Below are 135,245 nucleotides of genomic sequence, written 5' to 3'. Positions count from 1 at the left end.
GGCAAGCTAAAATTATCGATCCTCGAAGACTAAAAACCAGTTTGAGTATTACGACGCAACTTTGAACACTATTTAGACTACTAAAAGGGGTTTTTGGTTTTCTATAACTAAGATCAAAGAACAATTAATCAAGTAAAGACAAATAACTAAGCAAGACAAACAAAAGATGATTTTCACACAAATTTGGAAAGGTGGGGATATGGATCCGTTAGTATGGATCACGGGTTTCACCTAGGGATCATGCTCATCTATTAGTTCTCATGCGTGGCTAGGAAGGTCGAGTTAATTGGTTAGACCCCCTCTCGGGTGCATCTAACTCGTGGATTAATCCCTAATGTAAGAGTCTCCTCCATATAATTCAAGATTAACTCCCTAGAACAACGGACCCAAGTCCTCTCTCTAGCTCATGCATCTCTCGATTACATGTAACGCACGTAGTTGTTGATCATCTAACCATTCTAATCATGCATCTCTCAATGTCATTAATTAGAACAAGATATATCAAATTGTTAGCTAGGCAATTGGATAATAAGAGCTCAATAATCAATAAAAACCAACACAAGAGATAGATAGCATAAATCAAGGATAAACTCATGGATTCCATACAAATATCACCACATCCCTAAGGAAAATCTAGCTACTCATGTTCAAAGATGAAACAAAAGGAAAAACAAAGCAAATGAAAGAAAACATGGATAGAAATTGGAAACTAGAACTCCCTATGGTAGAAATGATGGTGGGGAGTCTTCTCCTTCAATATCTTGAGAGGGGAAGCTCCTAAGCCTTCAAATCCTCTTCAAAACCGTGCTCTCTTACTCAGAATCGTCGTGTGTGAGTTAGGGCTCAAATGTGTTAAGTCCCCTCTTATACTCGAAGTGAAAATCAGGATTAAATGGGTACTTATTCAAAACGTGTGAACTCGTGTGTGAGTTAGGGCTCAAATGTGTGAACTCCGTATTATATTTTATTCTGCTCCGTGAAAATACCAAATTAAATCATGGCTAATTAAATAACCATGATTTTCGAATATCCTCCTTATTCTCCCTCAATTTACACGCCAATCATCCCTCCCCAAATCTCTCAAATCTTTATTTGATTTATTCTCCATATCTTCATGCAATTAATTGGAGATTTCATCTTAACTCTATAAATAAAACAAAACCTAACCCTAGCCCCCACAAAAAAAATTGCCCCCTCCCTTGAAGTACACGCTCATTCCCTCTTCTCCACTCTCCCACACTTGTTCATCCATTCTACTCAAGATCCCCTCAATTTCCCAAGAGATTATTGAAGAACCAAGGTTTTATTCGCTTTCTACCGATTGTTTCGTCCAAGAAAGGTAAATTCAAACCTATATTCTTCACTCCTCTCCACCTAAACCTTCTTTGACTCCGTAATGCATGTAGAGAGTGTAGGGAATGCGGATCTAAGGGTTTAATCGGTGGGAATGTATAATCGTATGTGTGAATGCATTTTGATTTCAATTGGTTGATGATTTAATGAATCCTCGGTGAATGATATGTGATTTCATGAAAATATGTGTCTAAGGACCCTTTTGAGCATGCTTGTATGTTAAAACCATGAAAAGGTTGATTTTGAATAAGTGGGGGTAAACCCTAATTCGGATTTCCTAAAAGCATGAGAAACTGAGATTCCGAACAGTAAGTTCCAACTCATTTTTGACTGATCAAATGAACTCCGATTTGATCGATTCTTTTTCCTGAGTAAACTTCCTGATGTCTTCTATGTTGTGTGTAAATTTCAACCCATTTGGATAAAATATGGATCTTTGGTGAATTTTTAAAGTTGACTGCACATTTCTGGTAGAAACTGTTTTCTCGACCAGTAGGTTACATTTTCTATTTGACCGAACTAAAAAGGTTATTTTGACATGAAATTTAAACTGGAAGTTATTTGATGAGTCTACTGCTTTTTCGTAAAGTTTTAGCCCCAACGGAAGTCGGATAATTTTTAAATGATTTTTATAAAATGGTTGCGCAGTGCTGCCAGATTTCTACCTCTGCAAAATAACTATGTTTTGAATGGCATACATGAATTATATATGTGACGAGATGATGTGATATGCAAAGATGTTATGCTATGATGTGATTTCCATTTGTTGTTGGGAAAAGGGAAAAATTAAGGACATGCATAATACTAAGTCCATGTTAGTGACTAATTGGGAATACCTTATCCAAAGGTGAAAATTCGTGCGTAAAGCGTGATATCAAAAGAAAAGCGAAACTTGAAATCTAAAGGATCGAGGTGGGCTTCTTTTCAAACCTCTTTATTTTTTTTTCTGAAAATATTACGTGGCATTATAAGGGTGGTTTAAAGCGATTATCATGCCGTGATTTGTTTTTGACATGCCTATCTGATGTGGCTGTTGCCACTATTATATAAATCGAATTCGGGTCCTCGTAGGGCCGCAAACCCTACTTGGATTAGTGTACACCTATGGTAGACTGTGTGCTAGCGTACGGGCTGGCCGGTCTAGTGACCTGGTTTGCGGCCGCATTCCTTGTCATGTATTGGCAGATATGGTTGATGACGATGGGGAAAAATGACTGCGCAGTCGCTATTTTTGAACAATGGAAAATATTTTGGTGCCTCGGGCCTTTATAAAAGCTCAAACCCCGATGGTTACCTACGTATGGCATGATAATATGTACTCTTATCAAAATGTTTTCGGGCATGAGCCACTGAGTATTTTCAAAAGTACCCAGCCCTGCATATGTTGTCTCTATGTGCAGGTTGAGCAGCAACGAGCGGTTGGTGGTGTTGAGCAGGAATTAATAATAAACTATGGTCGTTTTGAAACTCCGAGTGTCGTCGTGTCTTCACACATGACGTCACTCTTCTCTTGGATGCTTCCGCTGTGATGTTTTCTTTACATACTTTTATTTAAACTAAAACTGTTTTATGTGGGATATTTGAAAACTCGTTACTTTTGAATAAATGCTAAACCCTTAGTCCTTTATTTATTAAAAGTAATTACTCTTGGTCGCTTTATTTATTGAACTTAAGTTTTGGTCACACTTTTATTGAAAACCCTAGCCTTCTTTGAATGTCCTTTAAAACCCCCTTTAAGTCGCGATCGCCCGCTTTTATTAACCCTAGGGGGGCGGTCGTGACAGTTTGGTATCAGAGCCTCAGTTCTTTCTGCTCTGGACCCAAGAGTCTTTTTAAGTCAAAATCTGTGCATGTGTAATTTGGCTAAATGATAAACATCGGAAGCTCAACACCACAACTCGTCCCTGCCCAACCACGAGGAATGAGGTAACAAGTATGTTGATGGAATTTTGATATGAACTGTGAAATGTTGGGAATATTACTCTTGCATGAATGAATTGATATGATGTGAAATTGGTATTTGCGCTTATGCCGAGATTACAAATGTTGTTAAGACAATGAACTTGTATATGCTACTCGAATACGTATTAAACCTATATACGTTGGATGAATGAAGTGTTATATGATTGTGATTGTTCATTTGCCTTACGAGATAATATCTATGTGAAAGAACTTGAGCATGCTGCTATATATAATTGTAAATCATGGATGAATGAAATTTTTTTTTAATGTCGAACGTGGAGGCACGAAACGCCTAACGCAAGGCAAGCGACGCGTGGGAATATATCGTGAATTAACGAAATGCGAAAACGCACAAACCTCTGCCTCGGAAATAAAATCCCTTTCATTCTTGATATGATACAACCCTCACACCTCCGTCGTTGGGGATTTATACGCACCCATCACATTCTCAGCATCATTCGAAAACTCATACACTGTTATTCTTTCGATCGTTGTGCTGATGCTGAGTTTTCTTTCTTTTAGATGGCCCAGCGGTATTATACCCCGATGCGAAATCGTTACTCCAGCAATAGGGACCACCCAGTTGAGCGCTACCAAGACTACGAGTGGGATGGGAAGCTTTTCCTTATGTCCTATGTCACCGGATTTTATGATAAGTGGATGAACGCCTATGCGTATGGGGGAGCCACCCATCACAAGGGGATCCAAAAGCTCATCCACACTTTACCACTGCCTTGGGACGAGTGGACCGCTCAGGTATCTCGGTTTATCATATGGTATAGCCCGCCTGACTACACCGCGCGGGGTGATTTGGTTGGCCTTATAGAGGTGCTGCTTCCGGCTATGACAGCTGCTTTTGACGGACCGCCACGTGCTCCACCTCCACATATCTATCCGCCTATTCAAGCCCGCATGCGAAGGAATCGCTGCGACATGGAGCCACATGTCTCCCGTGTTCCTAAGAGAATGAGACTCGGGATGCGCATTTCAGCTCCTCTAAGAATCGACAGAGAGGTCGATGGGATGCTCGGGATAGTACCTCCACCCGTAGGTGTCGAGGAAGAAAGTGAGGAAGAGGATCCAGAGGAGGATCCCGAGGAGGAGGAACCGGATGAGGAGGAGGACCCAAATAGAGAGAGCGTTGGAGAGACCGGGGCAAAGGGGGATGAGGATGAAAAAGATTAAACATAATAATTCTGTAATATTTTATTTCGATTTCCCACGTTTTTGATACTTTACCCTTTTGCTTGACTCTAGTTTTTCTCTTTCCACGTTGTTTTACCCTTTTGTTTTGATGATGATGGAACTAAGACCTCTTGGAGGCAACGTTTGATAATTCTATTGAAATTTTGTCTTTTACTATTCTATTGTGCAATAACTTGATATCATTTCTTATTGTTCAAACTGTGCGATTACCTTTTGCTACACTACATGGTAATCATCCTTTTCCTAATTGCACAATTATCTTTGACACACTATCTTTGCTACTCGAGGGTACAATTGTTTCTTGCCATAATTTGAAACCATCCTAACCATCTCATTATACAACTGTCTTTTGTTGTCCTATTGCACAATCATATCCTACTATCGTTGTCTTTTACCATTCTATTGGAAGCCTATGATTGCCACTCTATTGTACAAATTGTCTCTTATCCTTTACTATCTTGTTGAGCAATCACTCATTTGCTACCTTGCGACGCAATTGCCTCTTGCTACACCATTCGATGATTACTCTCTTGCTATCATTTTATGCAGTTGTATTCGATACAGTGTCTTGCAAAAGCTCTGATGTGAATCAAATTGTACTTTTTTATTCCCCTAACTTTACATGATTTATATAGTTTGATGCTTGCAAAAGTATGTTTTATGGTGTAGGAAGATGAATAAATGGTGGAACAAAGAATGAATCTCGGATTGTGAAAAAGCTGTCCAGAAAGCTCTCAAAATTGGCCACCCGGCCGGGTGTATTTTAAGCCTAATAAAATACCCGGCCGGGTATGATGTTTAGAACACGAAAATTCCAGCAAGTCCTCAAAATTGGTCACCCGGACGGGTGAATTTTATGCTCAATAATCCACCCGGCCGGGTGGATCCATTATAACTGCCATATTGCAGTTAAAGGTGGCAGGAGGATTAAAGGAGGGGACGTTTTTTCTGGGGGAGGGGTTGGCAGAGAAAAGAAAAGTCAAAAAAGGGGGCTGAAGTGACGGTTTTCGGCAGAGGGGAAAGTGAGAAGAAAGGAGAGAAAGAGAGGAGGAGGAGGAAGAGAAGGAAGAAAATCCGACGATCCATCTCCATATCTCCATTCCACTCAACAAGAGCAAGCTTCCTACGGTTTTAATTATTATTATTACCATGTGCTTAGGCTAAGCTCTTTATGTTGCTCCAAGTTGTGATTTAGACTTGTATGAACGTATCTGCACCTTTGAATTCACGTTTTGACATCGTTGATGTGTTTAATGTTAGATTCTATCACTTTAGAGGCCTCTATCGTTATAGATTTTTTAATCCTTGTTTATCTTCTCTTTAACATGAACTTGGATGGACTAATCAATTGATGTGTTGTTGAATTTGAATTGTTCAGAGGATAATTTGACAATGGATTAGGTAAGTTCTTATAGTAGATGATATTTTATTCCCGCGCTTCCGCAGGAATTTAATATCGTTGAAAGTTAATTCATGGAACAAGTGTTCAGCTGACTGTGAATTATACGTCGCAAACATGTTCAGTGCACGCGATTAGGTTGATTAATTAATCCCAAATATGTGCTTTCGATATAGGTGTAGAATGATTCTAGTCTAATGAGCAACTTGGAGTGACATGTTTCTCCCATCTGATTAGTCTTTCCTTAGTTAACTTGCAGCTTAATTCTATCATTAGCTTATAGATATCAAAACCTTCAAAACAAAGTCCTTTTTAATTTTGTCTTTTGTTTGTTTTGGAATTAAATAATCTACGCCTCCCTGTGGTTCGACACTCGAAGTACTACAGCTGACTCTGTACTCTTGTAGATATGTTGTAATATTAGAGCTATTTATTAAACTTGTGTGTTTTTAATCCATTAATATAAAAGCTCGAAAATTACACATCAAGTTTTGGCGCCGTTGCCGGGGAGGCAACTGGTTATTTAATTTAGGATTCTTTTTGTTTTTATTTTTGTATAGTTTTCTAACTTTTTATTTCCTTGTTTCAGAGTTGTAGCTAGAAGGCTAAGTCGAGCCAACGACTTTAAACAAAGGCGCTAGTTGGGAGGCAACCCAATGAGTTTTTAGTTTTATTTTTTTTTCTCTTAATAAATCGAGGGTTTTGTTCACTCAATTCTTTCCTTCGATGTGTTTTTATGAATTGAGTATTTTGTTTTTTTTTTAGGAGCAACATGGAGATAGGATTCACATTCGAGCTTATGAGGAAGCACACCGACAAAGGAAAATACACCCACCCACCCGAATGCACTATGCATATCACGCCAAGTTTGGGGGAGTCTTCTTTCCCTTTACTTTATCTGTTCTTCTTTGCATACATTGAGGACAATGTAGCATTCAAGTGTGGGGGGATTGTGAATGATTTTTATGCATTATGCATGTTTTTTTTGGGTGTATTGCATGCTAAAGTGTTGTGAATCATGTAATTGACGGGTGCATGCTTTATCTTCGGCTTTCTGGTTAGGAAATCTTGCTTGATTTTACTTGATCTTTGAAGCTTAGGATGGATGGAATTTGTGCATGATTTATTTGAAAGAGCATGTTGTGATTATAATCGATTTCTTGAGTTGAGGAGAGTATGAAAATTACATGTCTTGTGGAGATTATCTTGGATTGATTTGCTTTATCGAGTGAACCGCTTGTATTCATTTGTGTCAATGATTTGGGAGGATAAGGCACTAGGATGAACTCCATGGCCAAATGATCACATGCCTAGTCCTACACATGATCCCCTAGAAGCCACTTTGAGCTTAATTTCCTATCATTTGTGTAAACACTTAGCCAATCACTTAGCTACTTAAATAAGCCTCATTTTAGCCTCATCAATAGACCTTGCTACTATTTGGGTGCTAAAAACATGTTTGAGCTTTGTTGGTTGAGTTTTGAGTGTTGGGTGGTGAATGGTAAAAAAGTAGATTTTTTTAGACTTGATGTAATACATAGGTGAAAAGAATGAAGTTCTTAGAAAAAAAGAAGAAGAAAAAGACGACCTCCATATTTGCAAAAGTCGAGGTCTTATCAAAATAAGAAAAAAAAAGAAAAAAAAAGAAGAAAAAGTTTGTGAAATAAATAGAGCTTCTATTTTTTACGATGTTTTCTTGTCTAGATTTGATCTCAAGTTTGGGGGACTGAGAATTTGGTTGTAATATTTTGTTGTTTGATCTTTGGAAGGAAGTTGTAGGAGAGAAGAATTTGGCACTCAAATGTGTAGCTTTTGAGCTCACTATCCATATTTATCCTACCTCATCCCTAGCCCCATTAAGCTCCTTATTATCTATGATGCAATTTCCCTTTGATTTCCACCTTTCAACTATACCACACAACTGTTCTTGGGATTTCGAATAAATACAATAATAATTCTTGTGATAAAACAGAATGCCGCCAAGACGTAACATAAGACGTGGGAACCCCAAACCTACCCCTCAGGCGATGGAGGAGAGTGTGACGCAACCCATCCCTCCGCCACCACCTTCTCCACCTCCGGTTGACCGTGAGATCGTGAAGTTGTTCTTAGGTCAGAAACCTCCCGTCTTTGATGGAATGAGAGAGCCGGCCAAGACTGAATCATGGATACGCTCATTGGAGCGCATTTTCGCAATCTTGGGGTGCAATGACAAAGAACGGTTGAGTTGTGTGACCTACCAACTAACCGAGTCTGCTGACTTCTGGTGGGATACACGGATGAAGACAATGCCCCGAGAGCAAGTAACAGGGATGACATGGGAAGGTTTCAAGGCCGAGATGTATAATAAGTATGTGCCCAAGAGCTATTGGAAAGCAAAGGCGGCAGAATTCTACAATCTAACCCAGGGAGGCATGACTGTGACCGAGTACGACCGTGCACTCAACAACATGACCCGGTACGCACCTGAACAAGTTGATACCAATGAGAAACTGGCCGAGAAGTTCCGTGAGGGACTACGACCAGAGATAAGGATGTCGTTGGCTAGTCGTGGGAGACTTCCCTATGTGGAAGCACTGGCCCTTGCGCTAGACATTGAGGCAGCTATGCCCAAGGAGAAAGCAAAGGAAAACACTACCTTGGCACTACCTCCACCACACCACTCCCGAGAGAAGCGGAAGTGGGAGGGAAACAGAATCCCATATGACAACAAGAGGTATCAGCACACCCAGAACCAACTGCAATATGGGGGAGGGCAAAACTCATCTAACCAGAGAGGCGACTTCCGACCCAAGCCACCCCAATGCAACGTGTGCTCCAAGTACCACTTTGGAGAGTGTAGAATCCAGAGCACCCCTAAGTGCTTTAACTGTGGAGGAAACGGTCACTTCTCTAGAGAATGCCCGAGCAAGGGGGTAGCGATGAGTTCAAGACAGAACACTCAAGGACCCCGCATGCAGCCAAGCGCCACAAATAGAGTCAAGGGGAAATCGCGATCAACCACCGCGACAGCAACAACCCTACCGCCCAAGACTACCTCCTCGGGCTAGAGCATATGCCTTGAGTCGGAAACAACCCAAGATCGAACAAGGGAACCAGGAGAACGGAAACCTGGCAGGTATGGGTAAAATCCTCGACACTTCTATCATTGTGTTGTTTGATACGGGCGCATCGCATTCATTCATATCTGACTTATGTGTGGATACTTTGAGCTTGCCTGTTAACAAATCTGAACATAAGATGATAGTGTCTTCACCAGTGGGTGGGACAATAGAAATCTCACGAACATGCCCGAACGTAGAAATTATGATGGGAAGCCTTAAGATAGTCGCTCATGATCTGCAAGTTATGGCGATTGGGGACTTTGACCTAATTTTAGGAATGGATTGGTTGACCTCGAATTTTGCGACGACTCGTTGTAAGGAGAGACAGATATCTCTACAAGCCCCGGGCAAGGAACCCACCTTAAGCTATGGGATCTCGATGAACCGGCGAACCTCTGTCATTTCCGCGCTCCAAGCTAGTACGATGATGAGGAAAGGACGTTCTGCTTATCTCGTCTATCTACAAGGAGAGGAGAAAGAAGAAAGGAAAATGGAAGACGTAGCCGTCGTACGGGAATTTCCGAATGTTTTTCCCGAAGCCTTGCCTGGACCACCGCCAGATCGACAATTGGAGTTCACCATCGATCTAGCACCAGGGTCGGCACCTGTGTCTAAGGCACCATACAGAATGGCGCCTAAGGAGTTAGAAGAACTCAAGATACAGCTCCAAGAGCTTATGGACCTGGATTTTATTAGACCCAGTGTTTCACCATGGGGCGCGCCTGTGCTTTTTGTAAAGAAGAAGGACGGATCAATGAGAATGTGTATCGATTATCGGGAGCTGAACAAGATGACTCTCAAGAACAAATATCCACTACTGAGGATAGATGACCTATTCGATCAACTTCGAGGAGCCGGTGTGTTCTCTAAAATGGACTTATGATCTAGGTACCATCAGTTGAGAGTCCGAAGAGAGGATATACCAAAGACGGCCTTTCGAACGAGATATGGTCACTATGAATTTGTTGTAATACCGTTCGGATTGACGAATGCACTTGCGGTATTCATGGACTTGATGAACCGAGTGTTTCATCCCTACTTGGATAAGTTTGTCTTGGTGTTCATTGATGACGTGCTAGTTTACTCGAAGAATGAGAAGGAGCACGAGGAACATCTGCGAATCACCTTGGAGACCTTGAGGAGCGAGAAGTTGTACGCCAAATTCAGCAAGTGTGAGTTTTGGCTTAAGGAAGTAAACTTCCTTGGTCACATCGTGTCGAAAGAAGGAATTCGAGTAGATCCCGCTAAGGTTGAGGCGGTGCAACAGTGGAAAGCACCTTCAACACCAAACGAGATTCGGAGTTTCCTAGGTTTGGCAGGATACTACCGAAGGTTTATAGAAGGGTTCTCCAAGATAGCGAGGCCCATGACACAACAACTCAAGAAGGGAGTGAAAGTCAATTGGACTCCCGAGTGCGAGGCTAGTTTTCAACTTTTGAAGGAAAAGCTAACTAGTGCACCCATCTTAGCTGTACCAGAACCTGGAGTGAACTACGTGGTATACACGGACGCTTCGAAGGTGGGACTTGGATGTGTGTTGATACAAAACAACAAGGTGATTGCTTATGCATCCCGACAATTGAGGCCACACGAGTTGAACTATCCAACCCACGATTTGGAGTTAGCAGCAGTGGTACACGCCTTAAAGATTTGGAGACATCATCTCTACGGAGTTCGATGTGAGATCTTTACGGACCACAAAAGCCTGAAATATTTCTTCGAGCAAAAGGATTTAAACATGCGACAACGAAGGTGGCTCGAATTGGTGAAGGACTACGATTGTGGCATCAACTACCACCCTGGCAAGGCTAATGTAGTGGCAGATGCCTTGAGCCGGAAGAGTCATCCCCAATTGGCCACTTTGCTCACCAAAGAAGAAAACTTGGTCCGCGAGTTTGGTAAGATGCGTTTGGAAGTGGTGAGAGCACCAGAAACAGTGGAAGCGCGAATCACCACTTTAGTTGTTGAACCTGATCTAAGGACAAGAGTTATAGAAGCCCAACGAATGGATGCGAAACTAGAGGAAGTTCGTATAGAAGTGCGAACCGACGAATCTGGGAACTTTAGTGAAGAAGGTGACAACGCACTCACCTTTAAAGGAATGCTATGCATACCGGACGACGAAGAGCTCAAAAACGAGGTGATAAGCGAGGCATATGAGACCCCTTACACCGCCCACCCAGGAAGTATGAAAATGTATCAAGACTTGAAGAAGTCCTTCTGGTGGAATGGTATGAAGAGGGATATAGCGGCATTTGTGGAGCGCTGCTTAGCCTGCCAACAGGTGAAGGCTCTACATCAACGACCTTACGGGAAGTTGCAACCACTAGAAATCCCCGAGTGGAAATGGGAGCACATTGCCATGGACTTGTGACAGCACTGCCAAAAACGCAAAGAGGGAATACTGCCATATGGGTAGTTATAGACCGACTCACCAAGAGTGCACACTTCATACCGATACCCATAACCTATGGATCAAACAAGCTAGCTCAAGTGTATATAAAAGAAATAGTGCGACAGCATGGAGTCCCCGTGACGATCACGTCTGACCGTGACCCGAAATTCACATCGAGATTTTGGATCAGCCTACAACGTGAGCTAGGCACTCGACTGAACTTCAGCACCGCTTTTCACCCGCAGACGGACGGGCAATCCTAAAGAACGATCCAAACCCTCGAGGATATGTTAAGAGTCGTGGTGTTGGACGGAGGAGGGAGTTGGGAGTCCGCACTCCCATTGATCGAATTCGCCTACAACAACAGTTTCCAGGCAACGATAAACATGGCTCCGTACGAAGCCTTGTACGGGAGAAAGTGTAGATCCCCGCTCTACTGGGACGAAGTTGGCGAGAGAAGAGTACTTGGCCCCGATGCAGTTGAAGAAATGGTTAGAATCGTTCGAAAAATTCGTGCGAGGATAAAAGAAGCTCAAGACAGACAAAAGTCATACGCGGATGTACGACGAACCGACTTATAATTTCAAGCTGGCGACAAGGTTTTTCTCAAAGTATCCCCGTCGAAAGGGATAACGCGTTTTGGTGTCAAGGGAGAGTTGAAACCGCGATTTATTGGACCTTATGAAATCCTCGAATGAGTGGGTCCTGTTGCTTACCGTTTGGCGTTACCCCCGAGCCTCGGGAACGTGCACAACGTCTTTCATGTGTCGCAGTTGCGGAAATACGTGTTTGACCCAAAGCACGTGATTCACTACCAAGAAGTCGCGTTGAACCCAAACTTGAGCTACGAGGAGAGACCCCAAACGATTCTAGACCGAAGGGTCGAGAACGTGAGGAATAGACCAGTTGCGTACGTGAAAGTGCAGTGGAGAAACCACGGGCACGAAGAAGCCACATGGGAGCTTGAGGACAAGATGATGGATCTATACCCAGAACTCTTCTCATGAGAGTACCAAATTTCGGGACGAAATTTCTTTTAAGAGTGGTAGGATGTAACGCCCCACTTTTCGAACCCTAATTTTGGAACCCTAAGACGTTGTATTTATTGCTTTGATTGTCGCAATTAAATGGCGAATCGTTATGTGATTTATTCGATGACCTAATTTTGTTTTGACCTAGTCAATTTCGTTGATTTTATGACGTGGCTTAAATTAATTGATGTGGAATGAAATATATTGCGGTAACTTATATTTTAAGGGGAGTGAGATTTAATTAGGATCATAAATAATTACCTTGCCCTTTTGTGGAGAAAATTTCGACCATTATTATTATTTGGAGAGGAATTATTTTTCTTAGATTAAATTATTTGTTTTGGGATAGTTATCCAAATTAAATCCTAAAGCCTAATTATCTTATTTCTTCATGATAAAAATCGGCCCTATTATTTTTCCTAAGGGAGATTTCGAAATCTCCTAGCTTGTGGGAGAAGGAAATTATTCATTATTTATTTTGATCCCTTAATTATTTCTTTCCATGTTTTAATTGGAATATCCTAGCAAATCTTGCCTTATCTATTTTATTAAAGATTTGGAAATTAATCCTTGTGGAAGAAATAATTTCACACGCCTATTCCTAGTTCATGGGAGGATTTTTATTTTTATTCTGCTCCGTGAAAATACCAAATTAAATCATGGCTAATTAAATAACCATGATTTTCGAATATCCTCCTTATTCTCCCTCAATTTACACGCCAATCATCCCTCCTCAAATCTCTCAAATCTTTATTTGATTTATTCTCCATATCTTCATGCAATTAATTGGAGATTTCATCTTAACTCTATAAATAAAACAAAACCTAACCCTAGCCCCCACAAAAAAAATTGCCCCCTCCCTTGAAGTACACGCTCATTCCCTCTTCTCCACTCTCCCACACTTGTTCATCCATTCTACTCAAGATCCCCTCAATTTCCCAAGAGATTATTGAAGAACCAAGGTTTTATTCGCTTTCTACCGATTGTTTCGTCCAAGAAAGGTAAATTCAAACCTATATTCTTCACTCCTCTCCACCTAAACCTTCTTTGACTCCGTCATGCATGTAGAGAGTATAGGGAATGCGGATCTAAGGGTTTAATCGGTGGGAATGTATAATCGTATGTGTGAATGCATTTTGATTTCAATTGGTTGATGATTTAATGAATCCTCGGTGAATGATATGTGATTTCATGAAAATATGTGTCTAAGGACCCTTTTGAGCATGCTTGTATGTTAAAACCATGAAAAGGTTGATTTTGAATAAGTGGGGGTAAACCCTAATTCGGATTTCCTAAAAGCATGAGAAACTGAGATTCCGAACAGTAAGTTCCGACTCGTTTTTGACCGATCAAATGAACTCCGATTTGACCGATTCTTTTTCCTGAGTAAACTTCCTGATGTCTTCTATGTTGTGTGTAAATTTCAACCCATTTGGATAAAATATGGATCTTTGGTGAATTTTTAAAGTTGACTGCGCATTTCTGGCAGAAACTGTTTTCTCGACCAGTAGGTTACATTTTCTATTTGACCGAACTAAAAAGGTTATTTTGACATGAAATTTAAACTGGAAGTTATTTGATGAGTCTACTGCTTTTTCGTAAAGTTTTAGCACCAACGGAAGTCGGATGATTTTTAAATAATTTTTATAAAATGGTTGCGCAGTGCTGCCAGATTTCTACCTCTGCAAAATAACTATGTTTTGAATGGCATACATGAATTATATATGTGACGAGATGATGTGATTTCCATTTGTTGTTGGGAAAAGGGAAAAATTAAGGACATGCATAATACTAAGTCCATGTTAGTGACTAATTGGGAATACCTTATCCAAAGGTGAAAATTCGTGCGTAAAGCGTGATATCAAAGGAAAAGCGAAACTTGAAATATAAAGGATCGAGGTGGGCTTCTTTTCAAACCTCTTTATTTTTTTTTCCGAAAATATTACGTGGCGTTATAAGGGTGGTTTAAAGCGATTATCATGCCGTGATTTGTTTTTGACATGCCTATCTGATGTGGCTGTTGCCACTATTATATAAATCGAATTCGGGTCCTCGTAGGGCCGCAAACCCTACTTGGATTAGTGTACACCTATGGTAGACTGTGTGCTAGCGTACGGGCTGGCCGGTCTAGTGACCTGGTTTGCGGCCGCATTCCTTGTCATGTATTGGCAGATATGGTTGATGACGATGGGGAAAAATGACTGCGCAGTCGCTATTTTTGAACAATGGAAAATATTTTGGTGCCTCGGGCCTTTATAAAAGCTCAAACCCCGATGGTTACCTACGTATGGCATGATAATATGTACTCTTATCAAAATGTTTTCGGGCATGAGCCACTGAGTATTTTCAAAAGTACTCAGCCCTGCATATGTTTTCTCTATGTGCAGGTTGAGCAGCAACGAGCGGTTGGTGGTGTTGAGCAGAAATTAATAATAAACTATGGTCGTTTTGAAACTCCGAGTGTCGTCGTGTCTTCACACATGACGTCACTCTTCTCTTGGATGCTTCCGCTGTGATGTTTTCTTTACATACTTTTATTTAAACTAAAACTGTTTTATGTGGGATATTTGAAAACTCGTTACTTTTGAATAAATGCTAAACCCTTAGTCCTTTATTTATTAAACGTAATTACTCTTGGTCGCTTTATTTACTGAACTTAAGTTTTGGTCACACTTTTATTGAAAACCCTAGCCTTCTTTGAATGTCCTTTAAAACCCCCTTTAAGTCGCGATCGCCCGCTTTTATTAACCCTAGGGGGGCGGTCGTGACAGTTACCATACCGTTATTACGGTATACCGTTAAAAACGGTCTACCGAAACACGGTACGGTACACCGTAATAACGGTATGGTAACAGTAACGGTATACCGAAAAAAAACCTATTGTGTACAAATTATTTAAAATAACAATTCAAGTGTTCAACTATTTAAAAAAGCCCAAAATAATAAAACTTCATCACAATCAAATCTTGTTCATAGCATTCAAATTAATAAAACTTCAACATTCAAATCTAAAACAATTTATGAAGTCATGATCAACAACATTATCTTCATTTCTTGCAACCACGTTGTCTTCATTTCTCAAAATTCCACAAAAAATCGTTGAAGATGACCTTGCATTTGATAACCTTTATTAATAGTCGAGCATAATCACAATACACAAACAACCAAACCAAAAGAAATGTATGGAGTGTAACATCCATATATCAAAACACCTAATTATTGCAACGTAAACTTGCTACTGCAGTTATAACTCAACTGTTAATTCATATTTTCACAGATTTAAAATGCTTTTTAATTTTAAGTCTGATATTTAAATGTCAAGACAATTTATTAAAATGTCAACACAAATATGCGTTGAAATTTTAATGTGATCGTATTGACATTTTTAAGAAAAGGTGACATTTAAACGCACTATTGTGGCTATGTGGGGTTAATGTGATTGAAAAAGTATAATCCAAAGTAAGAGGATGTCGAATATTCTTTTGTTTATCATTTCACAACTTTTATTTCGCATAATGAAATAAATATGAAGAAATTAAAATGACCCGTGCATCACACGGGAGTGACACTAGTTAGTAATTTAAATTGGACATTTATTTCTCTTTAAGAATTAAGAATGACTAATCAGTATCCTATTTATTCATCCTTCAATTTAAGTAGTATATAAAATAAGACAGCATACAATGAATTAAACACTAATTAAATTATTTGATTCATTTTCAGCTGCACATATTTTTAATTGACATTTTATGAAGTGGGACGAAGAATAAAACAAAAATTTTAATTACTTTGTATATTTGGAATATGACATTACACAAAGAATCATATACTAAATGGTGTGAGTTAATACAAATTCTTTCAAATGTGCTCTGTTGAAACATATTCCCGATATCGTATTTCCAATCTTGTTTCGGTGTTATGTGTTATTGTGTTTATTATATTTAATAGGATGAGTTGATAAAAAAATAATTCAGGTTAATTTTGAATTTGTTTGAATAAATTATCATTTGAATATTTAATTTTATTGTATTAATTGATGTATTAAATTTTTTTTAATATAATATATATAAATGTAATATATATATTACAACACATTTAATATTAATATATATATAATAATCTATCGGTATACCGAATCTTCGGTATACCGGTATACCTAGGATTCGGTATACCGCGGTATAGAAAAATTGATACAGTTACCGTACCGAAACACTGCGGTACGGTATCATACCGTACCGGAAACTGCGGTATACCGAAAAATCGGTATTTTCGGTATTTTTCGGTACGGTAAGTCCGGTATTACGGTATTTCGGTATAATTTCCCACCCCTACCTGTTTTCACTTCAAAACTCCAACAAACTCATTTCTTCATCTAATTGATGACTAAATGGGTGAAAACATATAATAAACACCTTAATTCACTAAAAATATGAGTTAATCACCTCTAAAACCATCCTAAACTATGAGTTTGTCTGTAGCCACTATGTATTCTCAAATGTAATCTCGGCGTGTGTTGTTTAGTTTTCACATGTTAATTTAATTTTGCAATATTGTGGTGTCTATGTACTTAATTTGCTAATTGTAACTACTTTTCTTCAACGGAGAGTGTGTAGGGTTGGCTATATTTGGAGAAGTATTTATATTGCATGCTGGTATAGAAAGGGGTTGCAATATGTGCAAAACACAAAACCAAAATATGGAGGTTGTTTTTAGGTATAACGGAGGTCATTGTTAATCAGTGTTTAAGTCATTTTAGAAAGATGATCTAAAATGATATCAAATCTGGATTTTATAAAATAGACTAAAAGGTAACTAATAATGACATCCGTATAAGATGCATTTTAATTGACCATCAGAAAAAATTAGATGGTCAGGATTTGGCTTGCATTTTGCATTAAGATCAATTCTTGTTTAGATCAAAATCTGGTTTAGAAATATTTAAGTGATTGATTATTACTTCCTCATTCCCTAAAAAAATGTCACTTATTTTCATTTTCGTTCGTCCCTAAAAATTTATCATCTTTCACTTTTATCATTTTTAGTAATTAGTAATAAACCTAACTCATTTTCACTCACATTTTATTATAAAACTAATATATAAAAATAGGTCTCACATTCCACTAACTTTTTTAATTCACTTTTTATTAGTATATTTTTTTAACTCGTGTTAAGTTAAATGGTGAATTATTAATGTGGAAAGTATATAAAATATGAAGACGCAAGACTGGCCAATCCATTAATTTCCTACTTGTAACTAAGCTTAGTAAAATATGTCATGGCCCAAATTCAATTTTAGTTGCATGGAACCTCCAAACAGAGAGTACTGTTCTCACTTTAGTGAAAGGGATAGAGTAAGATGTAATAACCAAGGGGCTAGAACATGAAAATTTCCATTATTGTTTTATCCCTTCGCACAAATATACATACTCTATGCGTAAAAAAATTGTCTCATTTACCGATAGTTTGAATTTTATTGAAATAATTAATAAAATAAGAGTGAGAAAGAGAAAAAATGGGCAAAGTTAGAGAAATATAGAGAAAAAGTAGATACAGTATGACATAGGAGAAAAAGTGAGAAACTTTCCTTTTTTAGAAATGAGACTATTTTTTATGGACAAAATGACAAAATAAGACTTTTTTCGTGGACTGAAGGAGTACTTTTTTTCCGTCTCATAAAAGTATGAACTTTTGGAACGATTAATGCTAGAATGAAAAAAAAAGTAATTAAAATATTGTTAGGGAAGAATAAGACTATAGTGAAAAAACTTTCTAAAATAGAATTAATTAATTTTAAGAAACGGAGAAAAATAGTAAAAATAGACTAGAATGCACAAAGGTCTGCTATCGTATCTAGCATCTGCTCTCATTCTTGTACACTTGTTACGTACACAGTTTATTTAAATAGTACTAAGAAAAACAATAGTTAAAGTATATCAGATTGAACAATAATTTTTTACTTCAATTATAGTACTATATTATTATCAAATTAGGCATTAAAATTTCAAAAATATCATCAGAGCTATTTTAACTTTGATTTAGTTTTATTTGAATTACTTTCATTTTTTAGCAATTTTTGCCCAAAAAAAACCATCAAGTCTTAAAAGACATTTCAATATATTTACTATCTCTCTTTTATTTAAAATATTTAATATCTCTCTTTTCCCTTTTCTTTATTTTCTGTTTCTCTCTTCTTCTTATCTTAAAAGGACATTTTTTAGCGGTCGTTGAATATCCTCTTGTACTTGAATCTAATTTTGTCAATGTAATTTGACCATATCATATAAGTGACGAAATATTTAATTTTGTGAAATAAAATTACGTATAAGCAATCTACGTTCCGAGTGGATAATTGTGATATATCCACTTTCTCTAGATTAAAGTATGTCACAATAATATAGAGTTATGAGATTAATATATCAATTAATCCCATAATGGACACATAGACCAATACACATGCAAATAAGCATATGTAAGTTGACATGGAACTATCCGTGCGTGCACATGGGTCAGGTCGCGCAGTATGTGTATTTTTTTAATTATTCGATTTTCAATGACACAATGAAGGATAGAAAAAGGTAACTTCACCCAAATCTTTAATTTTTCGATTTTTGACGATGGGAAACGCGATAAAATCTTTGAAGATATTAAAGATCAATATGCTACAGAAATAAATCTAAGTGGGTGGGACAGTAAATTGGTGCACAAAATGACTTCCATTTATGTTGGATTGCAATATTTAGAAAACAGAGAATCTGCTGCTTTTATTGTAAGACCATCGTAGGTGTGTGTGGAGACAAGACAATCCCATTCACCCACTATATGAGGACCAAATTGAACCCCAAATATTATCACTAAGTCCTTGTTATTTATTTACCCTCATTAGTGAGAGCACCTTTTTTTTTCTGATGGTCAACTTGTCTCATTTCAAGAATATGATATGACTTTACACGGCTATTGGAACGGATACGAGAAAAATAAATGGTTGGAATTGAGCCCATTTTGTTATGATCATAAATAATTTTGCACTAGTACTATATATTTTCTTTTCCTTTTCACGAACTCATTTTTTTTGTAGTTATGTTTTTTGTTCATTTTTTCATTTATGCAATTTTAACACTCCATAATCCTTTCATCTCGATGATCATTTGAAAATTTTGACAAATTCGACAATATAAAAAATGAAAAATTAATAAAGGAATTAATAGGGGCTTAAACCTCCTTTGCATGATGTAGGTGTCTGCCTATACTAGGCGGTGACTTACTATATAGGGATGTATTCATTTTCTTTTTGCATATTTCCTCCTTTTTCCTTCTTGATCTCAGCCACACGATTTTGTCATCCGACGGTTAGATTGGTTCCACGTGTCATTTAATAATGCATATTTTCAGTTGAATAATGCACACCGACTAATAATGCACAATTATAGTGTAATAATGCATATGTTCAGTTGAATAATGCACACCGACTAATAATGCACCATTATAGTGTAATAATGCAGATCATCTGGACCGTTGATGAATGAGATCTAACGACCCATATTAAGAAGGATAAAGGATCTAAGGGATGAATAGGAGAATAACGCTCCCATATATATATATATATATATATATATATATGGGAGCATTATTCTCTTATTGCCCCCTTAGCGTCTATTTCCTTCTTAATATCAGTCATTATTAGATTAGAGAAATGGACGGTCAAGATCAAAATTGAGTAATTAATCCCGTGTTACATTATTGGTCCTATTTTGTGCATTATGAGGGTACAATAGTAATCCAATAATGGCTGGAACGCGTTTCAAAACGGAAGTTTCAATAATTAAATACAAGGAAATTGTTTTAATTCTATCTATTTAGCGGAAATGAACTATTCATATTAGAAAATTAATTAATGTAGCCCCTAAAATAACTAGTATAGTAGTATTGCTTCCACGATCGTGTGTGTATATATGAAATTAATTAATGTAGCTCCCTAAAGAAAACTTTTAGATCAACTTTCCATTATAGGGGTGCATTATAATGATAATCCCAATTTCCGTAATAACCCTATAACTAAATCTGGACCACACATTTTTAAAATCACGTGGTCTAGATTCAAATTTAGATTTACTTTATAAAAAAAGCGCGGGGTAAATATGTCATTTCGCTCATGATAAAATTTACGTATCCAAATTTCGCTCATTTAATTTCTGAATTTCGCTCATTTTATCATTCAGTCAAAAGTATCATTTTATCAACTCAAAGTATCATTCTATCCGGCAAAACTAACATTCTATGCAATAAACCTGACATATATCATTTTATCATTTTATCAGTCAGTCAAAAGTATCATTTTATCAACTCATAGTATCATTCTATCTGGCAAAACTATCATTCTATGAAATAAACCTATCATTTTATCACAAAGCAGTAAACGTATCATTTTATCAACTCAGAGTATCATTTTTATAAGGTTACTGTCATTTTATCCGCTTAGATTATCATTTTATCAGGTAAAAGTATCATTTTATTAAACAAAAATGTCATTTCATACACCAAAAATACCTATCATTCTATCGGCTGAAAGTATCATTCTACCCGGCAAAACTATCATTCTATCGGCTGAAAGTATCATTCTATCCGGCAAAACTATCATTTTATGCAGTAAACCTAACATTTATAAGCTAAATGTATCATTTTATCAACTCAGAGTATCATTCTATCCGGAAAAACTATCATTCTATGCAATAAACCTAACATATATCATTTTATCATTTTATCATTTTATGAGTCAGTCAAATCAGAGTATCATTCTATCCGGCAAAACTATCATTCTATGCAATAAACCTATCATTTTATCATAAAGCAGTAAACGTATCATTTTATCAACTCAGAGTATCATTTTTATAAGGTTACTGTCATTTTATCCGCTTAGATTATCATTTTATCAGGTAAAAGTATCATTTTATTAAACAAAAATGTCATTTTATACACCAAAAATACCTATCATTCTATCGGCTGAAAGTATCATTCTACCCGGCAAAACTATCATTCTATCGGCCGAAAGTATCATTCTATCCAGCAAAACTATCATTTTATGCACTAAACCTAACATTTATAAGGTAAAAGTATCATTTTATCAACTCAGAGTATCATTCTATCCGGAAAAACTATCATTCTATGCAATAAACCTAACATATATCATTTTATCATTTTATCATTTTATCAGTCAGTCAAAAGTATCATTTTATCAACTCAGAGTATCATTCTATCAGGCAAAACTATCATTCTATACAATAAACCTATCATTTTATCATTTTATCAGTCAGTTAAAAGTATCATTTTATCAACTCAGAGTATCATTCTATCCGGCAAAACTATCAATCTATGCAATAAACCTAATATAATCAGCACAATACATAATATACAAACCTACAAAGCAGTAAACGTATCATTTTATCAACTCAGAGTATCATTTTTATAAGGTTACTGTCATTTTATCCGCTTAGATTATCATTTTATCAGGTAAAAGTATCATTTTATTAAACAAAAATGTCATTTTATACACCAAAAATACCTATCATTCTATCGGCTGAAAGTATCATTCTACCGGGCAAAACTATCATTCTATCGGCTGAAAGTATCATTCTATCTGTCAAAACTATCATTTTATGTTGTAAACCTAACATTTATAAGCCAAAAGTATCATTTTATCAACTTAGAGTATCATTCTATACGGCAAAACTATCATTTTTATGTCATTTTATCAACTTATATGCCATTTCTTCAGCTTATATATCTTTTTATATGGTTGCTGTCATTTTATCAGCTTATATTATCATTTTATCAGGTTAAAGTGTCATTTTATGACCAATGTGTCATTTTATAAACAAAAGTATCATTTTATCAACTCAAAGTATCATTCTATCAGTCAGAAATATCATTTTATCGGCTGCAAGTATAATTTTGTCATTTTATAGGTTAGAAATATCATTTTATCTACTGCGCGTAACATTTATCATTTTATCAACTCAGAGTATCATTCTATCCGGCAAAACTATCATTTTATACAGTAAACCTATCATTTATACACCAAAAATATCTATCATTTTATTGGCTGAAAGTATCATTTTATCGGCTGAAAGTATCATTTTATATCAAATGGCTTCAATATGTCTTCTCATTGACACTATCACAATTTCTTGAATCATGACGACCCATCTCATAACATTTACCACGCCGTCGTAGAGGCTTATTTGCTTTCCTTATTGCACTCTCCCTCTTTGATATTTTGTCACTAGCTGATCCTTTGGTTCTAACAACGTCTGGAGGATGTACATCAATTACATCAGGTACTGTCATTCCATAAAATTCCTCAACCATCTTTTTCTTTTCAATGACTGAAGGTATTGCACAATTTCCAAATATATGCTCTTCCAAATCATCAAGACCAGCACATAACAAAGACAGATGATCCATACTTCCCTCAGACTTTTGGACTAATCGATAAAAGTTGGAGAACAACTTTTTCTTAACTTCCTGCTTTTCATCCAAATCTGCAAGGTAAAAGATAACATTATTACAATAAATACTATCATTTCTATGACTGAAAAAATAGAGTTTTTACAAATAAGGTTAAAAATAGAGCACACGTTCAAATGGTTGTATCTCCTCAGATGGTAGACCATGTGCTGCCTTTAGTAAAGAGCTCTTCAACCACCTTCGACCAAAATATTTCTCAGGAATGAGATTAGCAGACTTATTCTTCAACAAACAAAATATATGACAGCATAACAAACCAATTCTGGAAAACTTCTTACAACTACAGTCGAATGTGTCTTGCTTACAATCATACTTAACATCCCATGTTCTACCATATTGGTCCTTGCCTTATGCATCTTGATGTTATCCTCATCAGTTATCGAAACAATCTCACATACCATACTTATTTCCTGTTGTACATGTTTGAAAATATTATCAGTGTAGATTGTAGATGAATGCTTCTCAATAGGCAATTGGGTTGACAAATCATGAATAGTTAAGTAATCCAAGTAGTTCAATCGTGAATTGGCATTCCTTTGATCTCCAACAGCACAGTTAAAGAAAATCATGAATTGTACAAGATTTGCACGAGGCTTTGTGTAGTTTTTAAAAAAGTTAATCTTTGATTCAGACATCGATATAGTCCTAAGAAGCGACCCCATGGGAAAATCTCGAAAATAAGCAGGAACCCAGAATTCTCTATCTTCAAACATCGATCCAAACCAGTGGACGTCTTCTAATCCATACCGTTCCATAATATCATTCCATATTATATCAAACTCATCAGGCTCTAACAAATCAGACCAAACACATGCATTAAACTCTTTTTTGAAATCTTCACTACCAAGCAGGGATTTGGGCAACTTATCTGACACCTTAACCATAATATGCCACATGCACCATCAGTGCCTTGTTTGTAAAAGTACTTGTTGAACATCAAGTTTCATCCCTCAATCTTGATCAGTGATAATCATTTTGGGTGCAACCCCCATACATCGAACAAAACAGCCAAACAACCAAGAATATGAGTCTCTGCCTTCACTTGATAACAATCCAGCTCCAAATGTAACTGCTCTAGAATGGTTATCTTTTCCAGTGAATGGAGCAAAAATCATGCAATACCTTCAAAACATAACATAAAACTGAGTTATATTTTCATGCATACAGAAAAGTATCAGTTTATCAGCTATGACTATCATTTTATCAGCAAAAAGTAGCATTGTATCCACTGAAATATAATTGTATCAGCAAAAAGTATCATTGTATCAGCAAGAAGTATCATTGTATCAGCAAAAAGTATCATTTTAGGTCTTTTAGCAACAAAAGTAATATACCTGTTAGTGTTGTATGTTGAATCAAATGAAATTACATCTCCAAACATATGATAATTTCGTCTTGAAATAGCATCAGCCCAGAAGAGTTTAGTTAACTTTCCATGAGATCCAACCTCAATTTCATAATAGAAGGCATCAGATAATTCCTTTTGAGAACGCATATAATCAAAAATCATTTGAGCATCTGAACCATCAATATTGGATAATAATATCACGATAACCATTTCTAATATCAATAATATTACATCCAACATTTTTAGGTCCACCCATTATCTCCTTCAAAAGTTTGAATGTTTGAGTGGGACCAATATTACACATGCCACAATCCTCCATAAAACTTCGATGGATAGGATCCGGACTGCGATTGGCCATCATAAAATGCCTATGCTCATCCGCAACCATTAAGTGATTATGATACTCAACAAACTGATAAACCTCATACCCGCTGCTAATACCATCTGAAAAATATCTCAAGTTGAGCTTAGCAAGACATTCATACCTAAACGACCGACACCTACGCCTCTTAACAGACACTTCAGTTGATTTGGATGCATGACCAGGTATAAAACTCTTAGAGCCTTGTCTGCTGCAAGCCAAATACTGCCACATAATAATACCATGAACTAATTTGTTGCCCAGTTTACGAATGCCAAAACCAACTGAACGGGCATAGTGTTCATAGAAACTAGATGCTCCTACTAATGTATTGAATTTCTTACCAATCATTGGCTTCAAAGCATCATCACAAACAGGAATGTACAAACCTACAAATCAGTAAAAGTATCATTTTATCAACTCAGAGTATTATTTTATCATGAAAATCTATCATCGGAAACTATCATTTTATCAGTTTTATGTCATTTTGTCAGTTTTATGTCATTTTGTCACGTTAAAGTATCATTTTATCAGCTTATATGCAATTTCTTCAGCTAAACTATCATTTTTATAAGCTTACTGACATTTTATCCGTTTAGATTATCATTTTTATCATGTAAAAATATCATTTTATTAAACAAAAATGTCATTTTATACACCAAAAATACCAATCATTCTATCGGCTGAAAGTATCATTCTACCCGGCAAAACTATCATTCTATCGGCTGAAAGTATCATTCTATCCGGCAAAACTATCATTTGATCAGTTTTATGTCATTTTGTCACAATAAAGTATCATTTTATCAGCTTATATACAATTTCTTCAGCTAAACTATCATTTTTATAAGCTAACTGTCATTTTATCCGCTTAGATTATCATTTTATCAGGTAAAAGTATCATTTTATTAAACAAAAATGTCATTTTATATACCAAAAATACCTATCATTCTATCGGCTGAAAGTATCATTCTACCCGACAAAACTATCATTCTTTCGGCTGAAAGTATCATTCTATCCGGCAAAACTATCATTTTATCAGCTTTATGTCATTTTGTCACGTTAAAGTATCATTTTATCAGCTTATATGCAATTTCTTCAGCTAAACTATCATTTTTATAAGCTTACTGTCATTTTATCCGCTTAGATTATCATTTTATCAGGTAAAAGTATCATTTTATTAAACAAAAATGTCATTCTATACACCAAAAATACCTATCATTCTATCGGCTGAAAGTATCATTCTACCCGGCAAAACTATCATTCTATCGGCTGAAAGTATGATTCTATCTTGCAAAACTATCATTTTATCAGTTTTATGTCATTTTGTCACGTTAAAGTATCATTTTATCAGCTTATATGCAATTTCTTCAGCTAAACTATCATTTTTATAAGCTAACTGTCATTTTATCCGCTTAGATTATCATTTTATCAGGTAAAAGTATCATTTTATTAAACAAAAATGTCATTTCATACACCAAAAATACCTATCATTCTATCGGCTGAAAGTATCATTTTATTAAACAAATATGTCATTTTATACACCAAAAATACCTATCATTCTATCGGCTGAAAGTATCATTCTACCCGACAAAACTATCATTCTTTCGGCTGAAAGTATCATTCTATCCGGCAAAACTATCATTTTATCAGTTTTGTGTCATTTTGTCACGTTAAAGTATCATTTTATCAGCTTATATGCAATTTCTTCAGCTAAACTATCATTTTTATAAGCTAACTGTCATCTTATCCGCTTAGATTATCATTTTATCAGGTAAAAGTATCATTTTATTAAACAAAAATGTCATTTTATACACCAAAAATACCTATAATTCTATCGGCTGAAAGTATCATTCTACCCGACAAAACTATCATTCTATCAGCTGAAAGTATCATTCTATCCGGCAAAACTATCATTTTATCAGTTTTATGTCATTTTGTCACGTTAAAGTATCATTTTATCAGCTTATATGTAATTTCTTCAGCTAAACTATCATTTTTATAAGCTTACTGTCATTTTATCCGCTTAGATTATCATTTTATCATGTAAAAGTATCATTTTATTACAAAAATGTCATTTTATACACCAAAAACTATCAACTCGGAATATCATTGTATCCGGCAAAACTATCATTTTATGATGCAAACCTAAAATTTATAAGCCAAACTATCATCTTAACACAAAAACGGCAATACATAATTTAATTAAATAAGAATTTCAGTACATCAGAAACATAAACCAATCGACAGCTAATATTCATCAAAAATCAAATTCAATACATGAATCAAAACAATCAATAAAATAAAATATGAACACAATCAATAAGCTAAATAATAGATAATGATTGTTACCTTCGTTATTTGATACGTTCTCCATCGAAGCAAATTCTGACAGCTATTGAACAGATAATCAATGAAAATCTGGAGATTATGGAATAATGAACCAAATCGGAAGGAAATCTGGAGTCTATTGAAATAATCGGAAGGAAATCTCTATGGAAATAATCGGAAGGAAATCTGGAGTCTATGGAAATAATCGGAAGGAAATCTGGAGATTATGGAAATCTGGAGATTATGGAAATCTGAAACCAAATCGCGGAGAATAGGAAAGAATCGAACTGAGAAAGAGAGAAAGAATGGAGCGAAATTCAGAAATTTAAATGAGTGAAAAGACATATTTACCCTCGCGCCTTTTTTTATGAAGTAAATCTAAATTTGAATCTCAACCACAAGATTAGAAAATGTGTGGTTCAGATTTGGTTATAGGGTTATTATGATATTTAGGGGTTATCATATGATCACAACTCTCTCTCTCTCTCTCTCTCTCTCTATATATATATATATATATATATATATATATATATATATGGGAGCATTATTCTCTTATTGCCCCCTTAGTGTCTATTTCCTTCTTAATATCAGCCATTAGATTAGAGAAATGGACGGTCAAGATCAAAATTGGGTAATTAATCCCGTGTTACATTATTGGTCCTATTTTGTGCATTATGAGGGTACAATAGTAATCCAATAGTGGCTGGAACGCGTTTCAAAACGGAAGTTCCAATAATTAAGCGGGAGACCTTCCATCTACTCACTCCATCCCATCAACCCACGATCAAACCTTTCTCCCCTAATTCAAAACCCTTGAAACCCTAGCCGCCCCTCAACACCGAGAGAAACAACCTTCACCATCGATTCTCACCATGAAAAGCTCAATCAATCGCCGATACAGACTCAGAAAGTTGTGTTCTAAGTTCGCGCGCGCCGTCGGTCGTCGATTTGGTTGCTCTTAACCAAAACGGTGTGCCTCTAAAGTCCGGATTTTTAGTTATAAATACCCCTATTCGCCGATTGTCGACTTCTAGGAGGCGAGATAGTAGACGATTCACATTTTTTAGTGTTTATTTGAAATAATGCTCATGAAATTTGGTTGATGTTTATAAAAAGTTGAATTTTTTGGCGTTTGATTTAGGGTTTTTTACATTAATGAAGTATTTAGTTGATCTTGGAGTTATATTTGGGTTTCTGTGCGAATATTGTGGTTGAAATCTTACTGATGTCGTCGATGTTCCTGTAAATCATGCGTTTCTATGCATTTTATTTTCGAATCTGTACATTATTGACTTTTGCAGTTGATTTTTGAGGTAAACCTGTTTTTTTTGGTCGTTTTGGTTGATGAAAATGTACTTATTTTGGTCGATAAGCTAATCGGTTTTTTATTTTTGGGTTGTCTTGCAGATACGGAATGACGAAAAGAGGTCGTCCTTTCAAATTCCAACCATCACATGTTGATATTATGCATTGTTATTCTATTCCATGTTGCAATGTGGATTTAACATTTTCCCCTTGTTTGATGCATTATGTGACTTGTGTAGTACATGGGTCAAAGAGTGAATGCAATATTTGTATATTCATTACTTAATCGAATTTGTACATTATGTAACTATTTCTATGCATTATTTATTATGTTTTATGCATCATTTGACTGCTGTTGTACATGAGTCTAAGAGTGAATGCAATATTTATATGTTCATTATTTGAGTGATTCTGTACATTATTTGGCTATTTGAATGCATTATTTATCCTGTTTTATGCATCATGTGACTGCTGTTGTACATGGGTCAAAGAGTGAATGGAATATTTGTATGTTCATTACTTGACCGGATCTGTACATTATGTAGTTATTTTAGTGCATTATTTATCATGGTTTATGTTTTATGTGACTGCTGTTGGACATGAGACAATGGGTGATTGCAATATTCATGGTGCATTTTTTGATTTATTCTGAACATTATTTGATTATTAAAATGCATTATGTATCAGTTTTTAGGCATTATTTTGATGCTTCTGTACAAGGGTGTATAAGTGAAAGTAGTATAACTGTCCACATTATTTTATTCAGTATGTACATTATGTAACTAATTGTATGTTATTATTTTATATGTTGTACAGCATCAAAGCAACTAAGATTGGACATCGGCGAGGCGGTCGATGATATACTGCCAGTAGGAATTCCCCAGAAATTGCGGGAGCGATTATCAGAGGATGGGACTAGTACAGCTCCGGAAGAGACGGAGGATAGGAAACCAAGGGGTAGGAACGTCGACCATCTGTATTGTCGACGAACCCCTACAGAGTTTTTGAATTGTATAAAGAGTTTAACTCCATGGCAGAAGGAAGCCGTCACGGAACTTGTACATGAGTCTAAGAGTGAATGCAATATTTGTACATTATTTAGCTATTTCTATGCATTATTTATCCTGTTTTATGCATCATTAGACTGCTGTTGTACATGAGTCTAAGAGTGAATGCAATATTTGTATGTTCATTACTTGAGTGATTCTGCACATTATTTGGCTATTTGAATGCATTATTTATCCTGTTTTATGCATCACGTGGTTGTTGTACTACATGGGACAAAGAATGGTTGCCTAGCCCCCAGACGAATTACTGCAGCTCGTGTATTTGGACAACGTTTGTTAGACTTAGAACATACTACACCCTAGCCCCTACGTTTGTTAAACCCTTAGGAAAAACAAGAAACGTGAACCAAACAGCGAAACACGGCAACTTAAATTAAACGGTCATGATAAATGCTCATTACATATCACAAATAATGCATTACAGAAACTAAACTGTGCATTATACTATATAATATGTACATTATGTAAATCAGAAAAAAAAAAAAAAAAACCTACGCGCTATGAATGTGCAACCCCAGATGAATTACTGCAGCTTGTGTATTTGGACAACGTTATTTAGACTTAGAACATACTACACCCTAGTCCCTAGGCTTGTTAAACCCTTAGGGAAAACAAGAAACGTGCGCCAAACATCGAAACACGGCACAACTTAAATTAAACGGGGCATGATAAATGTTCATTACACATCACAAATAATGCATTACAGAAACTAAACTACGCATTATACTACACAATATGTACATTATGTATATCTGTTTTAAAAAATGCCTACGCGCTATGCATGTGCAACCCCAGATGAATTATCGCAGCTCGTGTATTTAGATAACGTTTGTTAGACTTAGAACATACTACATCCTAGCCCCTAGGCTTGTTAAACCCTTGGGGAAAACAAGAAACGTGAACCAAACATCGAAACACGACACAACTTTAATTAAACGGGTCAGGATAAATGTTCATTACATATCACAAATAATGCATTACAGAAACTAAACTGCGCATTATACTATATAATATGTACATTATGTAAATCAGTAAAAAAACCTACTCGCTATGAATGTGCAACCCCAGATGAATTACTGCAGCTCGTGTATTTGGACAATGTTATTTAGACTTAGAACATACTACACCCTAGCCCCTAGGCTTGTTAAACCCTTAGGGAAAACAAGAAACGTGCGCCAAACATCGAAACACGACATAAGTTAAATTAAACGGGTCAAGATAAATGTTCATTACATATCACATATAATGCATTACAGAAACTAAACTACGCATTATACTATACAATATGTAGATTATGTATATTTGTTTTAAAAAAACTCCCAACGCATTAAACTCCAACGCGATTAAACTCCAACGCGATTGACGATCTCCACAAACTCGTTCATAATTACTCATCGTCGATTGGCCACTACAATCGGGCTAATGTGCTAAAGGAATGAGGCATACTCGCGGTCATTCATTAAGTCCTCCAATCTATACATTGCAAATCACGTACTATGCATTATAAAATCAATAGAATCCATTATGCATTATCATTTGGTGCATTATATGTATCCGGTTAACGCCAATAAGGTATGATTCATACTCGCGGGTAGTCATTGTTTCCTCCATCCTATACATTGCCGATCACGTATTATTCATTATATACTCAATACAATTCATCATCCATCATCACTTGGAGCATTATTTGTATCGTTTTAAACTACTACCCTAGCCACGCCGAGAGCTAAACCCCGAAGGAATGATTCATAATCGCGTTCCCTCATTATTTACTCTATCATATACATTACAGTCCACATATTACACATTATATAGTCAATAAAATTCATTATTCATTCTCATTTGGTGCATTGTTTGTATCGATTTAAACTACTACACTAGCCACGCCGTTATCTAAACCTTAAAGGAATGATACATAATCTCGGGCCTTCAGAGTGGCTTTGTCTCTCACCCTAAACTACACCACTAGCGCCCAGAATTGGGAAACCCTAGACCATAACATGAACCCTAAACGACAACAAATCAAAACTGGACATCATGTTTTAACATGATATCACAATACACGAAATACGTGCTCAATAAGTAGCAAATACAAGGACTGGTCTGAATTGGTATAGAGACCTCCGATACATAAACAAATACACGCATACGGAGAAAAAATGATTGCATTACCTTCTTCCATTATTGAGAGAAAAATGATTGGTACAATGCCGGCGATAAACGATTGTAATACCGAGGATCCGGCAACCGAGAGGCGAGACTTTCAACGTGTGAAATACTAAAACAAAAATTGCAGAGATAGTTTACGGACGGTGAGAATAACACAAAAACAGCAACATCTTCAAGGGAGGAAATCAAGGAAATTTCCATAACCAACAAATTAGTGTTTCCCTATTATGACCTTCCTCGAATTTTAATTGAATAAAATGTACTGATTAAATTCAATATTTTCGGCCATAGGATGGAGGAAATAAACGGCTGAGATCAAGAAGGAAATAGGAGGAAATATGGAAAAAAGGAAATGAATACATCCATATATATATATATATATATAGGGTTTTGATCTATGCAAAACTAGATTTAAATACAGAAACGTATAACAATATCATAATTAGGTCACTTTTAGGTCATAATTAGGTAATTTTTAGGTCATGCTAACAAAGCATGACCTAAAACGATCTTAGCATGACATTAAACCCAAATATTATAATATGACCTAAAATTGCTTAATTATGACCTTCCGTGTTTTTGGTTAATTATTGATCATTAGATCATCTAATCCTAGGGCCAAGATTTGGTCTGCATTTCTGGATTTAAACCCATACTTATTTTGATCATCTCCCTATATATTATATATATATATATATATATATATATATATATATATATATATATATATATATATATATATATATATATATATTACTCTCTCCATCCCTGAAAATTTGTCACTTATTTCCATTTTCGCCCGTTTCAAAAAATTTGTCACCTTTGACTTTTACCATTTTTGGTAGTGAACCCTACATTCCAATAACTCATTCACACTCATATTTTATTACTCCCTCTGTCCCATTGAAGATGACTCACTTTTCTTTTTTGTTTGTCCCAATCAAGATGACCCATTACTAAAATGATGTGAATCTGAGTATTCACAATCATAGAATACAACGATGTCGAGGGTCATGGGTTGATTGGGGTCCGAGAGAGGGTGGAGACATGTCAAGGTGCCAAGCCAAATTCAGAGGTCTGATTCAAACTGGAATTTCACTATGAAGATAAAATCCAAATGCACTCCTCAGACCACCATTGTCTTCATCGTCAAAAGAGCTTTGCGTGGGTATCTTGCATGACTCAATCGGAGCCCGGATGAGGAAGTTATGATCATTTTAAGAAAGTCGCGCAATGCAGAAAGAAACATGCGGGCGGGTGTTTTGCCAACCCAAAAACACCCGGCCGGGTGTTTTTGTCGAGAGATCAGTTTTTGTCCAGAAAATTCACCCGGGCGGGCGAAATGAACCTAGGGAAATGCCCGGTCGGGCGTTTTTTCCGGGATGTGTCTTTTTTACTAAGAATTGTTTTATTTTGCTCCTTTTTCACTTCTAGTATAAATAGACATGTTAGGGTTTTTCTTTAGCAGCTTTGAACAGTTTGTAAACCTAGCAAAGACTCCATTGTGAGCATTCCTCTTCATCTTTGAAGATTAATCAAAATCTCTTGTGGTTGCATTTTAATCTATTGCCGGGCTTAGATTGAATGTTAAGGTATGCAATTCTAGTTCTTGTGTTGCTAGTTTTGTGGAGCCATTAGATTCTTGCTTTGGTGAAAGTTGTCTTGGGTTGTCTTCATTGTTTTGTAGAAGGTCCATAGGTTCCAAGCATCTATCTAAATCATAACACCTTCACCTTCTCCCTTTTCCACCATTTTTATTGTTTCATTTCTTGTTGGGTTTGTTTGGGTTATTGAAATATTTACTAGAGCAAGTCCGGGGCAAACATATGTGTCTTGAATCCTTAAGTTTCACATTATTTGGTATCAAGAGTCATTGGTTCTTGTCTTGTAATTGTTAGAAAATTATAAAAAAAAAAGAAAAAAAAGAGATACTTCTAAATATATCCATGGGCTTTAGCTATAAATTGTTATATGTGTCATTGGGTATGTCAATGTGATTATTCCAAAGTTGTAGACCAAAATTACATCAATTGTTGGGTCTACTGTTGTTGGGTGAAATTGTGCACACAAAGTGTTTGTAGATTTGTCCCATTGGCCTAGCACCTTACTTTCACTTATCTTTTGGCTTCTAGAACTAGTAATTACTTGCCTAGTTGCATATCTTGTTTGTGAATTGTGCTACCCTTGTGGATTATCATCTTGAGAGCAAGTGAGAGAGAGTATCATAGCCACCAAAATTTCTAAGACCTCCGAGTGACATTGGGTGTGAATTTTGGGGAAAAGGGGTACAAAATATGGGAAGTGAGCTCCTCACTAAATTCTCAATTCTCGGGTGTGTGTGTTATTTGTGTTACTAACAAAAGGGACTTATCCCTAGTTTTGTACATTTTGTTTTGTAGGTACATCAATATGGGTTCGTATGTCGAGTCCTCAATTGAGGAGATGTTGGCCACTTTGATAAATAAGGTGGACAAGATAGATACACGTGTGTCCACAATGCAAGCTAGTACCTCTACCATGCTTAAAGATAGCGTCTCTATAAACAAGCAAGTTCATCCAAGAAACACTACTTCGAGTTGGAAAGGCTTTAACCCCCGACTTGGTGGTGGTGACACGAGCCAAATGAGCATTTCCCCAAAGAAGGTGGACCTATCTCATTCTAGCTATCGAACGAAGGTTTCGTCGTGGTTGTCATCCAATTTCGCTCCTTCAAAGAGCTTGATTCAAAGTGAACGTAACAATGTTAACCGCATTGTTAAAGAACGTGTCAAATATAGGGTGGATTTTGTTGCCAACGAAGATGAAGAGCAATGTGACGATGAAAATGAGTCCACGACCATATATGAAGAAGACGCACGCCCAACTTTCAATGATGGTGTGTCTAGCATAGTGGAAGCCGAAGATGAATGTGAGCCGTTGAATGCCCTTCAAATCTTGAACACCGAACCAAAGCTACATGAGGTTGCTAATGGAAACAAGCACTTGAGAGAGAATCGAGAGAATGAGAACATGCTTCAAAAGCCAATAGAGTGTGAGAAAAGGCGAACATGTGAGACGCAAAAGTTAAGAGAGAGTGGTGGGGATGAGTGTGAATCAAAGAAACCAAGAGAGAAAAACTACAAGCATGTGAGGAAAAAAGAGTGCTTGTTAGATTCTAAGATCAACCTTGGGAGGGCTCTAAATCACCCTATCCTTTTTGCCCTTGGTGAGGATAATGACTCTTATTTCACTAACTCTTATGACTTGTCTTTTCTCTTTGATGACTTTAGGAGACAAGAATTGGGAGGATTAGAATGTGAACCCCGAGTCGTGGATGTACCGAGTAACTTCTTACCGGTAATAAGATCATGGAAGCAATGTCAAGACGAATCACTCATAACCCAAGGTTCAAGTACACTATCCTTGCTTCCTTGTGGTGTTTCTTTGAAGTGCTTAGATAGGATTGACGTGTTGGACAATAATTTGCTTTGGAAAATTGATTTGAACCATGTTGAGCCTATCTTGTACTTAAAGCATGATTTTGTAAATTCAAGAGTGACACATGTGAATAAGATTGATTTTGCAAAGCCGACTTGTGATGATAGCTTTGTTATTGGTGATTTGTGGCATCAAGAGCTTGAATCTTCGAATGCCAAGTCTATCTTTGCATCATATGTTGACCATTTCTTGATAAATCCATACATTGATATGCGTGTCATTTCTCTTATGGATTTTAGTTTGAATGTTGGAATGGCATCCTTACATGCTAAGATGACTAAACTTTCTTTTGTTGGAAATTTTGAGTTTCGTAAGTGTGTCAATGGAACTAGTAGACCTAAAATGAGTACATATATTGTTGATTTTATTCTTTGGTGTACTACATGCTTTTATTGGAAATTGGTAAAACTCTTCAATGGGATTGGGATATTCTATGGCCATATCGTAAAGAACTTTTCCACCCACGTGTCTCTTGTGGATAGTATTGTGATTAATGGCACGAGAATGCATTGCTCCAATATTTATGGATTTGTTCTAAAATTGTTAGAGCAATTATGTGGGACTTATTTTGATGAGACTCTTATGCTAGGTGTGGTTGCTTTTTACAAGTTTCATATGTATGGCTTTGTGCTTATTGTGCCTAGGAGTAAATGGACACATTGCCTCTATATTTTTTACCATTTTTTGAAATTGTTGGGGCAATGGTGTGAAATCTACGCTGATGAATATATTTCATTGATTAGTATCTTTGCGTGCAAGCTTCATTTTAGTTATAATTAATCTTTTCTATATGTTGAACATGAGTGTGTCAATATGAGCAAGAATGATGTGTCAATGGTTGATGATGATTTTTCATTGCATAATCTTAAGAATGATATCTCCTTTGTGCTTGATATTCTCATTGCTAAATTCGATTGTGGAAGTTGGTTTGTTGATTGTGATTGTGATAACCATCTCCTTGTTAGTGAAATGTCCTTTAGGTTCCGAAGTGAAATCAACCTCTTGCATGGTACTATGATATTTGATTTGGACTCGCTCGATTTTGTAGGTGTACTTGATCAGGATTTGAGGACAAATCCTTCAAAAGAAGGAGGGGATGATGTGAATCCAGGTGTCCTAAAGAAAAATCGGAGAACCGGATTTGAGGACAAATCCTTTCACAAAAAAGGAGAGGATGATGTAAATCCGGGTATTCACAATCATAGAATACAACGATGTCGAGGGCCATGGGTTGATTGGGGTCCGAGAAGAGGGTGGGGACATGTCAAGGTACCAAGACTAATTCAGAGGTCTGATTCAAACTAGAATTTCACTGTGAAGATAAAATCCAAATGCACTCCTCAGACCACCATTGTCTTCATCGTCAAAAGAGCTTCGCGTGGGTATCTTGCATGCCTCAATCGGAGCCCAGATGAAGAAGTTATGATCATTTTAAGAAAGTCGTGCAATGCAGAACGAAACACGCGGGCGGTTGTGTTGCCAACCCAAAAACACCCGGCCGGTGTTTTTGTCGAGAGATCAGTTTTTGTCCAGAAAATTTGCCCGGGCGGGCGAAATGAACCTAGGGAAACGCCCGGTCGGGCGTTTTGTCCGGGATGTGTCTTTTTTACCAAGAATTATTTTATTTTGCTCCTTTTTCACTTCTAGTATAAATAGACATGTTAGGGTTTTTCTTTAGTAGCTTTGAACATTTTGTAAACCTACCAAAGACTCCATTGTGAGCATTCCTCTTCATCTTTGAAGATTTATCAAAATCCCTTGTGGTTGCATTTTAATCTATTGTCGGGCTTAGATTGAATGTTAAGGTATGCAATTCTAGTTCTTGTGTTGCTAGTTTTGTGGAGTCATTAGATTCTTGCTTTGGTGAAAGTTGTCTTGTGTTGTCTTCATTGTTTTGTAGAAAGTCCATAGGTTCCAAGCATCTATCTAAATCATAACACCTTCACCTTCTCCCTTTTCCACCAATTTTATTGTTTCATTTCTTGTTGGGTTTGTTTGGGTTATTGAAATATTTACAAGAGCAAGTCCGGGGCAAACATATGTGTCTTGAATCTCTAAGATTCACATTATAAAATTGGAAACACCTTTATCTCTACTTTATTCCATCTCTCTTACTTTCATCTCTCCACTTAACACACAAAATAAGGATGCATAAAATCCCGTGCCGCCCAATGAAGGGGTCATCTTCCTTGGGACGGAGGGAGTATAAAACTATTATATAAAAGTAGGACCCACTTGCCACCAACTTTTTCAACCCACTTTCTATTACATTTTTTAAAACCCATGCTCGGTCAAAAGGTGACGAATTATTAGGGACGGAGGGAGTACAATCTATCACATCGTGTTGACTATATATTTCACACGAGCAAATGAGAGAACTCATTGAAAAAGACTAGACTATTAGAAAAAAGAGTTCATTTAGTCTATAAACCCTACATCGGTTGCTCTTACGACCGATGTGGGACATTGAGTTTGTAACAATCGCCCCCCCGGCGTCCTCGTTGGTCACGACTGGTTCTTTGCGAGGCTACCAGTCCAAGTTCTCATTGGTCACGGCGACTTCTTTGCCCGACCACCACTCCGAGTCGGCCCCAAACGTACTCGTTGGTCACGGCGAGTGTTTTAACCGGCCACCACTCCGAGCCTTTTGGGTTCTCAATGAAAGCACCAATGTTACATACCAAGCGAGAGAACTCATTTGAAAAGACTAGCCGCTTATTAAAGGGAAAACTCATTTAGTCTATAAACCCTACATCGATTGCTCTTACGGCCTATGTGAGATATTGAGTCAAAAACAAGAAAAGGGTGCCACACTGTGCGGTGCGGTGCGCCCCCCATTGCTAGAGATCGATGGGGAGGGTGACGGGGCGGGGCACCGGGTGGGACTGGCGGTGCGGGCGTGAGCGTGCGGCTCACATTACAGGTGCGACCCACACCGCCAGGGGTGGGGTGGGGCCCGGGGTGTGTGTTGGGGGTGGGTTCCAGGAGTTGGGTGGGGGAGAATTTTTTTTAATTTGAAATTCAAAATTCTATAAATACAACATTATTTTATTTTAATTTAATTTTTTAATTTAAATTTATAATTTCAAAGAATCTTAATTTTAACTTTTATCTATAGTGGTATGTACTACTTTTTCAATGAAGTAATTTAGTTATTTATAGTGGTACGTAGTACTTTTTATTAATAATTAAAAAATTAAAATTATTGAAGTAAAAGTTGAGAGAATGAATGAGTTGTAGCTTGAGGCAGAAATTGAAGTGAATTTATAATGTAGCGAATTGAAGGAGAAATAAGGCGAAAGGTATCTGTTGTAGATGGCCTAAATGGTGATAATAGATTTTCTTTGTGGTAAACTGGAAAAAAATCACTCGGATATTGAGCTCTCACCAATGAATGGATACCAAAATTGTTTCACAAGTTTAAATGTTGGTTTCATATTCTTCATATATTTCTCTAATTAAAAAAGTAATATACATAATTGACGCTTTGCTTAACTATTCCTGTGGGTACATATAAGAAATATATAATTAATATTTCCTTACAAAATTTTATTTGAGAAAAAAAGGTCCATGAAGTAGCTTTGTCTTCTATATGCATCAACATATAATTTCAATGAATATACTCCCTCCGTTTCCTAAAAATAGAAACTTTAGAAATCACACAGGTGTTAATGTAAAATACTATAGGTAAGAGCTAGAGAGAAAGAGAAAAAATAGATAAAGTAAGAAAAAAGAAGTGAAAAGGGAGTGAAATTAGTGTTGATGAATTTTTGCGGACCGTAGATTTATTTCCTTAAAAAAGTTTATTTTTGAAAAACAGCCTAAAAATGTCTTTATTTTTTAAGAAACGGAAGGAAGATTTATTTCCTTAAAAAGGTTTATTTTTGAAAAACAGCCTAAAAAAGTCTTTATTTTTTAAGAAACGGAAGGAAGGTCAAATTTCTATTAATTGGATGGCAGAAATATATCTCTATACATCCCTACACTTTAATATATTTTTCTTATTTCAATAGGATTTAGAATTATAGTGGATTGTAGATTTATTTCTTTAAATAAAAATATTTTATTTTTAAGAAACAGATAAAAAAAAGTTTTATTTTAAAAGAAACAGAAGGAAGTCAATTTTTTATTAATTGGACGGCAGAAATATATCTAGACATCCCTATACTTTAATTTTTTTTATTTCAATATGTAATAAATATTTCTTTACAAAACTCTAGTCAAGAAAAAATGGTCCTTCAAGCAGTTTGTCTTTTGTATGCATTTTTAGTAATTTCAATGAATATATCCAATTATCTATTAATTGTATGGAAAAACACATTTAAAGATCTCTATATTTAATTTTTTGTTTTATTAAATCCTTAAACAATTTTTGTATAGTAATTCTTATATTTTTATTTTTAATTTTATTGAATTCTTATACATATATTTTTTTATTTCCTTACATCCGTATTTACTAGATTTTAACCTTTTTATTATCTAAATAGTGATATCAATATCAATAAAATTCTATATTAAATTATAAATTTGGTAAAAGTATTTTGCCTAAAAAACAGAACTCGGCTAGTGAAAACAAGAGGTATGAGAATAAAATTTGTATCTGCAATACAAGAATTAAAGTAAAGCAAATTTTATGAAATGCATGTTAATTAAGATTAGATTTGTGCAGAATCAAATGAGTTGAGCTGTTAGTGGCTTATAATCCTAATGAATCGAATTAAACCATGTGTAATAAAAATGATTGCGTGTGTTGATAACCTTTCTCCACTATACCTCCAAATACATTCCTTTGTATAGATAGTAAAATGTTGAAGATTCAAATCTCCAGATAAGATATGATATGGAATTAATTTAAATAATTGAGATTCAAATCTCATATTATATGGAATTAATTTAAATAATTAATACTCACTCAATTCTTTTCTACTCTCATTTTGAAATTAATAGTTAAAGTAGAGAGAGTAAAGTAAGATAAAGAATAATTTAGTTAACATTTTTCTCTACCTTATTCTCCCTCTTTTTTTTTATGAAAAGCAAACATTCAAGCCACAAAACGGCGAGCTACAAAAAGGCAAGCCAAAAGGCAAAGCCGCCAAAAAAACGAAACCCCCTACCTCTCAAAAAAAATGATCCAAAACAAGCAAAAAAATGACCTAAAAAAGCAGCCACACCAAAGTAACAGACCAACCATCCCCTCATCAAGCAAAAACCCATAACAAAGCCACGAGAGAAGGTAAAAACAACAAGATCCCAGAGTTCAGCATACCCTACCTCGTCGTGAAGCTCTTGTTCCTACCAATCCTCTGACAATCTTCAACTCATTCGCTTGCAGGCCCGGTTCGAAGGGAAATTCCGGGCACCATCCTTTTGCCCAAGTTCCAAGGCACCAAAATAGTCGTTTCTTCTCAAACTCCCAATTAAGTTTGAAATCTTGGAATGCCATTTTGTTTCTAATATTCCAAATTGTCTATTTTAACTATTTATTAAGTATTATTTTTACAAAACGAGTGCAGAAAAAAATTGTGATAAAATTTTAGGGACGGATGGAGTAAATAATATGTTATTTTATAATAGAAAAATTAACAATCTTATTAGAAAGATGAAAAGAGATTAGAGTTACTAGAACAAAAAATTTATATAAGTATCTAATGAACAAAAGTAAAAAAACATGTCCTACAAATTTGTAGTGCCTTAACCGTACACAGTGATTATTAATAGTATTGTGTACAGTAGTTTTTTATGAATAAAAATAAAGTAACAAATTCTAATTACTTAAAAAAAATTAGTCATAATCTTACAAGTTACAACAACCTTGGCAAACGCTGCCATATTTTTCGTGCTCCCCCATTAAACAGACCAACATTTCTTTCTAACCGTAAATTTATTGTTATTATTATTTTGTAAATCTGCAATTATTATTTATTATCGATACAAACCAAGTAAAATAGTCTGCAAACACTTAGCTTTCTTGAAACTTTTTACTCACAATTTTTATCATTTATGTTCATTCTTTAGAATTACCCAATTCTATTTTTTTAAAATATTTTTTCCTGATGAACCTCATTTTTCATTAATAATATCCCAATAATTTTTTCTTTATATTTCTTATTTTATTAGTTGTGTATTGAACTTCATATCATTTTAAAAGTGTCTATTTTATAGGACGAATGAAGTATAAGTCAATCTTGGATGAAAACATGCGTACATGGATCTTGCTGAATATATATTATAGACTCATCTTATTTTACCTTATTTAAAAATTTTGGATTTGTGAAAAAGCCCTACTTCTCCCCCTATATATGTCTGAAAAAAATGTTACTACTATCAATTAAAATTGAATTCCAAATTATGAAACCACATCAAAATTTCATAGACACAACTCTTTCCCATTTCTCCCCAATTTCAACCATCAAGAAACAAAATCACCACACTAATTAACATCCTCTTTTCACAAATCCCATTACTTTTAATCTCTTGCATGTCTCAACAATATTCCCCCAATTAGTTAGTTCTCTTTTCTTTTCTTTTCCCAAAGAAAGGAAAGTGAATGGAATTCTTCACAAAGACTCCCGCCGTGAGGCTGAAGAGCCACCTCAACCGCTACCTCACCGCCGGCGACGACCAGTCCTCTACGCGGCAGAGCCGCTGCGGCGACGTGAGGCGGGCGCGGTGGCTGGTGGAGCTCGTCGACACCAACCCGCACGTCGTCCGCCTCAAGAGCTGCCACGGCCGCTACCTCACCGCCTCCGCAGCCGCCGCCGCCGATCCGATTCTCCTCGGCCGGAGGGTGCTCCAAACCCTGCCGGAAAATCCGGCGCGGGATCTGACGATCGAGTGGCAGCCGATCAGGGACGGCTTCCAGGTGAAGCTCAAGGCGGCCGGCTGCGGCACGTATCTGAGGGCGAACGGCGGCGCTCCGCCGTGTCGGAACACGGTTACGCACGGCGGCGGTGGCCCCGGGAATTGGCTTGTGTGGGACGTGGAGGCGGTGGAGGTGGCGGAGGATGAGGCCGTGGTGGATTACTGGTCGATGGTGTCGAGCCTCTCGGCGGTGACGGAGGAGATTTCGGGGCTCGATATTGGCTGCGGCTTCGAATCGCCGGTTTCGGTGTGGTCGCCGGCGCCGGCTACGCCGTTGCGGTGGTGGTCGATGAAGAAGGTATGTTTTAGTAGTATTTCTTAATTATTTTATTTACTTAATTAGAGATTTTTTTGGATTTGTGATATGTCTTACGGATTTAGGTAGTTATAAGTTTAAGTTTGATGAAATATTATACTAAAATAGGATTTTGTTATTAGGTTTAAGATTTGGGAAATGGGTAGAAAATGGTGAAAGTAGAGAATAAATTTCAGATTTAGTTATTATTCTTCCTTTTGTCTAAAAAAATAGTCTCATTTTGTCATTTTGTCGTGTCTATAAAACAATAGTCTCATTTTGTAAAGTTTCTCTTTCGTACTTTACTTACTTTTTATCATATCTTTCAACATTTTCTACTCTTTTTTTTCCTTTCTTTTACCTTATTCATTTTTTTCAGGTCTTCTTTACTTCACCATTTCTCATTGTGTTATCTACAAATGAGATTAATTTTTTAGAGAGAGGGAGTAACAGAGTAGCTCTAGACCATAGGAAGGGATAAAATAAGTTAGGTAATAAATTCTATGAAGTCATTATGCAAATGGGTTGGATAATTTAATGATAATTTAGTCTTTTATTTTTTTTAAATTAATTGTTGAGTACAAACTTTACTCTAATTTGACATTTCATATAAGTAAAAAATTTATGCAAGTAGTTATCAAGGAAAATGTCAAAAATTTGTACATGGGAATTTCATACATTAAGTATCATTAAATATGAAAGTTGACTGTAATGAACATTATTTACCATACTTTTTGATTTATAGATGGTCCATATTTGTGGCCCCTAGTTATTCAAAAGATTTTCTATTGTTGAAAATATGAGCCGTGAAAAATGAGTCAGCATCTTCTTTTTCGTTTATTTATTCACTTAGAGAAAAATTGAAGTCATAAATTAATGTATTTTGAAGATATTTTCAGACTGTAAATCCCAAAACATTAATGATATAGATTGAGTTACAGTTATAGGGCTGATTGATTGCAACATAAAGATTATTGCTTATTGTTAATGTTATAAATCTGATTAGTGTTCTCACTTCGCAGATTACCACTAAAAAGTATACAACTAACAAAACTGACAAATAATTATAGAAAATCGTAATAATTATTGATTAATAGAGAATAATAGTTTAAGAAACGGCCGTAATTGTGCTGCTTTAGGAATTATGTTGGTGTGGTTATTGCGTAGGGCGTCATTAACCTCTCATTACTTAATATAATTAGATGATTATATTAATTTATCAATTGGATTTCATGCTATGATACTATATACGTCACGTTCTACTATATACTTTATATTCTTGTAATTTATTTGTGGGGCTAGTTTGTAAAATGACGGTCTAATTGGGATTGCGTGTACGGTTTCATCAAGCAAAAAAATATTGCTCTTTCTACGGTGCACAATTGATTGAAATGGCACTATAGAAGATTTGAAGTGATACTAATCATCTCGATAATTTTATGATTAAATATGAATTAATTAGTTAATGAAATATGAAATGTAATCAAATCCAAACTCTAAATATTACACAAACTCCAAACTATGATTTGAATCGTTAGAAAATGTCAATATATGACAAAATAACAGTAAAACAAAATGTCAACACAGTATCATTGTTGATGTTTTGTTGACATTGTGTGGACTTTTTCTGTTGCTACTATTTTGTTTTCTGTTGATATTTTGTAACGGTGCAGATCATAGCTTAGAGTTTGTATAATATATGAGTTTGCATTTTACCACTATCCATGAAATACTATGTAATTTACTTAAGGCTATTTATAATAAAGGTGAAGTATGATTTGTATAGACAAATATACTAAAATTGTAAATGAAACTTCTGTTTACGAATGAAGAGAGTACTATATTATAAGCTGCATTGTTCAATATACAAAAATTTGTGTGAGATCAGACAAAACTCATGTTTAAATAGTAAGTACTCCATTTGCTTAGGTTTAAAAATGATTATACTAGCAATTTACTTGGTTTGATTTTGTTTAAGCTCAATATCGATACCTTATATTTAAATCACAATTTATTATTTGATTTTAGTCCACAACTCATTATTTTCCTTTGATTGGATGCCAAAGCTAGAGGATTATGTAACCAAATTTTAATCCTGCTAAAATACTCCATGTGCTTATTTTGCTTATATTTTTCTTTCATGTGGAAAAAGATATATTCAATAAAAACATGGAATTGAAATTGAAATAGTAATAAAAATGTTTCACTTAGACTAATGATGACTGACACAGGAATATATTTTTTAAGTGTATAGGCTTTTTTTTGTTATTTAAAATTTGTGTTCATTAAGTGAAAATCATGCAGAATCATGAGCAGCATCTCCACTCGTTCGGGCAGCGACTGTCCGCAATCGACTTATTTCAGAATGCGAAGACGGTGCGGCTGAAAGGCTCGCACGGCAAGTACCTGGTGGCCGAGGCCGACGAGGTCTCGGTCACTCAGGAGCGCAGCTGCGCCTCCAAATCGGCGAAATGGGAGGTGGAGTTCGTGGAGAGCTCCGACACCATAATCCGGCTAAAGAGCTGCTACGGGAAGTACCTCACCGCATCGAACCAGCCGTTCCTGCTCCGCATGACGGGGCGCATGGTGCTGCAGACGCTGCCGCCGCGCCTCGACAGCTCGGTCGAGTGGGAGCCCATCAGGGAGCGCGGCGCGGTCAAATTGAAGACCAGATACGGCCGCTTCCTGCGGGCCAACGGTGGGCTTCCGCCGTGGAGGAACTCGATCACGCATGATATTCCGCATCGGACGGTGACAAAGGACTGGATTTTTTGGGAGGTTCATGTTGTGGAGTTTCTGCCGCCGCAAATCGCGGTGGCCAAGGAGGATTGCTTTGCCTCCGACGCGACCTCGCCGACCTCTACCCAGTCGTCCAAGTCCGCTAGCTTTTCTAGGCAAGAGGTAATTTCGGTTTCGATTATTCAGCTTTTTGTTTCTTCCGATTTTGATTTTGTTTGTTGGTTTAGTTTGTTACATTTGGAACTTTGGGCTACAACTGATAGACAACAGAAGGGAAATTGGTATAAATCAACTTTCACAAAATTTCGGTATTTTCCACCACCTTTAAAGGTCGTCTTAAAAATCACAAACTTTTCAAATTGTGCATTTCCCACTCTAAAGTTTCTGGCATAAATTTTGCCTACGTGGAATGCCGATGCTAATTCTAGAGCATACATATCATCATCATTTTCATCTTCCCTACAAGATGGAATGTAGCTCCGACTATTACATGTAGGTTTATTGGCGTTCAACGTTGGAAAATTTATGCTGAAAACTTTAGTGTCGGAAATCCGTACGATTTGAAAAGTTGGTAATTTTTAAGAGCATTTTTAAAGATTGTGAGAAATACCAAATTTTTGTGAAATGATTTTTCTGACCGATTTCTCATAACAGAACAATAGAATTTGAATTTTCGAAGAACAAAATTTGAATATTTAGAGAGTGATGGTGGAATTTGTGTGGGAGCAAGTGAATACTTCCACTTTGACTCAGCACTAAGTTTTAAGAAAAATGGATGGGGAAAAGTCAGTGGAATGTGGGTCCCAAATTATATATTGGGTTTGTAATAGAATGTGAGTGTAATAAGTTAGTGGAAAGTGAGAGTTTACTTACCAAAAATGGAAAATAAAATAAATGTGGACATTATTTTATGGACGGACCAAATGGCAAACTTGGACATTATTTTGTGGACTGAGAGTATCTAAAATGAATTTATATTACTTATCGTCTATGAAAATGTAGTTCGTATGATGTGTGTGTGTGTGTGTGTGTTCATGGATAAAAAAAATTGGAAAAGGTGAATTGATTTCAGTTCTCATCTATGAATACAATTTATGATTCCCAGTGTGTGTGTTTATGGAGTATTATACTGTCCTTAATGAAATGATTTCCAATTTCAGCTATGAATTTAGTAGTCTATGAATGTAGTTGGTTTGTGTTAAAATAATTTGGTGCAGTGGGACGATTCGCCTCGAAAGGCAAGCGACGGAAGGCTAGTCTATTTCGAGCTAGCGAATGAGTATGGCGAGGTCGAGAACAAGTATGGCGAGGTCGAGTGCATTGCATTCAAGGGCTTCCAAGTGAGCGAATTGGCAAGCAGGCTGGAGGACGAGCTGGGAATCCCCGGCCTCACCGTCTGCACCAGAAGCCCGCTGAACAGGAAGCTCCACCCTCTCCGCCTCCACCTCCCTCCCAACAACGCCACCATGCACGTTGTCGTGCTCCCCCCTTCATCAAAAGGTAGTGATCTATTATATTTGGACTCAAATGCGTTGTTTATTGTTGAAATGAAGCATTTCTGCTGACATCTTCTCGTGTCGTGGTTGGCAATGTCAGTTAGCGAAGAGACGGAGGAGCCTGTATTTTAGAAGGAATTCAGAAAAGGAAACAGTTTTGCTTCAATCTATGTGTGTTTGATAGTTCAACCTTGGAAAATGACATAAAAATGCATCAAGATTTTTGGTGGGTATACACTGACTACATCAAGGTAATAAAATGTAGTAAGTGTACTTGCTAGTTTCTTATGCAACAATCCCACGGTTGGAATTGGACATCAAGTAGAGGATCGAGTATAATGGTGTTTGGACAGCTTAATTTCTGATTGGCTGCCGAATTTGTAATAATAATTGATGTAATAATGTCTCAATCATCACTTACAAATCTAAGTGACTGAATTTCTTTGATGATTCGAACCCCTCTCCCCTTTTCCTCCCTTTAACCTTTATGTTTACTTACAAAGATTTACCGAGTGCCATTGCAGAAGACATAAATGGTAGGCTAAAAACAACTCAACTTGGTGTTCTGCGAATTTAACTCATAAAAGAAATATGAATACAAAAATCTAGCCTGTATAAGGAAAACTGACAACCTAATAGCCGCATAATCTCATCGTCGTCTGTCATCGCATCAACATGAGTAATTAACACTACAATAGAAACAATGAAGGAGTACAATTGTGAGTTGGTTACCAAAATTTATGAAAAATGTGCTCTATCTATGAACCGTACTAGTAGATTGAGTAGAAAATAAAATAAAAATGTTGTAAAACTAATCGCTTAATAATTCCACAAAATCTTGGTAGAGCAATAGCCATTAGTCAATTTTCGTGAAGGGTTGCTTTCTACTTTGTTTATTTAAAGTAGAGTAAAGGCCAAAATTAGTTCTAAACATATACTCATTTTACGATTTTGGTCCTAAATATTATGTTTTGAATTTTTGCATCCCAAACATATCAACTCGGACCACAATCAGTCCAAAACTGACGGATCAGTCAAATATTTAACGGTCAACGTGTTTAAATCTGATTTTGACCTAATTATACATTTTGGTTATATTTTTTTATTATTTTAAAAAATAAAATAAAAAAAATAATGTTAAAAGCAATATTTATGCCTCTCCCGATGTCATCCGCGCCCCTAGCTGCGGCCAACGCCAAACACTTTATCTCCCAGAGCCTCACATCCAGGGGCAGCCGACCCATGTGTAATGAGGGTAGGGCTAAAGCCCCCAATAAAATTGTATTTTACCCTTTTTTTCTTTTAAATATTTTAAATTTTATTTAAGTTTAAAGCAAATTATCATATGAAAGCCCTTATAAATAATCTAGAACTCCCAAAAATCTACTTTAAAACAAAATTTAGAAATCACAGCTCGTAATTTATTTCTGCGTCTGCCCCCTCTCACATCCATCGGTTACACGATCCCCCTAGCCTTCCTCGTCCCCTTCTCCACCTTCCTCCTTGCCTCCTACATCTGCTACCGCTCCGTCGCCACAGCCGCTCCGCCAACGTCTACCTGCTGCGGATCATCTTCGTCGACGAGAACGAGAGCCAAAATGGCGTTGTCGGCCTCGATCAGGCTGTCATCAACTCCTATCCGAAATTCGTCTTCAGGAAGAAGAGCGGCGCCGCCGCGGACGACGGTGTGTGGTCGATCTACTTGTCGGAGTACAGGGAAACGAAGATGTTGTGGATGCTGCCGGATTTCAGAAAGATGGAGGAACAAAACTGGGATTCTGATCTGCCACAGGGAAGCAAAACTCTTGGGCATGCTGCACCGGAAAATAGAAGGGCTCGACGAGGAAGTCGGTCGGGGAATGGAGAAACGGTTGGTTGACCGAAGCAGTTGGCGAGTTGAGCTGGTCAATCACGAGGAAGGACAAACGGAGATGGAGCGGAGGGAGAGGGTGCTGGTGCGGCAGCGGCGGCGGGCTGAGACTTGGAGGATTGGAGCTGGCGCTGCTTGTGCTTGCTCCTTGATTTCCGGTTCTGGAACCAGTAGAAGACGTTGGCGTCTCCGACTTGCCCGTATTCCGCAGTAGAAGACGTTGACGTAATATTTTTTTAACTTTTTTTATTTTATTTTCAAAATAATACTATAATTAAAATGTTTAATTGGGTCAAAATTCAATTTAAATACATTGACAGTTAAATATTTGACGGAAAAATGTTTAGAATAATTGGCACCAAAATCGTAAAATAAATGTATGTTGACATTTACTATTTAAAGTAAAATATCATTCAAAAAATAATAATTGAGGCAGGCAAATAAAGTATGGACCCATGTGATGGTAATACATAATCGGTAATTATGGAAATGGGCCAATATTTTGTTGATAAAACGCGGCCCACCAGAATTTAAACGACGCAGTATTTGCCAAACCGAACGTTGCAGCCAATGAAAACGCCAAAATTGATAGATACTCCATTCAGCGTAAGCACACACTTTTATTAATACACGACCTAGCCGTGGGCCCCACACCCGCTTACGCGTTCTTGCCCTTTCCATGACATGCCTTTCACGCTCAAACATGACATTTTTTTCTTTTTTCCCTTTTTTTTATTTGTAAAAAGGTTTTGGAAATCTCCATTAACTAGAAATATTTAGGGATTATCTATCATTAAATTGAAAAAGGATGTCTTTGTTTTGGTTAAGGTGAAATCTGAAACTAGTAATGCATTTGTCATTTAAATTCGTAGTTTATGGCTAGTTTTATTTTGGGATATTGGTATTGGTATCTACCATAAACTTTGTCCAAATTTGATATTTCTCATGAATTTTAGAATTGGTTTAGAATGTCACAAACTTTACATTTTATTTGTTATTTTCTAGGACATGTCTTCTCAAACATTTGAATATATAAGAAGCAAACAAGTCTAATTATTCTGCATAGTAAACAGGTGCTGAACGACGTTCACATAAGGTGACACAGTTGGTTCTTTGTAGAAGATAAATAAAATTTCACAACTTAGATAGGCTTTGACTACCTATCGTGAAAGGTTTCAGTTTTAGTCCGCATGTTTCCTTACCTTAGGAAATAAACGACACTGGGTGGTAACAGTTGAGATAAGTCTTTCTTGCTATTTACTGAAAGACGATGTCTCGATGATTGTTATTTCTTAGTCATTGTTGACATAACACTGAGCATACAATATTGATCATGCACTATTTGATTTATCAAATGGTGCAGATTTTTTGTAATCCAAGAATCATGATATCTTGGAGAGTGGTGATCCATGTCTGGAGGAGCTAATGTTGTAATTGCAATGAATCATGTGCAGGGTGAGTCCAATTTGATAATATCCTCAGGAGGTAATTGTTAAAATTGTACATCACATAAGATATTGTTACCATTGAAAAATGATACTGATATGATTACAAAGTCCCAAAAAGCCAGTTATGATTATCCATCTTATTTTAATATACTCCCTATATCCCATTATAAGGGATGGATTTCTTTTGGACACGGAAATTAAGAAAATGATATATACTAAGTTAAAATGGAGAGAGTAAAGTATGAGAGAGGAAAAAGTAAGAGAGATAAAAAGATAATAAAGTAAGAAATGTGGAATAAAGTAAGAAATTGTTGAAGCTTTGTTTCTAGTAAAAAAAAAGAAATTGATCATTTATGATGTGACAACTCAAAATGGAAAGTTGATCACTTGTAGTGGGACGAGGGGGGGGGGGGTAATTAGATGTTGTCGTCGGTGGAAAAAAATTTCAACAACTATTTAAGTTTGTGATATTATATGTTAAGTTCAAAGTATTTGTTAAAAAACTAAATTTTTGAAAAATTTCACAACATTATAGGGTAATATCCCTTAAATCTTTATTCAGAGACCTCTTATGATACTGATCCCTTAAACTAGAGACTCTTATGATATATTTTACTGAATACCGGAATATGCAAACCATATTGTCAGGGAAATTTACTTCACTGGTTCACTCTATAGTTACTCCCAAATTTGATCACCCTCTAATTAATTAAAGGAGTTGATATCCTACTCCAACAATCCTACATCATTCCTACTCCAACACTCACAATCAAAATAAAATAGAATAAAATAACCCTATCATCAGTTACATTTTTATAAGATTGTTAATTATGAGGGTTTTTTTTCAAACACCATCACGGTGGGAGGTTTAGGCAGACCCCCAACCTGTATATATCAATACGTGAAAGAAACATACATCAACTAAGTCCAAAAGTGACTATGTCCGCACGAGAGATACAAATCACAAGAGCTAACAAAGCTACTATGGTATCCCCACAGACCGGGTACTACCTATCTAACAATCGAGAGATCTAAAGAGAAAAGAAACATAAAAACATGATAATCACAAGGATGATGGCCAAGGGTTGGCCAAATCCAAAGGGAAAACAAAAAGGCATAAATCAAAGCCACGAACCAAGTGTAGAAGTCATCCATCTCGATATCTAAATCTGAAGTTCGGATAACCCAACTGGTCCATCCTCACTAGCGACTTCAAATACCGAGGCGCTGAATCCGCATCAAAGAAGGTGATGGCAGGGGTCTGGACCCCCTACTTGCCAGAAAATCGGCTGCCCGGTTGCCCTCTCTATAGATGTGAGAGAACCTAACCTGCACCTGTGAGAGAAAAGTGCGAATGCGAGCCATGTGATGTCTCACATCCGCTGCCCCCCGTGTTCTGAAGTGAAAACCGCGACCACTGCTGCTGCATCCATCTCGACCCAAACCTGCGATGAGAACTCCATAGCCATTGTCAACCCGTGAAGAAGAGTTAAAAGCTCCGCCTCAAAGGCCGACGCAGCTACGAGGGGCGTGCAAAAGGCCCCCAAGAGAGAACCGTCTGAACCACGAACCACTCCCCCACCGCCAGCTTGTCCCGTCGAGGTGATAAAGGCCCCATCTGTGGCAACTCAACCCCTATGACGTATGCACTTACTATAAATAAATTCCTTAACATAAAAGCAATCAATACACAAATCTAATTCATAAAACACCCATATTATATAAATTCAAACCAACACTTATCCGATACATATTTCAAAATATCTTATAAAGTAGTGGAACCCTCTCACCACTCTATATACTATACATTTATCTACATGCAAAATAATGAGGAGGAGAAGGTTGCCAATATGCGTCAGCCGCCGAACCTGATAACACGTGGAGTTCCTATAACCCACGTCAGCCAAAACTTACTGTTATCTTATTCCTGAAAATTTTAGTGGTTTATATGAGTCATAACTCAGTGTATATAAATTTCCACCTTTAATCTCACATGATACAGACATCAAGCATATTCTTTTATCAATACATATAATCAGAAACAATATATAACATAATTTAAAAACAAACCATTTCATATTCATATGCATATGCCACTCTATTCAGTTTATTATTCTGTAACAGTCAAGTCTGGGATCTGCTCGGGATACCTCTATGACCTGAAGGTCCCTCTGTAATTGGACTCATAGGTCCCTCTGTATTTGACCCGAAGGTCCCTCTATAATTGAACTCATAGGTCCCTCTATATTTGACCCGAAGGCCACTCTGTAACTGGACTCATAGGTCCCTCTATATTTCAGATCCAGTACAAGGCTGTCACAGATCCTCTTTAATCACATGATTTATGTACTTTCAATACCATATGTAAAACATCAATTACATATTTCTATCATATTCCATCAAATTATCCAATATATCTAGACAAACATTTCAATTTCAACGATCAAATATTCATATCATATTCGACCATCAAAATCAAATAATTCATAATCATATCAATTTCAACCATATAATCACATAATTCATTCCAATTCAACATATAACAATCAACCACATAACACATGTAAAACTAAAAGTGTGATTTATACACACCTTATCACGATAGGTTAACAACTCAAAAGCTTGATCCCTTCTCTTAGATTCTTTCTCTCTCTTTTTTTCTTAAAAGTTCTGTAACCCTTCCCCTCTATATTTGTTTCGCTATCTTCACCCTCTACCCCCTTTCCATGAGATACTATAAGATAGGCTTTTATTTCTCTTTCCTCGCTTAGCCGACTTATGAGATTTATGGAGATAACTACACGTAGCATTTATACTACTCTTTTACATTTTCCATGCATACTTTATTAAATAAAAGTATGCCAAAATTTGTGATGTACTATATAATTAATATGCTAAATAATTTACACCAATCTCATACACACCTATAATATTCTTACGCCATTATATATATATACAAGATATCACATTATATATGTCACTTTACATTACCATGTATTCATATTTAATATTATAACTTTATTTAACTTTATCTATAATTTGGACAACTACGTATATTACAAGTACTATATACACTTCCAACTTTATCTTTACAACTAAAAAAAATATTCATCATATATACATTATTTTAATTTACTATTAACTCATAATATACGAAAAGTTAACTTCTACATACGCACACACTTAATATCTATGTAGTAAAAATGACAATTTAATATGTAATGACAATATAATATGATAATATGCAAAATAATGCATGTTTCGGGTTAGGGATGTCACAATTCTTCCCCTCTTTAAGAATTTTGTCCGCAAAATTCATTTCTTTAAAATTTGAAGTGCTCAATAAAATTTCTAACCCGTAAATAGATGTGGATAGTTCTTTCTCATCTTTTCCTCTGTTTCCCAAGTCGCTTCTTCGACTCCGTGATTTTGCCAAATAGCTTTTACCATTTGAATATCTTTTCTTCGCAATTGCTTTATCTGGTGGTCCACTATATTGACAGGTTCTTCTATATAACTCAATTTCTCATAAATCTATATATCAGTATCTTTCAAAATATGTGAAAGATCAGATCGATAACGTCGAAGCATACTGACGTGGAAAACATTATGAATTTGTTCCCACTCTGCAGGTAATGCTAAATGTATGTCAATGGTCCCACTCTTTCAACAATATCATATTGACCAATATAACGAGGACTCAACTTACCTTTATAACTCTTCTGTCTATCCCATGTCGCTTTCAATTTCCTTTTAATAATATCAATCTTGGACAGTTTCTCGAATAATCTCTGACATTTCTAGAATCTCTATATACTGAACTTCTACATTTTCTACTATACAATGTCTCATATTCTACTCCTTCTAACTCATCAAATAATTCAATCTGTCATGATCGGCTGAAATTCAAAAAGTCTCTCCATGCAGATAAGGATGCCAAATCTTCGAAGGAAAACAACACTGCTAAATCCAGATCAGAAATAGAATAAGAAGCTTCATATACTTGTGATTGTCCTTGACGCATAAGCAATAAACTTTCCATTTTTTTAATAGAAGAAAACCAAATCCACGTTGCAGTGCATTACTGTAAATAAAATAATATCATATACCTGTGGAAATAACCAATATAGAGGACATAGTCAATCAGTGCTTCAACTCATCAAAACTGTTTTGACATGCTTCACTCCATATAAGAGGAGAACTCTTCTGTAATAACTTCTTTATCAATTCAACCATAATCGAGACTCCTTTTCAGTTGACAAATACTTCAGTATTTTGTATATCCATTTCTATTCTTCAACCTAATACCATGTGTCCCAATAATACCATATGATATAGCTAGACTCACACTTACCCAACCTTGCAACAAGATGTTTATCTCGCAAAACTTGTAATGCTTACTGCAAGTGATTAACATGCTCATCTGTACTTCGTGAAATATAATCGTAAGTCAATAAAAATAATCACTAAGTGATATAGGAATGGTTGAGAGACTTCGTTCATCAATGCAATAAATAATTGTAGGTGCAATAGTTAATTTGAAAGGCATAACCAAAACTCATAATGGTTGTCCTGAGTTTAAAATGGTGTTTCTGCAATATTCTCTTTAGCTATCTTCAACTGATGGTATCTTGATCGAAAATCAGTACTCGAAAACAGTTGCATACCTTGAAATTGATCATATAAATATTCTATTCTCGGTAATAGATATTTATTCTTCACAGTCACTTGATTCGACTTCCAATAGTGTATACAATGTCGCAGTGTGTCGTCTTTCTTCTTCAAAAATAATATTGGTGCTCTCCAAACTAAAACATTGAGTCATACATATCTCTTGGCTGGAAACTCTTGTAACTATTTATTCAACTCTTGAAACTCTAATTAAGACATTTGATAAGGATGAATAGAAATAGATGCAGTACCTGGTAGTAACTCAATAGTGAATTTTGTCTCTTGATCAGAAGTTAATCCAGGCAAATCTCCACTTCGAATAAATCGAAAAGCCGATGTAGCTAGTATAAGACAAGTTCCAATTTATCGATACCATTAAATATCACTCGATCTCGTCTCTATGATTATATTACCATTTTTTTACATGATAAGCTACCTTAGTTCGATGAAGCGACAACCAATTTATACCCGTGATAATATCAAATTTGTGTATGAACAAGGGAATCAATATCCGCTGGCAGCTCAACTGAATTAACTCACACCACGCAGTCTAGATAAACTGTGTATACTGAAACAATGCCAACTCATAATCAACAACAAACATAGTTCTTGTTAAAAGACAGAATCTCTCTTTACTTCATCATCACAATACACTTCTTGCATATATTTATCATTAAATTCTCTAGGAAAATCGTCTGAACTTAGTACCAAAGGTTGTATAATAGCTTGTGGTACTGTTTATGCCCAATAGTAAATATTGCTTCAAAGAAGAGACACTGTATATTCAAAATGTTCTTCTGACATACAACTCATCTGATTGAACACATGTCATCTATCCTTTTCAACCATATCTCAGCCTCGGCCGGATCAGTAGTCTCATAAAGTCAACAATTTCATTTTTCGGTGCTATTTAATGTTTCTACCTCTTTGACTTATCATTGGTCCATGTATTTACTGGAAATCACCATATGATGCAATATGTATATGAGATGTTTCTAAAATTAATTGATGATGCAGGGCGGCTGACCCTTCTCTCCTCAGTGAGACATGTTCATGACAATACAAATGCAAATAATACTTATAACCAATATGTATCATATGAAATGCACGGATGCAATGTCCCAGCGGGATCCTTATCCCTGCTCTGATACCACCTAATGTGACAACTCAACCCCTATGACGTATGCACTTACTATAAATAAATTCCTTAACATAAAAGCAATCAATACACAAATCTAATTCATAAAACACTCATATTATATACATTCAAACCAACACTTATCTGATACATATTTCAAAATATCTTATAAAGTAGTGGAACCCTCTCACCACTCTATATACTATACATTTATCTACATGCAAAATAATGAGGAGGAAAAGGTTGCCAATATGCGTCAGGCGCCGAACCTGATAACACGTGGAGTTCCTATAACCCACGTCAGCCAAAACTTACTGTTATCTTATTCCTGAAAATTTTAGTGGTTTATATGAGCCACAACTCAGTGTATATAAATTTACACCTTTAATCTCACATGATACAGACATCAAGCATATTCTTTTATCAATACATATAATCAGAAACAATATATAACATAATTTAAAAACAAACCATTTCATATTCATATGCATATGCCACTCTATTCAGTTTATTATTCTGTAACAGTCAAGTCTGGGATCTGCTCGGGATACCTCTATGACCCGAAGGTCCCTCTGTAATTGGACTCATAGGTCCCTCTGTATTTGACCCGAAGGTCCCTCTGTAATTGAACTCATAGGTCCCTCTATATTTGACCCGAAGGCCTCTCTGTAACTGGACTCATAGGTTCCTCTATATTTCAGATCCAGTACAAGGCTGTCACAGATCCTCTTTAATCACATGATTCATGGTATTGATTTCAATACCATATGTAAAACATCAATTACATATTTCTATCATATTCCATCAAATTATCCAATATATCTAAACAAACATTTCAATTTCAACGATCAAATATTCATATCATATTCGACCATCAAAATCAAATAATTCATAATCATATCAATTTCAACCATATAATCACATAATTCATTCCAATTCAACATATAACAATCAACCACATAACACATGTAAAACTAAAAGTGTGATTTATACACACCTTATCACGATAGGTAAACAACTCAAAAGCTTGATCCCTTCTCTTCGATTCTTTCTCTCTCTTTTTTTTCTTAAAAGTTCTGTAACCCTTCCCCTCTATATTTGTTTCGCTATCTTCACCCTCTACCCCCTTTCCTTGAGATACTATAAGATAGGATTTTATTTCTCTTTCCTCGCTTAGCTGACTTATGAGATTTATGAAGATAACTACACGTAGCATTTATACTACTCTTTTACATTTTCCATGCATACTTTATTAAATAAAAGTATGCCAAAATTTGTGATGTACTATATAATTAATATGCTAAATAATTTACACCAATCTCATACACACCTATAATATTCTTACGCCATTATATATATATACAAGATATCACATTATATATGTCACTTTACATTACCATGTATTCATATTTAATATTATAACTTTATTTAACTTTATCTATAATTTGGACAGCTACGTATATTACAAGTACTATATACACTTCCAACTTTATCTTTACAACTAAAAAAAATATTCATCATATATACATTATTTTAATTTACTATTAACTCATAATATACGAAAAGTTAACTTCTACATATGCACACACTTAATATCTATGTAGTAAAAATGATAATTTAATATGTAATGACAATATAATATGATAATATGCAAAATAATGCATGTTTTGGGTTAGGGAGGTCACACCATCGGTGTTCAGCTTCATGACAAACTCATAGTTTAAGATGTTTAGCTGGGTGATTAACACAAATTGTTGAGTAATTTGAGGTATAAAGTTTAGGTTTCATCCACTTATTTGCTATTTTAGAGCTAACGAGAGTGTCAAAGTCTTGATGCAAAAATAGGTCTAAAACGAGCTTAAAAGGAGTTGAATGGGCCAATACATAGAGTTTTGCCCGCCCGGGCATTTTCTAGCCGAAGAAATACTCGCTCGGGCGTCCTGGCTGTAAATGCACATAGAGAGACAGAGAATTCGGATGGAAAACGCCCGCCCGGCCATTTTGAGGTGAGTAGCGAGTTCCAAACAAAACACCCGGTCGGGTGTTTCGACAGTCACAAATCACTCGGTCGGGTGATTTTGACAGCTTCCTTATTTTGCTCATTTTTCACTCCAAATATAAAAGGGACTTCACACATTCGAGTTCTAACTCCTACATACCACGATTTTAAGCGGAAACAAGAGAATGAAGAGGATTTGAAGGCCAAGGAGCTTCTCCTCTCAAGAGATTGAAGAAGAAGACTCCCCACCATCAATCCCACCTATATGGAGTTCTAGTTTATCTTTCTACTATGTTTTCTTTCATTTCCTTTATATTTCATTTTATTTGACTTTGTTCATGTTTAGTTAAGTTTCTAGTAAGGATTTGGTGAAGTTTGAATGGATTGTATGGATTGAATCTATGGTATAAGTTATCTATCTCATTTTGTTGGTTTTGTTGATTCTTGAGCTTTTAATATCTAATTGCTTACCTACCAATTAGATACATCCTTTTTGCCTAATTGTTGTCATTGAGAAATGCATGATTAGGATAGATGTGTAATCAAAAACTCCGTGCATTACATGTGATCGAGAGATGCATGAACTAGAGAGAGGGCTTGGGTCCGTTGTTCTTAGGAGTCAATCTCGAACTGTATGGAGGGGGACTCCTACTCTAGGGATTGATCCACGTGTTAGATGCACCCGAGAGGGGGTCTAACCAACCTTCCCGACTTTCCTAACCACAATTGCGGCCCAATAGATGAGCATGACCCTTAGATGACATCCTTGATTCTTTCTAACGGATCCATTTCTCCATCCTTTCCCAATTTATATGAAAACCATATTTTATTTGCATTATTTAGTTAATTGTCTTTACTTACTTATTTGTTCTTCATTATTAGTTAAGAAAACCCCAAACCCCCATCATTAGTCTAAATAGTGTTTGACATTGCATCATAGTATTCATTCCAGCATTTTAGTCCTTGTGGATCGATAATTTAACTTGCCACGTGCTATATATCCCACACACTTGTGGGTGACATTTTGATTGCAAAAATTAGCAAGAGTCAAGTTTTTGGCACCGTTGCCGGGGACTAAATTTGATTTTGTGTTTGATATTGTGATAAGATAGAGAATACTAATTTAGACATTTTACTTGTTTTATTTAGTTTAATTTTCCTGCTTAGTTATAACTTGTGGTTTGTTCTTCTCTGATCTTTTTTAGGTGTGTATCCTTAATCTCTCAAGGTATCTACCTCTTGAGCCGAGAAGGAGAGTTGGACAAGAGAGGAGAACAAGAGCTCAAAATACTCTTCAATCACAGATTGAGGTTCTTCCCGGGTATAAAAAAATAGTGCTTAGAGCTGATAACTGTGGGGTAGAATTGCATACCGCCGGGGAGAAAAAGAGATGGAAGGTCCTCTCAAAATCCAATCTCTCTTTCAAACTTATCCTAGCTTTGCTTGGAATAAGTTTGGGGTGTCTAGTGGATTCCCTCTTACCTCTCTCTTTAGCTTTGGATTGTTAAATTTTTGGGAATGTTTTCCTTGTTCCACTTGTGTTTGTTATTGTTTTTATGATTATGTTTTTAGGAATGTTTTTCTTGTTGTTTTGCGTGTCGAATAATCTCTCTAGTGGTGGAAGTTGAATGAGTGTGAGACATGTTGGAGGAGTTGCCAATGATGATCTTGTGAATTTTTTTCGAAAATCTTGTTGATATGGCTAGTAAAGTGTAAATTTTCATTTCAAATTGCCTAAAATGAATTGCATAGTGCCTTGTCTTTTGCCAAAACTACCTTGTGAGAATTGAGCCTACTTTGTTTTTAAATGTGTGTTTTATCTCAAGCATGTCATATGTTTCTAGAACTTGCTCGCGATTTCCTTGAGTCTACATAGTGGTTATAGAGATAAGGGAGGATGTTAGGCCATCTTTATTAGCCAAATCTTATTCCTACCCGTTATATTAATAATCTTTGTTAGCCCACTTTGAGCCTATAAACCTTTTCTTTGACAAACCAAGGGGTTGGATTTCTTATGTGTTACTTTTGAAAAATCAAAGGGAAATTTGGAAGTGGTGTTAGCAAATGAAAAATAAAGTTGATTAGGTAGAAAAGAAAAAGAAAGAAAGGATAGTGATGATACCATGCAAAGCATGGAGAAAAAGAAAATGAAAGTGAAAAATAGTGAATAATTAGCTTTTGGTGAAAAGGGTGTCTTGAAGGTTGAAAAAGAGATGAAGAACAAAAGTGGAATGTTGATAGATGAGAAGAGTCTAGGCAAAGCCTAGAACTAGCTAAGATTGGGGAAGAAAGTTGGTGAAGTTGAATAAGTTATATCTTGGGGATTAAAGTCACTTTAGCCAAAAATTACCTCACCTATCCAAAGAGCATACATTACAACCTATAGAAAAGACCTTTCGGACCTTCGATCTTTAGTCACACCGTAGTAGAGGAGGGTGTAGATTTCAAGCAAGCCTATGGTAAACTATGCATGTCTTGATGATTTGAGAGTTATGTCACCAGCTTATACACTTTGAGAGTGAGCGAAATTTCTAAAATGCACATTGCATTTTCTGCTTGTGAGGGCAAATTGGCAAGGTTGATTATATGATAGTAACTTGAAGCTATATTTTATAATATATTTTACATGTTTACAAGGCCATTGATACTTGTTCTTTATTTCATTTCTACTGAGGCAATGATGACACTTCAAAATCCATACATGAGTTTGTAATTCTTGTTTCATTCTTCTTGTTTGAGGAAAATCAAGTGTTTAAGTTTGGGGGAGTTGACAAACTCATAGTTTAGGATGTTTAGGTGGGTGATTAACACAATTTGTTGAGTAATTTGAGGTATAAAGTTTAGGTTTCATCCACTTATTTGTTATTTTAGAGCTAACGAGAGTGTCAAAGTCTTGATGCAAAAACAGGTCTAAAACGAGCTTAAATGGAGTTGAATGGGCCAATACATAGAGTTTTGCCCCCCGGGCATTTTCTAGGCGAAGAAATACTCGCTCGGGCGTCCTGGCTGTAAATGCACATAGAGAGACAGAGAATTCGCCCGGTCGGGCGTTTTGAAGCGAGTAGCGAGTTCCAGACAAAACACCCGGTCGAGTGTTTCGACAGTCACAAATCACTCGGTCGGGTGATTTTGACAGCTTCCTTATTTTGCTCATTTTTCACTCCAAATATAAAAGGGACTTCACACATTCGAGTCCTAACTCCTACATACCATGATTTTGAGCGGAAACAAGAGAATGAAGAGGATTTGAAGGCCAAGGAGCTTCTCCTCTTAAGAGATTGAAGGAGAAGACTCCCCACCATCAATCCCACCTATAGGGAGTTCTAGTTTATCTTTCTACTATATTTTCTTTCATTTCTTTTGTATTTCATTTTATTTGACTTTGTTCATGCTTAGTTAAGTTTCTAGGTGAAGTTTGAATGGATTGTATGGATTGAATCTATGGTTTAAAGTTATCTATCTCATTTTGTTGGTTTTGTTGAACCTTGATCTTTTAGTATCTAATTGCTTAGCTACCAATTAGATACATCCTTTTTTCCTAATTGTTGTCGTGGAGAAATGCATGATTAGGATAGATGTGTAATCAACAACTCAGTGCATTACATGTGATCGAGAGATGCATGAGCTAGAGAGATGGCTTAGGTCTGTTGTTCTTAGGAGTCAATATCGAACTGTATGGAGGGGGACTCCTACTCTAGGGATTGATCCACGTGTTAGATGCACCCGAGAGGGGGTCTAACCAACCTTCCCGACTTTCCTAACCAAAATTGCGGCCCAATAGATGAGCATGACCCTTAGATGACATCCTTGATTCTTTCTAACAGATCCATTTCTCCATTCTTTCCTAATTTATGTGAAAACCATATTTTATTTGCTTTATTTAGTTAATTGTCTTTACTTACTTATTTGTTCTTCATTATTAGTTAAGAAAATCCAAAACCCCCCATCATTAGTCTAAATAGTGTTTGAAATTGCATCATAGTATTCATTCCAGCATTTTAGTCCTTGTCGATCGATAATTTAACTTGCCACGTGCTACATATCCCACACACTTGTGGGTGACATTTTGATTGCAAAAATTAGCAAGAGTCACTTCACCCAAGCATCGTCGGGTGGATGCAAAAGCACACTCAAGGACCTCAGAACTCGCCGGCGAGGAGGAACCGAAGGCATGAAGTCGACAGCCGGAGTGCAACCGCGCCAATGAGGGGGTAGGAGCACACCCGCCGCCACCAAGATCCGCTGATGCCGAATAACCTGCCAAATAATATGGAAAGAATGAAAAGAAATGCCGCGGTGCTTGCAGCTATTCCTCTCCGTCCAAATAAACCAGTATACTAAACAAGGAATAATGAAGCTGATGTGCAAGGCAGTGGCCCTGAGAGAGGACCTCCACCAAAAACCTAATCTATGTGCAATATCAGTGCACGTGTGAATGTGTGTGCTAATGTAAGGGAACCAGCCATCGAAGAAATCTCAAACCGATCTCGCCAGAGGACTCGACACAAACAAATGCTGAAAAGACTCGGCTGAAAAAGAAGAGACACAACACAGACACTTGGATGCGAGAGAGATACCACGGGTCTGAACATAACACTCAACAGGGACCCTCTGGAGGAGGAGGCGTTAGATGAAGACAGAGATAGTCGGGGTCAGCCCAACATTCCAGACCATGCGAAGTCCGAAATGTCTAGGAGACCGTGTCCGGTTGAGCTCCCATGCTGAGGCCGTCGAGAACTCGCAATCACTAGTCAGGCTCCATCGCATCACATCCCGCTTGCCCACCTCAATCGGAACAACCCTGATAAGATCTAACACATACAAAGGCACACCATACAAAGCCAAATAATCATGCAGTTTTTCAAAATGCCAAGTATGATCATGCCAGAACCTAGAAACCTCAGCGGCAGGAAGATCAGTCCCGGGCGGACAATAGGTCCTAAGGGGGCGATCCCCGACCCACACGTCATCCCAGAAACTAACCCGTCCTTCGCCTAGGGACCATCTAATGAGACCATGCACCTGACCCCTAATACGAGGGAGGCGACGCCAAATAGAACTATCATGCTGAGAGTAAGGAGAAATAAAAGCACGACCAGCATGGATCTCTAGCTACTGACGGGGCTCCCTGGCTTGTTAGAGGTGACTTCAACATCTTCTTGCTTGAGGATGAGAGACGGGGTAGCATCACAGATAGGCACGGGGAGATGATGGACTTTGCCGACGCCGTAGCAGACTTTCAACTCCTGGACCCAGGTTTTGATGGCCCACCGTTCACTTGGACGAGGAGTGGGCTCTGGGAGAGATTGGACAGAGTTCTTCTTGGGGAGCTCTGGACGACCGCCTTTGCGGCTACTAGGGTGACTCATTTGCCTAGGATCTCTTCAGATCATGCCCCTTTGCTTGTGCGGTGCCAGCTCACTACTCAGATTCCGAGGCCTTCGTTTAGGTTTCAGAACATGTGGGTTCGTCATCACACTTTCAGGGATGAGATTGCCAGAGTATGGACAGCGGAGAAGGGCTTCTTCGGCATGCTAAACCTTCAGTTCAAACTCAATAGAGTTAAGGGTTTTCTCAAGGGATGGAATAGGGAGGTCTTTGGGAACATCTTTGACAAGCTGAGGGAGGCTGAGGAAGCAGTTGCCGCTGCGCAGGTAGCTTGGGACGGGGACCCGACAGGAACCCACAGGAGTGAGCTTAGCAGATACACCGCTCTCTATATACTCCGCACTAGGATGGAGGAGGATTTCTGGAAGCAGAAGGCTGCCATTCGGTGGGCGGCAGAAGGCGAAAGGAATTCCAAATTCTTCCATGGGTGGGTGCGACAAAAGCGGGTAAAGTTTCGGATTCACGCCATTCAGGCAGGAGGACAGACTCTCACGTCAGAGGAGGACGTCAGAGAGTCGGTCGTTAGCTTCTTCCAGCAGCTGCTCACAACAGACGTTGAGCACTTGGAGCAGCCGGACCTTGATCTCTTGCGCAGTCTGTGGACCGTGAGGGCCTCTGTGCAGTTCCCGGCTCAGATGAGGTGAGAGTGGCGGTCTTTGACATCAGTGGAGACAACGCCTCGAGTCCGGATGGTTTCTCGTCCCTATTCTTCTAGCACTGCTGGGACATCGTTGGAGCAGAGGTGGTGGCAACAGTGGAGGACTTCTTCTTAGGAGCTCCTATGCCCCGCAGCTTCACAGCCACGACCATCATACTCTTGCCGAAGAAGGCAAGCCCGGCGACCTAGGCGGAGTACAGGCCGATTAGCCTTTGCAATGTGACCAATAAAGATCATCACCAAGATCTTGACATCGCGTTTGGCGCCACTGCTACCCCTGGTACTGGCGCCAAACCAGAGCGGTTTTGTCAAAGGTCACTTGCTTAGTGATAATGTGCTCGTGGCCCAGGAATTGATTCATGATATCAGCAGGTTGCTCATTCAGAAGGCAAACTCGCCTAATCTTGCCCTCAAGCTAGATATGGCAAAGGCCTATGATCGAGTGCAGTGGCCTTTCCTCCTCGTGGTGCTTGAGAGAATGGGTTTCCGGCCGGGGTGGGTGAGTATGGTCAGCAGATGCATCTCTTCTTGTTGGTTTTCTATGCTGGTGAATGGAGCTACGGCAGGTTTCTTCCATTCCACGAGAGGACTTCGCCAGGGAGATCCGTTATCACCCTCGTTGTTTGTGCTGGCAGCGGACTACCTTTCGAGGAGCTTGGAGAGGCTCGTGGCCACACATCCTGACATGGCCTATAGATGTGCTAGGCGCGCTCCGGTCATATCCCATCTGTCTTATGTCGATGACATTGTCATTTTTGTCAGGGCGCACAGACAGTCCGTGGAGAGGCTGGTGCAGTGTCTGGAGCACTATTCCGTCGTTTCGGGTCAGATGGTGAACAAGGGAAAGAGTCACTTCTATCTCTTTGAGAAGTTCGACTCTTGGGCGACAGAGGTGGAACAGACGAGTGGTTTCCAGCAGGGATTTCTCACTTTTACCTACGTAGGAGTGCCTATCTATAAGGGGGGCTAAAGGCCGAGTACCTGTTAGATATCCGACAGAAGATGGTGGACCGGATTCACGGCTGGTCGCATAGACATCTTTCTCTTGGAGGTCGTCTTGCTCTAATCAAGAGCACCCTTGTCACTATCCCTCTTCACTGGGTTAGCTGGAAGAAGAAAATTTGCTTGCCGTTGGATGAGGGAGGCATCGGCATCCGTCGTTTTCGTGAGCTCGTCAAAGTTTTTAGCATCAAGCTATGGTGGAGATTTCTCGCTCAGGACTCTTTGTAGGCGCAGTTCACTATGCGCAAGTACTGTTTCCATGCTGGTCGTGCTTTTATTTCTCCTTACTCTCCGCATGATAGTTCTATTTGGCGTCGCCTCAATCGTATTAGGGGTCAGGTGCATGGTCTCATTAGATGGTCCCTAGGCGAAGGGCGGATTAGTTTATGGGATGATGTGTGGGTCGGGGATCGCCCCCTTAGGACCTATTGTCCGCCCGGGACTGATCTTCCTGCCGTTGAGGTTTCTAGGTTCTGGCATGATCATACTTGGCATTTTGAAAAATTGCATGATTATTTGGCTTTGTATGGTGTGCCTTTGTATGTGTTGGATCTTATCATGGCTGTTCCGATTGAGGTGGGCAGGCGGGATGTGATGCGATGGAGCCTGACTGGCAATGGCGAGTTCTCGACGGCCTCAGCTTGGGAGCTCAACCGGACACGGTCTCCTAGACATTTCGGACTTCGCATGGTCTGGAATGTTGGGCTGACCCCGACTATCTCTGTCTTCATCTAACGCCTCCTCCTCCAGAGGGTCCCTGTTGAGTGTTATGTTCAGACCCGTGGTATCTCTCTCGCATCCAAGTGTATGTGTTGTGTCTCTTCTTTTTCAGTCGAGTCTTTTCAGCATTTGTTTGTGTCGAGTCCTCTGGCGAGTTCAGTTTGGGATTTCTTCGATGGCTGGTTCCCTTACATTAGCACACACATTCGCACGTGCACTGATATTGCACATAGATTAGGTTTTTGGTGGAGGTCCTCTCTCAGGGCCACTGCCTTGCACATCAGCTTCATTATTCCTTGTTTAGTATACTGGTTTATTTGGACGGAGAGGAATAGCTGCAAGCACCGCGGCATTTCTTTTCGTTCTTCCCATATTATTTGGCAGGTTATTCGGCATTTGCGGATCTTGGTGGCGGTGGGTGTGCTCCTACCCCCTCATTGGCGCGGTTGCACTACGACTGTCGACTTCATGCCTTCGGTTCCTCCTCGCCAGCGAGTTCTTAGGTCCTTGAGTGTGCTTTGGCATCCACCCGACGATCCTTGGGTGAAGCTGAACACCGATGGGGCCTTTATCACCTCGACGGGACAAGCTGGCGGTGGGGGAGTGGTTCGTGGTTCAGATGGTTCTCTCTTGGGGGCCTTTTGCACGCCTCTCGTAGCTGCGTCGGCCTTTGAGGCGGAGCTTTTAGCTCTTCTTCACGGGTTGACAATAGCTATGAAGTTCTCATCGCAAGTTTGGGTCGAGATGGATGCAACAGTAGTGGTCGCGGTGTTCACTTCAGGACATGGGGGAGCAGCGGATGTGAGACATCACATGGCTCGCATTCGCACTTTGCTCTCACAACTGCAGGTTAGGTTCTCTCACATCTATAGAGAGGGCAACCGGGCAGCCGATTTTCTGGCAGGTAGGGGGTCCAGACCCCTGCTATCACCTTCTTTGATGCGGATTCAGCGCCTCGATATTTGAAGTCGCTAGTGAGGATGGACCAGTTGGGTTATCCGAACTTTAGATTCAGATATCGAGATGGATGACTTCTACACTTGGTTCGTAGCTTTGATTTATGGCTTTTTGTTTTCCCTTTGGATTTGGCCAACCCTCGGCCTTCATCCTTGTGATCATCATGTTTTTATGTTTCTTTTCTCTTTAGATCTCTCGATTGTTAGATGGGTAGTACCCGGTCTGTGGGGATACCATAGTAGCTTTGTTAGCTCTTGTGATTTGTATCTCTCGTGCGGACCGAGTCACTTTTGGACTTGGTTGATGTATGTTTTTTTGACGTATTGATATATACAGGTTGAGGGTCTGCCTAAACCCCCCGTCGTGATGGTGTTTGAAAAAAAACCCTCATAATTAATAATCTTATAAAAATGTAACTGATGGTAGGGTTATTTTATTCTATTTTATTTTGATTGTGTGTGTTGGAGTAGGAATGATATAGGATTGTTGGAGTATGAGATCTACTCCTTTAATTAATTAGAGGGTGATCAAATTTGGGAGTAATTATAGAGTGAACTAGTGAAGTAAATTTCCCAGACAATATGGTTTGCATATTCCGGTATTCGGTAAAATATATCGTAAGAGGTCTCTAATTTAAGGGATCAGTATCATAAGAGGTATCTGAATAAAGATTTAAGGGATATTACCCTATAATGTTGTGAAATTTTTCAAAAATTTAGTTTTTTTACAAAAACTTTGAACTTGACATATAATATCACAAACTTAAATAGTTGTTGAAATTTTTTTCCACCGACGACAACATCTAATTACTCCCCCCTCGTCCCACTACAAGTGATCAACTTTCCATTTTGAGTTGTCGCATCATAAATGATCAATTTCTTTTTTTTACTAAAAACAAAACTTCAACAATTTCTTACTTTATTCCACCTTTCTTACTTAATTCTCTTTTTATCTCTCTTACTTTTTCTTCTCTCATACTTTACTCTCTCCACTTTAACTTAGTATATATTATTTTCTTAATTTCCGTGTTCAAAAGAAATCCATCACTTATAATGAGATAGAGGGAGTATATTAAAATAAGATGGATAATCATAACTGGCTTTTTGGGACTTTGTAATCATATCATTATCATTTTTCAATGGTAACAATATCTTATGTGATGTACAATTTTAACAAATACCTCCTGAGGATATTATCAAATTGGACTCACTCTACACATGATTCATTGCAATTACAACATTAGCTCCTCCAGACATGGATCACCACTCTCCAAGATATCATGATTCTTAGATTACGAAAAATCTGCACCATTTAATAAATTAAAATGGCGCATGATAAATATTGTATGCTCAATGTTATGTCAAAATAGTCGATACGAATACGGAGAAAATGCAGCCACTTTATTTAAAAAAAAAACATACTTCATTATAAAAAAAATACATAATTACTAGAAAAATTACATTATTAAAATAAAAACCGGCTTCTCACTCCTCGGATTCCCCATCGCCGCCATCCCTGTCGCCGCATACTGTTGATGAGGGGTTTAAGCGACCGCTTGTAATGGGGGTCGGTCGATTGACGTCATTCAACCATTACACGTAACAAGGTTTCATGTGCCGCGATGCGGGCGAATGAGGAGTTCTCGGGATCGTTTTGGGCGGGTGCTGCCGATTGGGCATCGGCTGATCCGCTGGTGCTTCCCCTCGCCATCCGCGCCGTGAACTTTTTCCCAACCGGGCGACGGCGGCGGGCCGACGATGTGGGTGTCGGGAACTCTGCCTCAGCGTGAGGAGTTCCCGGAACCGGCACTGCTACTGTACTCTCCGGAGTCGCTGATCTTCGTCCGCTTCGTCCAGCCAGATTCAACACCCGCAGTGAACTTGGCCGTAGATTGCACCACAAGATACACCGCCTAATATTTTAATTCCCCGAAGCCCAACTGAGTGTCGGGGAACTGCTGATGGGACAGGAGCTTCAGATCCTCGGCAGACATGCCGCTGGTTGCCGAGCGGAGGTTGTTTCTGTAAATGCAAGTAAATCGGGCATCATTCCCGATATTTCGGGCATCATCCCCGGCATTCCGGCACTTACCCCGGACATCTGGGGCATCATCTCATACCACTACGGGTACATGTTGTAGTACCCGGGCATCATTCCCAATGGCATTTGAGATTGGGGCATCATCCCCGGCATTCCGGCACTCCCGCCGACGGGAAAATAAGGCGCCGGTGACTCGCTAGTGGCGGGGGAATCACTATCGTGGTGCTCCATTGTTCTTCGAAAGAAAGGTATTTTTAGAGAGAGAGATACTCGTTAATACAAGTGGTACGAATGAAATGAAGTTCAACCCAATGGCGGACGTCCACGCGGCGTCGCGATGGAATTCCGCGTAAATGCCGCGGAACTGCAGTGGCCTCGGTGAAATTCCGTATCCGTGCCTACCACGCACTGGAGAGAATTCATAGCTTTCTTCTACGGAGCGATTGTACCGAGGAATTGTTCCTGCATCAGATCAGAATACACATGGACTTCGATAGTAGTGGATTCAACTTGCAGGACACAATCGTAGAAGAAAACACAACAACAAGTAAGATTTAGTTCAATTGTGTATTACGTGCTCAACTTACAATATAATTATAAATCTTGATCTGTTATTCTTGTCTGCAATTTCCGCTGCGCTCATTAGATGAATACAAGAATTCCTAACAATGGCGGACGTCCGCCACCGAATTCAAGTACGCCGGTCGGAATTCCGTCGGGACGGACTCCATTGTTGACGCTCATATTTCCCAAAGAAGCCCAAGGTTTTAACCCACCACCTTCAAAGTAATTCCGATTACTCGCCGGAAAATACCCCAAAATATTTCTGATCCATTTCACCCTAATTGGTCTCTCGCAATTCAATTTTCCTGAAAAAGTTGGAATCTTTGATTACTACAACACACTGAAAGTATCGAGAAACGCGAGGGAGGAAGATTTGAAGAAATCGTACAAGAGATTGGCGATGAAATGGCACCCGGACAAGAACGCAGTCAACACTCGAGAAGCGGAGGCCAAATTCAAGCAGATTAGCGAGGCCTACGACGTCCTGAGCGATTCGCAGAAGCGGCAGATCTACGACTTGTACGGCGAGGAGGCCTCAAATCGGGCCTCCACGCGCCGCCTAGCGATGTCTGTAATCGAGATTCCGGCGGGTTTAAGTTCAGCCCGAGAGATGCGGAGGATATTTTTGAGGAGTTTTTTGGTGGGCTGAGGAAGGCCGCGGTGATGGAGACTAAGCTGCCGTGTAGTTTGGAGGAGCTGTATAAAGGCTCGAGGAGGAAGATGAAGATATCAAGAATCGTTCTTGATGCCTCAGGGTAGGTGCTTTTTTTTTGGTTGCTTTTTGGTTGATTTTTGAATTTTTGCTGTAATTCTGATGAGAATTGTGTGGAATTTTGTGGGAATTTTGTTTGCTTGTGAATACTTTTTTTATGAGTAGTAATGTGTTGGTTAAGAGTGAGATGCTTGTTTCTTTTTTATGGTTAATTGATTGGTATGCTTTCTATTGTAATGTTTTTTGCTTTGGGAATATGGTGCGGAATTGGGGTTGCCGGAGCTGAGAACGGCGACCGGAATCACACCAATACAGATAGAACTCGTCGGAGGTGAAGAGGGAATGGGAGAAGAAGAGTATTGCATTAATTTCTGAATGAATTACAAATTGAAGAAGCTACAGATTATAAAGCTATGAGCTAGCTAACTACTTGAATTGGCAGTTATAACTAACTCGTTCCTAACTAATCTTCATGCCACGTGTCAATCTTCTCTCAGCTTCCCTCGAGTGTACACGTGTCATTTCAGCTCGTCTTCGGCAGCTCGTCTTCGGCAGCTCGTCTTCGTCTTTTACGTGTCATTTCAGCTCGTCTTCGGCAGCTCGTCTTCGGCAGCTCGTCTTCGGCTTTTATTCTACTAATCTCATTTCCATGCATCAGAATATTGGGTTTTTGCCTTCTTATGATTGAGGTGTGGATGAGCTAACTTCCTCTGTGTTTGTCTTCGGTATCTATTTTGAGAAAAAAAAAATGGTTTTGAAGGCATAGATTTCTTGTTTTAAGTGTTGCTGGATAGTTGGGATGGATGAGCTAAACTTTGCTTCATGCTAGTAGTTTAAATGCTGTTGCCGTAGTATGTGTTTTCCACCGCTTTTCGAGTCCAAATAACGTTAGATTCATGAACAAATTTGTCAGGATGCAATGAATTTTTAACCAGAAACGTGATGCTAGAGATATGAGAAGTGTTTGCATTCCTTCTGTTGTGTTCTTGTTTATATGTGAGCGTCGTGTAGTCTTATTGCAGCAAGCCCGCCACGGTTGAAGAGGTTCTATCCATACACATCAAGCCAGGGTGGAAGAAGGGTACCAAGATTACGTTCCCTGAGAAAGGGAACCATGAAGCTGGGGCTGCCCCGGGAGACCTAATCTTCATTGTGGATGAGAAGCCCCATCAGGTTTTCAAGAGGGACGGCAATGATCTAATAATCCACCTAAAGATCTCTCTACTCGGTGCTCTCACGGGAAAGACTCTCAAAATATCAACACTAGATGGGCGAGACCTCACTGTCTCAGTGTCGGATATCGTAAAACCTGGCTATGAAATGATGATCCAGAATGAGGGCATGCCTATATCGAAAGAACCAGGCAAACACGGAGACCTACGGATCAAGTTTGACATCAAGTTCCCCTCGAGACTCACAGCTGATCAGAAATCGGACCTAAGGAGGGTCTTGGGCAGGACAACCGGTTAGTTCTGGGGTCAGTCAGAATGCTTATTAATTGCTCTTGTTAACTCGATGTACATTCTTCAACCATTTTATTTTCGGAGAAATATATGTTCTTGTGCATAGTAGGATAAACAGATTGAGGCTGGTTTCCTTTTCGTGTTTAGCGAATATCTTTTAGCTCAGACATAGCTGCTAAACAAAAACCTTCCCTTGAAATTGATGTGAAAATCTGTAAAAATGCAATATTTATGTGTAATTTTGTTTCAAACTATATATCTTGATTTATTGGTTATTTGGAGAAGTCACTTTTGATCAAATAAAAATGTTTCCTTCAGCTTTTTTTGGCCACATCTAACATTTATTAGAAACATATGGATTGAACTGCTCGACTCATAAACGACGGTGTTAAGGCCAGATGGCCTGCATACGAGCGTATAGCTTTGTTTCATGCTCGAGTTCTTGAAAACTCACTAGAGCTAGTAGTATGTTCTATGTTTAGATTCTATGCTTGTCAATCTTCTTCCTTAGGTCTTCCTTCTTGGCTCCAACAACCTTATCGACCTCTTTCCCTCTCTTCATCAGCACAAAAGTCGGCATTGTCTGAACCCCGAATTCCTGTGCCACATCCTGTTTCATATAATCGCAGAAAGATCAGTTTTTTAGACATACGTGACTAGATTGTTGACTGAAAAGGACAGGCTATCGTACATCCAACTCATCAACGTCAATCTTGATGAAGTCCACGTCTGTGTATGTTTCTGCAAATTCGTTCACTGCAGGTTGAATATACTGGCAGGGGCCGCACCAAGCTGCTATGAAATCGACAACGAGCTTTCAACACGAGAGGAATCGTTAGAAGCTCACACCAACCAATACAGGTAATCAATTTAGCAAGCAACACCACTTACCAGTTTTGGGGTCAGTTTTGAGGCTTCAAAGTGGATTTTCCAGGTCTTTGACGAGTGGAACGCGACCACCTGGCCTTTCCTCGTCGTTGATCCGTAAGTTCTTGCAGGTGAAGTGCCATAGCCGGTGGAAGCTCCAACTCCCATCTTTTTCTTCTTCACAAATGTGGTTAGCTAACTTGACCTTTTTTTATTGCTTTTTCTGTTGAATGTATATTTTGGTTTGAATTGAGGCTTGCTAGTAATGCTTATTTTTATAGTGGTTGATAATCCACTTTTTCCATGCAGAATATGTTCTTGAATAGACTTTTTTCTATGTTGATGGCTTCTCTATTAATCACAGGAAATATAATACTCCATATGGTTTTATTTGTAATCTATTTTTCAGAAAAAAAAAGGCCCAAAATCGTTGTGGTACTCTTTATCACAGTAGTATATTTATATATTTTATTTTAATAGAGTGCATGGAGCCAGTCCTTGTCAAATTTTAAAATCATCTGAATACCTCCTCCAAGAAAAATAGTCTCATTTGCCATTTTGTGATGTCCATAAAAAATAGTCTCATTTTTTAAAATGAAAAGTATATCTCTCATACTTTGCCACTTTTTCTCCTCACTCATATACTTTATCCACTTTTTCTCCTCATCTGTCTTATTTTACCTATTTTTTCTCTTGTCTCTTAATTTACCAATTTCTCATTAAAACCCGTGTCGTCCACAAATGGAACTATTTTTTTGTGGATGGAGGAGTATATTTTTTTCAGTTTTTCCCTCCGTCCCTTATAATTTGTTACTCCCTCCGTCCTAAGGAAGATGACATCTTCCTTGGGTGGCACGAGAATTTATGCAATTTTGTTTTGGGTGTGAAGAGGAAAGAATAAAGTAAGAGAGAAAGAATAAAGTAGAAAAAAAAGTGTTTTCATTTTTAGTAATTGGTCATCTTGGTTGGGACAAATAAAAAAGGAAAGTGAGTCATCTTCAATGGGACAGGAGTACCATTTAACCTGACATTGATTTTAAGAAATGTAATAGAAAGTAGTTGAAAAGATTAGTGGCATGTGAGTCCTATTTTTATATATTAATTTTATACTCCCCCGTCCCACAAGAATATGCATTTTTTAATTTTGGAAACTCTTTGCACTCTAATGAGGTGAGTCTCATTCTCCACTAACAATACTGTAATCACTTTTTCTCTCTATATTTCTCTTACTTTACGAATTTTACATTAAAATTCGTGCCGAACTCAAAGTGCATATTATTTGGGACGGAGGGAGTAATAGAATGTGAGTGTGAATGAATTAGTGGAACGTGAGGGTGGCTACCAAAAATGGTAAAAATAAAAGGTGAAAATTTTTAAGAACGGACGAAAATGAAAATAAATGACAAACTTTCCAGGACTAGGTATTTATTTAGGAATATGAACAAATGAAGCATAAGATGTGCATAATGATAGTACTATAGGATATTGGAGTGGAGAGAATAAGCATATAAAGAAGTAGGTTTGTTAGGTTAGTATTCGTACGAGGCTGGATAGTTATCTTGAATCGATCAAATGATGTGAGAGTTGGATCAAGTTACCGATGTGTTTCCTTTTTTTTTACCTTCTGTTTTTACCTATGTGCTTCATTCAACTATTTGCTCTTTTGTTAGAGCAACTATATAAATTACAAGAAGTAGAATGTGCTTTTTACTTATCGGCAGAGTCAAAAAAACCATGTGCTTGAAACAAATGAAAACAGATGCTACAACCCTGTGTTATGTGTGTGATAGCCTATGTGTATTGTGTGTGTGTGTCTTTAGTAGATACCCGATTTCACGTACACTCATAAAAACAATTTAAAATAACTTTCTTCAGTCAAAACTAGGTTCCAGACTTTCTTTTTAGTTTGTTACACAAAAGATGTCATTTAAAAAAAAATCTCACATTAAGATATGGATAGGGATGTCAATCGAACTAACATGTTTGAGTTGTCGACTATTTAAGTGTGGGCTATTCGGGTTATGAATTTTTCAGGTTGTAAAATTTTCACTCCTAACTTTAATCTACCGGACCCATTGGGCTATTCGAGCCAAAAAAAAGTTCTAAAAAACAATCTCTCGTAACTAAGATTTTCTCTACAACATAAACTCTTCAAATTTTTATGGTTTTTAATATTAGTTGGATATGAGCCTTTAATTTTGGTCAACACAAAGATAAATCAAAATTAAAGCAATCATTTAACAAGAAAGGGAAAAGAATATCTTATAAAATAATCTTATTTTGTAAATATTAGTTTGTCTTATAAAATTAATCTAATTTTTATTTTTCAAAACCGTTTTACTAGTAGTATATATTACACTATTAATAAGGTAGATCTCACTATTCATTAACATTATTTTAATTAATTTTCTATTTCTCTAATAATTCATTTATTTTACTTATAATATTAAAAAAATTGTCATCACTAAAGTTCCTAATTTTAGGAAGTGTTGGAGAGTAGATGAGTAAAACTTTAAACGATTTCATCTTAGTTGGTCAATGAATATATAGTAATACTTACTACCTTATTAGATTATCTGATGAGTTAACTCGTTCGAAGAATCAATACCTACTAATTGGAGAGCAACGAAGAATAAGTTGGACGTATTATGATATGAGGTAGAAAAGTACGAACCACTACCTCAAATGAAAATAAGATCTAAACCTTTTTTGCTTAATAATGATGATTGCCCACCACTGACACTTCATTATTCCTCTCTTCCCCTTTTCTATTTTGTCACCACAAATCAAATTTAGATGTTGGGAATCAAACATATTGTTATTCCCCCTAACGCAGATTAAATAAAGTGTAGGATACGTCCTACACAACATTTATAAAATCTATTTCAACAATTCTCAAACCTTAGATAATATTGGTCAGTGGTGGATAAAAAATACTCATATCACTACTAATAAAATAGAAAAAACATAGAGCAGCAAAACACAATAGAGCTAGCCAAAATTGCTACCAGCTGCATCCTATTTGAGCCAATCCATATTCTCATGTACTAACCGCCAATGCTGCTTGACAAGCATCAACACCGATGCAATGATATCTCAAATAAACATGCAAAATGTGAGCGTGTGTTGGCCTAACAATAGAGTGATTAATGTCAAAGACCAAAGGCAGGCATCGGGTTCGAGTCCACCATTAGTTATCAATAAAAAAAACGTGCAAAGTGACCTCTGAATCGTAGCTCAAAAAGAGTACTTGATGCGTTAGTTTTGAAGTTCAAAAAAGATTTCATTTACTCACCATTGTACTTCCACATTAAGCTACAAAAAAAAAAAGGTGCAAAGGTTTCCATGATACTACTACCACACAGTCCTTCATCGATAAGAAAACGACTTTAAAAACTTACCCCGAAATAAGAAAACCAATATGCACCCCATCAATAACATCTAGGATGCAGTTTGAGCGCTGCCAGGCGGGCCCTGGTAACTGAAGTTTCCACCCATACCCCTGCCGCCTCGGCCCCTGTAGTTGTAATGGTTCCTTGGCTGGTAGCCACCAGGCTGATCATAGAACTGGCTACGGCCGTTTTGATAGCCTCCCCTACTGCCCCCTCGCCCTCCACGGCCATTACTGTACCCTCTACGGCCACCACCACCACGGCCACCTCTGTAGTTCTGATATGGCTTACGAGGGCCGTGATGCAGCTCCTTCATGTCAGCGTCTGTCAAGTCTTGATAAGCATCACCATCGGGTATGCCATGCTCTGTTTGGGCCTGATCTTCTGATTGATTTTCTACCTCTATTCCTCCCTAAGACCAACATGGTGGAGCATCATTGAATGGCCAGGTAGATAGAATAAGCGAAACAGAGAACAAAAATCCATGTGACTACCTAAGCTAGCCGAACACTTATACTAAGGGAAAAAAAGACTACCTGTTGAAGTTCTTCAACTTGTCCAGCTTCATCAACATATGTTTCATTGTTGTGCGAATTGGGAGGTTGTTCTTCCTGAAACACAAGGTTCTATAAATGTGATGCAAAGGAAAAGAACATTACAACTAATAGCAAATGATAAATATAAAGACCAATTTATAAATATATTCCAAGGGTTGAAAGAGTACAAGTTCAGGCAGATAGTCTCATATCTACTCTTAATTCGCTCATTTTGTACTGAAACTGACCGTGATATTCCACTAGATAACAAAAAATGTGCAAGAAAAGGACCCATTTCTCAGAGCTCTCTAGTCACTACCATAGTGACAAAGACATTAGTTGTGAGTTTTTGAAAAGGTATTCAAAAAAAAAAAAAACTAAATAAAGGATTTAAAGATAAATGGTAACATAATGGCTCTCAATATTCCTGGGCAAACTCTTGTCTGCTCTTTTACTGGTGGAGGATCAGTTTTACTATTTGATTTTTGGATGAAATGGTGAGGATTGAGAGGTTGAGTTCAGCTCTTTTACTGGTGGAGGATTCGATTGATTGTCTGAATTTTGGATGATATGGCGAGGATTGAGTGGTTGATATATATTTGATACTAATACAGAAACAGTTTGGTATTTAAACTGATATTGCCCCAATTATACAAGGTCATTTGAGATTCAACAGGCATAACCTCAGTCCTGATGTGATTTGTGAAGGATTATTCTAAGATTCTTTCAGCAGCAACAACCATACATTTCTTAGACACCTACTTGATCAATTTCATGATACTTCAGATTTACTAGCTAAGAAACTTCCTAGATGATAGTATAAGGGAGGCTACAGAGGCTCTTAGCCATAGTTTATCAATAATTCCAACATTTTACTGCACAAAGAATGATGAACAGCAGACAATGCCATATACAATTTCAACATCCTTTGATAGAAGACCTTCCGATTGTATAGTCAAAACTAGGACAGTGGAACAATATATACATTATGTGTATCATTATGATTTTACCTCTTGCTGAAACTCAACCGATCCTTCAACTGGGGTGGGCATGATAATTTGAGGAGCAACAGCACCATGGACTGTCGGCACCTGAAAAGTATAATTTCCAGCAGCAGCAGCCACTTCAACTGGAGCTTTGATTTCTGGAGTAGTTGTAAAGTAGTCCGAAGCCATGATTTTGTTTAACTTTTCCCTCAATCCAGTATCTAAAATAATCCGTGTGAGTGAAAATGTAGACTGGATCTTCAGGATGACATCATTTTGCATAGTTCAAAATGTTTCTTATGAAAAATAAGCTTCAACAACAAAATTTTAAAGCATAACAGAAACAAGGTAGCAACAGAAAAAACACTTTCAGGACAGAATCAAAGTACCAGCAAGAAAATCATGTTACAGGAAATAAGGAACCGACAAACAAATCACATTAGAAGACAAAATCAAGGCACCAGGAACAAAATCTTATTACAGGACAGAATCAAGGTACTAGCAACAAAATCCTATTACAGGATAAATTCAATGTATCAGCTGCATAATCACATTCTAAGAAAACAATCAAGAACCATAGCAACAGCAGCATTAAGTAACATTAAAGTTGTAGTAACACTTAATTCAGTATCCATACACGCAAATATGACTGCCTGGATACAAGTAGAGTTGAAATGGCATTAGCTTCTAGAATGAGTAGCAACACAATGCAGTACTATGACCAATAAGAGAAAATAATACTGATAATGCTAATCAAAACCAATCTAATCACGCATCACAAAATATCCACAAATACTAGCTATAATGCCATAACGCAAGCAAACATCCCTATGTAAATGATTACTCAAATATATCACAATTGCAAGACATTGACTACTAGCAAAAAAGAGATAGATATAACTTCAACCAAAACTAGACTCTACTATGTCAAGCAATCACAAACGATAAACAAATCAAGAGCAAATTGGCACAAACAGTGATTGCAAAGTGTTCATACAAGTGATATTTGACCCTGGCTCGATCGGTTGGTCCGCATTGGCAAGCCACAGATTAGCGCGCTCCACACACTTCTCCAGCGAGTCCTTATGAGACAAGCTCTGATTCACCGGCCGTGAAATCAACAAACCCCCAACCGTCGCAATCACGTCCAAATCCGACTCTTTCAGAGGATCACCAGCAGCATCATCATCTGTAACGTAATCGTAGGTCAAGCAGCAATTCCTCTCGTGCGTCCTCGTCAGCATGTTATCGTTCGCCCTAATTAGAGTCTGCACATCGAAAATGCTACCAAAATAGAGCAGATTTAGCAGATCAGAAACCACAGAAGCGTCTCCGCTCTGTTCCTTCCCTTCCGGCTCGATAACAGCGTCTGCCTCGTTCGCGATTTCGGAGGACGAGCTGTCGGTTTTGTGTCTGTTCTTCGAGAGAACAAGCTCAATTTCCTGATCTACGGCGAGGAGGAGCGGCTGGCGGATTTTCTCGAGCTCGTCAATCCCGGCGACGATGTAGGGTTTGGAGCGGAGGGTTTCCTCCTGCTCTTTGTTGAGAGTTTTGCCCTGCGCGCGAGATTCCTCCATCTGCGAGATGCGGTTGAGCTTCTTCCGCAGCGCGCGGAGGCGCTTGTTGATAAGATTGAGGACTGGTCCCTCGTTGGCGATTTCGGATAGAGACGGTGCTGGAGCCGCCGCCATTTCCGGGCGTAGAAAGGAGAGTAGAAGCGAGGAGGTTAGGGTTTGCAGAGGCGAGGAAAAGGCGGGAGGAGGAGAAGGCGTGGAGTTGGGATTCAATCAGTAGAAGTAGTAGCGGCGGTAGGGTAAGAGAAGGGAGAAAGAGAGAGAGATTGATTGGTGAGCCGATTTTTATTATGCAGTGTTTTGGAAGGGTGTTGAGGTCAATGTATAAGTCAATTACGGAGATTATGCTGCTTATTTCCACGATTTGTGCGTGCATAATAATAATGAAATACTCCCTCCGTCCCGGGCTACTCGCTCCTTTCCTTTTCGGCACGGAGATTAAGGAATGAGTGTATAGGAAAGTCAAAAATGACGGCTGTAGGTGAAAATTTTTACTAATAATGGAAAGAGTGCAAGTAACTTGGGACGCCCAAAAAGGAAATAAGTGCGAGTAGTGCGGGACGGAGGGAGTATCTTTTTTTCTTCACGAACTTTACTAAAGTATCATTTTAGGTCCATAAATTTTGAAAAATATCATTTAAGGTCTATCAATTATGAGTTAATATCAGTACTTTTTACTATTTCTAAGTTTTTTTGGAGGAAAATACTCTCAATACCTTAAAGTGTGTATATTTTTAATAAATTTATCATATACTCATATTTTTTTATAAATATCTTTACAATATATTTTTGACAAATTTTCTAAATATAATTTGACTTTCAATATTATCATTTAATTTTGTGACATGCAAGAAAAGATCTTTATTCATTTTTTTATTATTAAAGAAAAGTTTTTTATTCAATTTAAAAAAAATAATATAAAAAATTGAAGAAGCAATTTTACTTGCATGTCACAAAATTAAGTGATAATATTTAAGGTCAAATTATATTTAGAAAATTTGTCAAAAATATATTTTAAAGATATTTATAAAAAAATATGAGTATATGATAAATTTATTAAAAATATATACACTTTAAAGTATTGATGGTATTTTCATCCAAGAAAATTTGAAAATAGTAAAAAGTACTTCAAATGATATTAATCTGTAGTTGGTGGACCTCAAATGCTATTTTTAAAGTTCACGAATTTAAAATGATACTTTGACAAAGTTCGTGGACCAAAAAAGATGTTCCCTCTAATAATAATAATCAATAACTTAAAAAAATTACTATAACTTTTGACAGCATAATTAAAAGAAAATACAAATCAATCTAATTTGTGACGAGTGATAATCTGATTGTGTGTGCTCCTTCCAATGGTAGTAGTGGAGGTTGGACCAGTGTTTGATCATGACCACATGATACAGATGATAAGATGACGTCATGCTGGTTCATTTCCATTCCGTAGTAATTTCTAGGTCACGAGTGAAAGATGTGGGCGTGTTGCTATTTCTAGGGGTTGGCCTATTAGAGCATCTCCTGTGGGCGGATGTCTCACTAGGACATCCACTAGAACTTCCTAAAAACACCTTCTGCCACGTCACTAGGACTTCCCATCCCACTGCCACGTCACTAGGACATCCCCTTCACAATCCGCTCTTCCCATCGCTCTTCCCACTAAGACTTCCCGCAATAAAAAAATCACAAATTCACAAATAAAACAATTTACGTTTACGGAAATAAAATTTCAACACGAATACGAACGAGAAAAATTAACAACTTCATATAAAAAAAACATACATGATTTGAAAAAAAAATTACATAGTAATAAAACAAAAAAAAGTACTAACATCAACGTCAACCCTTCCGCGTCCAAACCTCTTCGATAATATCGTTCTGAAGTCGAACATGGGCATCTGTTTGCCGCATGTCGGCAAATGCACGCATCCGCTCGACCTCTCCATGAGGTACCCCCATATTCACATTCGCGGTGGCCACGCCGTGACTTGGACCTGCACCCGTATCATCTTCATTGGTCCACTGAGTCAGTTCCGCAGCTTCATTTTCGACAATCATGTTGTGCATTATGATACATGCGTACATGACATCGCCGATGTTGGGAATATACCACTGCCGTGCAGGACCCTTGACTACCGCCCATCGACTCTGGAGCACACCAAATGCCCGCTCCACATCCTTGCGCGCTGCTTCCTGACGGCTCGCAAAGTATGACTTCTTTTGTCCGAGCGGATGCTTGATTGTCTTCACAAAGACGGGCCAGTTTGGGTATATCCCATCCGCCAAATAGTATCCCATATTGTGCTGGTTGTCGTTGGCGACGAAACTGATGGCGGGACCAACGCCATTGCACTGAGCATTGAACAGGGGCTACGACTGGAGAACGTTGATGTCGTTGTTCGACCCGGCGACTACAAAATAAGCATGACATATCCACAGCCGGTAGTCAGCTACAGCTTCAAGGATCATCGTGGGATGCTTGGCTTTGAAGCCAGTAGTATACATCCCCTTCCTGGCGGCGGGGCAGTTCTTCCACTCCCAATGCATACAATCTATGCTGCCCAACATCCCAGGGAACCCGTGCACCGACCCATGCATATCTATCAGACTCTGGCAGTCTTCGGGGCTCGGACTCCGAAGATACCACTCACCGAATATCGCTCTCACGCCCGCGCAAAAATTCTGCAGACACTCGGCGGCTGTCGACTCGCCAATGTGGAGGTACTCGTCGAACATGTCGGTTGCGCCTCCGTACGCCAGTTGTCTGATTGCGACAGTGCACTTCTGTAAGGGCGTGAGTCCGGGTTTGCCAGCTGCATCCTCCCTGATCCTAAAATACAGGTATATTCTCTCTAAAGCACCCACGATATGCATAAACAGCGGACGATGCATCCTAAAACGTCGCCGGAACAAGGCATCCCCAAAACGCGGCTGCGGAGCGAAGTAGTCCTGATACAACCGAATATGTCCAGCAATGTGGTCACGGGGTATTATAGTTCGACGACGGATCAGCCGATGTACCGCCGCCTGCTGCCGCCGCTGCTCCCTCTGGTGTAGCAGCCTATCTATCGCACCTTCCACAGCGACCTCCAATTCATCCTCGCTATCACTGTCACTAGCCATTGTAGATATACTTGAAAATAGAGATGTAGAGAGAGAAACTTGTTAACACAAGTGGTGCGAATGAAATGAAGTTCAACGAGCCGTATATATAGAGTTTTTAAAAAAAAAATTAATATACCGGACGTCCGACCCACGCCACAGTGGCGGACGTCCGCCCGCCCGTCGCCGCAACGTCCGAGGACATCCGACGTCCTTACGGGACGTCCGTATCCGAGTTGAAATGCCACAATGGCGGACGTCCCGGTCGCCCGTCGCTGATGTCCGACCGGACGTCCGCTATTGGAGATGCTCTTAGACGGCTTATTCTAGCCATTTTGGCTTATCTCCACATCTTCAATTGCTATCTGAAGCAGCAAATCCCCCACAATCACCCCACTTCTCGCAGCGTTGCACCTTCTGCAAAGTTAGAAGATGTTTATGGCATCTTGCAGTATATTTGGCTTCATTATGATTATTGTAGATTGTGCAAACTTTATATTTTTTATTGACCCTCTCGGATGGGGCTTAGAGCATACGAACGTGTGCTCAACTGCCCCATCCCCACATACCTTCTTGTATAGCCTTTGGGAGTTGGGGCCTACCCGATTTTTTCAATTATTGACGTAGCACTTGAAATGCATTTTCCTTCAATTTTTAGAAAATCTAAAAATCAAATTCTAAAAATTGTCAAACGGTTATTTTTAAAAGAAATATACGGAGTAGTATATAACAAAGAATTTCATATTTTAATTATATGGTTGCAATTTATATGAAATAACATAGAATTTTATGTGAAAATTTGTCGTGTTGCCATAAATATAATGTAATATAAATTTTATAAATTTGAATTATATAATTATCAATATTTAATTAATATAATTTTAGGAATTTCAGTTAAATAATTTTGACCTAGTTACTTCCATTTTATAAAAAGAAATTAAGTTGAAGAGCAATTAAAATAATTAAATAAAAAATGAAGTAGTTATATAATTTGAGGTACAAAATGAAGTACTATACTAATAATTTCACCAAACACGAGAATTTAATAATTAGGAATGATATTACTTTTCACATTTTCACCAAACAGGAGATTTTAATAAATGGTAATCAGATTATTTTGTTGGAAGACGGTGCTTATGCTATGGCTATCTTATAACTATCCCTCTCTAATATTATATTGTGAGTTTAAACTCATGAATAGGACATAATACATAGCTATGGCTATCTTATAACTATCCCTCTCTAATATTATATTGTGAGTTGAAACTCATGAATCGGACATAATACATAGAGTCCTCAAACTTGTACTCCCTCCGTCCTGCACTACTCGCACATTTCCTTTTGGACACGGAGATTAAGGAATGAGTGATAGACAAAGTCAACAATTACGGCTGTAGGTATAAATTGTTACTAAAAATGGAAAGAGTACAAATAACTTGGGACGCCCAGAAAGGAAATAAGTGCAAGTAGTGCGGGACGGAGGGAGTATCTTCCAACCCACATGACTCCCAAGTAAATTGTGTAGTACATTACAGAATTTCAAATGTGTTTGGATTATGGATGGCCTCAGAAAACCATCACACTCCACATTTCCACCGATTTCTAATCTCCCCTCACACGGAAAGTTCAGAAGAAAAAGCTTTTCGATAAATCCCGATTGGCTAAATTCCCAATTTCCAATTTCGACTCACACACAGAATGTAGAACACAAGGTCTTTCTTGGATTTATTAACGGGCTAAAGCTTTTCAATTAAGCACAAAATTTTCAGTCTCCACACACTCAAAATGCAGAACATATTGTTCTTTGTTGCATTTCTTTACTAGCTAAAATCAGATAATTAGCTTTTGAAAAGAAAACTTAGTTAGCTAATTCCCAATGAAAAGACAAGTTTATTTCTTGAACCGATTCACCAACCACAACCAGTTTAACTGTTACGGTCACAGATTAAAGAGGGGAAAAGATACTCAGCTCAATTGACTTAATTGATATGCTAGCTGGAGGGCCACATCAGCCTAAACAGAAAATGAGAGAGAAGGAAAGTTGAGGGGCCACATCAGCCTAAACCGAAAATGAGAGAGAAGGAAAGTTGAGGGGCCACATCAGCCTAAACCGAAAATGAGAGAGAAGGAAAGTTGAGGGGTCTAAATGCAAAGGAGAGAGAAGGGAAACAAATTGGGTATAAATGCAGAGACTCTCTTCTTCAACATATTCATGAAAATAGCATGTGAGCTTGCAAGCGGTGGTCATCGTGAGAATCCGGTGATTCTCCGTTGAATGTATTGTGTTCATCTTATCATTGTATCTTTTATTTCCATTTACATTTGAAGTTCCATTTGTGTAATACTCATCATCAATGCAGTTCCTATTCATCCATTCTATCGATTTGTGTATTTGATTTTTGTTTAAGTTGTATCAAATCATGAAGTTAGTGATCGATTGGAGCTCTTCGTGTGGTGTCGTCTCTGATACCAGAAAAAGGATGCAACAAATGGTATCTAGAGCTAACGTTCCTCGGACAATGATGTCGTCGACGCCATTGGCAGAGCCGGAGAAGAGAGAATTGGAGTAGGAGAGTCGATGGGGGCAGCTGAAGCTGGAATCACAGCAATTCGAGGCTCGATGGGAGAAAATGATGCAACAACTCCGAAATATTATTGTTCCAAAGCCGAGTGGAGTAGTTGCAGTGGCGGATAAGGAATTCAACTTTGAATCACTTGTGGAAGAAGTAGATCTGCAGTATGAGGCGAGGCAGCAACAATTGGAGGCTCGATTTCACGAGCGGATGGCGGACATTGACCCTCATACGTTCGCACCTATGCCCCAAGTCGAAGGGCAGGGATCTGTCAGCCTTGAATCTCACGATGGGGAATTGATTGTGCAACAATCAACAGCAGCGACAAACGAACACGTTGATAGCCATGAATCGCATGAGAAAGAATGAGAGCCTATTGGGGTGTTGTTCTTGAGTTGCAACATCACTGATCATCATCCATTGGAGGTAGTACTGACTCCATGGCAGAAAACAGAGGATCTAGAGCTATCCATACCTTTACCGCACAACTGTAATTTAGAGAAAGTGAACGACATTGATTCAGAGCCTTACGTTTTGAGCTCATCACTAGAATCAAAGGACTACCTAAGAGTGGAGAACTCTAGGAAGGAATCGGTGGAATTTGGAGCACAAAATCAAGGAATCCTCATTCTACCACCTGCTTGAGAAAATGCTCAATTGAAAGAGCTTGTGTTGTAAGTTTGCCAACACCAGTTTATTGTAATTTTGCATCGAAGTGGCTGTTGGAATCTGATCATAAGCCTAAGGTGAAGATGAAGTGTTGATTGTGTTGAGTTCTACTCCAAATTCAGTCACCATTGTAATAATGTCAGCCTGGGATTGTTGTGGAGATGTGTAAACAAGTTGGAAGCAAGTAATTCATTGGTGACATCAATTTTCAGTCAGGATTATTTCTCTGAGATATTTGATATTGGTTTTTCTAGACATGGAATGGATTCCATAGGTGGTGTAGTTGAGCAACTTAGTGGTGTTGTGGAGGAAGAATCGATGATGTTAAGGAAGGATGCTATTGGTAATCATGAAGAGTTTGGGAAATATAGCAATTTTTCATTGCAATTTTGTCTTGATGCAAAGGCTAGTGGTGGAAAAATCGACCATGGCCAGGTGAAGAAGGGCATGGAATTAGAGCAGAATCAACTCCAGAGAATAGAACACCTATCTCATGCTCGACAAAATGCCCTAGTGAGGGAGCTAACTGTGGTTTTACCTATCTCAGCCGGTTATAGTTTGTCACTGTCGTGGCTGCTCAATTGGTTTCCGAGGCCTAAGGTGAAGATGAAAACGAAGGAGGTGGAACTAGGAGACCTAATTTCTACCCTTACACAAGAATTGGGAGAAGGGATACAGTTTGTAGATGATGCATCAAGATTTTTGAGTGACAATATCACTAGAGCAGTAGTTAAAGTTCCTGCATATTTAAATGACTCTCAAAGAATTTCCACAGAGGTTGTTAGTTCATTGTCCTATGGTTTTGAAAGAAAAACTTTTACACCTAAGGATGTGCAGGTGCCAGAGCAAGATGGAAAAGATAATAGGGATATTTTCATCTTAGAAATTGGAATTTTAGTAGGCAAGAAACATGGTGATAAAAGAGAGGAAGATCCATTACATGCAGATATGTCATTTGATAGATGTTTCTGTATTGATGAAGCTCAAGCCCTTGTGGATTTTGGTCCGTATCAGATTCTGGACGAAGACGGGACCATGGCTTGAGAGCTCCCTTATTCGTACCTTCCATTTAGGATGCTTACATTTCGCTCTATTCTTGCTGACATTGACTTGTTTCCTTCCTTCCTTGAGGACAAGGAAGCTCACTTAGGGGAGTGTTGATACGATCACAATCGCATGGCTTATGGGGGAAGATGAAGCTTACGGAGTATGTTGGCAGAGCTTGGCTAAAGAGCTGGAGACGGGTGAATCTACATTGAGTCTGACACACAAATGCTTGCTGATAATAGCATTTGATGTATTGATGATAGTGTTAAGGTGGATACGAGAGAGATCAGTGGCTCGTGGCTCGTTTGCTAGAGGCTTCGGTTATGAGCAATGGACTAATCAGATCAGCGAGCGAGGCAGCTGGTGAGAGGGAACGAGTCTTGTGCATGAAGAGGTTGTTGGTTGTGCAAGGTCATTACCTTTCACGGGAGGGTTGTTCGCTTAGTTCCCTAGGCTAATGGTAAAGAAGGTCAAGAGGCTTGTCTCCGTGATTCCTTGCGGACAAGGAATCTTAAGGGGGATGGATTGTTACGGTCACAAATTAAAGAGGGGAAAAGAAACTCAGCTCAATTGACTTAATTGATACGCCAGCTGGAGGGCCACATCAGCCTAAACAGAAAATGAGAGAGAAGGAAAGTTGAGGGGTCTAAATGCAAAGGAGAGAAAAGGGAAACAAATTGGGTATAAATGCACATACTCTCTTCTTCAACATATTCATGAAAATAGCGTGTGAGCTTGCAAGCTGTGGTCATCGTGAGAATCCGGTGATTCTCTGTTGAATGTATCGTGTCCATATTATCATTGTATCTTTTATTTCCATTTACATTTGAAGTTCCATTTGTGTAATACTCATCATCAATGCAGTTCCTATTCATCCATCCTATCGATTTGTGTATTTGATTTTGGTTTAAGTTGCATCAAATCATGGAGTTAGTGATCGATTGGAGCTCTTCGTGTGGTGTTGTCTCTGATACCAGAAAAAGGATGCAACATTAACTTTAACAGCTCTTCAACAAACCCCAATTAGTTACATCAGACGCATCAAGCATCGCCCAAAACCCATGTGTTGAAATCGGCTCGAATCAAGACTTAATAAGGTGGTGCTGGGAGAGAGAAAGAGAGAGAGCATACTGGAGTGGAATGTAGGGAAACGGGAGAACTAGAATCGAGGGACGCATCGACGGCGGATTGGGCAGCTTCGTTGGATCTGAAATTGATGTAAGCAACTCCATCAGGCTCCATCCGGGTCCGCGATATGGGGCCGTTCACTTCAAACCTCGATTTGAGGTCGAGCACGGAGCACTCCGGGGGGCACGCCAATCACCACCACCAACGCCGGCACTTTAGCGGCGGCGGGCTTGGAATTGGCGGCGGAATCGTCGGCGTCGAGGGTGAGCGGGCGGCGGCGCTTAAGGCCATCCACAACGCTGTCACTATACCGTCCCTTAAAACATTATTTGCGGGCCCCAATGTACTTTTTTACTCCATCCCTTAACTAAGGGGCGAAACCTGCAACCCTCCGTCCCTTAACTGTCCCTTAAATTAATATTCATTCAAATTTATTTTTTTATTTTTTTCCATCAAATTCAATTAATAAAAAACACACTTCATTAACAATAAAATAAAATTACAACATAAAATAAAAATACAACATAAAAGTTAAAAAATTAAAAAAAAACACACAATTAAAATCCCAAAAAAATAAACGTGGCATAATTTAAAATACAATTTTATAGAAAATAAAAAAACTACTCTGCCGGCGAATCATCCCCCGAAGGCGGTGGAGGTGCACTAAAGCCGGTAGGAGGCGGAAGGCCAAGTTGTGCTGCCATAAAGACAATTTTGTTCCACCAGGCTTGGTACTAGGTGGGCGTAAAGCGGGAAGTGTCCTCCATTGTGGCGGTCATGTACATGGCCATAAGGGAGTTCGAGCCTCCCCCCGAGCCCGAGCCAGCCTGGCTTGATTTGCCTCGGCCCTTCCTCGCTCTAGCCGCCTTCGCCGCCTTGGTCCCTTGCGGCCGACGACGCCCATGGGAGGATCCCCCGGCATCGCCGGCCGTGCCATCAACCTCCTGCGAGGCATCCTTTTGTGCGCCGCTGCCCTCACCGGCGTCACCAGACGAGTATTGGCCACTCGCCGTGTGCTTCGTGCGCTTGGAGGTTGAGCCCGAGCTGGAGCGGACACCGCCGGCCCACATTTCCTCGTCCTTGACGACCTGCCAAACATCAACAAATTTGAATTGTTTGCCGGTGACGTCGTGGTAGACGCGCAAAGCCGACCTCAGAATGTCGACGCCTGCGGATCCGCTTTGGCACTGAGCCGTTTCGTTCATGTAGATGCCGCAAAATCTTTTGATCTCTCTGTCGACTAGGTCAAAGTGAGCGCGAAACATCTTATATGTGCGGCGGCGGGACCCCTTCGGCTTAATCTGGTGGTAGGCCTCAGAGACCTTTTCCCAGAAACACTTCCGGCTTTGTTAATTCCCGACGATGGGATCGTATGAAACACGGATACAGGCATTGTACACCGCCATCGTTTCTTTGCTGCTGTACGGATGTCGGCCTAGATCCTCCTCCTCCTCCTAGCCCGCCTCCGCCTCTGCCCTGGAGCTTCCACCGCCTCGGCCTCCTCCCGGAGTGGGTTCAACGGAACAATCCTCCCGAATTTGGGATAATCCCTGTGAATACCGCGGGGCAAAGGGACGGGCGTATGCATCCATGTCAAAATTGGGTGGTTGGTACGCCCCGGCGTCGACGAACCCTGGGTGCCCGGCGTCAACGAACCGGAACCACCCAATGTGTTGTACATGCTCGCCCAGTTGCCGAACGCGTTGAGATCCCACCCGCCGGAGCCGCCACCGCCAGAGTTTCCGTCGCCGAACATTTTGTGATGAGATGTTAGATGAAAATTAGAGAGGAAATGGAGATGATTTGGGGAGAGAAGATGTGTAGTTGTGTGCGAAATGATGATGAATTAGGAGTATTTATAGAGTAAAAAAAATAAAATAAAATAAAAAATGGCTAATTAAACGATAACATTACCGTTTACAAATTTTATTTTATTTTTATTTTTTTAAATTTGATTTTTTTTTAAAAAAAAATATGATTTATTGAGTCAGCGTGACGATGCCCACTCGCGGGCCGGCGAGTGGGCGTCACACATGGCGCCTGGGCGCGCCAAGTCGCCTCGGCGCGTGGCGAGACAGCTCGTCACTCGTCACGCTGTGACGGGACGCGGGAAGGGATCGAGACGGGCTGGGGACGAGACGGGGCGCCGCAACGTGTCGCGCCGCCGTCCCGTCCTTCCGTGACGGAACGCGGGACACCCGCGTAACGCGTTGCGGGTGCCCTAAGGGGCATGGCGGGAGTGGTAGGGCTTCTCTCTCTTCTTGCCATTCATGGTTGATTAATGGAGTCAATTTCAATTTCCTTTTCCCCTTTCTTTCCCAATTTAGGGATTAGGATTTTTAATTATGAGAGAAGAAGATTTATGTTACTCTTATTAATGAGTTATTTCATGGATTAATTCATTTTACTACTAGTTATTATAATGATCATGGGTTTTGTCGAGATAATTGATCTGAATACCAAAATTTTGACATCATGTTACATATACGACAATAATCAAAGTTTGATTACTCCCCCTTATTCAAAAATAGAAACATTTAAAATGATACATGTTTTAATGCATAATTGATAAAGTAAAAGAGAGAAAAATAAAAATAAAATAAGAGAAATTAACGAGAAAAAGTAGTAAAAGTTTATTGTCTTAAAAAATAATAGATTGTGGGGTCCATATCTTAAAATAAAAAGATTCTAAACTTTTTATTTTGAAGGAACAGAAATAGTTGTTATTTTTTTTTAAAAAAGGAAGAGTATAAAAGTTTATTAACTGAAGTGAGGTAGGTTCACGTGTTCGTGAACAAAATTAATCACTTTTGTAGAATAATGTGCATATTTGTAGAAATTATATTATGATGTTAGTAGATCATAAACAATTTATGTTGGCATATGCCCCTAGCAGTCGGGCAATTCTTCCACCTCCAATGCATGCAGTCAATGCTGCCAAGCATACTGGGAAAATCATGGACTGTTTCGTGAGGACGAAGCAGCCGTTGGCAATCATCGGTGGTGGGTGCTCGAAGGAATTCCTCACCGAAAGCTGAACGAACGGCGTCGCAAAAATATTTAAGGCAAAGGATTCCGGTTGACTTACCGACATGCAAATACTCATCGAAGAGGTCAGCCGTTTGCCCAGTACCAAGTTGTCGGATGGCACACGTACACTTCTGCAACGCCGAGAGACTTTGCCGACCGGTTGCGTCTGTATTTGTTTGAAAGTATTCAACACGGGCGGATAATGTGTTGACAATACGCATAAACAAGCGTTTTGACATGCAAAAATGGCGCCGAAAGTAATCTTCCAGAAACCGCGGCTGGTCGGAAAAATAGTCGGCAACGAGCCTTTCGTTGGCTCCCTCCCGGTCACGATGGATGTAGCGGCGAGTTGGTCTAGTTGGTCGAGGAGGAGGGGCAGGGGTATTCGCGGTGACATAGGCTTCATAGGCGGCACGATATTATTCATAGTATTCTTGTTCTTCGCGCTCCGCTTCCGCAATGTGATTGGTGAAATCCATTTGAGAGGGTTTGAGTGAGAGAGGAAGATGTAGATAAGTTGTATGAAAAAATATGAATGAGAGATGAATGAGAGATGATTTGATGTGAAAAATGGATGATAAATGTGTGTATTTATAGATGATTTTGGGAATAAAAAAATAAAAAAAAAATCCAGAAAACGGTAAAAAAACGGCCATATTTTTTGGAATCTTAAAATATTTTTTTGGTATTATTTTCATTTAAAAAAAATGAATTTCCAACGGAAATGTCGTTGGCCAATCAGAACGCGCCACGTCAGCTGCTCGCTGGTACGGACGTGCTCGATGCATCGAGCAGCGCCACGCCAGCGGCAAGAGCGCAGCGGCGAGCAGGCGGTGCCGCGCCGCTGGCACGGATGGGTGTCCACTCACCGCTGCGGATGCTCTTAAGTTGCTAACTCTTCTAACTCATCAACGTAGTGTATTAAAAATATCAACATGATGATATTAAAATGTCAATACATAATTTTATTGAACTTCAGTTAATATAATGCGTTGTTATTATGTGTTGACATTTTAATGTCAGCGTATTGACTTTTTTAATACACTGCATTGATGAGTTAGCACAATTAACAACTTTAATAGTTAGCAATATAACACATCTCAAATGGACTATATCTATATTACTTATAGGTGACACAAGTAAACATAATTTTATGGAAAGAGAATTAAAATTTCTCAAAACAAAATAAATAGGTCTGAAAAAATTGAAAAAAAAAATGAGTTTACAGGCAGGGGCGGACACATGTGAGGAGAGGGTAGGGGTTAAGCCCTTACCAAAAATTTCATTTTCTTGATTTTTCTATTTCGAAAATTTTTGAAAATTTAAAAATCATCCTCAACCCTTATTAAACTATTGTCGTTAGGGCCGGGAATTCAGTTATCGGTTAGTCGGTTAACCGATAACCGAACCGAAAAATTCGGTTCTCGGTTAACCGATAACCGATAAATTTGGTTATCAGTTCAGTTTCGGTTCCCGTTTGAAGCCACGATCGGTTATCGGTTAACCGATAACCGATCGGTTATACCCGAAAGAACCGAGGGAACCGAAATTAAAATTCCCCAATTCCTATTATTTATTTTCCCTCAAAAATTCTTTTATTATTTCCATATTCAAAATATTATTTCCCACTTCCCAGCCCTACACACGCCGCTGAATCTGGAGACTCCCACACCGACGCATTCTGCCACTCTCCTTCTTCCCAGCGCCCGGCGACTCCTCCCCACCGGCCGGAGACTCCTTCCCAGCAGCGGCGGCGACTCCTTCCCTTCCCAGCGGCGGGTTCTCCTTCTTCTTCCCAGCACCAGCGACCACTTCACCTTCCTCCCAGCAGCAAGCCCGGCCAGCAGCGACGGCTCTCATCCTCCCAGCGGCGACATTGTAATGTCGTAGCGTATTATAATAGGTTGTTTTTATTTTTTTAATTTATAATACGAACAACTTGTTTTTTTTTTTCTAATTCGGTTCCTATCGGTTAGAACCGAACCGAACCGTGTAAAATCAGTTCCTAACCGAACCGAACCGATGCCTTCTCGGTTCCGGTTCCGGTTCTTCGTTTTCGGAAAATTGGGGAGTTGGTTAACCGACCTTTCGGTTTGGTTAACCGAACCGATTCCCAGCCTTAATTGTCGTAGACGAGTAAATGATCAGAATTTGAAAGGTATATGGGGCTGAATTGACTCAAGAAAATAAAGTTACAGAGCTAAAATTTAGCAAAAATGGCTGCCCTATAATTAAGGAAGACGAAGACCTCGTTTAAAACAAATATTAATATTATATTGTTAAATTTTAAAGCTTCCTGTAAAATTTGTGAAAACTGGCAGTGACCTGTTGTTCATTTATTGGCTTATGTTTTAAAGCCCTTCCGTTAAATGTCAAATTGTATAGTTTAAAATAAAAGCATTTCTTATAAAATGTGGCGTGTAAAATTTTGCTTTTGTATTTAGAGAGTTGTACAAAAAATTTTAATATAGTAATAATTGAATTTTTTTTCAATATAACCTACTGTTTGTAATTTGTTTGTATGATATGATTTTATATACACTAAGTCCCAATTTAAGTGAAGTGTTTCTTAATTTTATGTAATATTGTTTTGTAATTTATGTAGAATAAAGTAAGAGAGAGAAAAAGTAAAGAGAGTGATGATTTTTTTTAATAAAAAATTATATTTATAGTGAGATTCTAAAAAGGAAAATATGTAATTTACAACCGTATATTTATACATTTTTTCCCTTAAAAATAGAGATTTTGTAAATATTACGGTTCTAACGTTGAACTAATTTTGATGAAATAACTAAAAATGCTAAAATAGACTATTTTGGAGGATAAAAATAGACTATTCTAGAAGACAAAATGAGCTCTTACAAACAAAAAATTCTGCGTCCTCCCCTGTTTACAAGTGTTGGTTTGCGATGACAATTAAGAATGAATTGAAGACGTCACCAGATTTTACGTGGTTCGACGTAAATCTACATGCACGAAAGAACGATCGCACACACTCCTTTCATTCCAATTGTGGCTATACAGAGTTTGGCAATTACAATCGAGAAACGCAACTCAATCAAGAAATACAAAAGAAAAGAATCAAGGAACTAGCAAACACGATATATCTCTTCCTCGCCAAGATGAACTCTCAATGAACACTCTCAGTCAGCCTTTTCTTCTTCCTCTCTCAACCCTTTTCCCTTTCTGTTACTGAATCAGCATCAACCAATCTCTCTTACTTCAATATGAGATCAACGATCCAGATTCAAACCTATCTTCCCATTAATCTCAGCCGTCGGATTTAGTTGATCTAGTTAAGTTGGCCGTTTGAAGCTGAACTTCTCCTCATTCAGTCTCAGGATCGAATCGTTTCGAGGCCACCAAACTCAACAAGGTGAATTCAAAGTGTTCGACATATTTTTTAGCAGACAGAAAGTGATTATATTTAATTAATTGTCTCCGATATTCTTCATATTCCAATTATATTCTTAAATTGATACTCACTTAACATGGAAATTAATAATAATAAAAACAACAGTAAATCTAGACCATCTATTTTATGATCCAATTATTCAGATTGGTTTTCGGTTCTAACTTTAAAGAGATTTCTTAGTAGAACCAAATCCTACATAAACTTTCGGTAAAAGAATGATGACTACAAAAAAAAAGACAATTTCTCTTTTAATCGTGAAAGAGAAAAATAGGCAAAACTAAAACTAAAGTGTAGGGGTGAGAAAAAAACTGAAAATCGAATATCCGAACTGAACCAAACCGAAATTTTGAAATTCGGTTCGGTTCGGTTAGAAAATACAAAAAATTTGATTTTTCGGTTCGGTTCGGGTGAAGAAAAAAACCGAAAAACCAAAAAACCGAATTATATATATATATATATATATAGGGAGATGATCAAAATAAGTATGTGTTTAAATCTAAAAATGCAGACCAAATCTCAGCCCTAGGATTAGATGATCTAATGGTCAATAATTAACCAAAAACACGGAAGGTCATAATTAAGCAATTTTAGGTCATATTATAATATTTGGATTTAATGTCATACTAATATCGTTTTAGGTCATGCTTTGTTAGCATGACCTACAAATTACCTAATTATGACCTAAAAGTGCCCTAATTATGATATTGTTCTGCGTTTCTGTATTTAAATCCAGTTTTGCATAGATCAAAATATATATATATATATATATATATATGTATATATATATATATATATATATATATAGGAATGTATTCATTTCCTTTTCCTATATTTCCTCCTTTTTCCTTCTTAATATCAGCCATTAGATTAGAGAAATGGACGGTCAAGATCAACATTGGGTAATTAATCCCGTGTTGCATTATTTGTCCTATTTTGTGCATTATGAGGGTACAATAGTAATCTAATAATGGCTGGAAACCGCTACGAATAATGCACCACATGGTCACGAGTAATGCATATAATTGACTATATAATGCACAATATGTTAACTGCAATGCATACGAATAAGATGTACCATGTTATGATGTTTGGACACACGTTTCTTGTTTCCCCTAAGGGTTTAATAAGCTTAGGGGCTAGGGTATAGTACGTAGACACGTATGTAATCTTCACATGGTAACGAGTAATGGATATAATTGACTATATAATGCACAATTTGTGAACTGCAATGCATACGAATACCTCTAATAATGCATAATATAATAACCCTGTAATGCATATAATTGACTATATAATGCACAATATGTTAACTGCAATGCATACGAATACCTCTAATAATGCATAATATAATAACCCTGTACTGCATATAATTGACTATATAATGCACAATATGTTAACTGCAATGCATACGAATAAGATGTAACATGTTATGATGTTTGGACACACGTTTCTTGTTTCCCCTAAGGGTTTAATAAGCTTAGGGGCTAGGGTATAGTACGTACGCATTAATAACAAATTATAAAACGATACGAATAATTCACCAAATTGTCACGAGTAATGGATGTTATTAACTATATAATGCACAATATGTGAACTGCAATGCATACGAATAAGATGTACCATGTTATGATGTTTGACACACGTTTCTTGTTTCCCCTAAGGGTTTAATAAGCTTAGGGGTTAGGGTATAGTACGTAGACATTACTAAATGCACGTATGTAATCTTCAATCCGTTGATTAACCCATATACACAATACCTCTAATAATGCATAATATACTGAGATAATGACAATTAACAACTACATAATGCACTACCTAAACCAAATAATGCACATACGTATATTCCAATAACAACAATTTGTTAGTAATGTGTACGTACTATACCCTAGCCCCTAAGCTTATTAAATCCTTAGGGGAAACAAGAAACGTGTGTCAAACATCATAACATGGTACATCTTATTCGTATGCATTGCAGTTCACATATTGTGCATTATATAGTTAATAACATCCATTACTCGTGACAATTTGGTGAATTATTCGTATCGTTTTATAATTTGTTATTAATGCGTACGTACTATACCCTAGCCCCTAAGCTTATTAAACCCTTAGGGGAAACAAGAAACGTGTGTCAAACATCATAACACAACACATCTTGTTCGTATGCATTGCAGTTCACAAATTGTGCATTATATAGTCAATTAAATCCATTACTCGTTACCATGTGAAGATTACATACGTGTCTACGTACTATACCCTAGCCCCTAAGCTTATTAAACCCTTAGGGGAAACAAGAAACGTGTGTCCAAACATCATAACATGGTACATCTTATTCGTATGCATTGCAGTTCACATATTGTGCATTATATAGTCAATTATATGCATTACTCGTGACCATGTGGTGCATTATTCGCAGATACCAAAATGTGGCAGTTACTTTTCCGTCAAATGTCAATAATAACCCTGTAATGCATACAACTACCTTCTATAATGCAACACGGAACTAGTTTTATAGAATCAATCTGATCCGTTGATGCCTTAGATCTAACGCGTAATATTAAGAAGGAAAAAGGATCTAAGATGTGAAAAGGAGAATAACGCTCCCCTATATATATATTCTATTAATTTAATATATAATATATAATATATATTATTAATTTTATATTATATATGTATAAATATATATATATATTCTATTAGTATATATAAAATAAAATAAATTACATATATATATAAAATAAAATAAATTACATATATATATATAGAGTCACTGGTGCTGTCAATCAAGAGTTCCTCTCGTTATTTCAGATAGAGACTTCCCTACGGATCCCTCAAGTTGCTCGCCTGCAAGTACTCCGCCGGAAAATCGATCAATTACGAAATCGAGATTACATCGTCGAGGAATTGACGGAGAACAACTCTGACGACGTCGACATTATCGGTTCAGCACATGGAAGATTGTGAATAAGGAGATGCAAAAGGAGATAATTGATAAGGTCATGGGGCCATAAGGAATGGGCTGGAGATGATGCCAGACGAGCTGCCATTGATGGCTAAGAAGAAGAAGCTGCAAGAGCAGCGTGGAGAAGGCTGATTGAAGGCAAGAAAGAATGGGGAAGAAGTGTGGAAATCGTCATTATTTAGATTTCTATATTACTTCATTTGATTAGGTCATTACTTCATTTTATTAGGTTATTACTTCATTTGACTAGGTCATTCACCTAAGTCACATATTTAGGGCAAACAATAACTATGATGTAGTTATACATCTATGGTTATCGATTGTTTGCAGATTATGAAATTTGTTTGAATATTACTTCCATAAGGATTTTGCTCTCTCTATCTCTATCTATCTATCTATCTCTCTCTGAAACATTGGGGCTTTTGTTTGAATCCTAATTTGTTTTATAGTTTCTGAATTCTAGCCAAATTGGCTGTTGTTTTGAGCTGTGCATATTCCACTTTAGCAGCTTTCAGCCTTAATTAGTTTATCCAATTTAGCACTGGAAAATCTCCATCACGAGGAGGCTCGATATTTTTGACTGAATTGAATAATAGTGAGAAAATAATTCTGCCAAATCCACGACATTTGAGTTATATGATTGGTTGTGTTAATCTTTGTGTGTGTTTCTTCTTGTTTCTTGTTTCGTATTGTTTAGTTGTGATGCAGATTACTGACAAGCATACATTGCAAAATAAAAATACTACTTGGGAGAATTCTTCAAAAAAGAAATGCATATATTGCTTGATTCGGGCTAGAGAAGCTTCAAGAACAATTTATCGTTATCCGGTTTGATTTTGAAGGATTTCTGGTGGAAATCGTCGCTGTAGATTGAAGGAATTTTGGGGAGTGGAGAAGAACAGTTGGAGAACTACGTTGTATGTATAGTTTGCGAAGAATTAATATTGTAATGAACTAAATAACGCACTTGATGAAGTTATAACCTCAAATAATGAAGTGATATGAACATAATTGTATTATATGCATAGTTTGTGAAGAATTATAATTTTAATGAACTAAATAACGCACTTGATGGAGTAATAACATCTAGTAAAGAAGTAATATGAATTGAACTGTGTTGTATGCATAGTTTGCAAAAAATTATATTTGTAATGAACTAAATAACATACTTGATGAAGTTATAACCACATGTAATGAAGTAATTAACCACTGAAATGAAGTACCAAAACTACTGGAATAAAGTAACAAATTACAAATAAATAAATGTATCATTATATTGTCAGAAAACAAATAAATGAAGTAATAAATTACAAACTAACAGATAAAGTGATGGAACTATCTAAATTAAGTAATAGCTTGGTTAAATGAAGTAATATATAATGAATGAATAATATTAGAAATGAAAAGAACCAAATGACTATTAATAGACGTATAACATATTGTACTAATAAATTAAAAAATACCAGTGACGAACTTATTTCCAGTAGGTATTACTTCATTTTAGTAGGTGTTTACTTCATTCCAATAGGTTTATTACTTCAATCCAGTACGTAATAAATTTAAAATGAATATATTTTTACTTCATTTTAGTACGTTTATACTTCATTCAAGTAAGTGTATTACTTCATTCCATCCATTACGTAATAAATTAGAAATGAACATATTTTTACTTTATTCCAATAGGTTTATTACTTCATTCAAATGTGTCATTACTTAATTCAAATAGGATTTTAGTTCATTCCAATAGGTTTTCACATGATTCAACACATGTTTCTTTCAATAACTCAACAGAATGTATTATTAATAGTCAATAATGAATTAATAGTCCAGTGGAATGATGTGAGTGCAGAAGTATTTAGAATTCTTACTGGGATGTAGTAAAACTCTTAATGTCTGAAGTATATACCTTACAGAATGAACTATTTATAACCTCCTTTTTGATGAATTGATGTAATACAGGTACTGCATGATATTTGCACCGTTCACAAGAAAAGACAACCATGGGAGACCTGTAGCATTTGGTGCAGGCTTATTATCTAAAGAAAATGCTGATTCCTTCTCATGGTTGTTTGAATGTTTTGTCAAATGTATGGGCTGTGCACCAAAATTGATCATTACTGATCAGGATTTGGGAATGAAGGTTGCTGTGGAAAGAGTCCTTGTTGATACAAGACATCGATGGTGCATGTGGCACATCATGTTTAAGGTGTTGGAAAAGTTACCAAAGAATCTACTTGGCAATGAAGACTTGAAAAAGGAGTTAAACAATTGTGTGTGGTCTGAGTTAATAGAGCCTGAAGAATTTGATGAAGAATGGAATAAAGTAATGGAAAAATATGGGCTTAAGGACAATGAGTGGTTTTCCTCGATGTTTGCCTCACGAAAATTTTGGGTATGTATCCTTCTTTAGAAACATATTTTCTATACGCTGAAGTATTTCTGTCATTATTCTGAAGCATATTTGTTAACTAATGAACTGCAGGTGCCTGCATTCTTTAGGGATTTTCCAATGAGTTCACTAATAAAGACCACATCAATATCTGAATCTCAGAACATATTCTTCAAGAGGTACTCCAAGTCTCGTTCTAATCTTGTTGAATTTCTTATGAATTACAACAATGCATTGGATGGACAAAGGAACAACAGCAATATGCTAGAATACTTGGATTTTAACACAATTCCAACTTTGAAAACAAATTCAGCCCTCGAGAAGCATGCTTCGACAATATATAGTGATAGTGGTTTCAAACTAATTCAAAGTGAGATTGAGGTAGCAGTTGACAATGTCACTATGGTGACAGTGTCAATCATTGGTGAGAATGAGATTTATGTAGTCAACGACAAATTCTCGAAGAACTGAACTGTGTCATACTCCACATCTTTTGATTCATATGCATGTAGTTGTAAGATGTTTGGGAGGATTGGGCTTGTATGCAGTCACATTTTTTGGGTCTTGAGAAACAAAAAAACGAAATTAATCCCTAATGAATTACATGGAGGACGTTGGTTGAAGTCTAAATTTGTCAAGGTTGTGCATTGTGGGTTTGATGATGATATTGAAACATTTATTGTTGTGGATGAGACGAAGCAGGAGTATAGGGATATGCATGGAGATTTTTATGATATTGCACGGCTTATTGAAGGAGACGGTGATAAAATTCGAGCATTTAGACAAATTATGGCTGAAGGGAGAAAAGAAGTACTTGGTGAGGGAAATGTGTTGTCAATTAGTGAAAAGAGACTAATGATTGAGAAGTTTTATGGATCACATGTCCCTAGTCAAATAGATGTTCATTATCCAGATGTCGTCAAAACCAAAGGTTCCTGTCGACGTCTTTCCCGGCTTGAGAAGGAAATGAGAGAGATGTCCAAGCCTGGTCGGAAATGTGGAAAATGTGGCGAGGTTGGTCGGCATGATTCAAGAAATTGTGACAAGATACAGGAGGAGAAGAACAAGAAAAAGAGGAGAAACCAATGTTGAAGCTGGTTGTTTTATTACTTCATTCGGATATTTCTGATCTTTATTCTCTTACTTCTGTACTTCAGTCCTGTAGTTTCTTACTTCATTTACATTTTGAATTTGAATTTGTTAAAACTTTTTGCAAGCTTAAAGAGAATAGACGGAAGTGTTTTTATAATGGCTTATTTTTTCTTTATTATAATGTTTTTCTTAGTCTTACTTTGATATATTTTCCATTTGTCATTCACTTATCAATAATCAATAGATCTCAAAAATGAACTAAGATCTCTGAAATGAACTAAATATGGTACCCAATGCATTATTATAGGCTAATATTGAACAACATTTAAAGAGGAAAATCCGATGTTGAGGCTGGTTGTTCTATTTAGTTCAAGTAGTTATGTTCCTAATTTACTTCATTCGGATAATTATGTTCTTCATTCCCTTACTTCTGTACTTCAATCATGTAGTTTCTTACTTCATTTACATTTTGAAGAGGATGGTAGATAACATGGTGTTGCACTTGCTGTTCAACATAGGGAAGGTGGTACATAAGAAGGTAATTGATGAGGTTATGAGAATGGGCTGGAGGGGATGCTGGACGAGTTGCCGCCAGTGGCTGAGAAGAGGAAGAAGCTGCAGAGCAGCGTCACGTTCATCATTTAGGTTCTTTAGTTCATTACAAACATACTTCACATTAAAATATGCATACAAAACAGGTCAGTTTATATTACTTCATTCCATGAGGTTATTACTTCACCAATTAAGTTATTTAGTTCATTCAATGTAATTTCTTAGCAAAATATGCATACAAAACAGTGAATTTATATTACTTCATTTCATGAGATTGTTACTTCATCAAGTAGGTTAGTTTGTTCATTCAATGTAATTTCTAGCAAAATATGCATACAAAGCAGGTCATTTTATTTTCTTCATTTCATGAGGTTATTACTTTATCAGGTAGGTTATTTAGTTCATTCAATTGTTATTTTTTCACAAATATGCATACAACACAGTTAACTTCATCGTATGAATTTACTATTTCATTATGACTAGGTCATAACTTCATTTTTACCCTCTGGCGTAGGGATTTGGCTTGCAGTACTTGCTTTCGGCTGAACATTAGACAAACTTTCCTTGTGATTTGACTTATCTATCAGTTGTGATTTAGCCACCGGCCTATGAGTATATTTGATGCCTAAGTTGACCTTCCTCCGCTCTGCTTCATGAACTAATTGAATAGAATCATAAAACAAATTAATCGGCGTCCTTAACCTTCGTTCGACGAGTTGCGTGCTTCAACCATTTTTGAATGTGTCGGATTTGAATTCGCTGCTGTAGTTGTCGAACTCAGGAAACTTAATTTGGAGATTTGAAGATGGAGATGAATTCGCTGTTGTAGTTGTTGAACTCGGCGACTGTAGTTGTCGAACTCACCAACTTGATTTGGAGATTTGAAGATGGAAATGAATTCGCTGATGTAGTTGTTGAATTCAGCGACTGTTGTCATCAAATTCGGCAACTCGATTTGGAGATTTGAAGATGAGATGAATCAGCTCTCGATTTGGAGATTCTAGGAAGAAGAAGAGGCGTGAATGTGAATTAGAGTAAATTGTTTGGATGTTTTAACCCTAAATTTTTTACCCCCAATGCAAAATGACGTAAATACCCTCGTGTTGAAGTAATTTGTGTACGTAATGAACTGCGAAAATTAACACTACAACATTTCATCTAATCCATCAAATTTAAGATCTAAGGGCACAAATTTGGTCTCTAGTTCGGTCTTTAAGGCTGGATTTGTGAATAATGAGACTATATATATATAAATATTATATGGTTTTTTGATTTTGTTCGGGATTTTCGGTTTTTAAGTTCGTTTTTCGATTTCAATTTTTCGGTTTCGGTTCGGTTTGGATTTTGAACTAAATTCGGTTTTGATTCGGTTTTGGGAAAAAACCGAACCGAAACCCGAATGCTCACCCCTACTAAAGTGTAATGAAAAAATCCAAAAATATAAAGATCTTATTCATACATTAAAAAAGGAAGATGGAAAAAAACAACAATTTAATTTGTTTAGACAGCTCGAGGGCTTTTTCGGTATTACAAGTTTTGCTCGTTTATCTGGCAAGCTCCGATTTGCTCTACTATTAATCTTAATTCTATATAAAAGCAATAAACCTATGTTCCACTCAATTTTCTGAATATATACTTAGAGATGCCCAAGGTTTTCGGTTCCGGCGGTTAACTGCGGAACCGTAACCGTGACTTTTTTCTTGAACCGGAACCGCCATATTTTGAACCGTGGGCCGGTTCCGGTTCCAAATTTTACAAACCGAAACCGTGCCAGAACTGCCGGTTCTAGACGGTTCCAAACCGGAACCGTGAAAAACCGTCGGAAAACCATGAAATCTATCCGGAACCGCAAAAAAACGCCGGAAACCGGCGGTTCGGAACCGTGAAAAACCATAAAAAACCGGCGGTTCGGAACCGAAACCACCGGTTTTCGAACCGGAACCGTGAAATAGCCTCACGGTTGGGTTCCGGTTCCACATTTCTCGAAACTGGAACCGGCGGTTTTCGAACCGAAACCGGAACCGTGAAATAGCCTCACGGTTCGGTTCCGGTTCCACATTTCTCGAAACCGGAACCGGCGTTTCCGAACCGGAACCGCCGGTTTACGAACCGTGGGCATGACTATATATACTTACTCCGTCTATAAAAATTGTCTCATTTTCTCATTTTATCCATAAATCAAAATTACTAGTAATAAAAATAGAAAGTTGCATATAATTTACGAATCACTTTTTATCTTTCTCTTTTATAATTTATTCATTTTTTTTTCTTTTGCATGCTTATCTATTTTATCTCTCTTTCATATTTATCAAATTTACATTAAAACTTTTACTATCATACATATTATTTTTAGTGGATGTATAGAAATTATTTTTCTTTTAGTTTCATACATGAATAATAATTGCACACATCAAACCAATTGAAAAACATACTCAAATTTATATTATACTCCGTAGATGATTACTTTATACTATTAATACTAATTTTCTATTCATATTTTTTTCTTAGTTATGCTATTGAATCTGAAACAGTCACCATACTTTTGTGTTTTCCGCAGCTGAGATACTTTTACCTTTTTAATCTCAAGAGGAGACAATTCTGGGTAGTGGTGGCACTATTTATTTTAAAATTTATCTTTTTTTCTTTTCCAAGTGATATGATAATCACTATTATTTGACTATATCCATTTGATTCCAGCTTTGCTTGTTGAACAGTGCAACTGCAACCTTTTCTTTCAAGCATGTGATCTGCAATCTCTGAGCTCTTCGTGACCCTTCTCTCAGTGAGATTTTCAGCCAATATTTTCAACCAGACTTTCACTTATTCGCCAAAATTTGGGTTTGAATTTGATAGGGAAAAGATAGTTTCTTGGAGGTGTGAGAAATATTCTGGTAATATTTTGTGGTGTTTGGCCCTAGCTGATTTTGTCCCCTGAATCCTAATTTTTTTGGGGGATTTTAATAATAGGAAAACTCGACTTATTGGAGATTTGGGTTTCTTGAATAGAGATTAAAAAAGTGATCTTTGACTTATTTTCTGAGATGGGTATGGTTTATTTGAGGTGATTCTGTGGGATTTTGATGATAATTGGAGTGGTGTTCAAAGAGGAGGTGGGAAAGTTGGGAAATCTTGGAAGCTTTTGATGATTTTTGCTTGGGTGGAAGATGGGGTTAGCTGATGATGGCTTAAAGGTTGAATCTTGGGGTGTTGAGAAATCAAAGGGGAGGAAGAAGAGAGATGATGATGATGTGGAGGAGACTGGTTGTTGGATTAAATTGAGGTTTATTGGTAGCTGTATTTCTTCAAGATCTAAAGTTGATAACTCTCTTAGTGGCATCACCACTCATGGTAAAATTCCCCCATTTTGTGTTAATCTTATTATAACATGGTTCTAGTTTAATCCATTTTTATCTTATTGTTCATATCTGTGTAGTTGATTTTGTGGTCCTGAGGGGATTGTGCCAAAAATATCCACAACATATTGATCATTATCTGTTAGATTTATTGTTTTTGGTAGTTTGATGTGAATCTTTTTGTGAAGGTAGGAATATGTATATGAGGTTTTGTTAGTAACAATGTAGGTGGAGTGATATCTGTCTGAGCTTTAAAATGTTTCAATCTTCTTGTGTTAGCTTAATAAATAGGAGTATATATTCTTGCAATCCCTATGGTGAAATTAATCAATCTGTTCATTTTAGGCTTATTCTGATGATGCTGTTTGTGTTTTACTTATCAAAGCACTTCTTCATTTGCTAATTTGAGCAGAAAGTAAATCTACAAACGGGGCAAGTAAAGATCAGCTGGTTGCCCCGGTAATACCATCCACCACAACCAGCAATGCTGAAAGCAATTCTTCCAGCAGCAAACTCGAAGAAGAACTCAAAGTTTCTTCTCGGCTGCGCAAGTTCACGTTTATAGACCTCAAGCTGGCAACTAGGAATTTCAGACCAGAATCTCTCCTTGGCGAGGGGGGTTTTGGTTGTGTATTCAAGGGGTGGATCGAAGAGAACGGCACAGCTCCTGTTAAACCTGGGACGGGACTTACAGTCGCTGTCAAAACCCTTAATCATGATGGAGTTCAGGGTCACAAAGAATGGCTGGTTTGATGCTTTGCCAATTTCGCTCTTTGCTCTTCTTTCAGTGCCTAGTGTTGTTTGCTTGTTGTATATGTCCGATGATTCTGACTTGCTATTTTGTTTGGCAGGCTGAAGTGAACTTTTTAGGTGATCTCGTTCATCCTAATTTGGTTAAATTAATAGGCTACTGTATCGAAGATGACCAGAGGCTGCTCGTCTATGAGTTCATGCCCAGAGGAAGCTTGGAGAACCACCTTTTCAGAAGTATACCCTCGGTCTTCTTTTGGTTTCTCGTTCCTTACCTTGTTTACATTCAAGTTTTGTTGTTACTTCTGTAGTCTTTGTGTTTGCGCGTTTATATATCTAATAGTTGTTATTTCTTGCTGCTAGGCGTCATTCTTGATTATTCTTCAATATATAACCGATATATGACTATTGTTGATTGCAGGGTCGTTGCCTCTTCCGTGGTCGATCAGGATGAAAATAGCTCTAGGGGCTGCTAAGGGGCTCGCGTTTCTCCACGAGGAGGCAGAAAGACCAGTGATATATCGTGATTTCAAGACGTCTAACATCTTGCTAGATGCTGTAAGTTTAGCCTTTGGTCTCCATGCGTATCATTGCTAGATTTTGAGATTTTTCGTTTGACGGCCCTATCGCATTCTTACAGGAATACAACTCCAAACTCTCCGATTTCGGACTTGCTAAAGATGCCCCCGATGAAGGAAAAACTCACGTGTCTACACGAGTGATGGGAACATACGGTTATGCAGCCCCCGAATACGTCATGACTGGTAAATGAACCTTCATTTCCCATTTCCTTCTGATTCAAGCTATCGAGCATGGATGGTTTATATTTGTCCTCCGATCAATTCGATTATGATCATCTCGTCTCCGCTTCCACGCAGGACATCTTACATCAAAAAGTGACGTATACAGCTTCGGCGTCGTCCTGCTCGAAGTGGTCACGGGCCGGAGATCAATGGACAAGAACCGTCCGAACGGGGAGCACAACCTCGTGGAATGGGCCCGTCCCCATCTAGGCGACCGGAAACGCTTTTACCGTTTGATAGATCCTCGCCTCGAAGGCCATTTCTCCATCAAAGGCGCTCAAAAGTCCGCCCAGCTGGCTGCCCGTTGCCTTAGCCGCGACCCCAAAGCCCGGCCCTTGATGAGTGAGGTGGTCGAAGCCCTGAAGCCCCTCCCAAACCTCAAGGACATGGCGAGCTCGTCGTACTACTTCCATGCCGACCGGGTCAGCGCTAACGCCAACGGGAAGAACAACGGGCTGAGAACGCAGGGATCGTTCTCGAGGAACGGGCAGCTGCAGCAGCACCCGAGAAGCCTCTCGATACCGAACGGGTCCCATGCCTCGCCTTACCACCAGTATGCTCGTAACTCACCGAAACCAAACGGTAAACCATAGCTAGTTTGTGTTGTTGAAGGTGAAAAGAAAAGGAATTCGTGTTGTGGTAAGGGAAAGACGAGATATTTAGTGTTGTAGATAGTCTCTTGCAAGTGGGGGCTTCGATCATACTTTGCCACATGTTTCTAATTGATTTTCTAATTCATTTTCCATTTGAGTTGGATGATTTCTTGTAAAAAATGACCACTTCTATATCGCATTGCAAGAAGATTAAAACTTAAATTAATTACCAAACCAAATAAAGTAGAATGCAATAGGCAAATTGGTACCAAGAAACCGTGAAATATTATTAACTAAATAAACACCCCGTGGTTAATACAAATTGTTGACATATTTTTCTTGCATCTAAAAAAAAAGGACTTTGTAAATTTTATTTCAAATTGAAAAGTATTCCTATCATCACATCAACTAGCACAACTTAACCTTAAAAAATGCTTTTGAAATAGTAATGAATGAATTGATGAAATGAAATAAGAAATGGTAATGTAGATTACAACTTCCAAAAAGAATTATTAACAATTTATCATAGTCAATAGAAAACCATCACCTTTATTGCTAGCTCTAACTCCAAAAAATAAGCTGCCGCCAATAATTTACTTTGTGAGTTTTTCAGGGTCTGATGGCCACAGCCAGCCCAATCTTGGCACTCTTCTCTATAGCTCTGGTGTCGACCTCGCCGGAGATGGTGACGAAGGATTTCGGGTGCCACTCGTGCTGCAGAAGCGCGCTCGCCTTGCCGTAGTTATTCACTCGAGCCTTCACCCCAGTTGTAAGATCCATCATGTGATGCGCCCCGAAAGTAAGGGTGTTCTCGTTACTCGAGAAACCGTGAGTGAACTCTGCTCCTACTGTGGTGTTCGTCAGCGGGCTGACCATGTGGAAGTAGGACGCTGTGACGCTCTGGCCCTTGTCGTTCCTGTCCAAAAAGGGCGGATCCCAACAAACATGGTAATCGAATAAACACTAAAACTCATGCAAGACAATTGGACAGACAGCCAAGCTCGTATCCAATGCTATGATTATATACACGAAAAAATTGAGATGAGAACTGAAGACTCACACCATCAAGGATGCAATTAGGTCAGTAGCGACGAGACTGATCCCAGCGTTCAATTTGGTGAAATTCCCGGTAGCAGTGTCGAAAGAAATGTCAGTGCCAACAGTGGCCTGGTGATTTCCGGCTACACCAGAGAAGTTGACAGTCGGTTTAGCAGTAAACCCGAGGCTCGTGCTGATTCCAGCATACTCATGTAGATATTGAAGCTCCACCTGTCATCACAAGTTACCAACAACCCGGAATATAGTCCTGCAGTTCACTCTCAAACAACACAACAAAATCGAATAAAGTACAGACCTTGCCAGACTTTTGATCTGGAGCGACAAAGCTAAAGATCGCCTTCACCCCTGGAGCAGGCTCGTCTACAGTGACAGTTGTGAACACCTGCAACATTAATAACGACAGATAAAATGATCTGCATAATCGAGGTTGTTTTAACCTGCAGTACGACAGTTGATCATCTGTTTTTAGGCCTTCTGTTACACACCAATGTTATGATTATCCATAACCATTCGTCACCAAGAAAAAAAAACCGAAATGACTAACATTGGAGCTGGTATCCACTTTCACATCGGTCGTGATGTTCTTGTTCCTTAGAATGGTGCTAATATCAGCTAGAAACAAATCACCCTTCTGAATCCCAGATGAGGTAATAGCCTGTACGGAAAATACAAGCGCAACAATCAGATCCATTCGGGAATAACAAACTTTGCAATTTTGTGCAAGTGGCACAACAAAGCAACAAGTGAAACTAGAGTCTCATATCATCCTAGCCAGCCAGCTCAACTAGCTAGGAAACTTGCATATCGGAAGAAAAAAATGTCTCAATCTGCGGATTAGACAAAACAATACATCTCAGGGGTGTTCAGTTTGCAAGATTGTATCTCGCGATTAAATATGTATTGCAGTGTGTTTGGTTCATGAGATTGAATCACACAGCTCAATCCTAGATGAATAATCATGGGATAATTAGTCATAGCTAACCTCCTCCAACTAAAATAATCTCACAACTCTATCCTAGATTATATCTTGGTATTTCATCTAGGAAACCGAACACCAACACTCGAGCACTCTCGTCATACACAGTTGCATGTGCAAACACTACATCACTGAATTTTTTACACATCACATAAACATAAAACAAAGCCAATTGCATAGATAACAATCCACCGTTAACATGTTTACTCTGGATTTATGGAGTCTGATTGCATAGATAATGATCCATCACATTTCTGAGAATTCAGTACTAGATTTTTTTTTTCGAATAAAAAAAGCAATTAGGGGAAAATTTAAGCACAAACACACACAGATTCAAAATTCCAACAGCTAAAAAGTGCTTCATAATTCGATTGCATGCAATTCAATCGGGATACAATTTTTTGATTTATAAGAATCTAACCACTCCATTTGAAGTCAAAGTACTGAGAGTGAACTTCCGATCGACCTGGTAATCCCTGTAAAGAAGATCTGATAAAATCGACCAAAATTGGGTAAATTAAAAGGAATAGAGAGAGGAAATCGTTGAAAATGCAAATGACGGAAAAAAGGAAGTGAAGAAAAAGAACTCGCCTCTGGCTTTCTTGCCAATGTCGGAGTAGAGGCCTGGACCCTTCACGTAAACCATTTTCTTATTGTTTTGTTTGGAGAAAGAGAGAGATGAGTGTTTTGATGGAGAGCTGCTTTGCAAATTTCTGATCCTAATATGTTGCATCAAATTGTTTAGAGCAAATTATATTGATTGATTTTTACATATAAACCAATTAAAGTGATAAGGCATATTTCATGCATCAGTTTAGGGGTAAAAAGTACATTACTTGATCGATTTATCACGCAAAAATAAGTGTTAATTGTGCAGGAATGCCGCTTGACCAAGACAACAAGGCCAAACTGATCAAGTAAGTACAACCGGCGAAAAAGGCCAAAAATCGGGGGAGTTGATCAAGAGGAATAATCAAGCAGTTAAGGAGGGGACCACTGGCTTCCAGAAGAGAGACACGTGAGGATAATGAGTTGAATGGTGCGCATCATTCTGTTATCAAAGACGACGTCTAGAAGGGGACACGTTCTGATACATGAGACACAAGGACGAAGCTGAGTCATCAATCTGTTACTGAAAAGCGTCGTCATTCTAGAAGGAAAGCACGTAGCAATCGATGAGTCGCTCGCTCACAGCGTGAGCGAATATCTTCTGCCAAGATCGTTATCCAGCTGGAGGTCGTTGCCGAGCCTATAAATAGAGGATGTGCCACCACAAACAAAAGAAGGAGACCCCGCTTTTAGTTTAGCTTTTACCATCTTCTTCCGTCTTCAATTTTATCTTAGTTTAATTTAGTCTAGCTCAGTTCCATAGATAGCTTAGATAGAGAAGTGTTAGTTAGAAAGGGCGACCGAAGGAAGCGCTACAGTATTCTCGATATCTGTCGGCGTTATCTCAAGTTTCCCGCCGAGGACCTCTCGGTTTTACTTGCTTTCGTATCCTCCGAAGTGTTAGCTTACTTTAATTTTGTAGTTGAAGAAACGATCGTTTTGTATTCCGTATGCTTGCAAAATTGTTCTGAGTTCTGGATATAAAATTGGAGTTGTTTCGTTTCCGTTCGTTTGCTCACTGTTCTAGTTTAATTTCGCTTCAGACTTCGATTCAGTTTTTAATCATGTTGAATAGCAAGGTGTTTTATGTTTTCCGCAGCATGCTTAGTTAGTTGAGTTCTTATTTTCAGCCTGTCGTCTACTTGATCCAGTAGATAGTTTACTTTGTGCCTAGTGTAAACTCAGTAGTTAAAACTCCCAAAATTAAAGTGTGGCAGCAGCCGAACCCTATTCACTACGCACACACTCGATACACTCGCTTCTCTGTGGGATCGACCCCGAACTTGCCGCTTTACTGTTAAAGTAGTGCAAAATTGGGAGTTATATAAATTACATTGGTTGGCTAGCGAGAGCGGGATCGCCTTGATCAAGTGGCAATGACATTTGCTATCTGGTCCATTTGGTTCAGTTATCTCCCATATAGCTTGATCCACCCACTCGAATCGCTCACTCAAGTCCTTCCAAAATGGCGCCGTTGCCGGGAAGCATGGTGTTATCTCATGTTTGTGTGTAGCGCATAGGTGTAAATAGTTTTGTTTTCTTTCTTTTCTCATTTGTTTTTCTTTCTGTTCATGAGAAGGTACCAACGCGGTGGACACTGGAATCATCCTTTCGTATACAGAGATACTAACGTCATTGGAGAGTCCAGGAATCCGGTGTTGTTACCACGTGATACAAAGCTGCTTTAGCAACAGCAGTGGCCGCTGATCAACTGACCAGCGAAGAAGAAGGAGAACAGAACGCACCACCCCAACCACCACCACTTGAACAAGCAAAAGCAGAGATGGCCCTCGTCGATAACGACTCAGGAATTGGTTCTCTGCACGCTCATGATGAAAAGGAGCCCACCCATGCCATCGCCATCACTCCTGGGATGCGGACCATCACAATCAAATCAAGAGTACTGGTTGTGTTGTCCCATTTCTATGGCCTCTCGAAGGAGTGTCCTTACGCCTTCCTGGAGGTATTATACAGATACTGCGACATCCAACCCGTACCGACTGGATCAACATCTGAAGACTATAGGCTGAAGGCTACCCCCTTTGTCTTGAAGGGCGATGCGGGAGTCTGGCTCTCAAGGTTGCCAGAAGGATCCATCAGAACCTAGGCGAGTTTCAGATGATATTTTTAGATCGCTTCTTCCCAGCGTCGAAAATGAGTGCCCTCAAGCGGGAGATTACAGAAGCCAGACAATAGTACGATGAGCCCCTCGGTCAATATTGTGATAGATTCCAAGGGCTGCTTCAAGCATGCCCCAACCACAAGCTGGGAGAGCGGGAGATCTACTCGATTTTCTATGGAGGACTCACTGTGGACAGCAAGAACGATCTAAACCTAGCAGCCCAAGGGGATTTCTCAAAGACCCCATTCAGCCAAGCCAAAAACATCCTTGAGAGGCTAATTGAAGCCAAGAGGTCGTACGAGACGTCCCGTGGCCAGTACCGGAGAGGTGCAGTGCACACAGCAGAGGCACGCAGTGATGAAAAGTTAGAGGCTCGATTCGAGCAAATGGAGAAGAAGCTGCTGGAGGCAGTCGAGAAGTTTAGAGCACCTCTGCCGCCCGCACCGAAGGAAAAGCAATATGCGCCGCCACCACCGCCGTCAAAAGAGCATCACTATTACTATTGCGAGTTTCCCCCTGAGGCGGAGCCGCAACCCCAAGTGAATGCCGTCGGTCACTGGAATGCAAATGACAACTGGATCCAAGGAAAGCAAAGAGAAGCCCCATGGAGAGACCACCCCAACTTTAGGTGGACTGATCAGAATCAAAGCAATCCGCCTCAATCATCGACACAACAGATACAACCCTCTGAAGGGCAGCCCAACTAGGCACCGCTCGAAATCCAGAAAGATCAAATAATGGAGGGAACAAAGTGCAGGGAGGACAAGGCAGTTGGTTAGGTGGACCTCAACAGAACTTGTCCAGTGGAGGGCAGCCAAACTGGTCAAGCCGACAGAATGAAGGAAACTGAGGGTATAGACAACAAGGCCCCCAGTCAAGCAACCAGGGCAGACAACCGGGCAACCAGATGGTGAGTTATGTCCCGCCACACCAGAGAGGCAACCAACAGCACACCCAGCCGCAGTACCAGCAAGAACATTACGGGCAATCCGACTACCCGTAGCCCAATCACGCTGGAGGGCCGCCAAATCAACGATATAATCGGCACCCCAGCGAAGGACCAGGAGATATGATAGTCCCGCATCATCTAAATGATGCGATGCGGGAAATCCAGGAGGCTCAGAAAGAGCAGCGGGCGGCGTTGGATATGCTTACAAAGCAACTGTCTCAAGTTGCGATGTCGCTGGGGGAGCTGAGGGGAAATGAGGGAAAGATCCCTGCTACTGTGCAGCCCCCTGGTCGTGAAAACATTAGCAAAGTGTCCCTAAGATCAGGAAAAGTCTTCCAAAGCCCTAGCCCACCTGTGATGTCTCCAGCATCAATGTCTAGACCAAGCCGTGAAGAGGAAGGAGAATCCAGTGGGGTAAATCAAGCAAAGGGGATAGACAAAGGCAAAACAAAAGTGGGAGGTGAATCCTCAGAAGGAAGTCAGGGAGAAGAAGCAGAGAAGGTAAAGTCATATCCGTACCGAGGAATGGTGACAAGGAAAAGAGACGCCACGATTGATGTGGCTAATATGTTCAAGGAAGTGGAAGTGAAGGTGCCGCTCTTGACGGCCTTAAAGATGCCCTTGATCAGTAAATTCGTCAAGGACTACATGGGGGGAAAATCAACGAAGAAGGGAGACTGATTACCGAGGAGAATGTCTCAGCCGTGATCTAGAGAAGCGACCTCATCTCCAAGAAGACTGATCCAGGAATGCTCACGCTCCCAATTTCGATTGGGGAAATTCAAGTGGAGCACGCGATGTGCGATTTGGCGTCCAAGCTCGTCGACACTGACATCATGATCCAATTGGCCGACAGATCGTGTATTCACCCGGAAGGAATTCTGGAATATGTGGTTGAGAAGGTGAATAACTTCTTGTACCCAGCTGATTTTTTCGTAAACAAAATGACGGAGCCATCAGCCAAGGAATCAAGTGGAGTCCTACTGAGGAGGCCGTTCCTGTCTACGGCGAGCACCATAATAGACGTCCGTAATGAGACGATAAGCTTGGACTTCAATGGAGAGCAATTCACGTTCAATATCGATGAAGCCATGAAGAGGCCGGCCGACAGCGAAAACGTGTAATCAATAGATGCGACTGAGCCCTTGGTACATGAGTACTTGGAGGAAGAATTCTTGAAGAGGCAGTTCACTGATTCAGCTGTTGATGAAGAAATCGAGAGGGAAGTTGCAGAGTGGTATGAGATCATGAATGTCGGAGAAATGGACGACCAAGCCATCGCGAAAGGGATAATGGATTTTTGTGAGCACCCGAGACCAGCTGGGTCAAGTGGGAAAGCTCAAGTATCCAGCCTAGAGAAGCGGCTTGATCAAGGAAAGCTACTGGAGAGAGAAGCGGCAGAAAACCCTCTGCCTACTGAAGAGCCAAAGCCAGCAAAGGAATTGAAGCCACTACCGGCACATCTAAAGTACGCCTACCTGGGAGAGGAAGAAACGAAACCTATCATCATTAACAGTCAGTTGACTCAGGGGCAGGAAGATAGATTGCTGGAGGTATTAAGAAAGAATCAGAAGGCTATCGGCTGGAAACTAACAGACCTGGTGGGCATCAGCCCAGACTTATGTATGCATCACATCCGACTGGAAGAAGGAGCCAAACCACATCGCGACCAACAACGTAAGCTCAACCCCAACATGAGGGAGGAGGTGCTCAAAGAATTGTCAAACTGGTCTCGATCGGAATTATCTACTCCATTCCAGACAGTAACTGGGTCAGCCTAGTGCACATGGTGCCAAAGAAATGAGGGATTCAAGTAGTGAAAATTGAGAAAAACGAGTTGATCCCGACAAGGCCAGTTACTGGATGGAGAATGTGCATTGACTATAGGAAGCTGAACGCAGCAACAAAGAAGGTTCACTTACCCTTGCCATTCATTGATCAGATGTTGGAGAAGTTAGCAGGGAAACAGTACTTCAGCTTCTTGGATGGTTATAGCGGCTACTTCTAGATAGCGGTTAATCCGGAAGACCAAGAGAAGACGGCGTTCACCTGCCCATTCGACACTTACGCTTATCGAAGAATGCCGGTTGGTCTCTATAATGCCCCAGGCACTTTCCAAAGATGCATGATGAGCATCTTCTCTGACCTATTGGAAGACTGTATCGAGATCGTCATGGATGACTTAACTGTCTATGGAGACACATTCGATCAAGGGCTGCACAGCCTGAACAGAGTGCTGGAAAGATGCCGCCAAAAGGACTTGGTTTTAAACTTTGAAAAGTGCCATTTTATGGTTACCGAAGGAATTGTCCTAGGGCATGTGGTGTCGAGCAGGGGAATAGAGGCCGACCAAGTGAAGATAGCGGTCATTGCAAAACTCTCATATCCCACCAACTAGAAGAAAATCAGAGCCTTTCTAAGCCACGCTAGGTTTTATAGAAGATTTATCAAAGATTTCGCAAAGATAGCCCAGCCCCTGATGAGGCTACTCAAGAATGAGGTGGAGTTTGAATTCTTCGATGATTGCAAGACCGCGTTCCAACTGCTGAAGGACGGATTGATAAGCTCTCCAATAATACGCGCACCCGACTGGACTCACCCCTTTGAGGTGATGTGCGATGTTAGTGTCTATGCTGTGGGGGTAGTAATAGGTCAAAAAATCGAAGGAAAGAGTTACGTAATCTTCTATGCTTCCAAAACTCTAAATCAAGCACAGAAGAATTACGACACGACTAAAAAGGAGATGCTATCGGTGGTCTATGCCTTTGAGAAGTTCAGGCCATACCTGCTTGGGTCCAAAGTGATAGTCTATACTGACCATGCGACCATTAAATACTTACTGCCAAAGAAGGAATCGAAGCCGCGACTGATTAGATGAGTCCTCCTCTTACAAGAATTCGACTGAGAGGCAGTCGACAAGAAGGGATGCGAGAACAGAGTGTCGGATCATTTTAGCCGAATCTTACAAGAAGATAATGGCGAAGCTATCTCCGATGCATTCCCTGAGGAGCATCTCTATCTGGTTAAGTCAACATCTAAACTTCAGTGGATCAACCAAGCAGAGGGGACTGATCAAGCTAATCAAGGATGAAAGGGACAACACACGCGGAAAGAGCCATGGTTTGAAGATATGGCCAACTACTTGGTGACGGGCGAGTTGCCCGGTAATGAAGAGATTACGAGAGCACAGAAGCTGAAACTGAAAATCAACTCCCGATACTTCTATTGGGATGATCCTTACCTATGGAAGATGGGGGCCGATCAAGTAATTCAACGCTGTATACCTGAATGGGAGCAAGAAGACGTGCTAGTCCACTGCCACTCAGTAGCTTGTGGTGGTCACTTCGGACCAAAGAAAAAGCAAGGAAAATACTTGACAGTGGGTTCTACTGGCCCTCCATCCATAGAGATGCTTATGAATTCTGCAAGAGGTGCCCTCGATGACAGCTTACTGGAGGGATATCTACAAGAGATGAGATGCCTCAGGTCCCCATTATTGTCTGTGAAATATTTGATGTATGTGGAATGGTTTTCATAGGACCTTTCCCATCTTCTGAAGGCAATCTCTACATCTTAGTGGCTGTGGACTATGTGTCCAAATAGATTGAGGCAAAGGCGACAAGGACGTGTGAGTCCAGCGAAGTGGCGAAATTCTTAAAGTCAAACATCTTTACCCGATATGGGGTGCCACGGGCCATAATCTCTGACCAAGGAACTCACTTTATCAACAGAACCATAGAAGCCTTAATGCAGAAGTATGGAGTCCACCACCGCTTGTCCACAACCTACCACCCGCAGTCCAATGGCCAAGCTGAAGTGTCGAACAGAGAAATCAAGGCAATTTTAGAGAAGACTGTCAATCCTACGAGGAAAAACTAGAGCCGTCGTCTGGAGGATGCACTCTGGGCATACAAGACCGCTTTTAAAATGCCTATCGGAATGTCCCCATACCGGCTGGTATTTGGGAAAATGTGCCATCTGTCGGTGGGAGTGGAGCACCAAGAATTTTGGGCAGTAAAAGAGATGAATTTGAATGCAAAGGCTGGCGTTGAGGAGATGAAGTTGCAATTGCAGGAGCTTGAAGAGCTCTGCCTTGATGCCTATGACTCTGCCATGTGGTAGAAAGAGAAAACCAGGATGTGGCATGACAAGAACGTTTACAAGAAGGAACTCAAGGTGGGCCAAAGAGTGCTTCTCTTCCAGTCCAGACTTAAATTGATGCCCGGGAAGCTACGATCAAGGAGGATCGGCCCTTACACCATTATCGCCATCAGAGCTAATGGAGTAGTTGAACTCTAGGGGGCAATCCAGACTCGCCTACTTTTATGGTGAATGGACACAGGGTAAAGCCGTATAAAGATGGAATGGAGGCGTTTGTGGTGGACGACATTCCACTACTCATGCTTAACTCCCGCCAGTGAGCAGGTAAAAGGAGTGATCGGGTACACATAGGTAGTCTGCTTGATCAAGCGACAATTTCTTAATCTATTTAACTGATCAAGTGACATCCTGGGGGAACCCGGTCAAGTCCTTCGTAATTAGTGTAAATATTTTTCTGTTGTTAAGTTTTTATTTCCTAGGTAATTAAAAGACGGAAGTGAGAAAGGAAACTGATCAAGTGGAACTATTTGAGTTTTCATCTGGAATCAATTGTCCACTTGATCAGTGAAATTTGAAGTTAATTTGTGGGTACAGTGTTTGCATGGATCAGGGCAGGTAATGATAGGATGTGCGCAGTCATTGAAAGGGTGTCAGGAAGAGCCAACTGCTGCATTGGACAAAACAGTACTGGAGAGAAGAGGCGTATCGGAGAAGCTAAGCCAGCTGGCACTTTGAAAAGGCGCGCCTGTGCGTAAGGAGTCGCAGGGATCTCAACAGTCGGGGATCTCAACAGCCGGGATGCCAGTATAAAAGGCATTTTTAAGATCCGTATATCACTTTTATCCAGGCCGTCTACAGTACATTACATTTGCTATCATCCGAATTCTCCCAGGTTCAAAACTATTGTCCCAAATCATCATCTTCCTCACCAAAACCTACAGCCATCACCAGTGAAAATGTTAATTGAACAACTTTCAACTTCATCCTCCTCCTCCAGTGCCGGCACTGACAATGGTGACCGGGAAATCTCTTCCCTAGCCCATACAGAAAACCGTCCATCTACTTCCCAAACACAAGCCCCCTCTCACGAACTTGAACCTACACCCCGAGATTCCCCACCATCCCTTCCCAAAACCAGCTCTCCCATCCAGCTTTCACCATCTCCTATAGCCCAACCGTCGCCTCTGTCCCCAACAGATACCTCTGACGAGGAAGGATGGAGGGAGGCCTATGAGCAGCCGTTTGCTATTCCGTCGCCAGCACACGTTGGCGGCTCTACTTCAGCCCATGAGCCGCATTTAACTGAGGTCGGCGAAATCGACAACGAAGAGATGGAAGACTTCCACCTGTTGTCCGTCGATAAGGAGGCTGAGGTGAACGTCCTTCATTCTGAGGAAGATGAACCGGAGAAGGAGGAGGAACCGCGAGACAATAAGCCGGCTCCTGGAGGAAGCAGAAACTCTGAAGACCAGAGAAGAGGGGAATAATGGAGCAAAGGCCCCGCGTGCGCGACGACTGGTGAATGAGGAGGAGTCAGAGAATCAAGGGGCCGATGAGGCTGAAGATGAGAGAGAGGCTGCCGAGGACAGCCTGATTAGAGAGGAGAGAGAGGTCCAGCAAAGGGTGACACCCCAGAAGAGGTTGAAGGCGGGAAGAATGCTACACCAGCCATCCTTAGAAAAGATCATGATGAAGGAGAGGTTTTCCGAATATATTGCGAACATTGGATTTGAACGGTTGCTAGAGGTTGATGAGACCCCCGTACCGGAGGTCCTGGCCAAGGAGTTTTTCACATCCTTTTGGTTCACCGGAAGTTCAGACCCGGAGGCCAGGAGTGTCTCCTTTAGGGTGTTTGGCCAGGACCAACTGATGAGCCTCAATGAATTCTCCATCCGAATAGGCATCTACACAGAAGGCCAGGTGGCTAATGGGGAGTGGCTGGGACGCGATATCGGCCTCCCTCAGAAGAAACTCGATTTCGATCAACAGGCCGTCTGGAAGGCCCTATGCAATGGACGCGCCCCTGCCTTCACAGCCTCTGAATCCAGAGGTCATCACATTGCTGATCCTGCCCTCCGCCTAGCCCAGGTCTACCTAGCCTGTAATCTCATCGGACAAGCCAATACGCTGTCAATCATTACCCTGTCCGAGCTCTACTTTATGTGGAGTATGAGAGAGCAGAGGAAGGTCCATCTTGGGTTCTGGTTAGCTTTCTCCATAAATCAAATTGCCACCCGCGCTGTCCTCCATCTGAACATTTGCCACCTCATCGGGGCCTATTTGAGGAGAAACTGGATTGTGAAGTATGACAGTCGTCTCATCCTCTGTCCTGGTCCCGACTTATTTGACCTCAATTTCTTTGTTAAAATTCAGGTACTCGAGAAGACGCAGTGAGGGATGTTCTAATTTTATGCAGCCGGTCGGCGGGAGCAACTAATCTTTTGTTCAATTCAATTTTGATTTGATCTAATTAATCGTAATAAAATATATTATAGGGTAATACATAACTCATACTCCTACAAAATGTTTCACCTTTGTTTCATATTAATATAAAAAGTTCGAAGTTTACATAACTCATGCAAAATGTTTCATCTTTGTTTCATACTATTAGTACAAAAAGTTCGAAATGTACATAACTCATACAAAAAGTTTCATTCGTGTTTCATTTAAATACAATCCATCATATGTGTTTAGACGGTGTTAACTTATATGATGCACAAACCATAAACAATGATGAAATATTTTGTACCAAATGAAACAATGATAAAGCTTTTTGTACAAATATGAAACAATTATGAAATATTTTGTACTTCACATAGATAAAGAGTTAACGACATCCAAATAAAAATAATAGATTGTACTAAACTGAAACACGAATGAAATTTGATGTATGATTTATGTAAACTTCAAACTTTTTGTAGTTGGCTTATTTATATGGTGAGAGAGAGTAGATTTTGTTGTCATAAATTCCTGGTCGGTGGAAATGAGTTAAGTACTACAATATATCCTAAGACATGTTACTAGTTGCTTTACTTTCTTATTCTCCATTAGAAAACCACGTTTAATTTGGCATGAAACTTTTTTTATGTTACTAGTTGCTTTACTTTCTTATTCTCCATTAGAAATCCACGTTTAATTTGGCATGAAACTTTTTTTTTGGTAATAAATCGCGGGTAACACCCGAAACAATTTAAGGAATATAAGAAATACCTAATCTATTATGAAGAAGCGAACTATGAATGCCTTGTGGTGCCATCTCTAGAGCGTGGAGTCCTCTACCAAACCCATAAGCAAAATGTGACAAATAATCGGCAGCAAAATTCTCTCTATGCACATGATGGATAATCAAAATCTTGAATCAAAGAACATGCCTTTTGCACAATTGCTCAACAACTAATATAGACATCATAACGTCCCAAAATCATTGATAATACAACAAAACTGTCATTCTCCACCTCTAACTTTCTAAAACCCAAAACCTTTGCCATCTGTAGACCATATAAGATGCACCAAAGCTCTACATTTAGAATGGAACACTTCCCAATATTAACAACAAATCCATAGCTCCAAACACTTAGATAATCACGAAATAGTCCCCCACCAAAAGTCCATCTTGGACCTCCTTCTAGAGAGTAAAGATATATTAACAAAAGTTGTATATATAACAAAAATTGTATATATATAATTAGACAATTTGGGTATTTAACATTTAAAATAAATTTATGATGATTATGTAATTTAATGTATTACTACATAATTAACCTTCTATGATCATTTAGGAAAAACTAAATTTTCCTTAGTTATTATTTACATATTCAAGAAATAATTTGCTGCATACCTTATATTAGTTGCACAATAATTAGCATAAAAAATAAAAAATTCATAATTTTTAAAATATCTTCATGTTAGTAGGGGCTTTGTATTAGTACACTAATCATGTACTATTGTTGAAGAATTAATGTAATGCGTATGGAAGTGCAAACCTTAAAAATGTATAAAAGTGCGTGTAGTCACAACATATCAAATTCAAGAGGTGTTTGGAGTAGTAAATTTACCTAAAGGCAATTAATTCTAATATTAACCTTGCTTGAAAACCTAATTTACATCTTAGGGAATTTTTGTAAGAAATAAATTACTTCCATGGCTATAAGTAATTGGACTTAATCATTCTAATTAAATAATAGTAAAATATATACTTGAATCAATAATCCCAAAAAGTTCTTTAAATTGAATAAGTTTAAAAAGTATATATAATCATACAAGCACACACAAAAAAAACAAGTAACACGATAACCTAATTGATTACAAACAAAATCCAATCTCTATTCCTAGAATAAAAAGCATTACAAATGAGGTTGACAAACACTCCTTCAGTTCTTCATAGATTAATTTTACCATTTTAGGTCGTCCTCCAAAATAGACCAAGTCTAAATATAGAAAGTTTTAAACCAATTACATACCACATTACCACTAATAATGTAGACCCCACAATCTACTAATACTACGTTCACTACTTTTTCTTGTTGGAGTATAAAAAATCCAGACACAATCAACATTCACTGGCAAAAAATCCAGACACAATCAACATCACCGAAAAAAAAACTGAAATAGTATAATAAACTAGACGACACCTCGAGTCTTCTTCTTGTTGTTAAACCTATCACTCGAACTCCACTTTCTTTATCTTTGTTTTGCAAGTTAGACCCTGAAATGAGGCCAATTTTATAGATATATACAAAGGAATAAAAACATAACCAATTAAGTAGCTTTACCTTACTTATGCATATGATATGATGATGTGTCTGGGCAGATTCTTAGTACTCTCTAGCTCTGAGCAGTTACAGATGCGGAGTTGTTTGAGGCACGACATTCCACCTTCTTCTATGTCGATACCTTTTAGATTTATTGCTTTGAGGGAGAGGGCCTTGAGGCAGGGGAACCCGCCATGCAATATCTTCATCCTTGAAAAGTGTTCAGAAATACGAGAACATCTTTTATGCCAATCAACGCTAGGTGAGAGAGACTGGGAGGGAACACATCCGCAGCTGGACATATGAAAGTGAATTCATCTGCTTTAAGTTTAAGTGATGTGAGACTCTCGAGATTGGGAATTAATTTTAGCATTTTATGTAGCCAACTACCCTCCATGTTCCAAGTATTTAAATATAGGTATAGCTTCACAAGATTCGTCATCTTCTCTAGGGACGCTCTTCCCCTTCTTACCATGCCATCCATATCCTTAATCATGCATACAAATATGCCTAATTCACGAAGATGAGAATTAGGCACTAGTCTTGAACTCATCTCCACTAAATCCACTAGCCTGATGCCCTTCAAACTTTCAATACATTTCCACTTCTCTACTTTCATGGCTCTGCCGTATACACGATATGTGCCAAAGTCACGCAAACTTTCCATTTTCATTGCAACATCCGAGAACTCTACACATTCAGCATAAAGAAACTCGAGTTTTTTTAAGTCAGCAAATCAACTCGAAAGCTTCAAATGAATGATATTTGGATGTATTCTCAAGTACTTCAATCCAAGCAAGCACAGTAAAGATTTAGGCAATTTTGTAAACCCTAAGCCATCAAGGTATAGTATCTTAAGAAGCTGAAAGCTCTTCCAATAATGAGTTGGAATATCCATACGACAACGTTCTTCCCTTACATTACTAAGGAAAACCGAGCGGATTCAAGGAAAAAGTTTCAGAAGATTTGTTGTAGACAACATGATGACGAGGTTTATACGAGGATTCAGATAAACACCCTTCCTCCTCTCCCTTAACAATCTTCACACCCATTTCCTCCTCCACTTTGATTAAGCATACATCGCGAAGAAGATCATGAAGGCGAAAAATTTTGACTTGACCATCGATGGTTAGATCCTGAATTTGAAGCATGCTTCGATTAATCAACTCATTCAAATAACCTCTTCCAATATCCTCAATACTTCTACTTCCTTTCTCTTGGATCAAGCCTTGTGCATGCCATATGCTTACTAACTCATTTGAAGGGATAGTAAAGTCTTCCTTGAAAAAGGCTAGACATAAGAAGCATGATTTCAATTGGGGACATAAATTATGATGACTCAACCCCAAAATATTTGGTATGGTGTTTTCAGGAATATTGGAATCTATTTGATCCAGAACTTCTTGCCATCTTCTCTTGTCTTGAGGAACAACCACGAGCAAGCCTCCTACCACACTAATTGCTAATGGCAAACCATCACATTTTCCCAAGATTTGTCGGCCTATACTCTCTAATTCTTCTGGACATGTGTCATTGGTGTTGTTAATAAATGCCTTCTTCAAGAACAGTTCCCAACTTTTCTCGGGGTCTAGAAGTTTCATCTCAAACACATATTCATCATGCTTTGTAATATCGTACTTTGAGCAATTAGTGATCATTGTACTAAAAAAAAATTAACTTTCTATAATTGACACTAAAATATACTCCATATATCGTATCAACCAACTAATATATCCAAATAATTACTACAATATTTATAAAATCTAAATATTACTTCCTCCGTCCCTGAAAACTTGTCACATATTTCTATTTCTGTCTGCCCCGTAAAATTTGTCACATTTCACCTTTTGCCATTTTTTATAGTGCCGGCCCTACATTACTAACCCATTATCAATCATATTATTATATAAAACTAATACTCCATCCGTCTCACAATAGGAGTCACATTTGATGTAGGCACGAGTTTTAAGAAATTTAAAGAATAGTGGGTTGGAAAAGTCAGTGGAATAATGTGGTCCAAATTCCATCATCTATGATTGAGTTACGAAAACTTCTGGATAGGTATCCTACATCTGTACCGAATTCTTTCTGGTTAAAGAAACTATTTTTATATTGGTTTTATAATAAAATGTGAGTGAAGTGAGTTAGTGGAATATGCGACCTACTTACCATTTATAGTAAAAATGAATGTGACTCTTATTGTAGGATGAATCTAAATGTCAAAATGTGACTCATATTGTAGGACTCACATTCCACTAACTTTTCAACTTACTTTCCATTATATTTCTTAAAACTCGTGCTCAGTCAAAATGTGACAAAATTTAAGGGACGAAAGGAGTATTACATTTATTAATATATCAACACATAGAGTTTGTTTATAGTTACTATAATATATTATACTTAGAGATGCCCAAGGTTTACAGTTCGTGCAGTTAACCGCAAAACCGTAACCGGCGGTTAAGGTTCTAAACATGTGGTAATTCCTTTTCATCAAACCGACACACCAAAATAGAGCAACCAACTGGTTAGAAGCATTAACTTCGTAGTGATACGTGAACGCCTCGGACATCTCCTTCTTCTTAGCCATATCATCCAACACCATTTGCACATCAAATCCATGTGCGTATGCTTTGATGTCTCGCGAAGCATTCCTGATATCCCCAACAGTGCAACCAACTAGGTCAAACCCACCGAGAATTTTCTTCAACACCTTAAATGTAAGTGTGGGCCCTATATTAGCCTTGGAACAGTCAATAATGAATTTCTGATGTACATCATCCAACTTTCGATTACTTGACATAAATTGCTGATGTTCCGACTCAACCATGTGATGGTTATGAACCTCGTTAAACTCCTGAATAATATAACCTGGCAATCCTTCTTCAGAGAAAAACTTGAAAGATATACTAGCCTTACAACCACAGCGCTTAGATAACTTACTGCGCTTGATAGAGAAACCAGACCGGGCATTCAACTGATCATCTTCGTCCGACTTCTTCTTGCCTTCCCTATTGCATACAACGAGATACCAGGTTGTGACATTATCCACCTTCCTCATCGCTTGTTTGCGCGTATCAAAACCAACAGCGCGGGCATGTTAGGGTTTTGTATACTAGAAATCACCTTTCGAGTGATTGGATACTGTAAAACTCTAATGGTTATTTTCCAATAAATGCAACAGATTATTTTTGTCATAATGTTGTTATGTTTTACATTTAATGGTTGTTTATTGCATATTTAAATGTATGAGCAAACGTAACAAAGTCTAAGTCTTTGTTTTAGTAGACCGGTTGTGGGCGTCGTCCAATTTAAGGTAACACGGTCAGTTCTAAACAAAGAAAAATAAGAATTTCACAACCTAGATAGGCCTAGACTACCTATCGTGAAAGGTTGCAATGTCAGTCCGATTATTTCTAAACCTTATTGAAATAAGATGACGTTGGTGTGGTATAGCACTGAATGGATCTAACAGCAAGACGAGTCTTTATGCTATCTACTGAAAGACGAGGTCTTGATAATTAATTTCTTAATCAATGTACGTTGGCATTGAGCATACGATATTGAGTATCCACTACTTTGACTTACCAAAGGTGCGGGTTTTTCGTAACCCAACGATCCAGGTATATTGGGTAGTGGTGATCATTATCTAGAGGTGCTATGATTGCTATTATGTTGAAACGTGCGCGAGGAGAGTCTCGTTTGATAACATCCACAAGAGGAGCTCGAAACGAGGTTTTATTATTCGGAACCTAGCTAGTTGGAGTTTGATTACTCTATGAATAATAAATAAGAGTTTCTTGCTAAGTCCACTCTTGGAATTCGAAATATGTTAATTAATTAAGTCTATAGCAGACATTAATTAATTAATGGATGTTTCCATCTTAAGCGCGGGAAATAAATCAAATACAATTAAAGGAAACCCGGAATACTTGTAATTTCGGATTTGGAAGGCAGTGCAATATTACTTCTGTAGTGGCTGCTCGTAATATTCCAATATAAGCTTATATTAAATTGTGGGTTCAATTTAATTAGTAAAAAGCTAATTGGGTGAGGCCTGTTCCAGATTCTTCCTTAGATCCCTGACTGGGCCCAATATGTGACTTATATAAATAGGAGAATAAAGGAGACAGAAAACACAACAATTAATTGCCAAAAAAATTTCGTCCCCCCCCCTTGAAAGAATTTTCGAAAATTGTGCTCCCTCCGTGAGCTGAGTTCTGTCTTCCATTATTCGAGTCCTAGTACGTTGGTGAGATTTGCCCACACAAATATCAGCGTATAGTCCGGGACACCAGTCAGAAGATCCGAGGTCTTGTATTGAAGATCTTCACTTGGAGACGGAGGAAGCCATCATCGATTCTTGATTGAATCAACGAGGTAAATTGGCTAATTCCGTAATAAGCATGTTTTAGGAATTTTATGTGCTAAAGCATGTTTTAATTCAAGTTATGAGCATGATACATGTGATAATTACGCGAATAGATTTTGTCTAAATAATCTGCTAAATAGATCAAATTCATGTGATCCGTTTTGTCCGCACGCTTCCGCTGTCAGCCCCTTCAGGGCATATACATTGTAAAAAGTGAAAGCAAATTCCAAGGATTGGAATTTCTGACCAACGACAGGCTTCAACTCCGGAGAACATTCAGTTACAACCACCACTGTACAGAAACGAAAAAAAAAGGTCAGCAAACATGTACATTACAATTCATGTTCTGACAATTAATGCACCTAAGACTACCATTATTATGTATAATATGTACATGATGTAAATCCGCCAAAATTAGTCCATAGCCGCGATTATAACAAAACCCTAGTTTTATAACGCAAACTCGTGGTCTTTGTTAATGTTGTTATTACTGCGTACATACTACACCCTAGCCCCTAGGGTTGTTAAACCCTTAGGGAAAATAAGAAACGTGCACCAAACATCGAAACACGACATAACTTAAATTAAATGGGTCAGGATAAATGTTCATTACATATTACAAATAATGCATTACAGAAACTAAACTACGCATTATACTATGCGAAAATGTACATTATGTATATATGTTGTAAAAAATACTTACGCGCTATGCATGTGCAACCCCAGACGAATTACTCCAACTCGTGTATTTGGACAAGGTTTTTTAGACTTAGAACATACTACACCCTAGCCCATAGGGTTGTTAAACCCTTAGGAAAAACAAGAATCGTTCGCCAAACATCGACACACGAGAAAACTTATATTAAATGGGTCAGGATAAATGTTCATTACATATCACAAATAATGCATGACAGAAACTAAAAAACGCATTATGCTGCACAATATGTACATTATGTATATCTGTTTTGAAAAATACCTAAGCGCTATGCATGTGCAACCCCAGACGATTACTCCAGCTCGTGTAAGGTTTTTTAGACTTAGAACATACTACACTCTAGCCCCTAGGCTTGTCAAACCCTTAGGGAAAACAAGAATCGTTCGCCAAACATAGACACACGGCAAAACTTATATTAAACGGGTCAGGTTAATGTTCATTACATATCACAAATAATGCATTACAGAAACTACACTACGCTTTATACTACAGGATACATCACAGATTATGCAATACATAACTCTATACAAACACTACATACTAGACTCTGTACATTACGTTTATGAATTATACTAAAGTAACTAGGGTTTAGGCTCCCCTCAACCTTCGACCAATGAATGAAACTCGTAAACTTTGCTAAACAACACCAAAAAACAAATACGATTGCGCATTGAACCTACTAATTTACTACAGTATGCGTGCCTTTGCTTAACAAAACCATAAATCACATACGATTTACTACACCAGAAATTCTGCAATCCGCGAAGTAGGCGAACACAGTATTGGAACAAAAACGATATATACCTCCTTCCATTGTTCAATTAATAACAAACAGCAACGAGACAGGAACAGTATTGGAACGATCCCTGTGATGCCGATCGCGGCCGTCATGATCGGTGCTGGAGGCAGTGTCGGAGCTGTGGTCGGCGTTCCGATCATATTTTGCAGAATTAGATCGAAATAAATCATCACATAGATCGAAATCTGCAGAATCAATCACGGATCGAAAAACATTTGAAAAATTGGGAGTGGATTTGGAATCAGAATTTGAAGTGTCAATCACCATGTTGCATCTAATTTTTAGATGCAAATTAAGCCTGGGGCGACAATTACGATTCATCATATTCAAAAGCGAAACAATTCAAATAAAATTGAAAAATTGGGAATCAAAATCGATAAATTAGGAAGAAAAACCAGTTAAGTGAAAGGCAAAACGGAGCTCTGTTTCTGTGATGTGTTCCACGGTTAAGTGATGTTTCTATGATATATGCGTATAGTGATCTATTTTCTTCATATCAGTGAAGTAAAAACATGCTTAGAAGTGATGTGTTCCACGGTTAAGTGAAGTTTCTGTGATATATGCGTATAGTGATCTATTTTGTTCACATCAGTGAAGTAAAAACATGCTTAGAGTGATGTGTTCCACGGTTAAGTGATGTTTCTGTGATATATGCGTATAGTGATCTATTTTATTCATATCAGTGAAGTAAAAACATGCTTAGAGTGATGTTTTCCACGGTTAAGTGATATTTTTGTGATATTCACGGTTCATCATTCCCATGAATCGGAACCGGCCCGCCAAGGGTCCCGGTGGTTCCGGTACAAAAAACGGCCGATTTTTGGCCTGAACCGCCGGTTCTGGGCCAGTTCGGCAGTTCGTAAATTTTTTTTTTTTGCATTTCTTCTCGTTTTAGTGTTTATTTCAACGAGACTACAAGTCACAAGTCACAACTTATAAGTTAGAATTTACACTTAATGTTGGACTTGAGCTTTTGGGTTGAAAGAGAGTGTATTGGATGATTCTCTTCTATAGCTACATGTTCTTGGATGTGTTGCTATTTCTTTCAATGTGGGATAAAACTCCTTATTTATAACTACATGATACATCTCTATCATCTTTGTTTATATTAGTTTATATCTTAACTATCTTCTATTATTATAACTTAACAACAAATATAATTACATAAAGTATTATTCTTTAATTCTTTATCATTATCGATTTGTTTGTGTATAAGTTTATGTGTATATTAACTAATAAATACCATTATAATTTATACACATTAAGAGAATAATTATTATACAAATTGTATTAATCTAGTGATAACTATAATATGAATAATTATTTATCTATATAAAAATCATATTACTCAATAATTGTTTATTTTTATCTATCAAGAATATATTCACAAATAATAATTTTATTTGTATAAATTATACTACATCTATAGAATAACAACTATTATACAAAATCATACTATTAGTCTACTACTAATATATAAACTATATTATACCACTAAACAAATCATTCTTTAGTTATCTATTTTTATCATTATTATACCAATTATACTAATTATTATTTTTTCATATTTTAATCAATATATTGAGAAAAATTAACAACATACTTACATTTAAATCCAATTATTTGAACACGTCCACATTCTATAAATATATAAATTATTAGCAACATGCAACATTCAAATTTAATTAAACTATTCTAGTTGATGCTATTATTATCTATAAATTTGTCTTAGAAAAAGAATCATAACAAAAATAAAGATAAAGTTAATGAATAATAAAATGTAGTAAAAAATAAAGAAAAGTATAAAACAATAAAAGTTTTGTATCCCAAATTGAAAAAAGATGAATGAATGATCTAAACATGTAGTTATAAAAAAATACTTCAACATATTTTGTCCCACATTGAAAGTGAAACAAAAAATATTCAAGGATGTCTCTATAAAAGAGAAAGAACCAAGATAAAGTTAGTGAATATAGAAATTTTGAGCAACATGCAACATTCAAATTTAATTGAACTATTCTATTTGATTATATTATTATCTATAAATTTGTCTTAGAAAATGAATCATAACAAAAATAAAGATAAAGTTAGTGAATAATAAATGTAGTAAAAAATAAGAAAATTAGAAAACAAATGAAAGTTTTGTATCCCACATTGGAAAAAGATGAATGAATGATCTAAACATGTACTTATAAGAGAAAATAATTCAACATATTTTGTCCCACATCGAAAGTGAAACACAAAATATTCAAGGATGTCTCTATAAAAGAGAAACAACCAAGAATGGTTTCTTAGAATCATAGGCCCAACAAAATTTTTTGTGAAAATTTATTTTTATATATAAAAATTGATTTTATAAATAATAAAAAAAAATTTAAATTTTTTTGAACCGGCGGTTCGAACCGGTGAACCGCCGGTTACAGTTCGTGATATTTCTGAAGCTGAACCGGCCTGATTGAACCGCCGGCCGGTTCGAACCGCTGCCGCCGGTTCCGGTTCCAGTTCATGAACCGGCGGTTCCGAACCGTCAGTTAACCGGTGGTCCGGTTCGGTTTGTGCATGCCTATATGCGTATAGTGATCTACTCTGGTCACATCAGTGAAGTAAAAACATGCTTAGAGTGATGTGTTCCACGGTTTAAGTGATGTTTCTGTGATATATGCGTATAGTGATCTATTTTCTTCATATCAGTTAAGTAAAAACATGCTTAGAGTGATGTTGTTACCTTGTCAAGTGGTTTTTAGATTGATTAATGGTGAATTTGGAAAGTGAATTTGATTAATTTTTAATACTAGCATTCTTTAATTCATAAGTGGAAATAGTAAAATAGTAAACACATTTTATCTCTAATTTTGTTCTCAATATGTATTTTCAAAAAGTTTAAATGGAGATATGAATAAATAAATAAATAAATAAGGTGAATAGAAAGAGACGGCAAATGTCCATTTCTAGTCCTTGTCGTAGTTTGACTCGCCGCTATAGGAACTTGGTGGTGGAGGAGGTGGACCCTACACATGAATTCATTCCACTCCTATCATCATATTAAAAAGTTTGTCTTCCTCAATTTACTGCTGCAATAAATAACTACTAAAAACAACAATCCAAATTTCAATATTCATCCTTGTCTCACCAGCCCAGCTCCACCGTCCATCTCTCTAAATTCTAATTCTCTCTCTCTTGTATAAAATATGATGTCTTCTGATTTTGCATGATTGTGCCTGATCGATGACTGTGGAGCTCGCGATTTGGTGGTGCATAAATTTGGGGATTCTTCAGCGCGTTTTGTTTTTACGAAATGGAGAATATTGAGACTTTGCTAGCTGCTATAGCAACTCAGCAAGGGTTTGGCGACGACGATGAGGTGGGAAATTCCGCTGCATCGGCGGCGAGTTGACCGGTTCCGGCTCCGAGGCGGGCGATCGGCGGGGGGGAAGCGGAGGAGAGGGGCTACAGATGGGGAGGCAGCAGTGAGAGGCAGGCAAGCCGGAGGAGGGTGTCGCCGGAGAGGAGGTGCAAGCTGCTCCACCACCTCTTTCGTGAGAGAATGAGAGAGTGTGTGTTTGTATGTGAGCGTGAATAGTGTGTGTATGTGAAAATATGAGAATAAAGTTGATTTCCTAAAATACCCCTACGCAATTTTTATTAACTAAAAATGTTTACTTATTTTGGTCATTGGATTAAGATAATGAGTGGCTCAGATTTGTTCTCTAGTTATACACTTAATATTAGTTATACTTTGATCATCTACATACATATATATATAGGGGAGTGTTATTCTCCTATTCATCCCTTAGATCTTTTATTCTTCTTAATATGGGCCGTTAGATCTCATTCATCAACGGTCCAGATGATCTGCATTATTACACTATAATGGTGCATTATTAGTCAGTGTGCATTATTCAACTGAAAATCTGCATTATTACACTATAATGGTGCATTATTAGTCGGTGTGCATTATTCAACTGAAAATCTGCATTATTAAATGACACGAGGCACCAATCTAACCGCCGGATGACAAAATCGTGGGGCTGAGATTAAAAAGAACAAAGAACAAAAGATACAAAAAGGAAATGAATACATCCCTATATATATATATATGATCCTGTTAGGTTGAGATTTTTGGGCTTAATTGAGAACTAAGATACATTTTCAGCCACTCATTCACAATTTTCGCGCGATGTCAACTACGGAAGAATTCACCAGGTCGAGGAACAAAGAAGGTGAATTCATGCATAGGTCTAGGGGGTGAATTCATACAATTATAAGTTCTAACACATGTTTTAAGCCAGGTGTGTAGAAGAATTCACCAGGTCAAGGAACAAAGAAGGTGGATTCCAAGGACCATGCAATTATGGTGAATAAATGAGCAAATTCGGAGGAAACAACTAGACGGAGGGATCATGAAGCTGAAGGGCAGAATGAAGATTTCTGCGAAGGTTTCTAGAAGATCCTACCGCACCTATATAAGGAATGAAGCATGCAGTCTGGAGAGATCCTCTCGGGGGGGACCTCAGTAACAGATTATTTTGCAGCTCATTTCACTTCTACACACTTTTTGGGTTCTGATGGGGAAATTGTAGGGCAGTTCTGGGTCATTGGTTGCTAGTTAGTCGTCGGAGTAACACCGTACTCGTGGAGGGCGAAGAAACAATTTAAATCGCTTTCATTTTAGTTTTCTGTCGTGAATTTCACCGAGTTTCGTCGTTCGGAGCTCGGCCCTGTTTATTGTCGAATTGCTTTAGTTTATGCAATTTCTGTTTTCCGCCATTAACGAGTTCTACTGATTTCGATTATGGGTGTTCATTATTTGCGTTTGTTGAGTTGGATGTTTGAGTTTTGTGTTGGTTGACGCGTTTGGTGAAATTGCTGGGATCTGGTGTTGATCGAAGTAGATCTGGGTGAATCGGGAACCATGGAGTTGATGTTGGTAGCTGTTTGGTTTCGGAAGGCTTGGATCCGGAGTGGATTGAGTTTCCGACGTTGGATCTGAAGAGTGATTGAGACTTATGCCTAACTTTCGTGTTTTCATTTCATTCCGCCTAGTATACGTAGATCTGTTCTATTTCCGGTTGTTTGCAAGTTTCCGACGTCCGAACTTTTACATTTTGTTTGAATCTCGGTATATGCTCTGTTTTCTCCATCTTCGTGTTTGATTTAGTTGATGTGATGCACGTCGTTCTCAGTTGGATGCTTTGTTAGTTAGTCGCAGCTTTAATTTCGTATTTGATATTTCTGGAAGTTGGTCCCCCGTTCTTAGTTGTGTTCTGTTTAACTATAGTTGGTAATCGTTTGCTCTATACAGGAAGTGGGTTTAAAATTCCGTAGTTCTAAGGATGTTAAAGCACAGCATGTTGTTTTCAGTTTACTAGGTCTAGTGTCTAATTTCGTGCCTAGGTCTAGAAGTAGAATACCTCAACCAAAGTTTGCGTGGCAGCAGCCGTTTTCTAACCGAAAATCTCTAGATGTTTTCTTGCGCGTCCATTTTCGTGGGATCGACCCCTTGCTTCCCTATACTAGTCTATAGTATAACGGGTTGAGGGATCTTTGAAACGCAATAGTTTGTGTGTCCATAGCCAGAGTCTTCCGTGTCGCCTTGAGTTCCTAGACCTAGTGTTTAGTGGATTCAGTGGACTTGGCAGCTCGATCTAGGAATTTATCATACACACGCTCACACGACAGACAACACGTTTCAGTCAACAACCTATATTATTTATGTCAACAACGTTTTACATATAATATATGTAGTTGACATTATATGTATGTAGTTTACACGGATTATATATGTAATTGACATGGATTGTACACATAGTTGACATTATGTGTGTAGTTGACATGAATTGTATATGTAGTTGACATGGAGTGTACACATAGTTGACATTATATGTGTGTAGTTAACATTAATTGTATATGTAGTTGGCATGGATTGTACACATAGTTGACATGAATTATATATGTAGTTGACATGAATTATATATGTGGTTGACATTTAAAAAGGGAGATAGCTAAATCTTGAATCTAACTCTTAGCAACTAATTTACAACTAAGGAATATCACCAAACACCTAGAGTGCATTATGATTAAGCTTGATTCCCCAATCCAGCTCACATCCAACACAATTGATAATTCAAACCCTAAAACTTCCAATTCCATAAAAGAATCAATAATTAAGCTTGCAAAAAGTTCAAATCTTATAACAAAAGCAAATTTTGGAAAATCAATCTCTCAAATCAGTTCGCATCCAACACAATTGATAATGGAAAGCCTAATACCTCCAAATCCTAATTACCATTCTGAATTAAAACCCTAATTTCACATTCAATTTCACTCTCCACACTTCAAATAGAGCTAGGAGCTTCGGCTTTAATCCAATGGAAGATGTAATTAAGAAACGAGCCAGAGACGAAACGGAAACGGAAACGGAAACGGAGACGGAGGCAGAGGAGATTGACTAGCCGGAGGTGAAGCGGCCGAGGGAGGATCTGCTGGATGGAATCGACGAGGATTCCGATCTCGCACTATTTTTTCTGAAATTGCTATACAGAATTCTTCACTGGCTATCTTTGCCAACACCGCGGTTGCCAAGATCTCCGGCAACCTGAGAGGCTCTGTTTAGAGCACCGGACAACCAGAGAGCTCCCTTAGAGAAGTAACTCGAGCTAACCACCGCGTTTGCAGCCGAAGCAGCAGTCCTCTGCGTCACAGACACAGCTGATCTCGTTGTACCTGAAATGTGATACCTTTGATCAACAGATTTGGCTGTTTCAATCCCATAAGTTATCTTGTCAGTCAACCCGATTCCATTGCTAAGCCGTGAAACCTTTGCTATTGCAGCTGCCGGTACTTGATGGGATTCTGCATATGCTTTAGCTCTCACCACTGCATCTTTTCCGAGTACAAATCCTTTGGCGGCCATTGCTTTTGCAGTGTCTTGGGCAGAATAGACGGCCTTTCCAGCAGATGGCGCAGCCTCGTGCCTCTCGGAACGCTGCTGAAATGAGGATGCTCAATAGTTACAGATATTAGACAAACTAGAAGAGACATGGGGAAGTGAAGGGAATGTGTTTACGCTATGATTAACATCGTCTTCAATCTTCCATGCAGAGCGATTGTGAACATTATAGTCGTCGTCACAATCTCCCCATTGTGTTATGCGTACAGGTTGATCCAAGATTGTGTCTCCCTAATAAAAATAGAAATTTATGAACTTCATTATTACCCGAAATCAATTTTCCATCAGTTATTGAGATAACGAGCCTTAGATCTCAACACTCAATGCCTTATCCGACTTTTTATTAACTGGAAGGTGTAAAATAAAGTTTCCATAAACTCAACTCACACTGAGAAGAACAGCAGTTTCCACAGCATGCGGATTTTTGAAAGTCACATAGGCGACACATTCAGAGTCACCGGTTCTGTGAAAGAACAAGAAAATATAAAATTCTGTATCAACAAAAAACACAAAGGAAACATTTACAGCAAGCTCTAGCAAGTAGCAACAACAACTCCATAGAATTCTTGTAATTTACCTCATAATAAACTTTCACCCTCTTAGTTAAAGAAAAATTCTTCTCAAATATATATACTAAGTCATGTTTGAAGATGCGAGATTCTGACTTATTTGAAAAAATGAGATACCTGAAAACTGATCAAATCTAATCAGTACTACTACATGGAGAGTACCTGACAAATTCAACATGTTGAATTGCGCCACAGAAGGTGAGAAAATCACGAACATCCTTCTCCGTTGCATTAGGAGAGAGGTTTGTGATTTCTACTGCATAACCTCTCGTCTTCATTTCTGAACCGAGTAATCAACTAACAGACAAACAGGTAGATCATTCAACTAATACACTTGAAGAAACATACTACCAGAAATTAATTACACAAAAAAACTAAAGATGGATTCGACAACAAGAAAGAACTTCGACTTTCGGTTGAGATCTGCTTGATATATAACTATGCATCAAAGGTGTGTATAGACTTGCTAGAAAATAAAAAGAAAATATTCTCCCTTAATATAAACAACAGCTAAAAAAGATTTTGTGGCTAACTAAATACATGCCCAAAATCAGCCATAATCAATGTTATAATCAAAGATAAATAGTAAGATGACAGAAACTAATAAAATACTAGCAAAAATTTGGTAAACGTTACGCTTAATTTCTGAAGAGAATACACAATAATCAGCCAAAACGAGAAATTCTCTACAATTGAACTAATAGTATTACGTTAACAGCTGAGGCATTACCGAAAAATTGATTACGAGCAGCTCACGAGCAAGCAGTTAGAACCCTAAGAAGAAACAGTTGAAGTAATAGGTCAGAAATAGGACTGATTCCTGAGCAAAAAGATGAAGAAGAGAACAATCATTAAGCATAATTCGATGAAAGATTTAGCTCAATACCGAAACAATTTTCGGCGCGTACCTAATTTTAGTTAGAAATGGGAAACCAGAGATAGAAATTGGGTGTGATTGAAGAAGAAGCTTCGCTTTGAGGAACACCGTTAAAGTTTTAAGTGTTTTAATTTCGTAATAATTTATACAGAGCTATTGACCGCCATGATTGCGCTTAATTTGAATTTCGTCCTTGAAAAACTTCGAATTTTCACTCTGATACCGCCCCATTTTCAAAGTCCCATTTTAATATTCCTCTATAGTAATACCCCCTTCATTCCATAGTAGTTGGTTATTTTGTCATTTTGGTACGTTCTATAATAGTGCAGTCAAAAGTCAACACATTTCTCTTCACTCATTTTACTCCCTATTGCTTTATTCTTTCTTCATCCCTCTACCTTTTTGTTTTCTACTTTATTTTTTCTTCATTTAACACATTTTTTAATAATCTCTGTGCCGAAAAGAAATGCATATACTACTATGGAGCGGGGGAGTATAATTTTCATTTTCATACCCTATTTATTTCTTAAAAAAATATATACTTTT

General features: G+C 38.3%; 8 protein-coding genes, 1 non-coding gene and 1 pseudogene across 11 annotated transcripts; 5 read left to right on the top strand and 5 right to left on the bottom strand.

The window, feature by feature from the left end:
- The first annotated feature begins 41,305 nt into the window (after positions 1-41,305).
- Positions 41,306-46,864, top strand: LOC121755122. The gene is made up of 4 exons (XM_042150410.1): positions 41,306-42,185; positions 44,487-45,083; positions 46,139-46,421; positions 46,518-46,864. The coding sequence occupies exons 1-4, from the start codon at positions 41,574-41,576 to the stop codon at positions 46,547-46,549; spliced, it is 1,524 nt and encodes a 507-aa protein (XP_042006344.1). The 5' UTR covers positions 41,306-41,573; the 3' UTR covers positions 46,550-46,864.
- A 22,234-nt stretch (positions 46,865-69,098) lies between these two features.
- On the top strand, positions 69,099-71,303 carry LOC121754421 (annotated as a pseudogene).
- A 33-nt stretch (positions 71,304-71,336) lies between these two features.
- On the bottom strand, positions 71,337-72,082 carry LOC121753886 (thioredoxin H2-like). The gene is made up of 3 exons (XM_042149167.1): positions 71,939-72,082; positions 71,739-71,861; positions 71,337-71,657 (listed from the first exon to the last, which is right to left on the bottom strand). Exons 1-3 carry the CDS (start codon positions 72,080-72,082, stop codon positions 71,526-71,528), a joined length of 399 nt encoding a protein of 132 aa, XP_042005101.1. The 3' UTR covers positions 71,337-71,525.
- Positions 72,083-75,176: 3,094 nt separating this feature from the next.
- Positions 75,177-78,697, bottom strand: LOC121753885. Its single transcript, XM_042149166.1, has 4 exons — positions 77,826-78,697; positions 76,853-77,049; positions 75,843-75,917; positions 75,177-75,718 (listed from the first exon to the last, which is right to left on the bottom strand). Exons 1-4 carry the CDS (start codon positions 78,517-78,519, stop codon positions 75,356-75,358), a joined length of 1,329 nt encoding a protein of 442 aa, XP_042005100.1. The 5' UTR covers positions 78,520-78,697; the 3' UTR covers positions 75,177-75,355.
- A 19,459-nt stretch (positions 78,698-98,156) lies between these two features.
- On the top strand, positions 98,157-99,182 carry LOC121754420 (protein FAR1-RELATED SEQUENCE 5-like). The gene is made up of 3 exons (XM_042149784.1): positions 98,157-98,161; positions 98,282-98,714; positions 98,805-99,182. Exons 1-3 carry the CDS (start codon positions 98,157-98,159, stop codon positions 99,180-99,182), a joined length of 816 nt encoding a protein of 271 aa, XP_042005718.1.
- Positions 99,183-99,230: 48 nt separating this feature from the next.
- Positions 99,231-99,803, top strand: LOC121754419. Its single transcript, XM_042149783.1, has one exon. It carries the CDS (start codon positions 99,231-99,233, stop codon positions 99,801-99,803), a length of 573 nt encoding a protein of 190 aa, XP_042005717.1.
- Positions 99,804-102,939: 3,136 nt separating this feature from the next.
- Positions 102,940-105,931, top strand: LOC121755268 (serine/threonine-protein kinase PBL34-like). Its single transcript, XM_042150548.1, has 7 exons — positions 102,940-102,957; positions 103,053-103,703; positions 104,121-104,455; positions 104,560-104,695; positions 104,880-105,016; positions 105,099-105,222; positions 105,337-105,931. Exons 2-7 carry the CDS (start codon positions 103,520-103,522, stop codon positions 105,852-105,854), a joined length of 1,434 nt encoding a protein of 477 aa, XP_042006482.1. The 5' UTR covers positions 102,940-102,957; positions 103,053-103,519; the 3' UTR covers positions 105,855-105,931.
- Positions 105,932-106,286: 355 nt separating this feature from the next.
- LOC121755269 (mitochondrial outer membrane protein porin of 36 kDa-like) lies at positions 106,287-108,605 on the bottom strand. Its single transcript, XM_042150549.1, has 6 exons — positions 108,481-108,605; positions 108,311-108,378; positions 107,458-107,568; positions 107,209-107,295; positions 106,915-107,123; positions 106,287-106,770 (listed from the first exon to the last, which is right to left on the bottom strand). The coding sequence occupies exons 1-6, from the start codon at positions 108,533-108,535 to the stop codon at positions 106,464-106,466; spliced, it is 837 nt and encodes a 278-aa protein (XP_042006483.1). The 5' UTR covers positions 108,536-108,605; the 3' UTR covers positions 106,287-106,463.
- Positions 108,606-126,542: 17,937 nt separating this feature from the next.
- On the bottom strand, positions 126,543-126,632 carry LOC121756673. Its single transcript, XR_006041050.1, has one exon. It is a non-coding gene; the product is annotated as a small nucleolar RNA U31b (small nucleolar RNA).
- Positions 126,633-132,468: 5,836 nt separating this feature from the next.
- LOC121756519 (binding partner of ACD11 1-like) lies at positions 132,469-134,835 on the bottom strand. Of its 3 annotated transcripts, none has more exons than XM_042152082.1 (6): positions 134,731-134,835; positions 134,553-134,596; positions 133,985-134,119; positions 133,641-133,716; positions 133,371-133,484; positions 132,469-133,292 (listed from the first exon to the last, which is right to left on the bottom strand). In XM_042152082.1, exons 3-6 carry the CDS (start codon positions 134,098-134,100, stop codon positions 132,852-132,854), a joined length of 747 nt encoding a protein of 248 aa, XP_042008016.1. In that variant the 5' UTR covers positions 134,101-134,119; positions 134,553-134,596; positions 134,731-134,835; the 3' UTR covers positions 132,469-132,851. The 3 variants fall into 3 exon arrangements, with proteins under 3 accessions (XP_042008016.1, XP_042008018.1, XP_042008017.1); XM_042152084.1 differs by having other exon boundaries at positions 132,469-133,289; XM_042152083.1 differs by having other exon boundaries at positions 134,553-134,642; positions 134,731-134,805.
- Between the last annotated feature and the right edge of the window lie 410 nt (positions 134,836-135,245).

This window comes from Salvia splendens, chromosome 11 (assembly GCF_004379255.2).
Source record: "Salvia splendens isolate huo1 chromosome 11, SspV2, whole genome shotgun sequence".
In the NCBI taxonomy this organism is placed as follows: Eukaryota; Viridiplantae; Streptophyta; class Magnoliopsida; order Lamiales; family Lamiaceae; genus Salvia; species Salvia splendens.
The sequence above is the reverse complement of the archived record's forward strand: the minus strand, read 5'-3'. Positions and strand labels throughout refer to the sequence as shown.

Coding starts and splice junctions, on each gene's coding strand:
- LOC121755122 (XM_042150410.1), top strand. CDS start 41,574: ATGGAATTCTTCACAAAGACTCCCGCCGTGAGGCTGAAGAGCCACCTC. Junction 42,186..44,486: donor GGTGGTGGTCGATGAAGAAG/GTATGTTTTAGT, acceptor AAAATCATGCAG/AATCATGAGCAGCATCTCCA. Junction 45,084..46,138: donor CTAGCTTTTCTAGGCAAGAG/GTAATTTCGGTT, acceptor AATTTGGTGCAG/TGGGACGATTCGCCTCGAAA.
- LOC121753886 (XM_042149167.1), bottom strand. CDS start 72,082: ATGGGAGTTGGAGCTTCCACCGGCTATGGCACTTCACCTGCAAGAACT. Junction 71,862..71,938: donor CAAAACTGACCCCAAAACTG/GTAAGTGGTGTT, acceptor TCGTGTTGAAAG/CTCGTTGTCGATTTCATAGC. Junction 71,658..71,738: donor TTGACGTTGATGAGTTGGAT/GTACGATAGCCT, acceptor TATATGAAACAG/GATGTGGCACAGGAATTCGG.
- LOC121753885 (XM_042149166.1), bottom strand. CDS start 78,519: ATGGCGGCGGCTCCAGCACCGTCTCTATCCGAAATCGCCAACGAGGGA. Junction 77,050..77,825: donor GCCAGGGTCAAATATCACTT/GTATGAACACTT, acceptor GGATTATTTTAG/ATACTGGATTGAGGGAAAAG. Junction 75,719..75,842: donor AAGTTGAAGAACTTCAACAG/GTAGTCTTTTTT, acceptor TGTTGGTCTTAG/GGAGGAATAGAGGTAGAAAA.
- LOC121754420 (XM_042149784.1), top strand. Junction 98,715..98,804: donor TTGCCTCACGAAAATTTTGG/GTATGTATCCTT, acceptor AATGAACTGCAG/GTGCCTGCATTCTTTAGGGA.
- LOC121754419 (XM_042149783.1), top strand. CDS start 99,231: ATGTTTGGGAGGATTGGGCTTGTATGCAGTCACATTTTTTGGGTCTTG.
- LOC121755268 (XM_042150548.1), top strand. CDS start 103,520: ATGGGGTTAGCTGATGATGGCTTAAAGGTTGAATCTTGGGGTGTTGAG. Junction 104,696..104,879: donor GGAGAACCACCTTTTCAGAA/GTATACCCTCGG, acceptor TGTTGATTGCAG/GGTCGTTGCCTCTTCCGTGG. Junction 105,017..105,098: donor CTAACATCTTGCTAGATGCT/GTAAGTTTAGCC, acceptor GCATTCTTACAG/GAATACAACTCCAAACTCTC.
- LOC121755269 (XM_042150549.1), bottom strand. CDS start 108,535: ATGGTTTACGTGAAGGGTCCAGGCCTCTACTCCGACATTGGCAAGAAA. Junction 108,379..108,480: donor CATTGGCAAGAAAGCCAGAG/GCGAGTTCTTTT, acceptor CGATTTTATCAG/ATCTTCTTTACAGGGATTAC. Junction 107,569..108,310: donor CTTTGACTTCAAATGGAGTG/GTTAGATTCTTA, acceptor TTTTCCGTACAG/GCTATTACCTCATCTGGGAT.
- LOC121756519 (XM_042152082.1), bottom strand. CDS start 134,100: ATGAAGACGAGAGGTTATGCAGTAGAAATCACAAACCTCTCTCCTAAT. Junction 133,717..133,984: donor CAACATGTTGAATTTGTCAG/GTACTCTCCATG, acceptor GTTCTTTCACAG/AACCGGTGACTCTGAATGTG. Junction 133,293..133,370: donor AAGACGATGTTAATCATAGC/GTAAACACATTC, acceptor TCCTCATTTCAG/CAGCGTTCCGAGAGGCACGA.